This window comes from Equus quagga, chromosome 13 (assembly GCF_021613505.1).
Source record: "Equus quagga isolate Etosha38 chromosome 13, UCLA_HA_Equagga_1.0, whole genome shotgun sequence".
Taxonomy (NCBI): Eukaryota; Metazoa; Chordata; class Mammalia; order Perissodactyla; family Equidae; genus Equus; species Equus quagga.
Window position 1 is genome coordinate 96480997 of NC_060279.1, and position 101763 is coordinate 96582759.

Consider the following 101763-nt stretch of genomic DNA (forward strand, 5'->3'; position numbering starts at 1 on the left):
GGGATAAATGGTGACTACAACAATCCGGACGAAGGAAAAACTAGAGACAGTACTTTCCACAAGGGTGAGTGAGCAGCGAGGAGTCATGAGACCTCCACAGATTCACCATGGGCAGAGGCGGGGGCTGGATGCAAAAACTCTGAGGGGATCTGCATCCCTTGTACCCCTCCCCGGCACGACAGGAAGCACAGCTGGAACACAGGGGGCGGTTTTGCCAACCCGTTTATCCTTGGTGTGAGGTCAATGTCTTCGGGGGCCTTGGGAGAGCCCAAGGAGAAGTTCTGCAGCATTGAGTTCAAGAAGAGGAAGAGCCCTAAGTAGGCCAAGCTCTCCCCCAGACAGATAAGTTTTCCTGAAAACATAAGCGGTGGGGAGGGGATCATTGAGGGGAGCCCTAGGAAAGAACTTGGTTGCCCCACACCCTCTCTCCCATAACATTTACGTGCTCATTTATATAGATTTACACGTGAGCTGTCTCTGCTCCTGTTCTTGTCCTCAATACCAACAACAGAAGTGTGTGTGTGTTTCTCTCTGTCCCACCTCTTCTCATGCCCTCTGTCTCTCTTGGTCCGTGTCTTTGCCTGTCTCACAATTTCTATTTCGTTTGTGTCTCTAGTTAAGTATATTCTCAACTAAGTCAATTTATGAGACAATGTGAAAAGACTGGAAAAATCAATGCTGGTGTTCCCTGGGTATGAGAAGCCATGAGCGAGAGGTAGAGGGGAGCTGAAACCTCAGTGGCCCCCATTTTGGATTCATATGCAATAGGTGGGCACCAGTATCTGGACTGGCTGTTAAAATATTGAACTACTTCTGAATGGATGATGCACAGCCACTTCTCTAAGCTTCTGAGTGCCCCAATTGTCTGGTCAACTTGGCCCTCCCTCGGGACCCCTGATGTACCTACAATCAGCAGCTAATGGGTAATCCTCCCACAATCTGTTCCAACAACACCACCAGGGGCAGTTCTCCTTGGTCAGTGGCCCCATCACACCTGACAGACATTTTGAAAGCACCACCCACCCATCTTCGAACTTAAGTTTCTGGGTCTCACATGCCCCACTCATAACTTCCTGGAAAACGGGATCCACCATCATAAAAGTGTCCCATCTAGAGGGAGACCTCAGGATCCACTGTTGACTTCAGCACAGGCTCGTGTCACTGGCATAACTGAGGGTGGACAGCAAACATGTCCCTGAGCTGGGCCATAGTGTGGACCTGCAGCCTCAGTGGGAAAGGGAGGGGCCCAGAGAGCTGCCCCACTGAGTGTGGTAAAGTACGTTATTGTTCACAAATATTGTTTAAAAATCCCTGGGTGCTTAAACATCTCTGCCACGTTGACTTGGGAGACACTTGCTTTGGCCAATGATGTGAGGGTTAAATTGATGACTACCATGCTGTTTACCCTGTTTCTGCCTGTGTCAGGATAGAGTCTCTGAAAGTCCCCATCTCTACAGGACTGTGATGGCCTGGGATGGAAACTTTCATTGGCATGAAGTTAAATTTATTTTTTTTTTAGTTTTTTTATTTATTGTGGTACTATTGGTTTATAATATCATATACATTTTGTGTGTACATCAGTCTATTTTGATTTCTCTATAAATAAGATCATGCTCACCAGCCAAAGAATAATTACCATCCATCACCACGCACATTTGCCTAAGAACCCCTTTTACCCTTCCCCTCTCCTCTTCCCCTCCAGTAACCACCAATCCAATCTCTGTTGCTATGTGTTTATTTGTTGCTGTTTTTGTCTTCTATTTATGAGTGAGATCATATGGTATTTGACTTTCTCTCTGACTGACTTCACTTAGCATAATACCCTCAAGGTCCATCCACGTTGTCACAAATGGCCAGATGTTGTCCTTTTTTATGGTTGAGTAGTAATCCTTTGTGTATATATACCATATGTTCTTTATGCATTCATCCTTTGATGCGCAACTAAGTTGCTTCCAAGTCTTAGCTATTGTGAATAATGCTGCAATGAACATAGGGGTGCATGTATCTTTTTGCATTCATGTTTTCATGTTCTTTGGATAAATACACAGAAACACAATAGCTGGATACTATGATAGTTCTATTCTGAATTTTTTGAGGAATCTCCATACTGTTTTCCATCGTGGCTCCACCAGTTTGTACTCCTACCAGCAGTGCATGAGAGTTCCATTTTCTCCACATCCTCTCTATCACTTGTTATTTCCCATCTTATTAAGTATAACCATTCTGATGGGCATAAGGTGATATCTCATTGTAATTGTACTTTGCATTTCCCTGATAGTTAGTGATGTTGAAGATGTTTTCATGTGCCTGTTGGCCATCTGTATATCTTCTTTGTAGAAATGTCTGTTCAGATATTTCACCCAGTTTTTAATTGGGTTGTTAGTTTTATTGATGTTGAGATGTATGAATTCTTTATCTATTTTGGATGTTAACCCCTTGTCAGACATATGGTTTGCAAATATCTTCTCCCAATTCTTAGGTTGTCTTTTTGTCTTGTTGTTGGTTTCCTTTGCTGTGCAGAAGCTTTTTAGTGATGTAATCCCTTTAGTTAATTTTTTTCTATTGTTTCCCTTGCCCGGTCAGATATGGTACTTAAAAATATGCTGCTAAGACTGATGTCAAAGACCATACTGCCTATGTTTCCTTCTAGATGTTTCATGATTTCAGGTGTTACATTCAAGTCGTTAATCCATTTTGAGTTAATTTTTGCGTGTGGTATCATATAATGGTCTACCTACATTCCTTTGCCTGTGGCAGTCCAGTTTTCCCCAGCACCATTTACTGAAGAGACTTTCCTTTCTTCATTGTATGTTCTTGGCTCCCTTGTCAAAAATTAGTTGTCCCTAGATGTGTGGGTTTATTTCTGGGCTCTCAATTCTGTTCCACTGATCTGTGTGTCTGTTTTTGTGCAGTACTGTGCTGTTTTGGTTACTATAGCTTTGTAGTATATATATATATTTAAAGATTGGCACCTGAGCTAACAACTGTTACCAATCTTGTTTTTTTCTTTTCCTTTTTTTCCTGCTTTTTCTCCCCAAATCCCCCCAGTACATAGTTGTATATTTTAGTTGTGGGTCCTTCTAGTTGTGGTATATGGGACACTGCCTCAACATGGCCTAATAAATGGTGGCATGTCTGCATCCAGGATCCGAACTGGTGAAACCCTGGGCTCCTGAAGTGGAGCATGAGAACTTAACTACTTGGCCATGGGGCCAGCCCTTGTAGTATAGTTTGAAATCAGGGAGTGTGATACCTCCAGCTTTATTCTTTTTCTCAGGTTTCCTTGGGTATTTGGGTCTTTTGTTGTTCCATATAAATTTTAGGATTCTTGGGGCCGGCCCAGTGGCGCAGCAGTTAAATTCGCACGTTCCACTTCATGGTGGCCCGGGGTTCACTGGTTCGGATCCTGGGTGCAGACACGGCACTGCTTGGCTAAGCCATGCTGTGGTAGGCATCCCACATATAAAGTAGAGGAAGATGGGTATGGATGTTAGCTCAGGGCCAGTCTTCCTCAGCAAAAAGAATAGGACTGTCAGCAGTTATCTCAGGGCTAATCTTCCTCAAAAGAAAAAACATTTTACGATTCTTTGTTCTATTTCTGTGAAAAATGTTGTTGAAACTTTGATAGGGATGCATTGAATCTGTAGATTGATTTAGCAAGTATGGACATTTAAACTATGTTAATTCTTCCAATCCAAGAGCATGAAGTGCCTTTCCATTTCTTTGTGTCTTGTTCAATTTCTTTTAACAAAGTTTTATAGTTTTCAGGGTATATGTCTTTCACCTCTTTGATTAAGTTTATTCCTATGTATGTCATTCTTTTTGTTGCATTTGTAAGTGAGATTATATTCTTAATTTCTCTTTCTGCTACTTCATTGTTAGTGTATCGAAACACAACTGATGTTTGTATGTTGATTTCGTATCCTGAAACTTTTCTGTATTCATTTATTATTTCTAAAAGTTTTCTAGGGGATTCTTTAGGATTTTCTCTCTATAAAAACATGTCATCTGGAAATAGTGACAGTTTCAGTTTTCTCTTTCCAATTTTGATCCCTTTTCTTTTTCTGATTGCTCTGGCTAGGACTTCCAATACTTTGTTAAATGAGTGGTGAAAATGGGCACCCTTGTTGGGGTCCTGTTCTTAGAGGGGCAGGTTTCAGTTTTTCTCCATTGAGAATACTATCAGCTGTGGGTTTGCCATATATGACCTTATTATGTTGAGGTATTTTCCTTCTACTCCCATTATATTCGGAGGTTTTATCATAAACGGATGCTATATCTTGTCAGATACTTTCTCTGCATCTATTGAGATCATGTGATTTTTATTCTTCATTCAGTTAAAGTGGTGTATCACATTGATTGATTTGAAGATGTTGTACCATCCCTGCATCTGTGGAATGAATCTCACTTGATCATGATGTATGATCTTTTTAATGTATTGTTGTATTCAATTTGCTAGTATTTTGTTGAAGATTTTTCTGTTGATGTCCATCAGTGATATTGGCCTGTAATTTTCTTCTTTTTTGTTGTCCTTGTCTGCTTTTTTTTAAAAATCAGGGTACTGTCAGCTTCATAGAATGAGTAAGGAAGCTTCCCCTCCTCTTCAATTTTTTGGAAGAATTTGAGAAGGATAGGCATTTTCTTCTTTGAATGTTTGGTAGAATTCACCAGGGAAGCTGTCTGGTCCAGGACTTTTATTGTTTTGGGAGGTTTTTGATTATTGTTTTGATCTCCTTATGGGTGTTTGGTCTATTCAAATTCTCTATTTCTTCTTGATTCTGTTTTGGAAAGTTGTAGATTCTAAGAATTTATCCATTTCTTCTAGATTATCTAATTTGTTGGAGTATAGCTTTTCATAGTATTCTCATAATCTTTTATTTCCAATTTTATTTATTTTAACCTTCTCTCTTTTTTCCTTAGTGACGCTAGCTAAAGGTTTGTCAATTTTGTTTGTCCTTTTGAATAACTAGCTTTTAGTTTCATTTGTTTTTTTTCTATTATTTTTTTCTCTATTTCGTTTATTTATGCTCTGATTTTTATTATGTGCATTCTTCTACCTATTTTGAGCTTTGTTTGTTCTTCCTTTTCCAGTTCTTTTGGTGCACTCTTAGATTGTTTATTTGAGATTTTTTTATTTGTTGAGGTTGGCCTGTAAACTTTCCTCTTAGAACAGCTTTTGCTGTATCTCATAAATTTTGGCATGTTGTACTTTCATTTTCATTTGTCTCTAGGTATTTTTTGATTTCTTCATTGACCCACTCATTTTTCAGTAGTATTTTGTTTAATAGTTACATATTTGTGGCTTTTCTGATTTTCTTCCTGTAGTTGATTTCTAGTTTCATATCATTGTGATCAGAAAGATGCTTGGCAGTATTTCAATCTTCTTAAATTTATTGAGACTTGTTTTGTGGCCTAATATTTGATCTATCCTGGAGAATGTTCCATGTGCATTTTAAATATGGTTTTTGGATAGAATGTTCTGTAAATGTCTACTAAGTCCTTCTGGTCAAATGTATCATTTAAGGCCAATGTTTCCTTATTGATCTTCTGTTTGGATGACCTATCCATTGGTGTAAGTGGTGTGTCAAAGTCACCTACTATCACTGTGTTACTGTCTATTTCTCCTTTTATGTCTGTTATTAATTGCTTTATGTAGTCAGGTGCTCTTCTGTTGGGTGTATAGATATTTGCAAGAGTTGTATCCTCTTGTTGGATTGTTCCCTTTATCATTATGTAGTGCCCTTCTTTGTTCCTTGTTACGGTTTTTGTTTTAAAGTCTATTTTTATAAGTATTGTTACCCCAGCTTTCTTTTCATTGCCATTTGCATCTTTTTCCATCCCTTCACTTTCAGTTTGTGAGTGTCTTTAGGTCTGAAATGTGTCTCTTATATGCAGCACGTATATGGATCTTGTATTTTTATCCAATCAGCCACCCTATGCCTTTTTATTGGAGTATTTGGTCCATTGACATTTAAAGTAGCTATTGGTAAGAATGTACTTCTTACCACTTTGTTACTTTTTTTGAGGGGTGTTTTAGTAGTTCTTCTCTGTTCCTTTCTTCTCTGGCTCTATTCCATTGTGATTTGATGGCTTTCTGTAGCATTATGTTTGGGTTCATTTCTCCTAATTTTTTGTATATTTGTGATAGGCTTCTTATTTGTGATTGCCATGAGGTTCATGTATAATAACCTATGTATATAGCAATTTATATTGAGTTAATGGTCTCTTCAGTTTGGCCTCTTGCTAAAAGCTCTACTCTTTTACAGCCCTCCTCACATTTTATGTTTTTTATATCATTTCTAACCTCTTTTTTTGTGCATGTGTATTCATTACTCTTTTATTATGGAAATAGATAATTTTAGTACTTATGTTTTTTTCTTTTTATTAATGTTATGATAGATTACAACCTTGTGAGATTTCAGTTGTACATTTTTGTTAGTCATGTTGTGGGTAAGTACTTATGTTTTTTGATCTTAATATTAGCTTCCTAGGTTGTTGATGTGCTAGTTTTACTCTATATTTGCCTTACCAGTGATTTTGTTGCTTTTTTTGGGCTAACTTTCTTATTTCTATTTGTGATCTTCCCTTTTCCACTTAAATAAGTCCCTTTAGCATTTCTTTTAAGGCTGGTTTCTTGGTGATAAACTCCTTTAGTTTTTGCTTGTCTGAGAAACTTTTTAAAAATTTTTTATTTTTGAGGAAGATTAGCCCTGAGCTAACATCTGTGCCCATCTTCCTCTATTTTATATGTGAGATGCCTGCCACAGCATAGCTTGATAAGTTGTGCTAGATCTGTACCTGGGATTCAAACTGAGGAATCCCGGGCCATGGACGTGGTGCATGTGAACTTAACCACTATGCCACCGGGCCATCCTCACTGAGAAACTCTTTATCTCTCCTTCCATTCTGAATGCTAACCTTTCAAGGTAGATATTCTTGGCTGTAGGTTTTCCCTTCAACACTTTAAATACATCATGCCACTCCCTTATAGCCTGTAAGCTTTCTGCTGAGAAGTCAGCTGATAGCCTTATGGGGTGTCCTTTGTATGTATCTTATTGACTTTCTCTTGCAGCTTTTAGGATTCTTTCTTTATCTTTAACTGTTGACATTTTAATTATAATATGTCTTAGTGTGGGCCTCTTTGGGTTTATCTTGTTTGATGCTCTTCGTGTTTCCTGTACCTGGATGTCTGTTTCCTTCCTTAAGTTAGAAAAGTTTGCAGCGATTATTTCTTCAAATGGCTTCTCTTCCCCTTTGTCTCTCTCTTCTCCTTCTGGGTCACCTATAATACAGATGTTAGTGTGCTTGATGTTGTCCTAGAGGTCCTTTAGACTATATTCATTCTTTTCAATTCTTTTTTCTTTTATCTGTTCAGCTCAGGTGATTTCCTCTAGTTTTTCACTCAGTTTGCTGATTCATTCTTCTGTATCATCTACTTTGCTATTGATTCCCTCTAGTGAATTTTCCATTTCCAGTATTATACTCTTCATTTCTTTGTTTTTCCAGTAATTTTATTGAGATCATAAGGGTTCATAACATTGTGAAAATTCGGTGTACATTATTATTTACCAATTTCTGAATAGACGTCATTGTGCTCACCACCAGTAGTCTAATTTTTCCTATGGTCGTACACATGTGCCCCTTTCCCCTTTCTCCCACTCCCAAAATCCCTTCGCCTCGGTAACCACTGATCTGTTCTATTTATCCATGTATTTGTTATCATCTACATATGAGTGAAATCATGCAATACTTGTCTTTGTCTGGCTTATTTCACTTAACATCATACCCTCAAGGTCCATCCATGTTGTTGCAAATGGGAAGATTTTGTCTTTTTTTTTTTATGGTGGAGTAGTATTCCATTGTATATTATATGTAGATGTATATACCACATCTTCTTTGTCCATTCATCCATAGAAGCGCACTTGGGCTGCTTCCACATCTTGGTTGTTGTGAATAATGCTGCAATGAACATAAGGGTGTATAAATCTCTTTGGACCATAGATTTCAAGTTCTTTGGGTAGTGGGATAGGTAAATCACGTGGTATTTCTATTTTCAATTTTTTGATAAATATCCATACTGTTTTCCATAGTGGTTGCCCTAGTTTGCATTCCCACCAACAGTGTATGAGGTTTCCCTTTTCTTCACATCCTCTTCAAAATTTGTTTTTATTTGTCTTGGTAATTTAGCTGTTCTGACAGTTGTATGGTGATATCTAATTGTAGTTTTGATTTGCATTTCCATAATAGGTAGTGATGTTGAACATGATTTCATGTGTTTGTCGACCATCTGTATACCTTCTTTGGAAAAATGTTTGTTCATATCCTCTGACCATTTTTTGATTGGGTTTTGTTTTTTTTTTTTTGTTGCTTAGTTGTATGAGCTCTTTATATATTTTGGACGTCAGCCCCTTGTTGTATAAGTGATTTGCAAATATTTTCTCCAAGTTGGTTGGTTGTCTTCTGATTTTGTTCATGGTTTACTTTGCTTTGCAGAAGCTTTTTAGTTTGATGTATTCCCATTTGTTAACTTTTTCTTTTGTCCCCATTTCCTGAGTAGACACGGTAGTTGAAAAGGTGCTGCAAAAACCAATATCAAAGCGTATACTGCCTATGTTTTATTCTAGGAGTTTTATGGCTTCAAGTCTTACATTCAAATTGGACTGCATCAAAGTTAACAACTTCTGTGCATCAAGGGACACAATAAGTAGAGTGAAATGGCAACTTATAGGATGGGGAAATATTTGCAGATAATATATATGATCAGGGGTTAATATCCGGAATATATAAAGAACTCCTACTACTCAAGAGCAAAGAAACAACCTGATTGAAAATTGAGCAAAGCACATGAATGGACTTTTCTCTAATGAAGATGTACAAATGGTCAACAGGCATATAAAAAATGATCAGCATTATCAATCATTAGGGACACAAAAGCAACATAAAAAATCAAATGTGTATCTTTATACTACCAATGATCAATCAGAAATAGATATTTTAAAAGAATATTTGCTATATCATCAAAAAGATGAAATACTTAGGAATAAATCTGGCAAAATATGGAAAAGGCCTGTACACTGAAATCTACAAAACATTGTTGAAAGAAATTACAGAAGATTGTATTAGTTTTTATTGCTTCTATAACAAATATCAGAAATTCAGTGATGTAAACCAACACAAATTTATGATCCTTAGGTCTGTAGATCAGAAGTTCAATGTGGGTCTCACTGAGCTAAAATCAAGGTTTCAGCAGGACTGGGTTCCTTTCTGGAAAATCTAGGGGAGAATCTGTTTTCTTGCCTTTTTCCAGCTTCTAGAGGCTGCCTGCATTCCTTGGCTTATGGCCCTTTTCTCCATCTCAGGATCAGCAATATTGTATCTCTCTGACCATTCTTCTATAGTCAAATTTCCCTATGATCCTTCTCTTCTTCCTCCCTTTTTCACTCACCTGAGTTTTATTGTGTCAAAGGACACAATAAGTAGAGTGAAATGGCAACTTATAGGATGGGGAAATATTTGCAGATAATATATATGATCAGGGGTTAATATCCGGAATATATAAAGAACTCCTACTACTCAAGAGCAAAGAAACAACCTGATTGAAAATTGAGCAAAGCACATGAATGGACTTTTCTCCAATGAAGATGTACAAATGGTCAACAGGCATATAAAAAATGATCAGCATTATCAATCATTAGGGACACAAAAGCAACATAAAAAATCAAATGTGTATCTTTATACTACTGGGTTTAAGGACCCTCAGGATTGCATCACATCCACCTGGATAAACCAGAATACCGTCCTGATCTTAAATTCAGCTAATTAGTAACCTTAATTCCATCTGCAACAATAATTCTCCCTTACCATCTAACCTAAAAGATTCACAGGCTCTGAGAATTAGGATGTGGACATCTTTGGGGGAGCCATTATTCTGCCTACCACAAAGATGAAATTAATGTAGCTATGTACTGTCTTCACTGGTCAGAAGACTCATATGGTTAAGATAGTAATTCCCTATGAATTCAGAGCAATACCAAACAAACTCTCAGCAGGCTTTTTCTATTTGCAGATTTAAAAATTCAGGCATAAATGCAAAAGACTTCAAGGAATACAATTTTGAAAAAGAAAGCTAGTGTTGAAGGACTAAAACACCGGGCCTCAGGAAAGATAAGTCTACAATCAAGACAGTTTGGTACTGGGATCAAGGTCAACAACATAAAGACTAGAAAAATAGAGAGCCCACAAATTGACACACCTATATGTTCATCGATTTTTTAATAAGGTGCAAAGGCAATTCAGTGGATAAGCAATACTTTCAACAAATAGTCATGAAAAAATTGGATATTTATATGCCAAGAAAGGAATTTTGATCCATATCTATTATCTCATGTGGAAATTGACTACAAATGGATCATAGACATAAATGTAAAACTTCTAGGAAAAGATGTAGGATCAGATCTTTGTTACCTTGAGTGGGGAAATATTTTGAGATATGACACTAAAAGTGTAATCTATTTGACTTTGACTTTCTCCCTCTGACTTATTTCACTCAGCGTAATACCCTCAAGGTCAAATACCATATGATCTCACTCATAAGTAGAAGATAAAAATGACAAAAAACACACATAGCATTGGAGATTGGACTGGCGGTTACCATTGGGGAAGGGGGTGGGTAGGGCAAAAGGGGTGATTAGGCTCACATGTGAGGGGATGCACTATAATTAGTGTTCGGGTGGTGAACATGATGTAATGTATACAGAATTCGAAATATGTACATCGGAAAAAATAAAAATTAAAAAAGTGTAATCTATAAAGAATGATAAGTTGAGCTTTATCAGAATTAAAAATGTTTGCTCCTCAAAAGAAGCTGTTAAGAGAACAAGAAGACAAGCCATAGACTGGGAGAAAATATTTACAAGTCACATATCTGACAAAGGCTTTGTCTCCAGAATAAATAAATAACTTTCAAAACACAATAGTAAGGAAACAAACAACCTAATTTAAGTGGACAAAAAATTGATCAGACACTTCACCAAAGATGACATACATAGGACAAATTAGCACATTAAGAGATGTACAGCACCATTAGTCATTATGGAAATTAAAATTAAAATTGCAATGAGATACCACTATACACCTATCAGAATGGCTAAAATTAAATAGACTGACCATACCACTGTACCACAAAAGATTGCTGTTGACCAGGATGTGGAGCAACTGGAACTCTCATACACAGCTGCTGGGAATGTAAAATCTTATAACCACTTTGGCAAACAGGTTGACAGTTTCTTAGAAAATGTATATATGTATCATATGACCCAACCATTCCACAAATAGGTATTTTCTCAAGAGAAATGAAAGTATATGTACACACAAACACTTGTATGCAAATATTCATGAGCAGCTAGAGTTATAATAGCTTCAAACTGGAAGCAACCCAAATGGCCATCAACACATCCACGGGTAATCAAACAGTGGAGTGTCCATACAATGGAGTACTCTTAGTAATGAAAACGAATGAGAGACTGACATCTGCAACAACATGAGCAAACCTTATATTAGTCTCTTAGTAGTGCTTCCATAAATCACCACAAACTTAGTGGCATAAAACAAAACAATTTATTCTCTTACAGTTCTGGAGTTCAGAGGCCAAAATCAATCTCACTGGGCTAAAATCAAGGTGTTGACATGGTTGTATTCTTCTGGAAGTTGCATTCCTTAGCTCAGGGCCTCTTCATGTCACTACAACCTCTTGCTTTCCATCATCACCTCTCCTACTGCTCACTTTGAGCTTCTTGCCTCTTTTTTACAAAGATCCTTGTGATTACATCCCTGGCCTACTTGGATAATCTCACCACTTGATGAACATTAATTTAATCCTGTTTACAAAGTTCATTTTACCAGGTAAGTTCATATTCACAGGTTGTAGGAATTAGGATATAGACATATTTGGGAGTGCATTATTCAGCCTACTCCAGACTTCAAAATGATTATGCCGAGTGGAAGACATCAGATCCAAAAGAGGACATAATGTATGATTCTATTTATACAAAATTTAGAAATTGCTGGCTAATTTCTAGGGACAAACTCAGATCAGTGGTTGCCTGGGGAGGGGGTTGGAAGTACGGTCAGGGTGGAGTTACAGAAGGGCATCAGGAGACTTTGGGGTGATGGATATGTTCATTATCTTGATTGTGGCGATGGTTTCACAGGTGTGCAACATGTCAGAATTGATCATATTGTACACTTTAAATACGTGCAATTTATTGTATGTCAATTATACCTCAAGAAGCTGTTAAAAATAAAAACATAATAAAAGAAACACACTTTCACATATAATAACAAGCTTTAAAAAAACATAATAAAAGAAACACACTTTCACATATAATAACAAGCTTTTCACAGGTGCCAGCCCTGCCCTCACCCTTTGCAGGCCCCGTGCTCCTGTGTGTTTTTATCTCTGTCTCTTTTGCTCCCCTGTTTTCTGTCTCTGTCTCTCTTGCAGCTTCTCTTTGTATGCCTCCATCTATGTGTTACATCTCTTATTTATTTCTTGACCTCTCCCTGTCTCTGGCTTTCTCTGTTTCTGCCTCTGCCTCAAATGGTATCTTTATTCATTATAAGTCTTTTCAATCTGCTGTGTATTTTGCACTTACAGCACATTTTAATTGGGATCATAAGTTTTCTTCAGAAATATTTGATATGTATTTAGAGGCCATGAAAATTAAGTTAACAATGCAGATTCACATACCCAAGTTTTTCCGACTGTACTTAGAATATTTCCAATAACTGAATTCAGTATCAATTTTCTAATTAAAGTTAAATTTTAATTAGTCCCACTAAGTATATTTCAAGTACTTAGTAGTCGCTTGCGGCACATGGCTACCACATTGCACAATGCGGTTCTAACCTGCCATGTCATCTTGGGCAACACTCTCAACCTCTGTGTGCCTCGCTCTCCCCATATATGAAGTGGGGATGACAACAATACCTACCTTAAACTATGAGGATTAAGTGATTTACTCTGTGTAAAGCACTCTACCTGTCCCCACCAGCGATCCCAGGGCAGGAATGAGGACCCAAGCTCAGTGCCTGATCACACAACACAGCAAGAACCAGGACCTGGGGTCAGGAAAGTCCATGGTAGCACCTTTCCAAGGTCAGGAGAGTTAAGGTTCCACCCCTGGATTCAAGAGGTCAGAATTGTCATTCCACTTCTCCTGAGTGGGAGAAATATGGGGTGAGACTGGACCCGGCAGCTTTGACTTTCAGACTCATGTAAAGCATTGTCCCTGCCTCACTCTCACACTTGAGGGGTGACTCAGCCACACCCACGCCTTAGATGAGGATCTTTCGTGGTGTCAAGCAGTTTGTTGAGCTTCACAAGTGAGATGCTAGTTCTTCATTTTAAAGGAGAGAGAAAGAAAGAGGCTGATAGGCAGGCAGACATGGACACATTCATTCACATATTGGGCAATTATGGACTGAACCCCGCTAGGGCAGACCCGGGCCTAGTGGGCCGAGATCAAATTGGAATGAGACTCTGTGCTCCTGCAACTCAGAGTCTAGAGAAAGAGCCAGAGATATCAAGCAAGAGGGAGAATGCAAGACAGAGAGATGCAGAGAAGACCAGAAAAAGACACCCCACAGTGGGAGACAGACAGAAAAAGACAAGGAGAGAACTGTGTAGCTCACTCAGAAAGACAGAGTCTAAGAGAGACAGGCCCCTCAACTGGCTGTCTTTATGTCCCCAGATCACAGTCTTTCTTCCTTCCTCCACCTGTTTTACCCCCGTCTCTGGGCCTCACTGGTGTTGTCTTTCTTATCCCCTCTCTCTGTTACTCTCATTGTCTCTGCCACAGAAAAGGAGAGTTGAAGAAGAAAGACACTGAGTATCTTCAGGACACACAAAGACAGGAACTACAATAGGCACACTCACACACACAACAAGCATATGCAGACTCACACAGAGGAACACATATCACCACCACCATACAAATGCAAACACACCTCCACGTAGACACCTAGATTGGAAATGAAGAAGTAAACCTCCTTTGTTCTCAGATGACATGATTGTTTATGTAGAAAATTTGATGAAATCTACAAATAATGCACTTGAACTAATAAGTGAGTTTAGCAAGGTTGCAGGATACAAGATAAACATAAAAAATCAAGTGTATTTGTATATACTAGCAATCAGAAATAGAAATAGATCAGTCAGAAATAGAATTTAAAAAGAATCTTTACTGTATCACAAGAAATATGGAATACTTAGGAATGAATCTGACAAAATGTGTGAAATGCCTGTACAATGAAACCTACAAAATATTCTGTAAGAAATTAAGGAAGATTATGTTCATTTTCATTGTGCTGCTGTAACAAATTACCATTGATTTGGTGATGTAAAACAACATGAATTTGTTCTCTCATAGTTCTGTGGGTTAGAAGTCTGACATGGGTCTTACAGGGCTAAAATCAAGGTGTCAGCAGGACTGTGTTCCTTTTTGGAGGTTCCTAGGGGAGAATTCATTTCCTTGCCTTTTCCAACTTCTAGAAGCTGCCTGCATTCCTCGGCTTGTGGCCCCTTCACATCAGCTCAACCTCTTGCTTCTAATCACCATATCGCCTACTACTCACTTTGACCTTCTTGCCTCCTTTTTTTCTTAAGTCATTAGAAATATAGTTTATAGAATTATCAAGATAAAATATTTTATAACATAATTATCTGAAAGTAATATTGTTTTAAAAAATTGAGATATAGTTCACAGATACCATTATATCATTTTCAGGTGTATAACATAATGATTGAATATTTGTGTATACTGTGAAATAATCACCACAATAAATGTAGTTAGCATTCATCACCATACATAGTTACAAAATTTTTTTCTTTTGTTGAGAACTTTTAAGTTCTTCTCTCTTAGCAACTTTCAAATATGCAGTACAGCATTATTAACTATAGTCACCATGCTGTACATTATTTTCCCATGACTTATTTCTTTTATAACTGGAAGTTTGTACATTTTGATCACCTTCACCCATTTTGCCCATCCCTCACTTCTACCTCTGTCAACCACCAATCTGTTCTCTGCATCTATGAATTCGGTGTTTTGTTTTTTTTCTTTCTTTATCCATTTATGCATTGATGGACACTTAGATTGCTTCCATATCTTGGCTATTGTAAAAAACATTGCAATGAACATGGGAGTACATATATCTTTTCAAGTTAGTGTTTTCATTTTCTTCAGATAAATACCCAGTAGTGGATTGCTGGGTCATATGGTAGTTCTATTTTTTTTTGAAAACTTTAAAAAAAATTGTGGTCAAATATATGTAACATGAAATTTATCATCTAAACCATTTTTAAAGTTCAGTGGCATTAATATATTCACATTGTTGTGCAACCATCACCACCATCCATCTCCAGTACTCCTTTTATCTTGCAAAACTGAAACTCTGTAAGCATTAAACCCTAACTCCCCATTTCTCTCCCACAGCCCCTGTCAGCCACAATTCTCTTTTCTGTGTTTATGAATCTGACTATTCTAGGAACCTCATATAGGTGGAATCATACAATGTCTGCCTTTTTGTGTCTAGTTATTTCACTTAGCATAGTGTCCTCAAATTTTATCCATGTTGTAGCCTGTGTCAGAATTTCCTTCCTAAGGTAGCTCTATTTTTACTATTTTCAGGAACCTCTATACTATTTTCCATAGTGGCTGCGCCACTTTACATTCTCACCAACAGTACACCAGGTTCCTTTTCTCTGCAACTTCACCAACACTTGTTATTGTCTTTTTCATAATGCCCGTTTTAACAAATATGAGGTGATGTCTCATTGTGGTTTTGATTTGCATTTCCTTGATGATTAGTGATGTTGAGCACATTTTCATGGACCTTGTCTCCTTATAAGGAGCCATATAATTGCATCTGTGGTCTACTTGGACAATCCAGGATAGTCTGCTCACTTGATAAACCTTAATTTAATCCTATCTACAAAATCCCTTTTGCTATGTAAGGTAGCATTCACAGATTAGGGATTAGGATGTGGACATATTCGGGAGGGTATTATTCAGCCTACCCCAGACTTCAAAGTAATTGTACTCAGTGGAAGAAGGCAGACACAAATAAGGACATACTGTATGATTCCATTTACATAAAATTTAGAAATTGCTAGCTCATCTCTAGTGACAAACAGCAGATCAGTGGTTTCCTGGGGAGAGGGTTGGAAATGGGGGAAAAGAAGAGTTACAGAAGGGCATGAGGAGACTTTAGGGGTGATGGATATGTTCATTATCTTGATTGTGGTGATGGTTTCACAGGTGTGCAATATGTCCAAATTGATCAAATTGTACACTTTAAATACATGTAGTTTATTTTATGTCAATTATACCTTAGTAAAGCTGTTAAAAATAAAATAATAATAATACAAACACACTTTCACATTATAAACAAGCTCTTTCACAGATGCCAGCCCCACCCTCACCCCCTGCAGGTCCCTGTCCCTGTGTGTTTGTATCTCTGTCTCTCTTGCTCCCCTATTCTCTCTCTCTATATCTCTTTTGCACTTTCCCTTCCTTTTTTTTTTCTAAAGAAACACATTCCATTTTATTTTTTTGGTAGGGGAAGATTCTCCCTAAGCTAACATCTGTTGCCAATCGTCCTCCCTTTTTCTTCCTTTTTCCTCCTCAAAGCCCAGTACAACCTCGTGTGTAGTTGTAAGTTCTTCTAGTTCTTCTATGTGGGCCGCTGCCACAGCATGGCTGCTGACTCTCAAGTGGTGTGGTTCCGCACCCAGGAGAAGAAACCGAGCTGCCGAAGAAGAGTGCACTAAACTTTAACCACTAGGCCTCAGGGCTGGCTCCCTTGCACCTTCCCTTTGTTGGCCTGCATTTCTGTATTACATCTCTTATCTATTTCTTGGCCTCTCAGTGTCTCCAGGTTCTTTCTGTTTCTGCCTCTGCTTCACATCTTACGTCTTTTCTTTACTATAAGCATTTGCAATCTGGGGTCTATCTTGCACTTACTGCGCATCTTAATTGAGATCTCAAATTTTCTTCAGAAATACTTGATCTGTACCTAGATTTCATGAGAGCTGCAATTGAAAAGGGAGATTCACATGCCCAACTTTTTCCAAATGTACTTAGAAAGTCTCCAATAATGGAATTGAGTATCAGCTTTCTAATTAAGATTAAATTTTAGTTTTAATTAGTTCCACTAGCTATATTTCAAGTGCTTAATAGCCACAAGCCATAAAAGGCAATGCAGCTCTACAGTGCTGTGTGACCTTGGGCTAAACTCTTGACCTCTCTAGGCTTCACTTTCCCCATTTATAAAGTGGGGATGACAAACATACCTACCTCAAAGGGTGAGAATTAAGTGAGCTACTCTCTGTAAAGCAGTTCACCCATCTCCACCAGTGATTCTTGGGACTGGAATGAAGACCTAAGCTCAGTGCCAGATCACACAGTACAGCAGGAACCAGAACCTGGGTTCAGAAAAGTCCATGGTGGCAGATCTCCAAGGTCAGGAAAGTACAGGTTCCACCCCTGACTTCAAGAGGTCAGGATTGTTGGTCCTCTCCTCCTGGGTCAGAGGACTTTGACTCAACTGCCAGGGTCATGATTCTGGGTCCATCATGGATTTTGCCTAACATTGCAAGAAATATGGTGCCTCATCTCCCCCACTCCCTTTTAAAGAAAAAGAGAGAGGTGGAGAGGAAGGCCCAAGCCATGACAGGTGGACATGGACACATTCATTCACATATTCAGCAAACATGGACTGAGCCTGCCAGAGGCTGGGTGAGGGCAGGCTCAGAGTGATGACAGAGACAGGTGCAAGACCAGTGGACGTCAATCAAACTGGACCCAGTCTCTGAATGCCTGGAGTTCGGAGTATAAATAGGGAATCAGAGACACTGAGACAGAGAGAGAGAGAGAGAGCAGGAGAGAGAGAGGCACACACATACAGATTGTAAGTAAGGGTCAGAGAACAGTCCTGCACTGTGAAGGCAAAGCCAGAGGCAGGGAGAGAACCACCTGGCACTGGTCAGAGCAATCAGACATCCAGAAGAGCTGAATCCTCTACCTGCCAGGTCTCAGTCTCTCTCCGCCTGACCTCCTCCACCTCTGAGAATCGCAAGTTCTTCCCTCTCCTTCTGTTTTCCCATCACTCCCATCTGTGAATGTCACACAAGAACACAGAGATTCACACTCAGGGACATATACCATGACCACCATGCAAATGCAAACACACCTTTAGGTATGAAACCATATAAGTACATTAAAGCCCGCACATATGAAGAAATATACACATAAACACATGCAGACTCATACACAGAAACACAAATGAGCATGCTCACATAAATACAAATACACTTTCACACATGGAAATCATGCAAGCACACACACAGATGCAAGCAGACACGGACAAACACATGCAAGTAGACAATGCATGCTCACCCATACCCAGAAATATAAACACACACACAGGTACACACACAAACACTCATGTGGACCTTGGTATCTCTACCACAGTACCTATGCCAACATCTAGGGAGGGAGTACAGGGGGAGGGAGTCAGCAGGTAACTGGGCTGCTGGAGCAGGAATTACGGGTCTCTTAGCTCCTCTCTTTAAAGTTCACACTCCTGGACAATGACCAGAGAGGAGGTAGGGAATGGAGGAAGTTACATAACTGGGTGGGGAGGCAGGGTCAGGATAAAAGGCCCAGCAGAAGGCTGCAGTGGGTTGGAAGGCAGTCAGACTGGGACCATGGATCTCAGCGTGCTCCTGTTCCTTACTTTCCTCACAGGACTGTTGCTCCTCCTGGCCAGAGGCCACTTAAAGGCCCACAGCCGCCCCCACAAGGACCCCGTCCTCTGTCCTTCTTGGGGAACCTTCTGCAGATGGTGAGAAGAGGCCTACTCAAATCCTTCCTGAGGGTGAGATGCAGATGGACAGGGTCTGAGAGTGGCTCCCTGCCTCTGTATGAGGTGATCACTCCCCAGAAGGAGTGAGGCATCCTTTCAGGCTTAGGGGTGGGATGTGTGAAGGTGAGTGAGTAAGGAGAATGGAGCTGTGCATCGTGGATGGTGGTCAGATAGTTAGAGGTGTTCTTGCTCTGTTGTAGGTGCATGGGCACTGTGCCTGGAGCAGGTAATTGGCTATGAAGTGGTGTCTATGTGTGAACCATGGGTGTAGCAATTCACCCTCCTCTACCATCTTCTGTCGTATTTCTGGGTGCCTGCTCATCACTGAAATAGAGAGAAAAAATAGTAGTGGCACTAATCAAGTACATTTCTCCTCTGCCAACAAAAGACAGCAATGACTGGCTCATGGCAGTGCCAGGACAATGGGGAGGCAAGAAGAAGAGCAGGACACTAGGCAAGGTACAAAGTGCTTACAATAATGAACATTAACGCACTGTAATAGCAGCTGACACCGTGGAGTATTTACTAAGCTCTGTATCCCTGACTTCCAGGCATGATTTCATGTTTGATGATCTATTTATTTATTAATAATGCAATCCACACCTGTGAACCCACTACGGAAAAGAGAATTGGAGCAGTGACAATCACTTCCAACTGCCCTGTGCTTCTCTGTTCTCTCTCCCCCACCATGGCAACCACACTCTTGAATCTTGGGCTTGTCATCCCTTCACTTTTAACAGGGAATGTTTTATCACAGATATGAAGGCCCCAAGTGCATATTATTTCATTGTCATTGTATTTAATGTATCACAAGCATACCATGCTTATGTGTAAATACCTGGACTTAGTTTCTTCACTCAGAATTCTGTGGCTAAGATTTATCTGTATGTTCGTGGGAATTCATCAGGTCTTGTTTGCAGCAAGAGGGCTGGGAAAGGAGCTATCCCTGTGTTAGAGGCACGGACAGTGAAACTCAGCCTGGGAAGGGCACTTGTCCACAGCCACCCAGCTGGGACTTCTCTGAGGTGAGCCTGGGTCCAGCACAGAGGTCTCTTCATCTCTAATGCCCTCATAAACTGAAGCTGCCTAATAATTTGGGGATCACTAAATCCTTTGGGAATTTGATTAAAGCTTTGGGTCCCCTCCCCTACATTATTCATACACATTTAGCATAACATTTTGAGAGTTCCAGATCCCCCTAATGCTCTTCCATAGATTCCCTTAAAAGATTCTCAAGGTGTCCATGATCCTCCATTATTATTGCATCTTTGTGGACAGAGATAGAGAGAAAGAGAGAGAGAGATTGAAAGAGGGAGGGATGGAGAGGGAATAACGGGTGATATGATGGGTCAGATTGGAGAGGGTGGCACTATTCCTCCTCCATTCCCCCATATGCTCCCAAATCCTTCTGGAGTCAGACAGACATGGGTTTGTTTTCCATATTCACCTCTTGCCCATTACTCAAGCTTTAATCTTGGCTTCCTACTCTGTAAAATGAGATGGTGACTCCAAGAATGCATGCCTTCTTAGATTGCTGTGAAGATTAAACGGGATATTGCACACAGTCTGGTGTATAGTAAGTTAAATGGCAGCTGCTTTGATCCACTCATTCATTTGTTCACTCATGCAATAATAATTTACTGGGCACCTTCTGTTTGCTGGGAAATATTTTAGACATTGGTGATGTGGCATAGCACAGGGCACATAAAACAAACAAATAAGGAAATATTAGGTGGACAAGAGCTATGATTAAAATAAAGCAGAGTGATATTTTAGAAAGTGGTGGGAGCTACTCTATATTGAGTGGTGAGGGAAAGGCTCAGTGTTGGTTTGTTTCTGAGTAGAGACTCTGAAAGGTGCAGGTGGAAGGTACCAGAGAGAGGCAGGTGCCGGTGCAAGAACCCTGAAACAGGGGCAAGTGCAGCATGTTCAGGGGTAACACAGAGGCTGGATCTGAGTGAGTGAAGGGGAGAGTGGGAGGAGAAGTCAGAGGGGTGATGGGGAGGCATTATGGTCCATGTGGTCCAGGGTGGAGACTTCAGGACTTATTCTCAGTTCATTGAAGGTGTTGGAGCAGGTTAGGGATATTAATTAATTTGCATTCTAGTGGGATTACTCTAGCTACAGGGTGGAGTGGGGTGGGTGGATGGTGAAACTATTGTAGTGGGGACAGGAATGAAAGTAGGGAGACCAGTGAGGAGGCTTTGCAGAGATCAGTGTAAGTTTTAAGTAAACCTAACTTTTTTGTGATTTCAAGTCAACTTTTTACTGAAGTTTAACATCACCCTACAAAGTGCACAAATTGTAAGTGTGCAGTCAGTGAATTTTCTCAAACAGACATACTCATGTAATTGACATACAGATAAGTAACAACGCAGCCTGTTCCCAGGAATCCCTTTCATGTCCCCCTTCCAGTCACTACCCTTGTACTATCGTGGCACTGTAGGTCATGTTATCTGTTATTGAACTTGATATAAATAGAATTATGATGTATGGACTCTTTTGTGTCTGGTTGCTTTCACTCAACATTATGTCTGTGAATTTCATTCATGTTGTTAGGTGTAGTTTGTTCTTTTTCACTGTTGCAAGGTATTCCATGGTATGAGTACATCACTGCATATTTATTCTGTATCAGCATTGCTGAAAATTTCATTAAGAAGGCTTCTATGAATCTCTGCATTTACATTTTCAGTGAACTCAAAAACAGACACATTTTTTCTGACATATATCTAAATGGGAAGTTGCTGAGTCACTGGATATACATGTGTTCAGGTTTAGTAAGTACAGCTGAGGAGTTTCCCAAGTGGCTATACTGATGTTATGATTTTTCAAATTTCTTGATCACCCCAGAGGGCAGTCACTTTCCCTTTATGTCTACCAAGCGGGGGGGTTCAGGATAGTTCTCTGGGGAAATTGTCAAGAGGCAGAAAGAAGGTTGAAGTTGGGTCACAAGAGGGATGATTCTTTAGTTGCAATGCCAGGGAGATCTAGCTAGATGCCAGGGTATGAGTGAGGGTCATATTAGAAATATTTCACCATCTCTACTACTTAGGGCACCAATCATGCAGACCTTGGCTGGGTCATGGGTTAATCCTTTAGTTGCTGGGTCCTGGGGTAGATGGTCTTGGAGACAGCAGCTAATTATCAATCAAATTAAGTGTTTGAATGGTTTATCAACTGTGATGGCCACAGAAGTGCACACTGACTAACAGCAACCCTGGGGGTGGCTATTCTTGGCAGCTCCAAGAGAAATATAGGGGTTTCTTCATGGTGTACCTGGGGCCAAGGCCTGTAGTTGTGCTGTGTGGGACAGAGGCCATCTGGGAGGCTCTGGTGGACCAAGCTGAGGCCTTCTCTGGCTGGGGGAAAATTGCTGTCATTGAGCAAGTCTTCCAGGGATACGGTAAGGATCTAAAGGACACTGGGAGGGAGTTGGATGGAGGATGGGGATTGGGGACGTGAGTCTGGAAGGGGAGGGTAAGTTGTGGAGAGGGTCACAGAGTCCCCCTCCAACTTGTACATCCCCAGGTGTGGCCTTTTCCAATGGAGAACGTTGGAAGACCCTTCGAAGGTTCTCTCTGGCCACCTTGAGGGACTTCAGGATGGGAAAGTGGAGTGTGGAGGAGCGGATTCAGGAGGAAGCTCAGTGTCTGGTGGAGGATTTGTGGAAAACCAAGGGTGAGCCCTAGGGGAAAGACAGGAAAGAAGGAGAGTGAATCAGAGAGAGATGTGGGGTGCAGAGCAACAGAAAGACCGAGGGGTAGACGTGGGAAGAGAAGGAGAGGTAGAAATACAGAGCTTGAGACACTATCAGACTGAGGAACAGGGACAGAAAGAGGAGCATGGAGAGGGACAGATGAGATAGACAGGGGAAGCCAGAAGAGATGTGGAGTGTGGAGTGTTGAGAACAACCGAAAGACATAGACTAAGATATCAGCATGCTATTTACATGTGTTCAGGAAAACCAATGCATGGATTAATTGAACCTATCAAAAGCAAAAATAAGGCTTACATCAAAGAAAGCAGAGAGATAAAAGGGAAAAGTAAAGGCATTTGGAAAAGGATCAAATGAGTTTACCTCTCTGTGGGTGAATTGCTGATAAGCTGGCTGTGAGCAAAAAGGGCAGTGAGGTATGCTGCTCTCAGGCAGTTGGATGGGCGTCAAAGAAGCACCTCGGGCTGTTTTTGGATTCACCACAAACAGGCGTTTATGAGACATAAAGATGACAAGATCCTTTCTTAACAATTTGCAAGACAAAAGTGGAGACTGGGAGGGAGAGGCAGAGGCAGAGACACAAGGAGTACCACAGGAATAGGGACAGAGGGCTGAGAAGAAAGACAGAAAGGAACAGAGTGACACAGAGAGACCGAGAAGGAGACAGAGAGAGAGATGGAGGGATCAAGACCAAGAGAGACATGCAGAGACAAGAGAGAGAGTGGAAGAGTCCTGGAGGAGCAGAAGGATACAAAGGAAGAGAGAAACTGAGGCAGAGAAAATTAGACAGGTTCAGGAAACAGTCTGCAGGGGAGTAAGTAAGATGGACAGGTGAGACGCAGAGAGACAGGCCGCACCTACCTGATGTTCCTGGGCTCACTGCCCACCGTCTCTCCAATGGGGCTAAGCCTGGGGTACACAGACATCAACTAACAAGGGCAGAAGGATTCTTGAAGGCCAGAGCCCAAGAAATGGAGGGAAGAGATGAAGGTCCAGTGACGAAAACAGACAGGGAGAGCAGAGCTTTTCAATTTACATGTATGATTGATTGAACATCTACTCTGAGCCACACTGGCCCCTGGGACTGAACTCTACCTGCTCCCAGAATCAGAGCTGTGGCCTCATTGGGGACCAACCACACAAGCTCTGTAGCTGGATGGCTGGGGTCTGAGTCCTGGCCCCAGTGATGAGTAGTTGGGTAACCCTGGCCAAGTGACATAATCCCTCTATCGTCCATCTATGAAATGGGGATAATAACAGAATTGCATTTTTCTCACGGGTTTTAGTGAGAATTGAATACAACACTATGGTAAATGCTTAGAATAGAGCCTGGCACCTAATACGGGCTAATGAGTATTAGCTATTCCTGGTCCTGTTTTCTTCATCTTTCCTGAGTAAAAGAGGACAGTCACACAGAGCTGAGGCAGCAGACAAATACTTCCCAGGCCTTTGAGTCTGTGTCTGGTGACCCATGCCTTCTCCCCCAGGAGCCCTCCAGGACCCCATTTTCTTCTTCCATGCCATTACTGCCAACATCATCTGTTCCATTGTCTTTGGAAAATGCTTCTCCTGCAGAGATGCCCAATTCCTGCGGCTCCTGGACTTGTTTTACCAGTCGAATGCGCTCATCAAATCCTTCTCCAGTCAGGTCATGGAGAGAGTGAGGGACAATGGGAACAAGGAGGGCATCCAGAGCAGGTGAAAGGGGTGATCTGCCTTGTTGGCTATAAATGCAGCTTAGGGCTGGAAGATGGGCAGAAACAGCAGGAAAAGACAGGAACACTGAGACCTGGAGATGGGGGGAGGGATGGTGAGAAGGGGACTCAGAGACTAAAAGAAACAAAGGGGAGTGATGGGGGTGGCCAAAATAGAGAGAGAGAGACTAAGGAATGAGGGCTTGGAAGAGAGAGGAGAGAACAGGGGAGGAAAAGAGACAAGACAGAGAGAAAACAAGACAAAGAAAGGCATAATGAAGAGATCCTGAGGGACAGTTGAAAAGAGCATGTTTGCGTGTGTGTCTGTGTGTATGTGTGTGTGTGAGAGAGAATGAGTCACAGTTTCAGGCTCTCTATTCTTCTGTCTTTGCTTCCTCTGAATCTTTGCCTCTGTCTTTGGCAAAGGCCCTCACTTGAAGAAATTCAAGGATACACGAAAATAAGAAACTACATTTCTTCATTTTCCCCATTCCTCCTCCTTTCTGTTTTAAAAAAATTTCTACCAGATTATAAAAGAAAATGCTCCTCTTTTAAAACAAAATAATTAAGTTTATCTTTCTGGACTAGTCTGGAAATACCCCTATTATATGTTAAGTTAAAAATATCAAACTGAAGAACAGTATGCCTGGCTGTCATTCTTCACCAGCTGTATGTCAGATTCACAGGTAGGACTGTTAAGAATCTGGAATGAGGCCTGTGGTGAGTATTTGTGACAAGCCCAATGGTTTCAATTTTCTCTTACCATAGAGAACCATGGAGAGACAAGAGACTAGAAGGTGATCCTCCAAAAAGTTAATAATGGTTATGTATAGAAGGAGGGATTGAGAAGGAATTTTACATTGATACATTTCTGCTTTTCTTTCAGTTATTTGCTAGAAGTTAGGTATTACATTTATCAAGAGACAAAACAGTACAAATATGCTAAAGTAAATAAATAGTCTAAGTGCTCAGTAGGCTTATCTTGTGTAAACATCGTGTTGTCAATGTCTGACACAGCAAGGAAGATGCAAGAGCTGGGAGGGTCATAGAGAGGTTTGAGCAAAACAGATAAACTGCTGAGGTAGGCAATAGAAGGCCAGAGAGAGGATCAGAAGGCGAAACAAACAGAAATAAGGAGAGGTGGAAAGGAGAGATGGAGAGGTGGATGAGGATGAGACATGAGGATGAGAGAGGAAGATGCAGAAAGGGAAAAATGTGAGAATAACAGATCAAAGGAGACATAGAATCAGTGAGCGAGGGACTCAGATACAGAGAGAGACAGAGAGACAGAGACAGAGACAGAGGGAGACTGAGAAGCCCATTTAGGGCATCAGGGCCCAGCTGGGTTGCCCCTCCATGTGGCCTCAGCCCCAGGAGGACCTCACAGCTCCTTCTCTCCTGCCTCTGCAGGTGTTCGAGCTCTTCTCTGACTTCCTACAGCACTTTCCTGGCACACACAGGCAAGTCTACAAAAACCTGATGGAAATCAAAGCCTTCATTGGCCACAGTGTGGAGGAGCACCGTGAAACCCTGGACCCGAGCAACCCCTGGGACTTCATCGATACCTACCTGCTCCGCATGGATAAAATGGGGTTTGGGAGAGGGGAATTGGAGGGGAGGAGAGAGCAGAAAAGATGAGGAGTGAGAAGGAGGGAGGGGAAAATAGGAAAGAGTGGGGAAGCGGGGTAGGGAATAACAGAGGATGAGGAGGGGAGATAAGAAAGGTAGGGGAGAAGCTGGAGGAACGGAGTGAGGAGATGAAAGGAAAGAGTAAGTAGAGAACAGAGAGACAGATACAGGAAATATAGAAGAAGGGACTAAAATACAGCAACAGGTGAGAAGCCCACAGAGGCAGGAAGAGGCTTTGAGAGGAAAAGAGACAAACACGCCAAAGAGATGGAGAGAGAGATTGAAATAGAACCAGACAGAGTGAAGAGAGATAGAGACTGATATAGAGCTATGTGGTTGTGCATGCAGAGGATAGAGAAAAGTAAAATGAGCCAGGTGGTATGAGAGACCCAGAAATTGGTGGAGGGCATCCCAAGAGACATGACAGCAGTGAGGCTCTAGCCTCCACTAACATCAGTCTTACCCCCCTGGACCCAGGAGAAGTCCGACCCGAACAGTGAGTTCCACCAGCAGAATCTCATCCTCAGTGCACTCTTGCTTTTCTTTGCCAGCACTGAGACCATTAGCACCACTCTCCGCTATGGATTCCTGATCATGCTCAAATACCCTCACATCACAGGTGGGCAGGTGGGGGACAGCCAGTCGATGGGGGTCTTCTGACCACTTTTGTGGCTGCAGAATTGAGGCTAGGAGTCCTTCCTCAATGAGAGAGGGTGCCTTCCCCTCTTATACCTGGATCACTGCAGGTTTTGAAGGAGGCCCCAACTGGGCCAGCGCTGTTGGTGGATGGATGGATGAAGAGTTTGTCAATCTGTCCTCCCACTGTTTCCTCTGATCACTTAAGGACCAATTCATCCATCCACCCACCCATCCATCCATCCATCCATCCATCCATCCATCCATCCATCCATCATTGGTCTGTCCTTTTATTCATTAACTAACCTGTATCATCAGTTTCTTTTATCTATGATTTATTCTAAAACATACACTTCTATTCTTTTTTTGGATGAACTGATTAATCTGTTCATCCTTTGAAACACTGATTAATTGAATGAAATATTTGTCATTGATTTATTGGCTCATTCATTTCTTCATGCATCCATCTGTCCTTCTATGAGCTAGATCTCATTCTTTAATCCTTCCCTCAGTCAGTCTTTCAATTCATCCTTCATCCCTATATTCCTTCATTTATGCATTTAATAATTCACTTGTTTACTCATTCTTGATTTACTCATCTATCATTCAATCCATCTATCCTCTCACTCCTCTTTTAACTCATTTCCTCACTAATCTACTCATTTGCTTATTCCTTCCTAAATCTGGCCATTCACCCATTTGTGTGATTTATTGACCTATGGACCATTTATTAATTAATGATTCATTAGTTTATCTATTGAGTCTTGAGTAAATAAATACATACATTTATTAATGTTCTTTTATTCATCAATCTTTCCATTCATGAATTGATCCACTGGTCGGTTGATTGTTATATTCATTATTTATCCACTTGTTCATGGACTAACCTATTTATCTATTTCACTGTTGTATTCCTGAGGACCTAGCACAATACCTCATCTGTCCTACATCTAGAATAATTAGTAGTTCATTTTTCAACTCAACTTCGAGAATTTTGACAGGATCATAGCCTAGGGTTATTAATCTGAAATTCTATGCAAAAATGTGGCCTACATGGGTATGTGTGTGTCTGTGTTTACCTGTGCGTGTGGGGAGAAAATCCATAACATTCATTCGATTTCAATGGGTGAGAATTCTTGTTACTTCCTCCCTCCTCCCCCCACCCCAAGCTGATTGCTCTGAGGGGTGTCAATAAGCTAACCCTTTATTATAGATATTTTTTGGTTCATTGGCCCATAGAGCAGTGTCCCTGGTGAAATGTCTCTTTGAAATGAGGTTCACTGGGTCTACTCCTTTGTGCAGAGAGGGTCCACACGGAGATTGATCAGGTGATTGGCTCACATCACCACCTGCCCTCGATGACTGAGCCAAAATGCCATACACTGATGCAATCATCCATGAGATTCAGAGATTCTCAGACCTCATTCCCATTGGCGTGCCCCATGTGGTCACCAGAGACATAGACACTCACTTCCGAGGGTGCATCATCCCCAAGGTGAGACCAGCTGAGCTCCCACATCTGTCCTAGGTGGGCATCCTGGGTTCTCTTAATCTCCAAACTTGAACTCTTGTTGGTTTTATCAGTAGGGGTCCTCTTGTTTTGTTTTAGGGATGGGGTTGGGAAGGGAATGTCAATACCTTTTGATCTTGTGACCTTCCCTCAGGGCACTGAAGTACATCCCATCCTGAGCTCTGCTCTCCATGACCCACGTTCCTTTGAAAAACCAGATGTATTCAACCCTGACCACTTTCTGGATGCCAATGGAGCACTGAAGAAGAATGAAGCTTTCATCCCCTTCTCCATAGGTAAGCTGGACTCGCATTCCCTTTCCCAGACATCAGAGTACAGGTGCCATCCCATACTTGAGTCAATCAAGGAGAGGTCTCTGTTTTTTGAGCAGTGAGTATGTGCTAGTTGCCTTACCTGCATTAACTTACTCCATCTTCACTACAACTCTAAATGGGGCTTGAGAAGTGAGATCTCGTCCCAAATTACATCTTGGCAAGCTGGACCCTGGACAAATGTTTCAACCTTTCCAAATCTCGGTTAAAATATCTGTTCAGCATTACTCTGAGTGCAATGTGTGTTGAGGCTGAAGATAATGCATCAAACAAGTCACATAGAGACATAGGTCCTGCCCTAGAAAATTTATTGCCAAACAGGGAAGATGGACATTCATCATATGGTTACAAAGTAACATCTAATTGAATGAATTAATGCTTGCAATGTGCTTAGAATGGCTTGACAGAAAGTAAGTGTCAAAGGGGCAGTTATTATTATTATAAGTAATCATAATTGTGATAAGTGCTCTAACGAGGACTTTGAGAACACAAAATAGGAAGTACTGACAACTGTTGGTATGTTGGTGGGGAAAAGCTTACCTGAAACATTGGATTCTAAGCTAAGACATCATGAGCATCAACTGGCCACTGGGAAGACTGTTTCAAAGCAGAAGGAACAGCAAGGGCAGAGCCTGAAGGTCGATACAGCATGGTGCATTGAGGAACTGGAAGATCCCAGGAAGCCTGGGGTGTGGATTCCAGAAGGGGACAAGGGTGGAGACCTCTGCTGGAGGGCCTTGAAAATTGGGGGGAGTTTGGATTTAACCTGCCTGGCACTGGGGAGCCAAGTAGGGTCTTGACATACTCTGATGTGTCTCTAACTCCGTTCCCCACTTTTTGGCTCCATTCAGAGAAAACCTCTAGCCCCAGAGTCCTCAACATTTGGTAGAAAGGAAGACCTGAGAATCAAGTCCCTAATCTTGAGTTCCATCAGTGACTTCAGTGACCCAGGGCCCTGCCTCTACCCAGTGAGATGGCCTCACCCTTCTTTTAATCTTATGTGAGATTTGGGGGCCTTGTGACGGGGTGAGGGTCAATTCCTTCATTCAGTAGTCCTGTCCTATATTTAGAGAGAGGCAGAGAGGTGTATAAATAAGGACAGAGAGTGAGAGAAGTATAGGGTGAGTGAAAAACAGAAAGAAAGATAAAGAGAGACAGAGGGAGATAGAGACAGGGGAGATAGTGGTGGAAAGAGACATAGAGTGAACGTGAGACAATAGAGGGAGGAGGGGAGAGGGAGAAAAAGGAGGAAGGAGGAGGGGAGACAGGAGGAGAGAACGGGGAAGAAGAAGGAGAGAAACAGAAAAGAGAAAGAGAGAAAAAGAGAATGGTTTAAGTGGAGAAAACATAGCAAAAGAGAGAAAAGGGATCTTTAGAGGGATATGAAAAACGAGAGCTAGAGAGTTGCATTCAGATTCAGATTCAAATAGATAGAGACAGAGAGGTAAACAAGATGGAAGAAATCAGAAAAAGAAGATACAGAGAAGAGAGACAGAGAAACAGTGCCTGACAGGAGGTATAGACAGAGAAAAAAACTGAGTCTGATCACCATGGGCAGAAAGACAAGCTGAACAAAAATGGTGTTAGAGATGCCAAAAAGAGATGCCAAAGTTTGTCTAAATGGACAGCCCCAGGGATGGGGGGGTTGGGGTGGTAGGGAGATAACAGGCATCATGCTGTTCTAGAAAGAGCTGGGTTACAGAATCAGTTACAGGAGAAGAACCAGCCCTGCCCCCAGTATCTCTAAGCTCATGTCTCCTAACTTCTGGATGCTCCAGAAAGATGTGGACCCTTCCTCAGATATCTCCACACAGGCACAACGTCTATCAACTTGAAAGGTTTAGCAAATTCCTGGAAACTTGTTCTTTACATGACCTTCCAAGGCTGTCAGATTGCAGATGAAGAACCATGGAGATAAAGGAGGAGGCTTTCAGTGTCACTGCCTGAGTTTTTGGCTCCCTCTTCCCTCACTTCTTTCCAAGACTGTGGAGGGGCAGAGAATGGCCCCTCACTCTCTCCATGTCTTCTCACCTCTGAGGGTCCCATTGCAAGACTATACCCTTCCTCTTCCTTGGTTGCTGCCTCCGTGGAAAAGTCCTTTCTGTGGTCTTACCTCTTTCTATCATGCTACAGCTTTTAAGGACTCAGGGGATGTTTTCCTTTCCTTTGTTAAGAGAATTCCAGAAGTGTTATTCATATGGAAGTGAGGGCTAAAGGGGAAACCCGGCTCAGGATCTCTGCAGTTCCACCTCCCAGGTCACAGCTCACCCTGAGTGACTTCCACTTTCCTCAGAAGAGCCACAGCCTCCACTTTTCACCTCCTTGTTCTCCACGATCTGTGCATATATGATCCTGCTTGAATCCTCCTCCCATTAGCCTAGTGTGGTGGGTACAATAGTCATGCCCTATGGCATAAACAGGGGCTAGTCAGTGGAATCAGCTGTCTGAGGTCACATGGCTACTAAGAGGAGGAGCATGATTCACACTCTGTCTGCCTGGCACTAGAACTCAAACTCTTCACCATAGTGATACTGGTCCTGATATCAGTTCCCGTACATCACACCCCGCATATATGGGGTTAAAACCAAAGCACTCTTTCCCTGCTTACTCCCTGGCTTCTGCTCAAGAATACACTATCTGCCATGGAAACAAACAACCAAGGTCACCTGCCTGCAAATTTCCTTATCATCTCTCCCTCCTCCCTGCGAACAACATCCTTAGGCTGAATGTAGGCTGGTGGGAAAACTCCAACCAGCAAAGGCACTGACTCTCCTCCCTCTCTACAAGCAGCCACATTCCTCACAAACCTTTAAAACCCCTTGCCTCAGGGTATCTGCGTCTGTGGGGCAGGGCCCATGTGAGGACCAGTTGAACTGTGGGGGCCATTGGTGGAGAGGTGGGGGCCTCTACAGTGTGGCATCAGGGTACACTACAGGGGGTTGAGAAGTTTGCATGGACCAGGACTGTGTTGACGGTGTGTGTGTTCCTGTGCGGGGTGAGGCTTATCAGTGGCAGAAGACTGTGCTTCACAAATAGCCATAAAAAGGATCAGCCCCACATTCCAAAGCCTAAAACAATTGAGTGCTCCCTGCTTAGGGCCAGCCCCACTCAGCTGCACTCCTAAGAGAACCGACAACAGCCTTGTAGGCCTGAGGCCTATAGCAACTGTAAGCCCCTGAGCCTAGCAACGAGCTACACTGGGTATCAACCCAATTAATAGGAAAACTGCAATAGGAGTGTGCTGATAGGCTTTGTAGCCAATGGTGCTGAGGTTCCCCAAACTGGATTTACAAACAGCAGGCCAGGGAAGGAAAGACCAGACTCCCTGGGTACCTGCAATGGGAGCAACCCTGCCACAGCGGAAGGACACAAATAGCCCACAAAGGGGTCACTCCTCGTTCTTATGGACTGGTGACGAGAGGGAAGCACATTGCTTGGCCTCATAAAGCATCTCATACATAAGGCCACTTCTCCAAGATCAGGAGACATAGCCAACTCACCTAAAACCTAGAAATAAGCACAGAGAAAGAGCATAATGAGGAGACAAAGGAATAATTTCCAAGCAAGGGAACAGGACAAAACCCCAGAAAAAGGACTAAATGAAATAAAACCCCTTGCCTCCTCTCTTTTGGGGAGATGAGATGAAACAAAACAAATTTGAGGGTTCACTCTCGTCTCCCGGCTGATATCACCAGAAATAAAAACCACTTCCTTGCCATTAGGCTGGCATTCTAGTTTTCATTTGGCCCTCTTGTGTGGGGGATAAAGAACCTATGTTTGTAGGCAGTAACGATTGCTCCTTCTTCCTCAACATATATTTTAAAATTAAGATGAAATTCACATAACATAGAATTAACCATTTTAAGGTGTATGATTTAGTGTCATTTAGTTCATTCACAGTGTTGTGCATCCATCACCACTATCTAGTTTCAAACACTTTCATCACCTAGGAGAAAACCTTGTACCCATTAGCAGTCATTTCCCATTCTCCCTTCCCCTCAGCCCCTGATAAACACCAGTCTGCTATCTTTCTCTTTTGATTTGCAAATTCTGGAAATTTCAATGAATGGAATCACACAACGTGTGATCTTTTGTGTCTGACCTCTTTCCCTCAGCATAGGTTAAGCACAAAATCTTTTAATTAGTGACCAGAATGTCATTTAAAGTTTTTCTGATCCTATGGTTGTTTACTGCATGGACCTCTGATGGCAATGTCTTTTTACAATGGGCTCATTCCTTTGCTTCACATATTAATCAGTCCAATTGTTGAATATGTGGCCTACTTCCCCTTTCTAATACATATGGGTTACCTTGGTGGGTTTCTCCCTTTGCAATGCTCTAAAACAATTTATTGTGGCAGAGAGGTAGACTTCCAATGTTCACAATTCATCTGATATTACTAACTATGATCCTGGCCAATAGCCAACGCTATTAATGGTACGGGACATGGTTATTCCTTTTCTGTTGCTCAAACTATTCATTTATCCCAACAATTTGTCACTAAACAAAAGAAATTGGATTCTACAACAAGAACTGTGGGAGGTTTCACACAATGTGACATGGATTTGTTTGATTTACTCCCAGTTATGGGTCTTAAGTACATGAGCACCTTCATCCTGGAACAGAGAAATCATGCCAAACAAAACTTAACAGTAACCAAAATATGGCATGGATAGCTCTGCAGTCATGTGAAAATGATACTGACTCAACACAAGGTTGACATAAGAGAAGCCATATTGTAGTTAGGAAACCACATTGTAACTTTAAATGACCTCTGATTAACTAGCCCAGACATGTGTTACTGAACCAGGTTTGTTTTTGCCCACTGCTCAGAAAGCCAAACACTGAGAGGACAAGATTGCAACAGAGAGAGGGTTTAATCACAAGGCAGCCATGTGAGCAAGGAAGAGCAAGAGTCTCAAATTCACGTCCCTGAAAATAGGGACTCAGGGATATTTATGGGATAGGAGGCAAGGTGGTCTGAAATGTGGAGAGAGGTGATTGGAGGTGAGGAGAGGTTAGTAATTGACGACATGTGCAATCATAGCCAGATAATGCCTCTTCATGGGACCCACATTCACAAAATGGCAGCATTAGCATGATCTGAGGGTGGAGATTTTAGCCTCTTGACGTCAAAAGGTCACCTATCGGACATCCGCACAGGCCCAGTTGATGAGTTGGTGGTCTCATCTGGCCTGAAGTGGACAAGGAGTTCTGATTCCTGAAACACAGTTCACACACCCATTACCATGGTGACCCAGGCTCCAGGGAGATGTTATCTATAGGAGCCTAGTGAGAGTCAGGTAGCATATTGCCTAAGCAGCACAGTTAACAATGGGTGGGTTAAAGAGCTAAAAGCTATAATCAGTAATTGCAAAAAGGGAAAACTTTAGCACCTAGATACTTAATCATCAATGACTGTTTGCTGGTTTCACATGCTCTGTAGATTTTGTGGCCCCTGCCAGCTGAATTAAGGTGATAACTTTGTTCTTTTGAGTTCCTTAGGAATGTGATGACCCCCAGGCAGAGAGCCTATGCTGATAGCCATCATCAATTACAACTGAAAGATCAGGGTATAGGACATCGCTCCATTCTCTGATGCATATCCAGTAAGACAATGCAGTATCAGGAGCTGGGATCAGATGTCTGCCCCCACACAGAGACCAGCAGCCTCCCCAACCTGGAGAATAGCCTGTATATAACTGGCTTGTCTTCTTTGTTCGGTGAGATGGTTCTTTCTGAGACGAGTCGGCCATCTTCCCTCTTGCTAGCAAACTGTAATATAGTCCTTTCCCTCCTACCACCTTGCCTCCTGACTTCCTAATAGGTACAGAGCTTCCTTTTGGGATGATGAAAATATTTAGGAAAAGATAAAGATGGTGGTTGCACACCATTGTGATTGTACTAAACGCCATTGAATTGGACACTTTAACATGGTTAAGAGTTAATTTTATGTTCTGTGAATTTCACTTCCAAAAGGAAATGATAATAGCAAGGCAGCACAGATAGCCATTTTGCCTAGAAATGGTAGAACTTTATTTTGATCTCGCTGATTTTAGAGGATAAAATCAGAGAGGTAAGGAAGATATTTTTGAGTCACACAGCACATAAGTTGTGCGCTGAACTGGTCTTTTCAACTCGAGTAGGTAACAGGAGGGTGGGGGTGGGGGGTGTAGATGTGGACAAGGGACACCTGTTGCTGCTGTCCTCGGTAATCTTGGATGGAAACCTTTCCTTCCTTTCGGCCTCAGTTTCCCTAAGTCTGCTAGGGATGGTGGTAAGTTATTGAGTATTTCTTGACCCTGAAACCCTGAGATTTTACTCTCCATCAACAGTGCAGGCCGTCTGGGATAAATGGTGACTACAACAGGCTGGATGAAGGAAAGACTACAGAAAGGACTTTCCACTGGGGAGAGTGAACAGGGAGGAGTCAGGAGACCTCCACAAATTCATTGTGGGCAGAGGTGGGGGCTGGATGCAAAGATTCTGAGGGGGTCTGCATCCCTTGTCCCCCTCCCTGGCGGGGAAGGAAGGACAGCTGGAACACAGAGGGCAGCTTTGTCAACCCATTTATCCTGGGTGTGAAGTCAATGTCTTCTGGGGCCTGAGGAGAGCCCAAGGAGAAGTTCTGCAGCATCGAGGTCAAGATGAGGAAGAGCTGGGAGCGAGCCAAGCCCTCACCCAGACAGAGACGTTTTCCTGAAGACATAAGGGACATGTGTGTCACTGGCGGGAACCCTCTGAGAGCACTTGCTTGTTGAACCCCCACTCACCCAGGACATTTGCAGGCTCATTTACAAGACTTACCTGTGAGGTAACTCTGCTCCTATTCTTGTCCTCAATGCCAACAACATGTGTGTGTCTGTTTCTCTCTGTCCCACCTCTTCTCAGCCTATCCCCTGCCGTGACTCACACTGTCTCTCTCGGTCCTTGTTTTTGTCTCTCTTCTGTTATCTCTCTTTCTCTGTGTCTCTGGTTAAGTATATTCTCAACTAAGTCAATTCATGAGATAATGTGAAACCATTGGACTAGCATGCCCTGGTTATGAGGAGCCATGAGAGAGAGGTAGAGGGGAGCTGACACCTCTGCGGCCCCCATCCTGGACTGATATGCAGTAGGTGGGCACCAGGATCTGGATTGGCCATTAAAATACTGAACTACTTCTGAATGGGTGATGCACAGCCACTGTTCTAAGCTTCTGAGTGCCCCCACTTGTCTGGTCACTTTGACCATCCACCTGGACCCTAGACCTGTCCACAATCAGCATCAAATGGGTAAGCCTCCCAGACTATGTTCCAACGCCACCACCAGTGGCAGTTATGAATGGTCAGTGGCCCCATCACACCTGATAAACATTTTGAATAGCTTGCCCCACCCACCCTTGACCTTAAGTTTCTGCCTCTCATAACCCCTACTCATCTTCCTGCAAAATGGGATCCATCATCACAAAATTGTCCCACCTCGAGGGAGCCCCCAGGGTTCACCGTTGACTTAGCACAAGCTTGTGTCACTGGCATAATCAAGAGTGGGCAGCAAACTTGCCCCTGGGCTGGGCCATAGTTTGGACCTGCAGCATCAGTGGGAAAGGGATGCCCCACCCAGTGTGGTAAAGTGCACTATTGTTCACAAATATTCAGGGCACATCCCTGGGTACATTTAACATCTCTGCCATGTTGAACTTGGATGGAACTTGCTTTGGCCAATCAAGTGAGGGCTAGATGGATGTCTGCCATGCTGTTTACCCTGCTTCTGCCTGTGTCAGGATAGAGTCTCTGATAGTCCCCATCTCTACAGGACTGTGATGTCCTGGGATGGGCATGTTGCATGAGCATGAAATTCACTTCTAGGCTTTAAGCTGCCTAATTGTTCAGGTTGTTTATCACAGCTCAGCCTGCCCTGAGTAACATATGTCATGACTTCCTAGGGGGCCTCGGGCAAGCCCCCTGCTCTCTGGGCCTCTCTTGCTCCAGTTCTACGAAAGAGTGCCTGGTTCAACACTAAGACATCCACTATAGTTTTTTTTAACAGGTCAAAGGAGAAAAACAATTTGATCATGTGTCAGGAGCCAAAAAGATAGTTGAGAATTCTCAACACAAAATTCTGCTGGAATTTTTTGGGGCTGGCCCCGTGGCCGAGTGGTTAAGTTCGCGCGCTCCGCTGCAGGCGGCCCAGTGTTTCATTGGTTCGAATCCTGGGCGCGGACATGGCACTGCTCATCAGACCACGCTGAGGCGGCGTCCCACATGCCACAACTAGAAGAACCCACAACGAAGAATATACAACTATGTACCGGGGCCTTTGGGGAGAAAAAGGAAATAATAAAATCTTTAAAAAAAAAAAATTCTGCTGGAATTTTTTAAAAAGAAGAACCTTTTGTAAAATACATCAGATTATAAATATACTAGAAACAGATGTAAGGAGATTTAAAATTATAGCGTATGATAAATTTCAAGTGAGTTGCTAAAAGTTGAATTATCTGGTATGTGATTGGATCAGGACAACTGCAGGACCATAAGAGTGAGAATTCCCCCAATTATTGTGCCCTAAGTGCCTCCTGGGCCACACTCTAGTCTGGGGCTTGGATTTTAACAACTGGCTCATAAGAAATAAGTCATTGAATTTTCCTTCTTTCCTCTTCCCTTCTGTTCTCTTTCTTCCCTCTGCCCTTTCTTTTATCTACCAACCTATCATCTATGTATGTATGTATATATGTATGTATGTATTTCTCTATCTATCTACCCATCCATCCATCCATCACCTACCTTGGTGTGTGCCCACATATTTAGTAAAAAGTTTGAAAGCACATCTTCTGAAACATTAACAGACAAGATTTTGGTAGTGAATGCAGGTGATTGTCACTTTCAACTTTACTTCCTTATTTGTATAAAAAATGGAAAAATTATACAGTTACTTTTATTTTGAAAGAAAAGCTGAACATGCTTTTCCCAATTCTTGGAACATACAAGTGATCAATAATAAATTATTTACTTTTCTGTTCTTTGTGTGTGCATGTGCATGCATGTGTGTGTCTTTGTCTGTCACATTATCTCCATCACTGATTTCGTCTCCATCTTTCTCCCCCATCATCCCTCCTCTCTCTCATCTCCCTCACAATATCTTTGTGTCTGTAGATGTCTTACTTTCTCTTTCCTTCAGAATCCTCATCTTTTTCAAAGGTGTTCACCCAGTGTTTGGGGTTGGACAAAGGGAGAAAATCACACACAGACAGGAGGTCAGCAGGCATTCTCATAAGATGGGAGGGCATAACTTACCCATGGAGAAAGGAATGAAGGCTTCGTGCTTTCTGAAGTTGCCCTCTGCATCCAGAAAGTGACCAGGGTAGAAGACATCTGGCTTCTCAAAGTGGCGTGGGTCATGGAGGACAGAGGTGAGCATGACATACACAGTAGTGTCCTAAGAGGACATCAAAGCCAAGGGGGCCCAAATGGCCATCAACAAGGAGCAGTTGAATCAACGATGGTACATACACAGTTGACAATAACCTTTATCCTCTGTATGGTCTACAGTTGATGGTTAAAATAATTGATAAAATGGTGAATGGAATTATTCTGCCCCATTTGGTTATTGGTTGTGTCCTGAGCTCTCCAGGAATCTCCACTGAGCACCTTGACTCTTCTTCCCAAACATCCTTTGGACTTCTCCATGAACCATAAAGTAAAAGGGTCACATCTGGCTCAGTGGAGGCCTCCAAGGACCCGACTCCTGCACAAGGACAGGAATCTAATAAGATGGGTGTGCCCATTGGGTGGTTAGATATTATGAGTATCACTCCTAGGTACATTAATACTCAGGAACATTTGCGACCATGGAGACAATGAGTTAGAACTCTATGCCTTGACCTGAAAATATATTGACAGCATACTCTTATACTGTAAAAGGAAAGCCACACACATACAATCACAAAATAAAAATAGGTTGAAAGTGTATTGGTATGAGCATAAAGACAGGAAGGGGTGGAAATGTGCACACTACACACAAGTTTCAAAGTGATAGATACAGTATGAACTGATATTGGTGTACATATGTGGTATATGTCCATATAATTCAAAGAAAGTGTGGAAGGAGAAAAGGCAAATTGTGAATGCCTTCTCAAGAATGAGGAAGGTAGGGGAGATGATAAAATAGTTTGAAAATAATGCCCTATTGTATTACAAGTTTCAACAAGTATATATACTTTTTTCAGAAATCTAACGTCTAATAAAGGAAAAATACAAGCCAGACAAAAGGGAGAATTCTTCTCTGTATTTCTAAAATGCCCCTTCGTCCAACAGAAATCTGGTAATAAAAATTCTCATTGCAATCCAACAACCAGAGATATGAAGCAAAAGACTGCAGGCAGTCAGCACTTCCATCCAAGATTCTGTGGCCCTGCTGGTCTCACCTTAGGGAGATGATATCCCCGGAAGTCAGTGTCCTTGATGACAAGGTGGGGGACACCAAAGGGGATGAGGTCAATGAATCTTTGTATCTCATGGATCACAGCATCTGTATAAGGCATTTTTGCCTGATCTTCAAGGGCTGGGAGACGATGTGGGCCAATCACTCTGTCAATCTCTGCCTGGACTTTCTCTAAGAACGGTGAGGGTGAGAGGAGGGTCATCAATGAATGTCCATAACAATGGGCTTAGCCAAGTCACCTAAAAAGTGACTTGCAGACTGGGGGGAAGTTCTCATCAACGGTTTACTGAGATGTTGGGTAATTGTTCCTTCTCAATGAAAGTATCAAGAAAGAAAGTCAGTGGCTTGATTCGTGGGAAGTCTTGTCTGTTGTTTCCACTCTAGTTATGAGAGGGAATCACTTGCATAAGGATGGGCGGGTGGAAATTCATTCAACACTTAAGGCACCTATTTTTTTTTCAAAAATACAAACTGAAAATGAGTTGTGGCTGGAAGTGGGGTCATGTCCCTCTGTCCCACTGATTTGCTATGTGATCTTGGATAAGTCATTTCTCCACTCTGGGACTAAATTCATTATGTGTAAAATAAAGGGGTTTGATTAGATGAGAGTTTCTCCAAGTCTGATCTACAGACCATCCACATGAGAACATTTCTAGCAGCTTTTTATTTAGCTGTAAATCAGCAATATACTCCAAATTCTGTCAAGAAGCACGTCCTTTTGTAGACTGCAATATGCCCTGGGAATAATAATGCTTTGTGCCTGGAGCATGCCCTGTAAACCATAAAGCACCTTACAACCTCCCAAGTGTTTTTGCAAATTACAAAACACTTCATAAGTACAAAAGTACCTTCTAAACCTTAGACTGCTTCATTGAATGAAAAAAACTGTGTAAACTGTGAAGTACTTTGTCAAATTCAAAGAGATTTGTTGGCAGCAAGGCTTCAATATAAGTTACAAACCCCTACGGGGTGGGGTTTTTAATTTTTCATATTGATTAAGACAGAAGTCATCTGTTTTCACCTATCTCCAAAAGACCTTCCAGCAAGGCCTCAGAGAGCCTCCAATGTCCATGCCTCCATGCACCATAAGCCCAGCTCACCTAAGACATCCGGGTACTTAAAAAGGAGAAGAAGCGCATAGCGGAGTGTGGAGCTGGAGGTCTCCGTGCCAGCGAAGAGCAACGAGAGCACGGTGTGGATGAGATTCTTGTGGTGGAAGTCAGTCTCAGGATCTGAGCATTCCTGGGGGAGGCAATGGACAATCCTTGATGCCGCTCCTTGCATCCATTTTAGTTTCTAGGTCTTTGCATCTCCCCTCACACACCCATGTTACTCTGTGCCTGTTTTTCTGTTTCTCTGCTTCATTTTTTCTTTATTCAAGGCCAACAACGTAGCAAAAGAGTGGGCTCTGGAGCCAAACTGACTGGAATCAAGCTCAGGCCCTATCATTTACTAGCTGTGTGCCTTTGGTCAAGGAACTTAATCTCTCTGTGCCTTAGTTCATCAAAAGGTGTTGTTTTGATATTATGTATGGAAGCGTTCAATAATGTTAGGGATTGATTTTTTGTTGTTCTTATGATCTTCTCTGTCCTTTGGTGTCTTTACTCTCCTGATTGGCTCTTGCAGTTGTATAACCAGAGGTAACATTGAAGATATTTAACAACCTGTATGACTCCTGCCAGAGCAGTCAGAACAGACATGAGCCTCCAAAGCAGCAGACCAGACATGGGCTCTGACCAATAAGAACAGACTTGGGTCTCTGACCAATCAGAATGGGAGGGGCTTCTCAGACAGGGGAAACAAAAGAAAAAATAAACAAATGGGACTACATCAGACTAAAAAGCTTCTACAAGGAAATAGAACCACCAACAAAACAAAAAGACAATCCACCAACTGGGAGAAACTATTTGCAAATCATATATCCGACAAGGAGTTAATTGCCAAAACACATAAAGAACTCGTAGAACTCAACAAAAAAAAGCAAACCTCCAGATCAAGAAATGGGCAGAGGATGTGAACAGACATTCTTCCAAAGAAGATATACAGATGGCCAATAGGCACATGAAAAGATGTTCAACATCACTCATTATTGGGGAAATGCAAATCAAAAGTACAATGAGATATCACTTCACACCTGTCAGAATGGCTATTATTAACAAGACACAAGATAACAAATGTTGGAGAGGATGTGGAGAAAAGAGAACCCTCATACACTGCTGGTGGGAATGTAAGATGGTGCAGCCACTATGGAAAACAGTGTGGAGAGTTCTCAAAAATTTAAAAATAGAAATACCATATGATCGTGCCATTCTACTTTTGAATATTTATCCAAAGAACATGAGAACCCTAATTTGAAAAGTTATATGTGCCTTATTTTCATTGCAGCATTACTCACAATAGCTAAGACTTGGAAACAACCTAAGCATCCATCAATGGATGATAAAGAAGATGCAGTCCACACACACACACACACGCACACACACAGTGGAATACTACTCAGCCATTAAAAAAGATAAAATTGTGCCATTTTTGGCAATGCAGTTGGACCTTGAGATTATTATGCTAAGAGAAATAACACAAAAACAATACCATATGATTTCACTGGAAAACAAACAACAAACACTAAAATAATGAGAACAGATTTGTGGTTACCAAAGGGGAAGGGGGTGGGGGGAAGGAGATAGGGATAAAGGGGCACATATGCATTGTGATGATGGAAACTAGACTTTTGGTGGTGAACATGATGCAGTGTATACAGAAGCTGAAATATATAATGAACACCTGAAATTTACACAATCATATAAACCGATGTGACCTAAATAAAATATTAGAAAAAAAATAATGAGGTGGGGGAAGAGGGTCTCGGAGGTCTCCTGCTGGGCCAGACATTAACTCTTTAGCTGCTACCTCTTAATAGACTTTTCAGGAGGGGATCCTGGGGAGCTAAGTAGGGAATGAGGGGAAGAGGTGTTGGGTCATTGGCATTCTTACTAACCCCTAGGGAAGAATTTCAATATTTAAACAACACATACATCATACTCAAACACACTATCTCAATGTCAGTAGTGTGCCCATAACTCTTTTTCCCACCCATCCCTAATCCAATTCAACCCTTGCCTTGTCCATGCGGAGCAGGAAGGAATCAATGAGGTCCCTTGGGTTGCTGGGGTCCAGCGTTTTCCAGTGCCTCTTGATGTTCTCAGAGGTAAAATTTTCCATTTCTTGAATGATTCTGTACAAGCGAGTGTGTGGGCCAGGAAAGTGTTTCAAGATGCTAGAGAGGAATTCAAACACCTACGGGGAAGCAGGGAAGGCATCAGAACCGGTTCTAGGCTCTAGGCTTCTGTTCTGGGTGTTGACGTTGTGCACTGCACAGTAGAAACCTCTGAAGGGCACCATTCACCACGTGGATTTCGGGAATGCGACTCCTACCTGAGGAGACACACACCCACACACCCAGACACACAGTGGGGCGGGAACAGCTGCACCCTGCCGCAATCACTCTTATGTCTGCTGAGGTTTCTTTCAAAGTCCAACCTTGTCAGAGGTCTGATTCCTCCTCCCAATCTGACATTGCCTCACCTGAAAGGATGTAGGGTGTGACATACGTACATAGAAAGGCAACCTCCTGATGCCCTCTTGCTTCAGTGTTCAGGATAGATAGCATCTGATCCCTTCCCAGGGTTCACCCACCCCAATTCCTGACCACTGTGGAATCTTTGGCCTCACCTGGCTGTAGAAAGAGCTGAGGATGATGAGGACTTCATTCATTAAATTTAGCAGCCGTAAGAATTGGGTGTCCTGGTAATTAAAGCGTTCACCAAATATAATGGAGCAGAGGATGTTGGCCGTAACAGAGTTAAAGAGGAAGGTGGGATCCAGATGGGACCCTGGGGACAAGAGGTCTGTCATGTAGGTCCTTGTATTGCCCTAACACTTGTATTGCCCTAACCCTTGTATTGCACTGGCGGTGCTCTCTTGGCTTGGTTGGTTGATGGCTTTCTCTGTCTCTTGGCCAGCCCAGCTCTCAATGGGTCTCTGCACCTCATTTTTCTTTCTGAGAGTCCTCTTTATGTGTCTCTTCTCGTTTTTCTCTGTCCCTGTCCGGGTTTGACTTTCTTGGTCTTCCTGTGTCTTTCTCTGGTCTTGTCTCTGACTCTTTCTTGGAGGCTCAGCTGCTTCTCTGTACTTGCTCTTTTCATGCCCCATCTCTTCGTGCTCCCTGCCTCCCTGCCTCAATGACCCTCCATGTCTCCCCTAATCTATTTCTATTTTTATATTTTTAAGTCTTTTCCTTGCAGTTTCTGCTTCTGGATCAATCTTTGTCAGTGTCTTCAGTTTGCCTCTGCCTTTCTGTCTCTCTATCTCTTTTCTCTGTTTCTCTGTCTGCTTTCTCTGCCTTTCCCTCTCTTCTTCCCAGTCTCTGTCTCTCTCTGTCATCCTTATCCTCTTAGACTCTTTCTGTCTCTCTGTCTTTCTCTGAACCTGTGTCTGAATCTACCTGTCTGTGTCCTGGCTCTCTCTCCATCAGTCATGTTCTCTCTGTCCTCATCTCTGTCCCCATCTCGCTCACACTCTGCCTGCCCCTCTGTCTTTCTACCCCATCCTGGGCTCACCTTGGGATTTCCGCAGCTCCTCCACCAGACACTGAGCCTCCTCCTTGATTCGTTCCTCCATGCTCCGTTTCCCCATGCCAAAGTTCTTCATGGTGGCCACAGAGAATCGTCGAAGGGTCTTCCAAGACTTTCCATTGGCAAAGGCAACACCTGATTGGTGCAGTATGTAAGGAAGGTTGGGAGGAGGCGTGGGGTGTTCTCTCAGCCTCTCTCCAATCCCCACCTCCATCCCGACTCACCAGTTCCCTGCAAGATGGGGTCGAGGATGGCAACGTGACCTCGGCCAGAAAAAGCCTCAGCCTGATCCACCAGGGCCTCTCTCACTGCCTCGTACCCACACAGGATGACGGCTGGCTGGGTCCCCAGGTAGATCGTGAAGACATCCCCGTATTTCTCTCGCAGCTGTGGGGGCAGGTCCTGATCTCACTCTCTAACTCAAGAGAAAGGTCTTAACGCTCCCACCTGGATCACACCTTCCAGGGTAGCCTAAATCCCACTGGCTGCAGCTCCATCAGGGAAGAATGGAGACTTGAACTCTGTGGCCTCCTTCACGTCTCCCACACATTCCCTCACCCCAAGTATCCTTCTCTTTCGGCTTTTCCAAGAACCCTCGCAGCTTTGGATTTTAAGAATTGCAGAGACTCCCCTCACCTGAGTTATAGTACTTCTTCTTCCCAATTGCCACAGGACCACAGCTCTAAGTGTCAAGTCTATCAGAATTTCTCCCTCCAGTCTGCCTTTCCTCCATTCTTTCCCACAGGAATTCCAGAAGCTTCTCCAGTGGGTAAGTCGGGCCAGGTCGCAGCTGGATGAATACAATCCCCAAGCTGGGCGGCCAAGTCCCACCCAGAGTTTTACCCCAACATGCTTTTCTGCTTGTGAGCTGTTTCCTGTCCAACTCCCTCCTGCTCTCCACCCCTTTGCCCTCCCCATCTCACCGCCTGGAAGGACTTGAGAAAGTCCTTGTGGTCCAGATGCAAAATGTTTCCCAGGAAGGGCAGAGGCCAAGGTCCAGGAGGGAGGCGACCCCGGGAAGTGGGCTGGCTCCAGAGTAGCAAGAGGCCAATGAGGATGATGAGGAGCAGGATGGCCATCAGCGCCATGGTTGTCTCTGTGCCTGTCTTTCCTCCTACTACCTCTCTTAAAAAGCAGGCTGCTCTCTTGTTTGTTGTCTTATTTCTGTGATTGCTGGGACAAGGTATGCCAGGAATGTACCTTGGCAGATTCCAGGTAACTCTCCAGAGGAAACAAGAAGCCTAAATGTGGGAGGTGCCACACAGACCAGGAGTTTAGCATCTTCATTGCATCCCAAGGCCTCCTTCCCATTGTCCCTGGCTGGCCAGAGTTATCTCCGTGGGCAATGCCACTGAATGGAGAGCACCTCTCTCAAGGAAGGGTGGAGTTGTCAACTGTGGAACTTGTGAGGCTGGGTTTAGGCTAGTTGCACTGCAAGGGTGGCTCTCAGCTGGTTTTGTCAAAGGGTGGGGGGCATTGCAACATGAGTGATCGACAGTAGCTGGCATTCAGAATTGGGGCACCTTGTGTCCTTTGGGGACAAGGATTTATTCTGGGCATCATAGGAGAGTGAGATAGGGAGAAGGAAACATGGCCTGATAGGGAGGCCTAGAGTCATGTTGGGTGAGTTGGAGGTTTACCTGATTTAGCTGCTCATTTATTCATTCATTCATTCATTCCTCAGCAAATATTTTTGAATACCTGTCATATGTCACACACTGTCTAGGTGCTGAGAGTACAGCAATGAACAACACAATGAGTTTGCCTTCATGGACCTGGCATTGAGTTGAAGGATTAGGTCTCTTCTTCTGGAAAGATCTCTAGTAACCTGACAATAAATGAGTCACATGTAAAATGGCCTGAATCACCACCTGACTCAAGAGGTCAGGGTTAGGATGTTTATTTGAGTCTCAGGGGACTTGAAGGGGAATATGAGGGAATCTACATCACCAGTTTAGAGTCACACAGCTCAGGGGCCACGGGCTGAGGAGGCCCTTTCATAGAAGGAAGAAGGGGAAAGCCAGTAAGAATGAGGATGTGGGACAACAACAATGGTCTACAACTATCATCAACAATGCAGATGAACCTAGAAAATGTCAGGCTGAGTGAAGGTGGCCAGACACAAAAGATCACACACTGTGTGACTCCATTCATAGGAAATTTCCAGAATAGGCAAATCCACAGAGATAGAAAGCAGATGTGTTTTCCAGAGGCCGAGAGGAAGGGGAAAATGAGGAGCGACTGCTGATGGGTGTGGGGTTTTCTCCTGGGGCGATGAAAATATTTGGAAGTAGATAGTGGTGGTGGATGCACAACATCCTGAATGAATCAACTCCCATTGAATTGCAAACTTTAAAATTGTTAATTTTATGTTATGTTAATTCACTTCACTAATTTAAAAATATATGTGGAGGGAGAAAGAGCTATGTTGAAGAGTTTGAATTCTAGAGCCACGTAGACAGAGTGTGAATCATGCTCCTCCACTCACTAGCCATGTGACCTCGGGCAACTGATGTCACTACCTGGTCTCTTTTTACTCATCTGTAAAGTGGGCATGATCATTGTACCCACCACAGGGGCTAAGAGGAAGAGGATTCAAACACAGTCATGTATGCCCAGATTGTGGAGCACAAGGGGTTGACAAGTGGAGGGTGTGGTTGTTCTGAGGAAGGGAGAAGTCACTCAGGGTCAGCTGTGGCCTGGGAGGTGGAACTGCAGGGATCCTGAGCCAAATTTCCTGTTTTAGCCCCCAGTTCTATATATACATCACTTCTGGAATTCTATTAACAGAGGAAAGGCAAAACCTACTTGAGGCTTTAGAAGAGCTGCAGCATTATGGAAGGTGAGACTGCAGGAAGGACTTTCCCACAGAGGTGGCAACAAAGGAGGGGGAAGGATACAGGCTTGCAGTAGGTCTCTCAGAGGTGGGAAGACATGGAGAGAGTCAGGGGCCATTCTTTGCAGAGGTGGGGATACTTCATGACCATGGCATCCTTTGACCCCCTTCCCTCAGCCCCCTTGGTGGGGCAGGAAGCTGGTCTGGTACATTGGGAGTAGTTTGCCCACACGACTGCCCCGTGGAGTGCAGTTGATGTCCTCAGGGGCCATGGTGCTGGCCAGGGAGAAGTTCTGGAGGATGGCGGTGAAGAATAGGAATAATTCAGTGTGAGCAATGCCTTCACCAAGACAAATGCACTTGCCTGTGGGCACAGAGGATCACCAATGAGGGCATGGGGCAGGTGCACATTCTTTGACCTGTCACATTCCAAAGTCCAGACATCTGTGTCCATTGCAACAGATTTGCATGGCATTGACCTTTAATCTGCAATTCAGAGTGGAGTTTTAGGGGGTTCTCAAACCCTGATGACCAAGAGGCAAATTTTAGGGTGAGTGTGCCTTGCACAATTTTCCTTGACAGCGTTTGCAGTTTCTATTAGATTTCCAAAGGGTTTGGTTTCCCCACAGGATCTAAAGACTCACTTCTGGTCAGATGTGTGTGTGTGTGTGTTTGTGTCTGCTCCACATGTAGGTGTGTGCATATTTGTTACATAACATTTCTAATGTCCTTCTTGTCTAATATGGGGAGAATGGTACCTATCTCGTTGGGCTATTGTGAGGTTAAACAAGTTAATATTTTTAAAATTTCTTAAAATAGAATTCTATCCTGGCCCATATTTAGAATCCTATAAATGTAGTTAGTGCTTTGTGTTTGTTTCTGGGTGTGTGAGGTGGAGAGTTTCTGTAGGGTGTGTCTCTGGTGCTGCGTATGTTTGTCTATCTCTGAGATTTCTTCTTGTCTCAGACTGAGAGCCATGTACTTCAAGAGTTCTGAAAAATCTCTGAATTGTACATTAAGTTGTAAATGAGACTGAGGCACTTGAGTTAGGAGTCTATGGCTTCCATCACGTTCTCAGAGGTGTAGAGATACCCCCTCCCAATAGATTATAAATAACCAGCTTGGAGAGAAATGAGGACAAAGGGAGCCCAAAACTTAGGCAGAGACACTGAGAGCCTCCTCCTTTACCTCCACGATTCTTCATCCGCAAACTGACAACCTTGGAAGGGTAGGTCAAGGATGAGTTTCTGGGAATTTGCTAGACCTTTCAAGTTGATAGACATCGTGCCTGTGTTAAGCTATCTGGGCAAGGGTCCACATCTTCCTGGCACATCCAGAAGTCAGGAGACATGTGCCTCGAGGTACTCTGGGCAGAACTCCGGACTGGTCCTTCTCCTCTAACTGGTTCTGCAACTCAGCTCTTTCCAGAACAACCTGACACGTGTTATCTCCCTCCCACCCCATCCTCCTCATCCCTGTGACTGTCCTTTGGATGTGCTTTGGTATCCCTTTGTCTCTCACACCTTTTTGGCTCAGGTTGTCTTTCTGGCCATGGCAGCCAGCCTCAGTCTTTTTGTTTGTCTATACCTCCTGTCAGTCACTGTTTGTCTGTCTCTCTCCTCTTTGTCTCCTTTTTTCCTGCATTCTCCCTTCTTACTTTCCTCCATGTCTCTGTTTGGCTCTGCTTCTCTCTCGCTCTCATTTTTCATCACCGTCTAAAGATCTCTTTTCTCTCTTGTACTATTTCTTCTTCTCTGCTTATGTGACTCTCTTTGTTTCCTCTCTCTTATCTGTGTCTCTCCCTTTTCCTCTCCCCTTCCCTCCTTCCTTCTCTATCCCCTCCTTCTTCCTTCTTCTCCTTCTCTCTCTCTCTCCCCTCCTCCCTGTCTCATCTCACATTCACTCTCTGTCCCTTTCCAGCAATACCTCCCCTGTATCTTTCTCCCTCTGTGTCTCTCTTTGTTCCTCTCTCTCTTTCTCATTCCCTCTATTCTCTGTCTCTCTCTGTCCTTATTTCTCTGTCTCTCTGCTTCTCTCTAAACATAGGACAGGATTATTGAATGGAGGAATTGACCCACCCCCCCAACCACATGGCCGTCAACTCTCACTTAAGATGAAATGAGGGAGGAGGCCATTGCACTGTGCAGAACCAAAGTCCTGGGTCGCTGAAGTGATTGATACAACTCAAGACAGGGACTTGATCTTGGGTCTTCCTTTCTACTGAATGGTAAGGAACCTGGGGCTAGAGGTTTTCTCTAGATGGGGCCTAAGTTCGGAAAATGGAAACAGAGACATGTCAGAGCATGTCACGAGCCTCTCTGGTTCCCCAGTGCCAGCAGGAGAAATCCAAATGCCACCCAACTTTCAAGGCCCTCCAGGTGAGGTCCTCACCCTTATCCTCACCTGTAATCCTCAAGAAGGCTCACTGATCTGTAGTTTTTCAAATGCTCCACACTGCCTCCGCCTTCAGGTTTTGCCCTTGCTGCTGCCTCTGTCTGGAACACTCTCCAGTGGCTGACTGATGATCACCCATGAGGTCTTTGCTTAGAAGCCAGGGCTTCAGGTAAGCTTTTCCTCACCAACCTACCAAGAGTAGTCAGTAATTCTTATTTTGTGCTCCAAAAGTCCCCTTAGGAACACCTATCACAAGTATGATTAATTATAATAGTAATAATTGCCCCATAAGCACTTAATTTGTGCCACCCAGTTCTAAGCACATTGCAAGCATTAATTCATTCAATTAGACACTATTTTGTGACCACACAGTGAATGTCCATCTCCCCTGCTGGAACATAAATTTCCTGGGACGGGAACTGTGTCTTTATGTTGCTTGTCCTGTGTATTATCTTTGGACTCCAATAGAGCACTGGGCTGAGAGTAATGCTGAACAGATATTTTATACTTACATGTGGAGATGTGAAAACACTTGCCCAGGATCCAACTTATCAACATGTGTCTGGGAGGTGATCTCACTTCTCAAACCCCCTCTAGGATTGTAGTGGGTTAACACAGGTAAAGCAAGTGTCATATGCTCACTGCTGAATAAATAAACACCTCTCGTTGATTGCCTCAAGGATGGGATGGCACCTGCACTCTGGTGTCTGGGAAAGGCAGTGTGGTTCCAGCTTGTCTGTGGAGAAGGGGGTAAAAGTTTCATTCTTCTTCAGTGATCCTTTGGCATCCAGAAAGTGGTCAAGGTTGAAGGCGTCTGGTTTTTCAAAGTAACGTGGGTCATGGAGAGCAAAGCTCAGGATGGGCTATTCTTCTGTGCCATGAGGGAAGGTCACCAGATCAAAAGATATTGCTATTCCCTTCCCCATTCCACCCCAGAAAAAAATGGAACAAGAGGGCTCTAGTGATAAAACCAACAAGAGGTCAAGCTTGGTGATTAAGAGAACCCAGGATGCCAACCTAGGACAGATGTGGGAACCCAGCTGGCCTCACCTTGAGGGTGATGTATGCTCAGAATTGAGTGTCTTTGGTGACCACGTGGGGCACGCCAATGGGGATAAGTTTCGAGAATCTCTGAATCTCATGAATGATTGTTTCAGTGTGTGGTATTTTGGATTGGTCCTTGAAGGCTGCAGGGTCATGTGAGCCAATCTCCTGATCAATTTCTTTGTGGATTCTCTCTGCACAGACGAGTGGGACCAGTTGACCTCATTTTAAACAGGCGTTCAGCAGGGACACTGTTCTATGGGCCAATGAGCCAGGAAATATCTACAGCAAAGTGTTAGATTATTGATAACCCTCAAAGCAACCAGCTTTGTCTGTCAGCGGGGTGGGAGGAAGAAACAAGAATTCTCATCCATTGAATCTAATGAATGTTATGTATGCTGCATCCCCGTGCACAGGTAAACAGACACACACATACCCACATGTGCCACATTTTTCCATAGAAATTCAGATTCATAACTCTAGGCTATGACCCTTTCAAAATTCGCCAAGATGAGTAAAAAGGTGAACTGCTATTTATTGTGTATGTAAGACAGATGAGGCACTGTATGAGGTCCTCAGGAATATAACAGTGAAATAGACAACTAGATTAACCCAAGACCAACTAGATTAATAAATGAACACAGCAATCAATCAATTCACCAATGGATCAATTCATGAATGGAAAGATTGATGAATAGAAGAACATTAGTGAATGTATGTATGCATTTACTTATAAATGAATAGATGAATTAATGAATCATTAAGTAATAAATAGTCCTTAGACCAACAAACCACATGAATGGATGAATGGCCAGATTTAGGGAAGAATGACTGACTGAATAATGTAGTGAAGGAATGAGTAAATAAAGAAATAATTGTATGGATGGATTGAATGATCAATGGATAAATCAAGGATGAGCAAATGAATTAAATGGATAAATGATGGAAAATATGGATGAAGGATGAATTGAAAGACTGACTGATGGAAGAACTAAGGAATGAAACCTAGCTCATAAGCACAAATGGATACATGAATGAGTGAATGGGCCAATGAATCAATGACAAATATTTCACTCAATCAATCACTGTTTCAAAGGATTAACAGATAAATCAATTAATCCAAATAATGAACATAAGTGTATGTTTTTGGATAAATAAATGACAAAAGAATTTGAGGATATAGGTTAATTAATGAATAAAAGGACAGACAGAAGAATGGATGGATGGATGGATGGAGGCGTTAGTCTGTAAGTCATTTAGAAAACAGTAGGAGAACAGATTGACAGATTCTTCATCCATCCATCCACCAACAGGGCTGGCCTAGTTGGAGGCTCCTTCAAAAGCTGCAGTGATCCAGGTATAAGAGAGGAATGCACCCTCTCTCATGGATTAAGGAACTCTAGCCCCACTTCTGCTGCACTAAAAGGGGTCAGAGGACCCCCGTCGATTGGCTGTCTCCTGTGTACCCACTTTTGATGTGAGTGTATTTGAGCATGAGCAGGAATCCATAGTGCAGAGTGATGCTGGTGATCTCAGTGTCAGTGAAGTAGACTGAGAGCACAGTGATGATGAGGTTCTGCTGGTGCAACTCGCTGTTCAGGTCGGACTTCTCCTGGGTCCAGAGAAGTAGGCCTAATGTCAGGGCAGGTTGGAGTGTCGCTGGCCAGATGTCTTTTGGGATGCCCTCCACCTGTTTCTGGGTCTCTCCAACCACTGGCTCATTTTACTTTTCTCTCTCTTCTGCATGCACAACCACATATCTCTATTTCGATCTGTCTCTGTCTCTCTTCACTCTGTCTGACTGTGTTTCAATCTTTCTCAACAGGTCTTTGGTGTGTTTGTCTCTTTTCCTCTCCAAGTCTCTTTCTGCCTCTGTGTGTCTTTTCACCTGTTGCTGTATTTTTGCCCCTTCTCCTGTATTTCCTGTATCTCTCTCTCCCTCTCTTCCATACTTACTTCTTCCTTTCATCTCCCCACTCTGTTCCCTCCAGTATCTCCCGTCCTTTTCTTATCTCCTCTCCTCATCCTCTGTTCTGCCCTCCCCCTCTTCCTCACTCTCTAACCCTTTCCCCTCCCTTCTTCTCACTCCCAGTGTTTTCATTCCTCCCATACCCTCCAACTTCCCTCTCCCAAACCCCACTGTCCATGTGGAGCAGGTAGGTATCAATGAAGTCCCAGGGGTTGCTGGGGTCCAACATTTCACAGTGCTCCTCCGCAATGTGGACAGTGAAGGCTTTGATTTTCATCAGGTTTTTGTGGACCTACCTTTGTGTGCCAGGACAGTGCTTCAGCATGTCAGAGAAAAGCTCGAACACCTGCAGAGGCAGGAGAGAAGGGGTTATGAGGTCCTCCTGGGGCTGGGTCACACAGGGGGGCAGCCCTTCTATGCCACGATACTGCCAAGGGAGAGTCTCTGTCTCTGTTTCTGTCTTTATGTCTCTTATCTCTGTGTGTGTGCGTGTGTGTGTGTGTGTCTCTCTCTCTGTACCTGAGTCCCTTGCTCACTGCTTCCATGTCTCCTTTGATCTGTTATTCTCACATTTTTTCTTTCTGCATCATCCTCTCTCAATCTGATGTCTTTCTCTTGGTCTCTGCCCCACCTCTCCATTTCCATTCCATCTCTCCTTATCTCTGTATGTCTTGCCTTCTTATCATCTCTCTGGGCTTCGCTTGCCTACCTCAGCCCATATATCTGTTCTACTCAAACCTTTTTATGACTCTTCCACCTCACCACTTGCATCTCTCTTGCTGTGTCAAGTATTGATAACATGATGTTTACGCAGGAAGAGTCTGATGACTTCAGAGTATTTATTTACTGTGAAGCATATTGGTATTGTTTTCCTCACGATAAGTGTAATAGCTAACTTGCTGCAAATAATTTCCAAAAATGCAGAATCTTATCGAAATAAAATTCCTTCTTAGTAGCTCCGTCTATAGATAACCACTGTTACCTCTTTGGTGGATATCCTTCCAGAGTGTTCTCTCTCCATGATTCTCTATGGGAAGAGGAAATGCAAATTTTTTTAGCTTAATATACAAAAGGTGTATTTCGAGATTGGTCAAGAAAGAGAAACTTTGTTATTTTGTTTTAAAAGAGGACCGAGGATTGTCTTTATGTCCCTGTTAAAACATTCCATTGTTAAAATTTGCACTTTGAAGGTATGCTTTCTAGGCCTGAGCCTCCAGGTGTCAATAGACTTGTGCTACTATACTTTTTATTCTCGGTATCAGTTTAAAAGTTCAGACAAGGCCCACAGAAAAAGACTTTCCTTGTATTTGCGAATCTGGCAATGACATGTACATTCTTTTTTTACATCCACTTGCATCCTATTATTACCATCACTTTTTCATCATTCCTCAACTGCTACTCACATTCATTTAATGGTTTCTGTCAACATTTTTGAAACAATTGGATGCCACTTAACATTTTTTGAGTTAGAGTCAGGGAAGCAAGCCATGCTCAATATTTAACAATCACTTGCATGTGTGTGTGGAAGAGTGTGTTTTATTTGTCATATGTTGGTACAAGCAGATGCAGTATAAACTCACACAGATTTGAAAATAATGCACACATGGTGTTCAGATTTGAACCTTCCTCATGGATTTTGTGGTGTGGGCCAATATGGTGTTTACATTATATAATTCCTGCTGTGCAAGTAAGGCACACTTTTTTTCCCCTAAAATGTTTTTCTGCATGTATCCTATTATGGATACTGGTTTTGTTAATTATGATTCTTTTTTTTGTTTCCTTTTTTCTCTTTTTTATATTATAGCAGTAATGCTATTGCTGAAATGAATGATTTTCTTTTTCAGAAATGTAATCATTGATGCTTGAATAATAGAATTTTAGTACTGTAAACAGGCTTTAGTAATTAATGTGAGAGACTTAGAAGAAATGCTTAGAGTGGACTATTAAGTGTGCCTAAATGAATTTTGCAGTAACTGGTATTCTTGGTTCTGTCCTACTTAATATACGTTAATTCAGAACTTGTATTCTATTATGAGTTTAACAGTCTTTTGGAGTGACCAGCAATGTTGATGTTTGCACTAAGATTTTATTTGGAATGCAAGAAAGATTGAAAGAGGTTTCAGTAGTACACACATGTAACTAATTTATTTGAAATATATTCTAAAAAAATCTACCAGTTCTTCAAATGCCTTTTAAAAACTCATCACAGCTCATCAGTGAAAATGCAGAATATCGTAGTTTTCTTTTTGCATGTCAGCTACATAAACGGTTTTGTACAATGAGAAATACTAATTTGTTTGACATTCTATGTTAAACTACTGTCGTGTTCAGCTTCATTGCATGTAATGTAGACCTAGTCCATCAGACCATGTGTTCTGGAGAGTGTTCTTCATTCAATAAAGTTTTAATTTAGTATAAAGAAAAAAAAAGAATGAGAACAGTCTAAGGGAAATCTGGGACAAAATCAAGCACACCAACATTTGTTTTATAGGTGTCCCAGAAGGAGAAGAGAATGACAAAGGGGCAGAAAATCTATTTGAAGAAATAATAGCTGAAAACTTTCCTAACCTAAAGAAGGAAACAGATATCCAAATATAGGAAGCACATAGAGCACCAAACAAGATAAACCCAAAGAGGACCACATCAAGACACATTATAATTAAAATGTCCCAAATTAATGATAAAAAGAGACTACTAAAAGCTGCAAGGGGCTGGCCCTGTGGCCGAGTGGTTAAGTTTGCGCGCTCCGCTGCAGGCGGCCCAGTGTTTCGTTAGTTCGAATCCTGGGTGTGGACACGGCACTGCTCATCAGATCACGCTGAGGTGGCGTCCCACATGCCACAACTAGAAGAACCCACAACGAAGAATACACAACTATGTACCGGGGGGCTTTGGGGAGAAAATGGAAAAAATAAAATCTTTAAAAAAAAAAAAAAAGCTGCAAGAGAAAGACAAGTTACATACAAAGGAAACCCCATAAGGCTATCTGCTGACTTCTCAGCTAAAACCTTACAGGCTAGAAGGGAGTGGTACAATATACTTAAAGTGCTGAAAGGAAAAAATCTACAGCCAAGAATACTCTACCCAGCAAGGTTATCATTCAGAATGGAAGGAGAAATAAAAAGTTGCCCAGAGAAGCAACAATTAAAGGAGTCTATCACCAAGAAACCAGTATTATGAGAATTGCTAAAGGGTCTTTTTTAAGTGGGAAAGAGAAAAAATTATCAAAAAGGCAATAAAATCACTGGTAAAGGCACAAGTACAGTAAAGGTAGCAGACCAACCACCTATGAAGACAATATGGAGGTCAAAAGACATAAGTAGTAAACTTACATGTTTCAATAAGAGGGTAATGGATACACACACACAAAATGATAGGTTAGATATGACACTAAAACCAGCTATATACCATAGATTATTATATATGAACCTCATGGTAAGCACAAACAAGAAATGTATAATACATACACAAGTAATAAGAGAAAGAACCCAAAAAGTAATGCTAAAGAAAACCATCAAACCACAAGGGAAGAAAGAGAAGAAGAAAGGAACAGAGAAGAACTACTAAACACCAAGAAAAAGTAGCAATTATGCCAATGAGTACATATTTATCAATAGCTACTTTAAATGTCAATGGACTAAATGCTCCAACCAAAAGGCATAGGTTGGCCAATTGCATAAAAAGACAAGACCCATATATACGCTGCATACAAGAGACACACTTCAGGCCTAAAGACACTCAGAAACTGAAAGTGAAGGGTTGGAAAAAGATACTCTATACAAATGGCAGAGAAAAGAAAGCTGGAGCAGCAACACTTATATTGGACAAAGACTTTAAAACATAAATTGTAAGAAGAGACAAAGAAGGGCACTACATAATGATAAAGGGAACAATTCATCAAGAGGATATAACACTTGTAAATATCTATGCACCCAACAGAGGAGCACCTAAATGTATCAAGCAATTATTGACAGATACAAAGCGAGAAATAAACAGTAAGACGACAATAGTAGAGGACTTTAACACTCCACTTACACCAATGGATAGATCATCCAAACAGAAGATCAATAAGGAAACATTGGCCTTAAATGATACATTAGACCAGATGGACATAGTAGATATATACAGAACATTCCATCACAAAACCACAGAATACACATTCTTTTCAAATGAGCAGGGAATATTCTCCAAGATTGGTCACATATTAGGCCAAAAAACAAGTCTCAATACATTGAAGAAGATTGAAATAATACAAAGCATCTTTTCTGAACACAAAGGTAGGAAACTAGAAATCAACTACAGGAAGAAAATCATAAAAACCAAAAATATGTGGAGACTAAACAAACTGCCACTGAACAATGATTGGATCAATGAAGAAGTCGAAGCAGAAATAAAAAAATTACCTGGAGACAAATGAAAATGAAAATATGACATGCCAAAATCTATGGGATACAGCAAAAGCAGTTCTAAGAGGGACGTGTATACCAATTCAGGAATGCCCCAACAAAGAAGAAAAATCCCAAATAAACAGTCTAAATGTATACCTAAAGGAATTGGAAAAAGAAGAACAAAGAAACACCAAAATAAATAGAAGGAAAGAAAAATAAAAATCAAAGCAGAAATAAATGAAATAGAGACTAAAATACAAGAAAAAAATCAATGAAACTAAGATTTGGTTCTTTGGAAAGATAAACAAAATTAACAAACCTTTAGCTAGACTCACCAAGAAAAAAGAGAGAAGGCTTAAGTAAAATCAGAAATGAAAGAGGAGAAATTACAATGGACATCTCAGAAATACTAAAGATTATAAGAGAATACTACCAAAAGGTATATGCCAATCTAGAAAAAATGGATAAATTCTTAAAATCATACAACCTTCCCAAACTGCATCAAGAAAAAATACAGAATTTGAATAGACTAATGACAAGTAAGGAGATGAAAAGAGTAATCAGAAACCTCCAAACACATAAAAGTCCAGGACCACATGGCTTCTTGGTGAATTCTACCAAACATTCAAAGACAACTTAATACGTATCATTCTCAAACTCTCCCTAAAAGTTGAAGAGGAGGGAAGCTCCCTATCTCATTCTATGAAGCCAACATTACCCAGATGCCACAAGCAGAGAAGGACATCACACAAGAAGAAAATTACAGGCCAATATCACTGATGAACATTGATGGAAAAATGTTTAATAAAATATTGGCGAATCGAATACAGCAATACGTTAAAAGAATCATACGCCATGATCAAGTGGGATTTATACCAGAGCCACAGGGATGGTTGAACATCAGCAAATCAATCAATATGATACATCAAAATAACAAAATGAGGAATAAAACCCACATGATCATCTCAATAGATGCAGAGAAAGTATTTGACAAAATCCAACATCCATTTGTGATGAAAGACTCTTAACAAAATGGAGATAGAAGGAAAGTGCCTCAACATAAGAAAGGCCATATATGACAAACCCACAGCCAATTTCATGCTCAATGAGGAAAAACTGAACCGCATCCCTCTGAGAATAGGAACAAGACAAGGTGCCCACTCTCACTACTCTTATTCATCATTGTACTGGAGGCTTTGGTGAGAGCAATTAGGCAAGGAAAAAGAATAAAAGGAATCCGAATAGGAAATGAAGAAGTGAAACTCTCGCTGTTTGCAGATGACATGAATTATATATAGAAAACCCTAAAGGACCCTGCAGAAAACTATTAGAAATAATCAACAACTACAGTAAAGTTGCAGGTTACAAAATCATCTTACAAAAATCACTTGCATTGCTATACTCGAATAACGAACTAACAGAAAGAGAACACAAGAATGCAATATAATTTATAATGATAATGAAAAGAATAAAATATCTAGGAATAAACTTAATCAAGGAGGTGAAAGACCTATACAATGAAAACCGTAAGACATTCCTGAAAGAAATCGATGATAACATAAAGAAACGGAAAGATATTCCATGCACATGGATCAGAAGAATAAACATAGTTAAAATGTCCATATTACCCAAAGCAATCTACGGATTCAATGCAATCCCAATCAGAACCCCAATGACATTCTTCATGGAAATAGAACAAAGAATGCTAAAATTCATATGGAGTGACAAAAGGTCATGAATAGCTAAAGAAGTCCTGGAAAAAAAAAAAATAGAACAAAGCTGGAGGCACCACAGTCCCTGAGTTCAAAAGGTACTACAAAGCTATAATAATCAAAACAGCATAGCACTGGTACAAAACCAGGCACATACATCAATGGAACAGAATTGAAAGGCTAGAACTAAAACCACACATTTACAGACAGCTAATCTTCAACAAAGGTGCTAAGAACATACAATGAAGTAAAGATAGTCTCTTGAATAAATGGGGTTGGGAAAACTGGACAGCTACTTGCAGAAGAATGAATGTAGATGATTATCTTACACCATCCACAAAAATAAACTCAAAATGGATCAAAGACTTGAAAGTAAGACCTGAAGCCATAAAACTTCTGGAAGAAAATATAGGTAGTACACTCTTTGACATCGATCTCAAAAGGATAGTTTTGAATGCCATGTTTTCTCGGACAAAGGAGACAAAAGAAAAAATAAACAAGTGTGACTCCATCAGACTAAAGAGCTTCTGCAAGGCAAAGGAAACAAGGATCAAAACAAAAAGACAACCCACCAACTGGGAGAAAATATTTGCATTCATATATCTGACAAGGGGTTAATTTCCATAATACATAAAGAATTCACACAATGGAACAAGAAAAAAACAAACAACCTGATCAAAAAATGGGCAGAGGTGGCCGGCCCGGTGGTGCAGGAGTCAAGTGCTCATGTTCTCCTTTGGCGGCCTGGGGTTTGCCCATTCAGACCCCGGGTGTGGACATGGCGCCACTTGGCATGCCCTGCTGTGATAGGTGTCCCACATATAAAGTAGAGGAAGATGGGCATGGATGTTAGCTCAGGGTCAGTCTTCCTCAGTGAAAAGAGGAGGATTGGCAGCAGTTAGCTCAGGGGTAATCTTCCTCTAAAAAAAAATGGGCAGAGGATATGAACAGATATTTCTCCAAAGCAGATATACAGATTGCCAATAGGCACAGGAAAAGATGTTCAACATTGCTAATCATCAGGGAAATGCAAATCAAAACTACACTAGGATGTCACCTCACACCTGTTACAATGGCTATAATCACAAAGACAAAAAATTACAAAAATTGGAGAGGTTGTGGAGAAAAGGGAGCCTTCATACACTGCTGGTGGGAATGCAAATTGGTGCAGCCACTATGGAAAACAGTATGGAGATTTCTCAAAAAACTACGAATAGAAATACTATATGACCCAGCTATCCGACTACTGGGTATTTATCCAAAGAACTTGAAAGCAACAATTCAGAGTGACTTATGCATCCCTATGTTCACTGCAGCATTATTCACAATAGCTAAGACATGGAAGCAACCCAAGTACCCACTGACTGGTGATTTGATAAAGAAGGTGGGGTACATATACACAATGGAACAGCACTCAGCCATAAAAAAAGACAAAATTGTCACATTTGCAACAGCACAGATGGACCTGGATGGTATTATGTTAAGCAAAATAAACCAGTCAGAGAAAGACAAAAACCATATGATTTCACTTAAATGTGGAAGATAAACAAACATGTGTACAAAGAGAACAGTTCAGTGGTTACTAGGGGGAAGGGGGTTGGGGGGTGGCCACAAAGGGTGAAGGGGAGCACTTATATAGTGAGGGACAAATAATAATGTACAACTGAAATTTTACAATGATGTAAACGATCATGAACTCAGTAAAAAAAAAAAAAAACCCTAAATGGCAGAACATTATGCCTATCTTTCTTCACCAGGTGTATGTCAGATTCACAGTTGGGACTATTACAATTCCAGAATGGGGTCCAGGGTGAGTATCTGTGACAAGTCCAAGAGGCAATTTCAATTTTCTCCTGCCATAGACAACCATGTAGAGAGAAAAGCCTGGAAGGAGATCCACCAAAAAGTGAAGAATTGTTTATCTATAGAAGGAGAGAGTAAGAGGTAATTTTAAATTGATATATTTCTGATTTTTTTCAGTTATTTGCAACAACTTGAGTATTACATTTATCATCAGAGAAAACAATACAAATGTGCCCCAAAATAAATAAATAGTCCTAAGTGGTCAGTAGGCTCATCTTGTGTAAACATCATGTTTCAATGCCTGACACAGAAAGGGAGCTGCAAAAGGTGGAAAGAGTCATAGAGAGGTTTGAGCAAAACAGATAAACTGCTGAGGTAGGCAAGAGAAGCCCGGAGACATTATAAGAATATAAGACATACAGGGACAAATAGAGATGAAAGAAGAGACGGAGACGTGGGGCAGAGACCAACCAAAATACATGAGGATGAGAGAGGAAGATGCAGAAAGAGAAAATGTGAGAATTACTGATAAAAGGAGACATAGAATCAGTGAGCGAGGGACTCAGATACAGAGTGTGAGATGCAGAGAGAATGAGACAGAGACAGAGACAGAGAGAAACAGAGACTGAGAGACAGAGACAGAAAGAGAGAGAAATCTCCTCTCAGTGTATCAGGACCCGTCAGGTCACAAGGAGGGGCAGCCTCCCTGTGACCTCAGCCCCAGGAAGACCTCACAGCCCCTTGTCTCTTGCCTCTGCAGGTGTTCCAGCTCTTCTCTGTCTTCCTGAAGAACTTTCTTGGTACTCACAGGCAAGTCCACCAAAACCTGATGGAAATCAAAGTCTTCATTGGCTGCAGTGTGGAGGAGCACCATGAAATGCTGGACCCCAGCAAACCCCGGGACTTCATCGATACCTACCTGCTCCTCATGGACAAAGTGGGGTTTGGGAGAAGGAAGTTGGAAGGAAGGGGAGGGAGGAAAAGATGGGGATGAGAAGAAGGGAGGGAAAAGCTTAGCGAGTGGGGAAGAGCGGGAGGGAAAAATAGAGCATGAAGAGGGGAGATTAGGAAAAGTGAGGGGAGAAGTGAGAGGGAATCAAGGGGGAGATCAAAGGAAGGCGAAAGTAGGGAGGAGAACGAGAGAGAGAGCTAGAGGAGATATAGGACAAGGGGCAAAAACACAGCAACAGGTAAAAAGACCCACAGAGGCAGAAAGAGGCTGGAAGATGAAGAGAGAGAAGAACACGGATGGAGAAAGAAATTAAAACAGAGCCAGATAGAGTGAAGAGAGACTGAAAGAGACAGAAGTAGAGATGTATGGTTGCACGGGCAGAGGATAGAGAAAAGCAAAATGAACCACATGGTAAGGGGTACCGAGAAACCAGTGAAGGGCACCTTGAGACATGTGTGCAGTGAGAAGAAGTCCAGCTGGAGCAGCAAGTTCCACCAGCAGACCCTCATCATCACTGTGCTCTCACTCTTCTTCGCTAGTACAGAGACTACTAGCACCACTCTCCACCATGGATTTCTGCTCATGTTCAAATACCCCTACATCACAGGTGGGTGGGCTGGGGACAGCAAATCAAGGGAGGATCTTCTGACCCTTTTTGAGGCAACAGAATTGGGGCTATGGGTCCTTGATCAATGAGAGATGATGCGTTCTCCTCTTACACCTGGAGCACTGCAGCTTTTGAAGGAGCCCACGACTAGGCAAGCCCTGTTGGTGGATGGATGCATGAAAAATCTGTCAATCTGTTCTCCCACTGTTTTCTCTCAAAATTAAATATCAACTCATCCATCCATCCATCCATCCACCCATCCATCCATTCATCTGTCTGTCCTTTTATTCATAACTTACCTATGATTTACCCAAAAACATACACTTCCATTCCTTATTAATTGATTCATCTGTTCATCCTTTGAAACAGTGATTAATTCAATGAACTAATTGTCATTGCTTCATTGGCCCATTCATTCATTCATACATCCATCTTTCCTTCTGTGAGCTAGGTCTGAGTCCTTGATTCTTCCATCAATCAGTCTTTCAATTCATGCTTCATTCATTTATTCCTTCATTTACCTCCTTAATAATTCCCTCATTTATTCATTCTTGATTTAATTGTCCATCATTCAATCCATTCCTCCATTTATTACTTTATTTACTCTTCCCTCACTAATTTATTCATTCACTTATTCCTCCTTAAATCTGGCCATTCACCCATTCATGTGACTTATTTATCTATGGACAATTTGTTAGTTAATGATTCATTTATTCATCTATTGGTTGATAAGTAAATACATACATACATTCACTAATGTTCTTCTAGTCATCAATCTTTCCATTCATGAACTGATCGATAGATTGATTAATGTATTCATTTATTTATCCAGTTTTCCCTGGGTTTATGTATTGATATATTTCACTGTTACATTCCCGAAGACCTAACACAGTGCCTCGTCTTTCTTAGATACACAAGTATTCATTTTTCTACTCATCTTGTAGAATTTTGATAGGTTCAAACATTAGGGTTATGGATCAGAAATTCTATGCAAAATTGTGGTGCATGTGGGTATGTGTGTGTCTATGTTTACCTGTGCATGTGGGGAGAAAATCCATAACATTCGTCAGATTTCTATGGGTGAGAATTCCTGTTGCTTCCTCGCTCCTTCCCCCACCCCACGCTGGTTGCTTTGAGAGGTGTCAATAATCTAACCTTTACTGGAGGTGTTTCCTGGCTTATTGGCCCATGGATCAGTGTCCCTGCTGAAATGCCTCTCTGAAATGAGCTTCACTAGTCTCACTCCTCTGTGCAGAGAGAGTCCACAAGTAGATTGATCAGGTCATTAGCTCACATCACCCTTCAGCACTTGATGACTGAGCCAAAATACCATAATAACGCAGTCATCAACAATATTCAGAGATTCTCAGACCTCATCCCCCTTGGTGTGCCCCATGTGGTCACCAGAGACATCATACCCAAAATGAGGCCAACTGAGATCCCACATTTCTCCCGGGGGGGCATCCTGGTTTACCTTAATCTCCAAACTTGACCTCGTGTTGGTTTTATTACCAGGGCCATCTTGTTTTTTTTTCCCCCCTACGGATGGAATGGGGAAGGGGATGGCAATATCCCTGATCTCGTGACCCTCCCTCAGGGCACTGAAGTATATCCCAGCCTGAACTCTGCTCTCCATGACTCACATTACTTTGAAAAATGAGACGCCTTCAACCCTGACCAATTTCTGAATGCCAATGGGGCACTGAAGAAGAATGAAGCTTTTACCCTCCTCTCCACAGGTAAGCTGGACACATTCCCTTTCGAAGACAGCAGAGTGCAGATGCCATCCTGTCCTTGAGAAAAACTCAAGGAGAGATCTTTGTTTATTGAGCAGTGAGTATATGCCAGTTGCTTTACCTGCACAAACCCAGTCTGTCTTCACTATAACCACAGAGGGGGCTTGAGAAATGAGAACATGTGCCAAGGACACATCTTGGTAAGCTGGACCCTGGGTAAGTATTTTAACATCTCCACATCTTACTAAAAAGTATCTGTTGAGCATTACTGTGAGACCAATGCTCTATCAGGGGCTGAAGATAATACATCAGACAAGTCACAAAGAGACACTCTTTCTGCCCCAGGAAATTTACATTCCAGCAAGGGAAATGAGCATTCATCTCATGGTCACAAAATAATTTCTGATTGAATGAATTATTGCTTGCAATGTACTTAGAACTGCTTGGCACAATGTAAGTGCTCATAGGGGTTGGTTATTATTACAATAATTAATCATAATTGTGATAAGTACTCTAAAGGGGGCTTTGGAAGCACAGAATAGAAAGCACTGACAAGTCTTGGTATGTTGGTGAGGAAGCACTGGCTTCTAAGCTACAACTTCATGGTTGAGCGTCAACCAGCAGTGGAACAAGTGTTTCACACAAAGGGAACAGTAATGGCAGAGCCTGGAGGTGGAGACAGCATGGCGCTTTGAGAAAGTAGAAGAACCCAGGCAGCCCGTGGTGCGGAATACAGAAGAGGATACGGGTGAAGAGTGAGTGGAAGTCAGAGAGGGACAAAAAGAGACACAGAAGGAGACAAAGACAGGGGAGATAGTGGTGGAAAGAGACAGAGTGAATGTGAGAAGATAGAGGGAGGAGGGGAGAAAGAAGGAGAAGAAGGATGGAGGAGGAGGAAATAGAGGAGGAGGGAAAGAGGGAGGAAGAGAAAGAGAAACAGAAAAGAGAGAGAGAAAAAAGAAGAGTGACATAAGCAGACAAGATGAAATAGGAAAATAGAGAAAAGGGATCTGTAGAAGCAGATGAAAAATAAGAGAGAGAAAGAGAGTTGTAGACAGAATCAGATCCAAATAGACAGAGAGAGGGAGTAAATAAGATGGAAGAAATCCAGAAAAGAAAAACAAAGAGAAGAGAGACAGAGAAACGGAGCCTGACAGGAAGTGTAGACAGAGAAAAAGACTGAGGTACACTGCATTGTTTAGAAATAAAGAAAAGACAAGCCAAAAAGGTGTCTTAGCCATAGGAATATGAGGGTGTGTTCAAACAGACAGCCTGAGGGATGAGAAGGATAGGATGGGAGGGAGATAACAGGCATCAGGCTGTTCTGGAAAGAGCTGGGTCAACGAACCAGTTATAGGAGAAGAACGAGTCTGGAGCCCCACCCCAAGTATCTCCAAGCTGGTGTCTCCTGACTTCTGGACGTGCCCTAGATATGTGGACCCTTCCTCAGATAGCTTCACACAGGCGCAGCATTTATCAACTTGAAAGGTCTAGCAAATGCCTGTAAACTTGACCTTGACATGACCTTCCAAGATCGTCAGCTTGCAGATGAAGAACCATGGAGCTAAAGCTGGAGGCTCTCAGTGTCTGTCTGAGTATTTGACTCCTTTTGTCCTCATTTCTCTCCAAGCAAGTGTATATAATCTATTGGGGGAGGAGGTCCTTACATCTCTGAGAATCTGAAACAAGCCGCTGTCTCTCCTCTCAAGAGCCTCAATCTCATTCACAATTTTATGTACAGTCTGGGGACTTTTCAGACCTCTTGAAATGGCTGGCTCTCAGGCTGAGATGAAAAGATAGTCCTGAGACAGATAAACACATGTGGTGCAAGAGACCCATCCCACACACCCTTCCCACCAAACACACACAGAAACAAATACACAGAACTAAATACATTTACAGGACCCTAAATATGGGACAGAATAGAATTCTATTCTAATAATTTTTACAAAACTCTTTCTTTAACCTCACAATAGCCATATGTGATAGGTGCCATATCCCCATATTGGAAATGAAGGACATAAATGTTATGTCAGAAATAAGCACTCACCTACATGTGGAGGCAAACACACACACACACACACACACACACACATCCAAGCAGGAGTGGGTCCTTAGATTCTGTGGGGCCACTGAACCCTTTGGAAATCTAACAGAAGATACTAACTCTCTCTTGGAAAACTGTGCAATGCACATCCACCCAGAGATTTGTGCCTGGATTCAGAGGGCTTGGGAACCCCATAAAAGTCCACCTTGAATTGTGGATTAAAGTCCAGTATTATACCAATCTCTTGCAATGGTCGCAGGTGTCTGGGCTTTGGAATGTGACAGGGCAAAGAATGTGCATCCTGCCCAAGCCCACATTTTCGATGTTCTGTGCCCACAGGAAAGGGCATTTCCTTGGCGAGGCATTGCTCACACTGAATTATCCCTCTTCTTCACCACCATCCTCCAGAACTTCTCATTTAGCTTACATATTTCTGTGTCCTCACGACTGAGTTCTGGGTGCTTGTTGTTTTCTCTCAGGTCTGGAGATTTGATGTAGTGTCTGATTTTGGAAGGTCAGATCTGTCTCCTTTTGATATTATTCAGTTGCAGTTACAGCCCATCGCCACTGGGTGGGGGTTGGGAGCCGTGTATTCGGAGCCCTCCACCTTCAGCCGAGATCCCAGGCCCTAGAGCGTCAGGGCGCTGGGCGGGAGGGTGGGCGTGGGATGGTTTCTCCTGCGTGCACTCTGGGAATTCTCCATCAGCTTCACCAGCTTTCACTATCTGGTCTCCTGGGGTCTTGGCTTGATGAGGTAACCCCCAACCCCGCGAAAGCTTTCACCCAGTTAGAGCCCTTCCCTCTAGGCTGGAAGGGCACTAGGGAGTCTTTGGTGATCCCATGAACGAGCGACCCCTTGCCCACTCCTTCCCTTATGGATCCTCCTGGGGTCCCGATAGCAGTCTTTAGGGGAGACAGCAAAGTTCTTTCTTATCCCGTTGCAGCTCCTCTGAGGGGGGGCTCCAGCCTCTCCACCCTCCGTCATGTGGCTGCATGTCTCTCCAAGGTTTCTATGTTGTCAGGATGTCTTCTGTTGGACTATGGTGGCTCTTTTTTCTTGGATGTTGGAGGGGAGAGTATCTTGGGCAATTTCACTCTGCCATGATGCTGACCTCCTCCCCAGGACTTCTCCATGGCCAGCTCCATGGCCCCTGAGGACATCAATCTCACACTCCAGGCGAGTGGTGTAAGCAAAGTGCTTCCAAACTACCAGATCAGCTTCTTCCCCATCAAGGGGGCTGAGGGAAGGGGGTCAAAGGGTGCCATGGTCGTGAAGTATCCCCACCTCTTCAGGGAATGGCCCCTGACCTTCTCCACAACTTCCCCCCTTGGAGAGACCTACTGAAAGCCTGTATCCTTCCCCCTCTTTGGTTGTCACCTCTGTGGGAAAGTCCTTCCTGCAGCCTCACCTCCTTCCATAATGCTGCAACTCTTCTAAAGACACAAGGAAGTGTTTTCCTTTCCTCTGTTAATAGAATTCCAGAAGTGGTGTATACATAGAAACGGGGGCTAAAAGGGGAAACCTGGCTCAGCATCCCTGCAGTTCCACCTCCCAGAGCACAGCTCTCCCTGAGCGAATTCTCCTTTCCTCAGAACAACCACAGCCATGATTTATCAACTCCTTGTCCTCCAGGATCTGTGCATACATGACCGTACTAGAATCCTTTTCCTGTTAACTGCTGTGGTGGGTACAATGACCACACTCATTTTACAGAAAAGTAAACAGAGGCAGGGCAGTAACATCAATTGTCCGAGGTCACATGACTAGCGAGTGGAGGAGCATGATTCACACTCTGTCTTCCTGGCTCTAGAACTCAACGTCTTCCCCACACTCCTTCTCCCCACGCATATATTTTAAAGTTAAGAAGAAATTCACATAACATAAATTTAACCGTTTTACAGTGTATAATCCAGTGGCATTTAGTTCATTCACAATGTTGTGCATCCACCACCACTATCTAGTTACAAACATTTTCATCACCGGGGAAAAAACCCAGTACCCATTAGCCGTTGCTCCCCCTTCCCCCTTCCTTTCAGCCCCTGGCAAACACCAGTCTGTTTTCTGTCTCTGTGGATTTGCCCGTTCTGGACATTGCTTATGAACTGAATCACGCGGCATGCGATCTTCTTCTGTCTGCTGTCTTTCACTCAGTGTGACCTTCTAGAAGTTCGTCCATAGTGTAGACCGTAGTCTACATATCGTCTTCCTGCATCCTCATTCTTACTGCCTCATCCTCTTCTCCCGTCTATGAAAGGGCCTCCTCAGCCACACCCCTCAGCTGTGTGATTCTAAACTGGTGACACGGATTCCCTCATATTCCCCCCCATGTGCCCTGAGACTCAAATAAACATCCAAAGCCTGACATCTTGGGTCAGGTGGTGATCCCTGCCATTTGACATGTGGCCTATTTATTGTCAGGTCACTAGTGGTCTTTCCGAGGTGAGATCTTCGCCTTCACTTCAATGCCAGCTCCATCAAGGCAAACTCGTCTTGTTCATCATTGTACTCTCAGCACCTGGAACAGTGTGTGGCTCAAGGCAGGTGTTCAAAATATTTGCTGAGGAATGAATGAATGAACAAACAAATGGCTAAATAAGGCCGCCCTCAAACCCACCCAACATGGCACTAGGCCTCCCTATCATGTTTCCTTCTCCATATCTCATTCTCCTCTGATGCCTGGAATATATCCCAGTGCCCAGTAGTCACAAGGTGCCCCAATTCTGAATGCCAGCTACTCTCAATCCCTCATCCTGCAATGCCGCCTTCTGACAAAAGTGGCTGAGAGACACCCTTGCAGAGCCACCACCCTAAACCAAGCCTCACAAGGTCCACAGCTGGGACCAACTCTCTTCCTTGAGGGAGGTGCTCTCCATTCAATAGCATTGCCCACTGAGATCACTCTGGCCAGGCAGGGACAATGGGAAGGTGGCCTTGGGACCCAAACAAGATTCTAAACTTCTGGTGTATCCCTCACCTTCCACGTTTAGACTTTCTGTTGCCTCTGGAATGTTATCTAGAATCTGCCAAGGTACATCCATGGCATATCCCTCACCCCAGCAACCACAGAAACAAACAAGAAGCAACAGAGTAGCCTGCCTTTTAAGAGAGACAGCGGGAGGGAAGACAGGCACAGAGATGACCATGGCACTCCCGGCCATCCTCTCCTCATTGTCCTCATTGGCCCAGGTTTCTCTGGAGCCACTCCACCTCTCAGGGTCACCTCCCTCCTGGACCGTAGCCTCTGCCCTTCCTGAAGAATATTTTGCATCTAGACTAAAAAGCCTTTCTCAAGTCCTTCCAAGTGGTGCTATGGGGAGGGCAATGGGGTAGAGAACAGCAGGTGGTTTGATGGGAAACAGCTTATATGCAGCAAGGGCAGTTTGGGGTCAAACTCTGGGTGGGACTTCGCAGGCCAGCTTGGGGATTGTCTTCTCCCAGCAACGACCTGGCCCAAAATGCCCACTAGAGAAACTTCTGGAATTCCTGTGAGAAGGAAAGGAGGGAAGGTAGACTGGAGGGAGAAATTCCAATAGAGTTGAGATTTAGAGCTGTGATCCTGTGGGGATTTGGAGGAGAGGTCCCTGTGCAGATTACGCAGATACTAGACCTCAGATGTGGGGAGTCTCTGTAATTCTTTAAAACCAAAACAGGGAAGGTTCTTGGAAAATCTAAGAGAGGATGCTTGTGGTGAGGGAATGTGTTGGAGGCTTGAAGGAGGCCACAGAGTTCAAATCTCCATTCTTCCCTGATGGGGCTGCAGACAAAGTGTTTTGGGCTGCCCTGGAAGGTATGATCCAAGTGTGAGCGTTAAGACCTTTCTCTGGAATGAGAGAGTGGGATCTGGACCTGCCCTCACAGCTGCTCAAGATATACAGGGATGTCTTCATCATCTACCTGGGGCCCCGGCCAATGGTCATCCTGTGTGAGTACAAGGCAGTGAGGGAGGCCCTGGTGGATCAAGCTGAGGCATTTTCTGGCCAAGGTCACATGTTTGACTCGATCTTCTAGGGAACTTGTGAGCGGGGATGGAGGTGGGGATTGGGAAGACAATGAGGGAACACCCCTTGCCCCTTCCCAAACTTCTTTGCATGCTGCACCAATAAGTTGTGATCTTTACTAATGGAAAGTCCTGGAAGGTCCTTTGGTGACTTCATCTGGCCACCAAGAAGCAGTTTGGGATGAGCAAGCAGAGCATAGAGGAGTGAATCAAGGATGAGGCTCAGTCTGTGATGGAGGTGCTGCAGAAATCCCAGGGTGAACCCTTGGGCTGGACAGAATGGTGGAGAGGCAGACAAGGGATGGGTGAGATGGGGACAGAGAGGTGGAATGAGAGAACATGGCAGATGGAGAGACACCAAGAGTTGGAGACAGGTTCAGAGCGAGAGAGAGGAGAAGGAGATAGACATAAAAAGAGAAGATGAGGACAACAGGGAGACGGAGTCTGGGAAGGATAGACTGATAGGTAGAGAAAGCAGACAGAGAAACAGAGAGCAGAGACAGAGAGACAGCAAGAGAGAGACCAACTGAGGACACTGACAAAGATCAATCCAGAAGCAGAAACTGCAAGAAAATATTTAAAAAGGAAAAGGTAAAAATAGAATTATTTCAGGGGAGACACAGAGTGTCAGTGAGGCCAAGGAGAGGGAGAACAAAGAGATGGGCATAAAAAGATAGAGAAGGAGAAGGGGCCGAGGCTCCAGGAAAGAGTCAGAGATGAGACCAGAGAGAGACACAGGGACACCAAGAAAGTCAGACCCAGACAGAGCCAGAGAAAAGCAACCAGAGACACAGAGGGAGAGACTCCCAGAAAGAAAAGTGAGATGCAGAGACCCATTGAATGCTAGGCTGGCCAGGGGCAGAGAAAGAAACCAGTCAGTGAAACCACCAGTCAGATCAGAGCCAATAAGAAAGGCAATGCGTGTACTCCCGTGACAGACTTCTCATCCCCATGGGCCTATCTGGATCCCACCTTCCTCTTTAACTCCGTTGTGGCCCACATCATCTGCTCCTTCTTCATTGGCGAGCACTTTAATTACCAGGACATCAGATTCTAAAGGCTGCTAAAGTTACTGAATGAAATCCTCACTATTTCAGCTCTTTCTAGAGGCAGGTGAGGCCAAATATGTCATGGTGGCCAGGAATCTGGGTAGGTGGACCCTGAGAAAAATCAGATGCTTTCTGTCCTGGACAAGGAAGCAAACAGACATCAAGAGGTTGGATTTCTGTGTCACCCCCTACATCCTCAGGTGAGGTGATGAGTCAGATTGGGGGTAGGAATCAGACCTCCCAAAAGTGTGGAATTTGGGAGAATACATCTCAGCAAATGTAAGCATGATTGTGGCAGTGTGCAGCTCTTCATGCACTGTGTGTGTGTACGTGTGTGTGTGTTTGCTCAACTTGGAGGCGCATTTCCCAAGTTTCGTGGTGAATGGTGCCCTTCAGATCTTTCTGTTGTGCAGTGCACAATATCAATACCCACAACAGAATCTCAGAGAATAGAACAGGTTTTCTGGCCTTCCCTGCTTCCTTGTAGGTATTTGAACTTCTCTCCAGCATCTTGAAACACTTTCTTGGCACACACACTCACTTGTACAGAAACATTCAAGAAATGAAAGATTTTATCACAGAGAACATGGAGAGGCACGAATGCTGGACCCCAGTGCCCCAAAAGACTTCACTGATTTCTTCCTGCTCTGCATGGATAAGGCAAGGGCTGACCTGGATTGGGGCTGAGTGGGAAAGAGAGTCATGCACACACTACTGATATTGAGATAGCGTGTTTGGGTATGATATATGTGTTGTTTAAATATTGAAATACTACCCTATGGGTTGGTCAGAATGACACTGGCTTAACCCCCCTGCCCTCAGTTTCTTTTCAGCCTCCCCAGGGTCCACTCCTGGAAAGCCTATTCAGAGATATAACTAAAGTGTTAAGTTCTGGTCCAGCAGGGTACTTCTGAGATGCTTTTTTCTTTAAAAATGAAAGATCATCTGATTCTTTTTTAAAACTTTTTTTTACTGAGGTCACATTGGTTTATATCATTGTGTAAAGTTCAGGTGTTTGCTATATATTTCAGCTTCTTTATAGACTACATCTTGTTCACCACCAAAAGTCTAGCTTCCATTGTTCACCGTACATATGCGCCCCGTGACCCTTTTGTCCTCCCCCCACCTCCTTCCCCTCTTGTAACCATCAATCTAGTCTCCTTATTTATGTGCTTCTTTGTTTGTTAATCTCTCACGTGATTGAAATCTTACAGTGTATTTCTTTCTCTGTCTGTGTTATTTCACTTAGCATAATACTCTCAAGGTCCATCCATGTTGTTGCAAATGGCACAAATTTGTCTTTTTTAATGGCAATGTAGGATTCCTTTGTATATATATGTATATCACATCTTCTTTATCCATTCATCTTTTGATGGACACTTAAGTTGTTTCCACATCTTGGCTATTGTGAATAATGCTGCAATGAACATAGGGTTGCATGTAAATTGATGCATTTGTGTTTTCCAGTTCTTTGGATCAATACCCAACAGTGAGATAGCTGGATCATATGGTATTCATATTTTAAATTTTTTCCCCAGCTTTATTGGGATATAGTTTACATATAGTATTGTGTAAGATTAAGGTATACAATATGATTATTTGATACACTTATATATTGAAAAATGTTTACCAGAACAAGGTTAGTTAACATAAATTTACCTCACATAATTACCGTAGTTTTTCTCCTTTTTTATTGCAGTAATATTCGTTTATAACATTATATAAATTTCAGGTGTACATTGTTATATATTTCAATTTTTTGTGTAGATGACGTCATGTTCACCATCCAGAGACTGATTACAATCCATCACCACACACATGTTCCTAATCACCCCTTTCCCCCTCCTCCTTCCCCCCTTCCCCTTTGGAAACCACCAATCCAATCTCTGTTGCTATGTGTTTGTTTGTCATTATTTTTATCTTCTACTTATGAGTGAGATCATACTGTAGTTGACTATCTCCCTCTGACTTATTTCACTTACCATAATGCCGTCAAGATCCATCCATGTTGTCACAAATGGCTGAATTTAGTAATTTCTCATGGCTGAGTAGTATTCCATTGTGTAAATATACCACATCTTCTTTATCCTTCTTTATCCCATCCCTTGATGGGAACCTAGGTTGCTTCCAAGTCTTGGCTATTGTGAATAGGCTTCGATGAACATAAGGGTGCATGTACCTTTATGTATTCATGTTTTCAAGTTCTTGGGATAAGTACCCAGCAGTGGAGTAGCTGGATCACATGGTAGTTCTATTCTGAGTATTTTGAGGAATCTCCATACTGTTTTCCATAGTAGCTGCAGCACTTTGCATTCCCATGAGGCGTGTATGAAGGTTCCTTTCTCTCTACATCCTCTCCAACAATTATTGTTTCCAGTCTTGTTAATTATAGCCATTCTATTAATTATAGCCATTCTGATGGGAATGAGATGATATCTCATTGTAGTTTTGATTTGCATTTCCCTGATAGTTAACAATGTTGAATATCTTTTCATGTGCCTGTTGGCCACCTATATATCTTCTTTGCAGAAATGTCTGCTCAAGTCTTTTGCCAGTTTTTTGATTGGATTGTTGTTTTTTTGTTGTTGAGATATGAGTTCTTTGTATATTTTGGATATTAACCCCTTATCAGATATATGGTTTGCAAATATCTTCTCCCTATCATTTGGTTGTCTTTTCTTCTTGTTGATGGTTTCCATTGCTGTGCAGAAGCTTTTTAGTGTGACGTAGTCCCATTTGTTTATTTTTTCTATTGTTTCCCTTGCCCAGTGAGACATGGTACTTGAAAATATGCTGCTAAGACCGATGTCAAAGAGTGTACTATGTTTTCTTCTAGAATTTTAATGGTTTTGGGTCTTACATTCGTGTCTTTAATACATTTTGAGTTAATTTTTCTGTGTGGTCTAAAATAATGGTCTACTTTCATTCTTTTACATGTGGCTGTCCAGTTTTCCCAACATCATATGTTAAAGTGACTTGCCTTTCGCCATTGTGTGTTCATGGCTCTCTTGTCGAAAATGAGGTGTCCATATATGTGTAGGTTTACTTTTGGGTTCTCGATTCTGTTCCATTGATGTGTGTGTCTGTTTTTGTGCCACTACTGTGTTGTTTTGGTTACTATAGCTTTGAAATATATTTTGAAATCAGGGAGTGTGATACCTCATGCCTTGTTGTTTTTTCTCAGGATTCCTTTGTCCATTTGGATCTTTTGTTGTTCCACACAAATTCTATGACTCTTCAATCTATTTCTGTGAAAATTGTTCTTGAAACTTGGATAGGGATTTCATTGAATCTGTCGATTGCTTTGGGAAGTAAGGAATTTTAAGTATGTTAACTATCCCAATCCAAGAGCACAGAATATCATTCCATTTCTTTGTGTCTTCTTCGATTTCTTTCAGCAATATTTTATAGTTTTAATTGTACATATCTTTCATATCTTTGGTTAAGTTTATCCCTAGATGTTTTATTATTTTTTTCTTCAATTGTAAATAGTATTGTATTCTTAATATCTTTTTCTGCTACTTCGTTGTTAGTGTGTCAAAATGCAACTAATTTTTATATGTTCATTTTGTATCCTGCAAGTGGCTGTATTCATTTATTATTTCTAAAAGTTTTTAAGTGTATTCTTTAGGGTTTTCTATATATAAAATCATATCATCTGCAAACAGTGACAGTTTTTCTTCTTCTTTTCCAATATGGATCCCTTTTATTCCTTTTCTTGTCTGATTGCTCTGGCCAAGACTTCCAATACTATGTTACATAAGAGTGGTGAAAGTTGTCTGATTCCTGTTCTTAGAGGGACAGCTTTCAGTTTTTCTCCAGCGAGAATGATATTAACTGTGGGTTTGTCATATATGGCCTTCATTATGTTGAGGTACTTTCCTTTTATACCAATTTTATGTAGAGTTTTTCTCGCAAATGGATGCTGTATCTTGTTAAATGCTTTCTCTGCATCTGCTGAGATGATCATGTGGTTTTTATTCTTCATTTTGTTAAGGTGGTGTATCATGTTGGTTGATTTGTGGATTTGGAACCATCCTGTCATCCTTGGAGTGAATCCCACCTGAACATGGTGTATGATCTTTGTAATGTAGTATTGTATATGATTTGCTGGTTTTTTATTGAGGATTTTTTCATGGATGTTCATCAGTGATATTGGCCTCTAATTTTCTTCTTTTGTGATGTCCTTCTCTGCTTTTGGTATCAGGGTAATGTTGGTTTCATAGAACGAGTTAGGGAGTTCCCCTCCTCTTCAGTTTTTTTGGAGAGTTTGAGAAGGATGCATATTAAGTCTTCTTTGAATGTTTCTAGAATTCACCAGGGAAGCCATCAGGTCTTGCACTTTTATTTTTGGGAGGTTTTTGATTAATGTTTTAATCACCTTGCTGGTGATTGGTCTATTCCAATTCTCTATTTCTTCTTGCTTGAATTCCGGAAGTTTTTGTTTCCAACAATTCATCCATATTTTCTAGATTTCCAATTTGTTGGCATATAACTTTTAGTAGGGTTCTCTGATAATCTCTTGTATTTCTGAGGTGTGAATTGTAATTTCTCCTCATTCATTTCTGATTTTGTTTATTTGATCCTTCTCTCTTTTTTTGTTGATGAGTCTGGCTAAAGGTTTGTCAATTTTTTTATCTTTTCAAAGAAACAGGTCTTAGTTTCATTGATTTTTTTCTAAGACTCTATTTCATTTGTTTTTGGTCTTATTTTTATGATTTCCTTCCTTCTATTGATTTTGGGCTTTGTTTGTTCTTTTTCCAGTTCCTTTTGGTGCACTGATAGATTGTTTATTTGGGGTTTTTCTTGTTTGTTTAGGTTGGCCTGAATTGACATAAACTTCCCTCTTAGAACTGCTTTTGTTTTATGCCATAGCTTTTCCCCTGTTGTATTTCCATTTTCATTTATCTCCAGGTAGTTTTTGATTTCTCCTTTGATTTCTTCATTGACCCAACCATTGTTCAGGAGCATGTTGTTTAATCTCCACATATATGTGGCTTTTGCGATTTTCTTCCTGTAGTTGATTTCTAGGTTCATACCATTGTGGTCAGAAAAGACGTTTGGTATTATTTTGGTCTTCTTAGATTTTCTGAGACTAGTTTTGTGGCCTAATCTGTGGCCAGTCCTGGAGAATGTTCCATGTGCACTTGAAAAGAATGTGTATTCTGTGGCTTTGTGATGGAATGTTCTGTATATATCTCCTCTGTCTATCTGGTCTAATGTGTCATTTAAGGCCAATGTTTTCTTATTGACCTTCTGTTTGGATGATCTATCCACTGGTGTAAGTGGAGTGTTAAACTTCCCTACTATTATCATGTTACTGTCTATTTCTCCTTTTATGTCTGTTAGTAATTGCTTTATGTATTTGGGTGCTCCTCTTTTGGTTTCATAGATATATACAAAGGTTATTTCCTCTTGTTGAATTTTTCCCTTTATCATTATGTAGTGCCCTCATTTGTCTCTTCTTACATTTTTCATTTTAAAGTCTATTTTTTCTGATAAAATTATTGCTGCCCCAGCTTTCTTTTCCTTGCCATTTGCATGGAGTATCTTTTTCCTTCCATTCACTTTCAGTTTCCGAGAGTCTTTAGGCATGAAGTGTGTCTCTTGTATGCAGCATGTATATGGGTCTTGTATTGTTATCCAGTAGGCCCCTCTATGCCTTTTGATTGGAGAATATAGCCCATTGACAATTAAAGTATCTATTGATAAATATGTATGTATTGCCATTTTGTTACTTTTATTCTGAGTGTTTTAATAGTTCTTCTCTGTTCCTTTCTTCTTCCTTTCCTCTCTTTGCTTGTGGTTTGATGGCTTTCTTTTTATTATGTTTGATTTCCTTTCTCTTACTTGTGTATTTATTATAGGTTTCTTGTTTGTGATTACCATGAGGTTCATATATAATAATATACACATATAGCAATCTATATTGAGTTGATGATCTCTTTTGTTTGATCTCTCACTAAAAATTCTACTCTTTTACCCCCCTTCCTCCCACATTTCATGCTTTTGATATCATCTCTAACCACTTGTTTTGTGTGTGTTTATTCACTACCCTCTTATCATTGAATTAGGTGATTTTAGTGCTTATGTCTTTTGACCTCTATGTTACCTCCATAGGTGGTTGATCTGTTACCTTTACTGTATTTTTGCCTGTCCCAGTGAATTTTTTGCCTTGTGTTTTTATAATTTTTTTTACTACTATTTGTGGTCTTCTCTTATTCACTGAAATAAGTCTCTTTAGCCTTTCTTATGGAACTGGCTTCTTGGTGATAAACTCCTTCAACCTTTGCTTGTCTGGGAAACTCTTTATCTCTCCTTCCTTTTTGAGTGATAACGTCTCTGGGTACAGTATTCTTGGCTGTAGGTTTTTGCCTTTCTGCACATTAAATATATCATGCCACTCCCTTCTAGCCTGTAAGGTTTCAGCTTGGAAGTCAGCTGATAACTATGGGCTTTCCATTGTATGTATCTTTCCACCTTTCTGTTGTAGGTTTTAGGAGTCTCTCTTTTAGACATTTTAATTACAATGTTTCTTGACTTGGACCTCTTTGGGTTTATCTTGTTTGGTGATCTCTGTACTTCCTGTACTGTGGTGTCTGTTTCTTTCCTTAGGTTAGGCAAGTTTTCAGCTATTATGTTTTCAGATGCATTCTCTGTCCCTTTGTCTTTCTCTTTTTCCTTCTGGGACACCTATAATGCAAATGTAATCTGCTTCATGTTGTCTCAGAGATCCTTTAGACTGTTCTTGTTATTTTAATTCTTTTTCTTTCATCTGTTCATCTTGGGTGATTTCCTCTAGTCTTTTCTCCAGTTCACTGATCTGTTCTTCTGTACCACCTACCCTGTATTGAGTCCTTCTAGTGAATTTTTCAATTCCAGTATTGTTTTCTCCATTTCTGACAGGTTTTAGAAATAGGTCCCAATGTTTTGTTGATGTTCTCATTGTGTTTATCCAATCTTGTCCCAAGATCAGTGAGCATCTTTACGACTTTTTGTTTGAACTGTTTGTCAGGTAGATTGTTTTTTCTGCTTCATTTAGTTCCTCTTCTGGGGTGTTGTCCTGTTGCCTTGCTTCAACGTATTCCTTTTCCTACTCATTTTGCCTCTTTCTCTGTGCTTCTATCTATGTATTAAGTGGATAAGCTACGTCCTCTGATCTTAGAGAGGTGGTCTTATGAAGGGCATGCCTTTTAAGGCCCAGTAGTGTCCTTCCCTCTTGTCACCAGTTTCAAATATTCCAGGAGTGACCTATGTGTGAGCTACATGTGTCCTTCTGTTGTGGCAGGGTTCTTCTTGCTGCAGTAGCCCAGGAGTCTAGGCTGTCTCCCTGGCTGGCCGTTTGTAATTCTCAGCAGTGTGTGGCTGCTATGGACCCTTCAGTCACTTTGTTGTGTTTGGGGAGCCCCAGCACAGTTGGCTGGAAGTTCTAACAGCACCTTCCTGTTGCCATTTTCTGTTAAGTTTGTAGGCCCCCAGGATGGCTGGTTGCTACCCTCAGGGGCTTACAGTTGCTGTGGGTCTCCACCTACAAGGCTGCTGCCTGCTCTCTCAGCTTTGTAGCTGAGTGGGGCTGGCCCCAGGCACAGGAGCACCCAATTCTTTCGAGCTTTGGAAGGTGGGGCAAATGCCCTGTTGTTGTTTGTGAAGCACAAGTCTTTTGTTGCTGATAAGCCCCACAGCCCACAGGTCCACACACACTGTCAACACGGTCCTGGCCCATGCACACGTCCCAGCCCCCTGGAGAGGACCCATATGCCCAACTGCAGAGGCCCCAACACACTCCACCCAATGCTCCTCCCATGCCAGTGCTCCTCATGCATGCCCTTCCCTGCAGAGGCAGAGCCACTTACCTGCCTCCAGTGGTTCCAGGCACCCAGTCTGTGCAGGTCAAAAATTTGCCTCAGGGCTTTCTGTTTATTGGGGCCAGTCCCTGCTCTGGTTCAGCTGGGTTAAATTGATGCACCAGTGGGTGTGGCAGACCCCTGGGCTAACAGGCCAGAGGAAGAACTCCAATGGCATCTGCCGGCATCTGTGTTAGCACACCTGTAGTAGGTTACAATGACACCTTCCGCCAATTTCTCAGTCTCTGGAGAGGTCTCATCTCTCACTGTGATGCACCCACAGCCTATCAAGTGAGTCTCTTTTCACCAAAAGACTGTGCACCTATCTTTCTGCTGATTTTAGGTTACTAAACCAACAGATGAATTTGTTCATGGGCTCTTTATGAACTGACTTTTTTCTGCTTATATCAGATAGGTTTCCTTGGTGTATTCTCCTTTGTAATTAATAGCCAGAAAAGCCAGATATTATGAGACTCATCTCATTTTTTCTGAGTCTGAAGGATGCTTATAGTGGTAATGCTCCTCGTTTCAGGTACCCCACTCCTCCAGGGAAGGCTGTGTACCTTAGGGTTGCAGCGACCTGGCTGCGAAGTTCTGTGGCTTGTGAAGCTGTCTTTTTTCTCTCCAGGAGGAATTTCTGCCTCTTCTGCCTCAGTCAGGTCCTTACACCTCTGAGAATCTGATGGAAACCATAGATTCCCCTCTCAAGTGCATCATTCTCATTCACAACAATGTACATTCTGGGGATTTTTCAGAACTCTTGAAGTACATGGCTCTCAGGCTGAGATAAGAAGACATCTCAGAGACAAACACATGCAGTGCAAGAGACGTGCACACACACACACTCCCCACAATTCACACACAGAAACAAACACAAAGCACTAACTATATTTATGGGATCATAAATATGGGACAGAATAGAATTCAAGTCTATTAATTTTTACTATTTCTATATCCTTGTAATAGCCCTATGAGATAGGTACCATGATCCCCAAATTAGAAATGAAGGACATTAGGAGATCTCATCAACATGGCAGTGTGGGCGGACTCTGAACTCACCTCCTTATGTGAACACAACCAGGTTACAACCATTTTTGTAAAAATTACTCCAGAGAGAGCACTGAAAACAGGGTAAATAGAACCCTCACAACATGGGACATCCCCGACTGTGGTGGGAGAGGCAGAAATTCCTTCTGTAGAGAAAAAAGCCACCTTTGCAAGCTGTGGAGCTTCACAGCTGAGCAGGAGCAACTGTAATTTACACAGCCCTTTCTGGAGGAATGGGGGCATGTTACCTCTGTAAGCATCCTTTGGGCTCAGTGCCACTGAGATTAGTGTCATAATATCTACTAGTAATTTTCTGGCTAGTAACTGCAATGGGGACTACCGCCAGAAAAGCTATGGGTCATACTTGGTATAAAGCCAGCTCTTAAATGGCCCATGCACAAATTCACCCATCTCTGAAAACAACCTAAAATCACCAGAAAGAAAGGTACACTGTCCTTTGGTGAAAAGTGACTCACCTACTAGGCTCTGGGTGCATCTCAGTGAGGGATGAGACCTTTCTGGAGAATGAGACATTGGTGACAGCCATTGTTGTGACCTAGTGCAGGTGTCCTGACACAGATGTTAGCAGATGCCATTGGAGTTGTTCCCCTGGCCTGTTAGTCCAGGAGTGTGCCATGCCCACTAAAGAACAGATTTAATTCAGCTGAGCCAGGGCAGGCAGCCTGCCCTAGGGACTGGCCCAACCCAATAGCAACCCCCCAGGCTATTTGTCAGCCTTCATAGACTGGGGGCCTTGATCCTCTGCAGACAGGTGAGTGTGTCTGCCTCTATGGATCAGAGCCTGCATGAGGAGCAGGCAAAGTGTGGGGGACAATGGTGGACAGTGTGCAGGCCACTGCAGAGGGGTGATTAGGTACACTCCAGGGGTTGGGAAGTGTGCATGGACCAGGAGTGTGTTGATGGTGTTACTGGACCTTTGAGGGGAGGGGCTTATCAGTGGCAGAAAATCTGTGCTTCACAAATAGCCACAAAGGAGACTGGCCTCACCTTCCAAAACCTGGAACAATTGGGCTCTCCTGTGCCTGGAGCTAGTTCTGCTCAGCTCCAATCCTAAGAGAGCTGATAACAGCCTTGCAGGCCTGAGGCCTAAAGCCATTGTAAGCCCATGATCATAGCAACCAGCCACACTGGATGCCTATTCACTTAACAGAAAAACAGCAACAGGAATGTGATATTAGACTGCATCCAACTGTGCTTGGGCTCCACAAACCCAATTTACAAACAGCCAGCTATGGGGGGAAAGCCTAGACTCCCTGGGTACATGCAGTAAGAGTAGCCTTGCTGCATCATAAGAACATGTGTAGCTCACACAGGGGCATATTCAGATGTATGGGGAAGCCATTTTGTTTAAATATGACTTGACCTAAAACTAGTGTTTCCCAGGGCACCCTGACTTATGGCCCACCAAACATGCACTGTACATCTGCTTCGAACATTTCCCCAAAACAAGGAATGCACTATTTAAAGATAGGGATGAGTGTCTCCCTTTCTCTGAAGCCAATGCCAGTAGCTGTCTGAAGACAAACATTTCTTCCCAGAGCATCAAGATTCAGCTGACCTGCTGAATATATCCTAAACTCTGCCAAATATTTCCTTGTGACTTTGGGGAAAAAAAATATTTCTGTCATGGTTGCTGTATGTTCTTTGTTCTGAAATGGTATATAACCATGTTGTAAAACACACTTTCCCAGAGTTCTTTCTTCCCTGGGGAATAGAGTGCTTCCAGACTAGACCTTACATCAGCTCTTTAAATATCTGTCTTACCTACAGATTGGTTATTGATTATTTACTTTGAAAGTGAGTATCCAGAAGTCTCCAGGTACCAATGAAAACAAGCATACCATTTTTTGGGCTTAATTTTAGAGCTGCAGTCTTCCAATTTGGTTTTAAGAAAAGCTAGTGTGGAGAGATCCAAAGTTGCCCATAATGGCCATTGAAATTCTGGACTGCTTTTGGTGTGTTTGGATCAATTATTTATAAACGTGCATGTAGGGCACTCAACCCTCTTAAATATAAACCTGCCCAGGGTCCCTGAAGGAGGGTTTCTCTCAGAACATTTGGATGACTGGGATCCCATTTCTGAAATTTCCTCTGAAAATGCAAGAAAGTTGCTGAAGTCTTTGCCCTATGCCAAAAGAATCTAAAAAGAAAAGAAAAGTTGCTGGATTTCTAGCCTTGATTCCAAAAGTAATCTGAAAACCAAAGAAAACTCCTGGATTGTCAGCAAGCCCAAGCCCAAAAAGGAAATGTGCTACCTCTGGAAAACAACTGAATAGTCACCAAGGACAACACCTTGAACCCAAAGACAGATCCTTGAACCAGGAGGACCAAGTCCCTCCCTCAAGATGACAAAGCCTCTCCCGATTCTGAATGAAGTCTGAGAACTCACACAAGGAGAGCAGAGCTCAGTATCTGAGAGGAGACTCTCCACACCAAAAGCAGGTGGCAACACACATAAGTGGTGAGCACAAGTGGTTTCAAATGGGTACCTCACTCCATACTGGAGGTCATTGTCTCTAGGAGGTTGCCTCTCTGGATCCACCTTTTGGACACCATAGATATCAAATAAAAGGCAAATTCACCTGTTATTTTTATCTCAAAATGAGTTTATTTTGGAATAACCAAAAGAATTGCATTTCAGATTGTGGAAACTATGACAAACCATAGGCAAATCCAGAAAACCAATGAGGCGAGCAGGATTTTGTAGAAGAAAAGGGAGAGTAGGGATGAGATGCTATAAACTGAAAGTTCATTGGAGGAAAGTAGCAGTTCAGAGTGTCAATGGCTTCTCATTGGCTGTGTTGAAGCGTTTCTCATTGTCTGGGCTGCTGCTAGGTGGGGAGAGAAATCTCCTTTTAGTAGTAAAGTAGCTTCACTTCCTGTCAGAGATGCAAGACTCTACATGTCTCTTCCTGTTTGGTGTAATGGATGATACGTGATAGGGTTTCAGAACTCCTCCTACAGGATTTCCCTACACCAATTTAGTTAAGGTTTCTTTTGTTGATTTCCACTGTATACCTATATATCTGTATAGGTATGTATCTGCTGTCCAATCCACTCGTCTTTCAATGTGATGCTAACATGCAAACACTGAGACATCCTCTTTCCCCTCCACTTGAATGTGAATGGAATTTTTAACTGTTTGACCAATAGTATGCAGTGGAAGTGCCACTGCACGACTTCCAAAGCAAGGTCGTGATAGGCAGTACAGTTTCCACCTGGCTTTCCCCTGGGACCCTTTGCTCTGCCCCCTACTCATTGATTCTCTATCAAACTGTTTCCGGCAAACGTATCTCATCCCTACTGGAGAATCATTTGATTGTTCCATCACCTGTCCCTGAACAACGTCAATTCCACACAGCACAACCACCAGTCAGAGCCCTTGGCAGAAGAACCAGTGCCCAGTTTTCCTCCTGAAGTTATAGAGTAGATTTCACAACTCTCTTTCAGGCCACCTCCTCCAGTTGAGACTGAAGCCTACTGTTTGTGGCCCCAACAGGGAAAAGAGGAACATTCTTTATCTTCTTGTGTGACCTCAAGCACTGCCCTTTCCCTCTTGTAGTGAAGGTGTAGCTCAGGTTGTCTAAGGAACTGTAATCTGAAATGCAGTAAGCCCCTCACCTCACCACAGCCCCCAGCCTCCCTTCTCCTGAGCACTAGGCCCAAACAACACTGCTCCTGCCTGGGATTGAGGTAGAGAAAAGTGGAACAGGGGAGGGGAGGGGATTATTTTTGCCCGTTTATGATCCCCATCCCCATATCCATTCTCCCATATATGTAAACCAGCTATCCCCCAACTCTTCTCCATGGAATAGCCTCACTCCAGTCATGCATTGACTGGGCCCCTCAGCATGGGACATGAGACCAAGCAAAGCACAGAACTGATGGGAAAGTCTAACACTCACTGTGGCATCTCAATCTTCCTGCCTGATCTGCAAATGTCATCCACATCTAGGAACTCAGCCTTGGCAGTCTTCAGCCTGGGGTGTGAGTCAGGCTATGACCTCAGGCCACTGACGTCACCTTTCTGAGCCTCAACTCAAAGATGAGGATTTATTTACTTATCAGTTGCTTAAATAATGCTTACTTGCTGCCAAGGACTGTTCTAGCCACTTTATCAGTACTGTCTCATTTAATCTTCAAAACCACCTTGAACAGCATCTTATGGGGGAGATCTGACCTCATCCTTCCAGAGCTTCATTCCCAGAGGCAAAGAGTAAAGATCACCTTCCTTCCGTTTCCCCGTCTAGAGTAAAACAAATGTAGGGCCACCTTGTGCACAAAGGTCCACAGCAGCACTACTCACAATAGACAAAGGTGTAAACAACCCATATGCCAATCAGCTCATGCAGGAATAAACAAGTGTGGTATTTAAAGACAATGGAATAGGGGCTGGCCCCGTGGCCGAGTGGTTGGGTTCGCGCGCTCCGCTGCAGGCGGCCCAGTGTTTCGTTGGTTCGAATCCTGGGCGCGGACATGCCACTGCTCGTCGGACCACGCTGAGGCAGCGTCCCACATGCCACAACTAGAAGAACCCACAACGAAGAATACACAACTATGTACCGGGGGGCTTTGGGGAGAAAAAGGAAAAAATAAAATCTTTAAAAAAAATAAAAAAAAAAATAAAAAAAAAATAAAGACAATGGAATATTATTTGGCCATAGATGGAACGAAGTGCTGATGCATGCTACAATGTGGATGAACCTCAAAAACATTATGATAAATGAAAGAAGTCAGACACATGTCACTTACTGTATGAGTCCATTCATATGAAACTTCCAGAACAAGTCAGTTCACAGAGACAGAAGTGTGATAGTGGTTTCCAGGAGCTAGAGGGAGGGAAGAATGGGAAGTGACTTCTTAATGTGTACAGAGTTTCCTTTTGGGGTGAGGAAAAGGTTTGGGAATAGAACGAGAAGATGGTTGCACATTCTGCTTGTATTAAATGCCATTCAATTGAACATTGTAAAATGGTTAATGGTTAATTTTATGTTGCGTGAATTTTAACTCCAAAAATGATTAGTAATAGTAAGGCAGCACAGATAGCCATTTTTCCTACAAATAGTAGAACACTATTTTGATCTCACTGCATTTGGAGGATAAAATCAGAGAGGTAAGGGAGATATCTTTGAGTCACACAGCACAGAAGTTGAGGGCTGAACTGGACTTTCTGCTCACGGAGGGAAAAGGAAAGTCGGTTGCGAGGTGTAGATGGGGACAAGGGACACCTGTTGCTGCTGTCCTGGGTAAACTTGGATCTAAATCTTTCCCTCCTTTTGGCTTCAGTCTCCCTAACTCTGCTAGAGCTAGTGGGAACACTAAGTTATTGAGTATTTTGTGGCCCTGAAACCCTGAGATCTTCATGACTTCAACAGTGCAGGCCATCTGGGATACATGGTGACTACAGTGGCCTGGATGAAGAAGAGACTACAGAAAGCACTTTTGACAGGGGAGAGCGAGCAGGGAGGTGTCAGGAGGCCTCCATAGAGTCACTGTAGGCAGAGGTGGGGGCTGGATGCGAGGACTCTGAGGGGATCTGCATCCCTTCTCCCCTTCCCTGGCAGGACAGGAAGCACAGCTGGAATACAGGGGGCAGTTTTGCCAACCCATTCTCCCTTGATGTGTTGTCAATGTCTTCTGGGGCCTTGGGAGAGCCCACGGAGAAGTTCTGCAGCATTGAGGTCAAGAAGAGGAAGAGCTCTGACTGAGCCAGGTTCTCACCCCATCAGAGACATTTACCTGAAGGCATAAGAGGGGGTTGTCATTGGGTAGAGCCCTAGGAGAGAACTTGGTTGCCCCACCCCCACACTCCCAGGACATTTGCATACTCATTTATAGCTTTACATGTGAGCTACCTCTGCTCCTATTCTTGTCCTCAATATCATCAGAATTGTGTGTGTGTGTGTGTGTGTGTGTGTGTTTCTCTCTGTGATACCTCTTCTCAGCCTGTTGGTAGAGTGCCCTCCTTTGTCTCCCTTTGTCTCTGAGTTTGCCTGTCTCACAATCTCTTTTTTCTCTGTCTTTGGTGAGTATATTCTCAACTAAGCCAATTTATGAGACAATGTGATAACATTGGAAAAATCACTGTTCACATGACCTTGGTATGAGGAGCCATGAGAGGGAGGGAGATGAGAGCTGAAAACTCTGTGGCCTCCATCCTGGATTGACACGATTAGGTGGGCACAAGTATCTGGGTTGATTGTTAAAATATTGAACTACTTTTGAACGGTTGATGCACAGCTGATGTACTGCTCTAAGCTCCTGAGTGCTCCCAGTAGTCTGCTCATGTCCCTGGGCTGGGTCACAGTTTGGAATGCATCTCATTGACCTGCAGCCTAATTGTAAAAGGGAGAGCTGCCCCACCCAGTGTGGTAAAATGCATTATCATTCACAAATATTCAGGGCACATTCTTGGGTGCATTGAACATCTCTGCCATCTTGAACTTGGATGGCACTTGCTTTGGCTGATGAAGTGAGGGCTCAGTAGATGTCTGCCATGCCATTTATCCTGTTTCTGGCTATGTCAGGATAGAGCCTGAAATAGCCCCCATCTCTATGGAACTGTGATGACCTGGGATGGGTATGTTGCATGAGCATGAAATTAATTTTTAGGCCTCAAGCTGCTGATAGGTTCAGGTTGTTTGTCACAGCCCAGCCTGCCCAGACTAACATAGGCCATGACTTTCTATGGGACCTTGGGCAAGCCCCCTGCACTCTGGGGCTCTCTTGTTCCAGCTCTACAAGTCTAATAGAAAGGAAGCCCTAAGTCTCTGTATGTACCTTTGACAAAAGGGCTTGTTGGCTCCTTCTGCATAAGTTTCCATGATTTGTATCATGTGACCCTGTTCCTTTGTCCATAGCTTCCAGATGGGCAGGAAATCTGAAGGCACTTATCTAGAGGTTTGGTGGGCAGTAGATGAAATGGACCAAACTTTGTCCAGTTTCCATTGTGCCCTATAAATATGTGCCTCTGTACCCCTTTCACCCTCCCTCCACCCACTTCTCCTCTGGTAACCATCAATCTGTTCTCCTTATTGATGTTTTTGTTTGTCTGTCTCCCACATATGAGTTAAATCATATGGCATTTGTCTTTGTCTGTGTTATTTTGCTTAGCATAATATTTTCAAGGTCCAGCCGTGTTGTCACAAATGGCACAATTTTGTCTTTTTTAATGACTGAGTAGTATTCCATTGTCCACATATACCATATCTTCGTTATCCATTCATCCCTTGATGGACACTTAGGTTGTTTGCATGTCTTGGCTTGTCTTAATAATGCTGCAATGAACATAACAGTGAATATATATGTTCAAATAAGTGTTTTAATGTGCTGTGGGTAAATACAGAAAAGTCAAATAGCTGCATCATATGGTATTTCTATTTCTAATTTTTGATACATCTCTGTACTGTCTTCCACAGTGGCTGCACTGGTTTGCATTCCCATCAGCATAGTATGAGGGTTCTCTTTTTCCACATCCTCTCCAACATTTGTTATTTCTTGTCTTGTTAATATTAGCCATTCTGATGGGTATGAGGTGATATGTCATCATAGTTTTGGTTTGCATTTTCCTAATGAGTAATGAGGTCAAACATCTTTTCCTGTGCCTGTTGGCCGTCTGTACATCTTCTTTGGAAAAATGTCAGTTCATGTCCTCTGCCTATTTTTTGGTGTGTTATTTGGGTTTTTATTTTCTGTTTAGTTGTAGGAATACTTTATATATTTTGGAAATTAACTCCTTGCCACATATATGGTTTGCAAATATTTTCTCCCGGTTGGTGTTTTGTCTTTTCATTTTATTCATGGTTTCCATTTCCTTGCAGAAGTTTTTTAGTCTGTTGTTCCATTTATTTATTTTTTCTTTTGTTTCTCTTGCCTGAGCTACTCCCTCCCATCCTGAGCATTCAGAGGCCCATATCTGTTCTGATTGGTCAGAGCCTTTGTCTGTTCTGATTGGTTGAGGTTGATGTTTGTTCTGATTCGTCTGGCAAGAGTCATCCAGGTTGTTAAAGATCTTTGATATTACCTCTTGATATACAGCTGTAAGAGCCAATCAGGAGAGTAAAGACAACAAAGGGCAGAGAAGATAATAACAACAAAAATTAATCCCTAATAATTATTGAATGCTTACATACATAATATCAAAACCACCCCATTTGATGACCTAAGGCACAGAGAGGTTAAGTTCCTTGCCCAAATGCACACAGCTAGTAAATTCTAGGGCCTGAGCTGAATACCAGTCAGTTTGGCTCTAGAGCCAATCCTTTTGCTACACTGTTGACCTTGAATTGAGAGAAAAGTTAATAGGGTGAAAGAAAAACCATTACAGAGTAACACGTGGGTGGGTGGGGAGAAAAGACCCATCTAGGAATCTTCCCAAGGTGAGGCGTCAAGGATTGTCCATTTCTACCCTCAGGAATTCTCGGATCCCGCGAGTGAGTTCCACCATGAGAATCTTGTCCACAAGGTGGTCTTGCGGTTCTCTGTTGTCATGGAGACCTCCAGCACCGCTCTCCACTACGTGCCTCTTCTCCTGCTTAAGAACCTGGACGTCTTAGACGAGCTGGGCTTATGGTGAATGTGATTGGGGACAGTCAAGGGTCTCTGAGGCCATGCTGGAAGGTGGTTGGGTGATGAACGAAGACATCTGTCCTGATCAGTCTGAAAAATAAAAAATCCACCTCTGTAAGGATTTGTAACTTATAATGAAGTTTTGCTGCCAACAGAGCTCTTTGAAATTGACAAGGTAATCACAGTTTACAAAATATTTTTAATTCAGTGAAGCACTCTATGGTTTAGAAGATGTTTTTGTACTTATGAAGTGTTTTGGAATCTGCAAAACACGTGGGAGATTGTAAAGTGCTTTGTGGTTTACAAAGCATGCTCCAATCACAAAGCATTAATATTCACAGGGCATTTTGGAGTCTATGAGAGCACATGGGTCTTGACAGAACACTTTGAGGTTGGCACTTTGAGGCTGACAAAGAATTTGACTTTTTGGAGTATATTGATGATTTACAACTAATTAAAAAGCTTCTCTATTAATTCTCCTGTGGATCATCTGCAGATCAGACTTGGAGAAACTTTCATCTAATCAAACCCCTTTATTTTACAGATAATGAATTTAGGCCCATAGAGGGGAAGTAACTAATCCAAAATCACATAGTACATCAGTGGGACAGAAGGACAAGTCTCCAGTTCCAGCTACAACTCATTTTTATATATTTTTTTAAAAAGTTGCCTTAAATGTTGAATGAGTTTCCAGCCTCCTGTATTACCTAAATTATCCCTTTCATAACTAAATTGTAAACAATAGACAAGACTTCTCCACAAAGAAGCCATTGATTTTCTTTCTCAATAGTTTCATTGAACAGGGAAAATAACCCAATATCTTAGTAAAGAGCTCACAAGACCCGCCTCCCAGTCTACATGTCATTTTGGGGTGACTTGGCTAATCCCACTGCCTTGGGTAATAATTGATGACCCATTCCCACCCTCATCATTCTCAGAGAAAGTCTAGGTCGAGATAGACAGAGTGATTGGCCCACACCGTATCCCAGCCTTAGAAGGTCAGGCAAAAATGCCCTATATAGATGCTGTGATACACGAAATTCAGAGATTCAGTGACCTTACCCCCTTTGATGACCCTCACTCTATCATCAAGGACACTCACTTCCAGGATATCATCTCCCTAAGATGAGACCTGCAGGGTGACAGAATCTTGGATGGAAGGTGCTGTCTGCCTGCAGTCTTATGCTTCACGTCTCTGGTTGTTGGACTTCAATGAGAATTTATATTTCCAGATTTCTATGGCAGGGAGGGAGATTTTAGAAATACAGAAAAGTCCTGTCCCTTCTCTCTGTCTTATATTTTACCTTTGGCAGATGTTAGATTTTCTGAAAAAAAAAATACCATATACTTATTGAAACTTGTTATATCTAGAGCTTTTCTTTTAAAAAAAAGAACGACTATGTTATCATCTCCCCTACATTGTCCTTGATGAGAAGGCATTCAAAATTTGATGGTTCTCCTTGCACACTTTCTTTAAATTATGTGGACATATACCACATATATACACATATACACCAATATCCGTTCATACTGTATCTATCACTTTGGAACTTGTGTGTACACTGTGCATGTCTCCTTCCCTTCTAGTTTTTGTGTTCCTACTAATACAATTTGCAACTTGTTTTTTATTTTGTGTCTGTGTGTCTGCTTTTCCTTTTATAATATACAATTATGTTGTTGATATATTTTCAGGTCAATGCCTATGGTTCTGATTCATTTTTTTCCCATGGTTGCGAAAGTTCCAGAGTATAGGTGTACCTAGGGGTGATACAATATCTAATTCCCCCAATGGGCACATCCATCAGATTAGATTCTGGCCCTCATGCTGGAGTCGGGTCCTTGGAGACCTCAGCTGAGCCAGATAGGAGCCTTTTAGTTGATGGATCATGGAAAAGTCCAAAGGGTCATTGGGAAGAAGGGTCAGGGTGGTCAGTGGGGATTCCTGGAGAGCTCAGAACACAACTATTAACCAAATGGAGAAGAATTATTTAAATGCATTATTTTGGCAATTATTTTCGCCACCATCTGTAGATCATACAGTGAGTGAAGCTTGTTATCAATTGTGGATGTCCCATCATTGATCCAGATGCTCTTGTTGATGGCAATTTTGGTCCCTTTGGCTTTGATGCTCTCTTAGGACACTACTGTGTACACCATCCTGAGCTCTGTCCTCCACGACCCATACCACTTTGAGAAGCCAGATGCTTTCCATCCTGGCCACTTCCTGGATTTGGAGGGCAACTTCAGGAAGCAAGAAGCCTTCATCCTATTCTCCATGGGTAAGTGACATCCTCCTCATCCTATGAGAGTGCCTGCTTACCCCTTGTCTGTGTGTGACTTTCTCCTTTTGTCTAACCCCAAACACTGGGTGAAACTTTTTGAAGAAGATGAGGATGCTGAAAGAAAAAGAAAGTAAGACATCTACAGACACAAAGATATTTTGAGGGGGATGAGAGAAAGGAGATATGATGGGAGAGAAAGATGGAGACTCAGTCAGTGATGGAGACAACGTGAAAGAGAAGGACACACACATGCATGCACATCGACAAAGAACAGACAAATAAATGAACCGTTATTGAGCAACTGCTGTGTGCCAAGAATTAGGAAAGCATTTTCAGCTTTTCTTTTAAAGTAAAAATAACTTTATTATTTTTTATGATTTTTATACAAAAAAGGAAATAAATAAGTTGAAGGTGAAAAATCACCTTCATTTCACCACCGAAACCATATCTGTTAATATCATAGGAGATGTCCTTCCAAAAATTTTATTAATTATGTGCACTCACACCAAGGTAGATAAGGCATGGATAGATGGATAGACACATCCACTTATTGTGCCTTCAGGAAAACATCTGTCTGGAGAAGAGGTTGGCTCACTTAGAGTTCTTCCTCTTCTTGACCTTGATGCTGCAGAACATCCCTTTGGTCTCTCCTAAGACCCCGGAAGACATCAACCTAACATCAAAGAAGAACAGGTTGGTGAAACTGACCCCTGTGTTCCAGCTCTGCTTCCTGCCCCACTGGGGAGGGGGAGAAGGGATGAAGATCCCCTCAGAGTCTTTGCATCCAGCCCTCGTCTCTGCCCACAATGAATCTGTGGAGGTCTCCTGACTCCTCCCTGTTCATTCTACCCTGTGGTAAGTACTTTCTGTTGTTTCTCTTTCATCCAGACCACTGGATTCACCATTTGTTCCAGGTGGCCTGAGCTGTTGACCAAGAGTAAAATCTCAGGGTTTCAGGCCCAAGAAATACTCAGTAACTTAGTGTTACCACTACTCCTAGCACAGTTAGGGAAACTGAGGCCCAAACAAGGGAAAGATTTAGATCCTAGGTTACCCAGGACAGCAGCAACAGGTGCCTTTCTTTACCCTTTGTCCCCATCTATGTGCCCCAGCCATACCCTCCTGTTCCCTCCTTGAGTGAAAGGGCCAGTTCAGTCTCAACTTCTGTGCTGAGTGACTCAAAAATATCTCCTTTATCTCTCTGTTCTTATCCTCTAAAATTAGTGAGATCAAAACAAAGTTCTACTATTTCTAGGCAAAATGGCTATCTGTACTGCCTTGCTATTATTACATATATTTTTGAAGGAAAATTCACAGAAAATAAAATTAAACTTTAGCCATTTTAAAGTGTACAATTCAATGGCATTTAGTACAATCACAAATTTGTGCAACCGTCATCTCTATCTATTACAAAACATTGTCATCACCCCAAAAGGAAACTCTGTACCCATTAAGAAGTCAGTTCCCATTCGTCCCTTCCTCTAGGCCCTGGCAACAACTAGTATGATTCTGTCTCTGTGAACTTACGTTTTCTGGAAGTTTCAGATGAATGGAATCATACAGTAAGTGACCTGTGGCTGGCTTCTTTAATTTAGCATGTTTTCAAGGTTCATCCACATTCTAGCATGTATCAGTACCTCATTCATTTCATGGGTGGAATAATATTCCATTGTTTGGAAATACCACATATGTTTATCCCTGCATGAGTTAATTGGCATGTGGGTTCTTTCCAACTTTGTCTACTGTGAATACAGCTGCCGTGAACATTTGCACAGGATGGCCTTGCTTTTGTTTTACTCTTCATTGGGCCAATGGAAGGAAGGTGATCTTCAGTCTCCACCTTCAGACCTGAGGCTCTGGAAGGATGGGGCCATATCTCCCCTATAAGATGCCGTTCACAGGTGGTTTTGAAGATTAAATGAGACAGTACTGATAAAGTGTCTAGAACAGTGCTTGGCACCAAGTAAGCATTATTTAAGTGTTTGATAATTAAACGAATCCTCATCTTTGAGTTGAGGTTGAGAGAGGTGAAGTGACTGGCCTGAGGTCATAGCCTGATTCACACCCCAACTTGATGACTGCCAAGGCTGAGCTCTTAGATGTGGATGACTTTGGTAGATCAGGAGGGAAGCTTGGATACCGTGGAGAGGGATGGCCTTTCCCATCAGCTCTGTGCCTAGGTTTGCCTCCTGTCTCATGCTGAGAAGCCTAGTCAAGGCATTTCTGGAGTGAGGCTGTTTCATGAAGAAGGGTGGGAGGGAAAGCTGGTTCCTATATCAGGGAGAATGGATGTGAGGATGGGGATCACAAACAGCCAATGTAACTGCCTCCCCTCCCCTGTTCCATCTTTCTCTGCCTCAACCCCAGGCAGGCGCAGTGTGTGCTAAGGCCTGGTGCGCAGGAGAAGGGAGGCTGGGGGCTGCAGTGGGGTGAGGGGCTTACTGCATCTCAGATTACAGATCCTTAGACAACCTGAGCTACACCTTTACTGCTGAAGGAAAGGGCAGTGCTTGAGGTCACACATGGAGCTAAAGAATGTTCCTCTCTTCCCTGTTATGGCCACAAACAGTAGGTTCCAGGCTCAACTGGAAGAAGCAGCCAGAAAGAGAGTTGAGTTGTGAAAGCTACACTATAACTTCAGCAGGAAAGCTTGGCACTGATTCTCCTGCCAAGGGTTCCTGCTGGTGGTTGTGTTGCATGGAATTCAGATTGTTGAGAAGATGGTGATGGAACATCAAGGGATTCTCTAATGGGAGTGAGATTGTGTTGCTCGATCCAGACTCATGCGGATTCAATGATTGGAGGGCAGAGCAAAGTGTCCCAAGAGACAGCCAGGTGGAAACTCTACTGCCGTTTATGACCTTGCCATGGAAGTCATGCAGCAGCACTTCTACTGCATTCTATTAGTCAAAGCAGTTACAAATCTACCCATATTCAAGTGGACGGGAAAAGAGGACATCTCAGTGGTGGCTTGTCAGTGTCACATTGAAAGAGGAATGCATAGGACAGGAGATATATATCTATATAGACACATATAGTGAAAATTAATAAAAGATATCTAAACTAAATTAGAGTCAGGAAGATCTGTAGGGGGAGCTCTCACACCTTATCACATATTGTCAGTTACACCAAACAGGAAGAGACAGATAGATGCTTGCATCTGACTGGAAGTAAGACTACTTTACTATGAAAAGGGGATTTCTCTCCCCACGCAGCAACAAATCAGCCAATGAGATACGCTGCAGCTCAGCCAATTAGGAGTCGTTGCCCTTCTGAACTGATACTTTCCTCCAATGGACTTTTAGTTTAGAACAGCCCCTGCCTACTCCCCCTTTTTCGCTAAAAAAGCATGCTTCCTTCCTTGGTTTTCTGGATTTGCCTTTGTTTGCCATAGTATGCTCATACCAAATTGCAATTCTTTTGGCTATTTCCAAATAAACTCATTTTGAGATAAAATAACAGGTGAATTTGCCTTTTTAGTTGACATATATGGTGTCAGAAAAGTGGATCCAAGGGAGGAAATCTCCTAGAAACAGTGACCCCCAGAATCGAGTGAGGCACCCACACAGAGCACTTGTGCTCATTGCTTACAAGTGCTGCCACCTACTTTTGGTTCGGTGAGTCTCTTCTCAGATACTGAGGTCTGCTCTCCTTGTGTTATGAGCTGGTAGATTTTATTTCGAAATGGGAGAGTCTTTGTCCTCCTGGTTCCATTCTCTGTCTTTGGGTTCAAGGGGTCATCTTTGGTGAGTACCCAGTTTTTTTCTGAAGGTAGCACAGCTCCTTTTTGGGCTCAGGTTTTCTGATAATCCAGGAGTCTTTCTTTGGTTTTCAGATTACTTTTGGAATCAGGGCTAGGAATCTAGCAACTTTTCTTTTGTTTATAGATTCCTCAGGGTTAGCTCTAGGACTTTAGAACTTTCTTGGGTTTTCAGAAGGAATTTCAGAAATAGGATCCCAGTCATCTAAACATTCTGAAGAAAACCCTCCTTCAGGGGGCCTGGCCTGATTTATGTTTAAGAACTTTGGTTCCCCTACGTGCACATTTTTAACTAAGTGGGCTCAACAGACCAAAAGTAGTTCAGAATTGCAATGGCCATTATGGGGACTTTTGATTTCCCCAAACTAGCTTTTCTTAAAGCAGAATTGGAAGACTGTAGCTCTAAAATTAAGCAAAACAAATGTTATTTCTATTTTCCTTGGTACCTGGAGGCTTCTGGATATGCACTGTTGATATAAATAATCAATAACCAATCTGTAGGTAAGAGAGATATTTAAAGAGCTAATGTGAGGACTAGTCTGGAAGCACTGTCTTTCCCAGGGAAGAAAGCACTCTGGGGAAGTGTGTTTTACAGCCTGGCTATATACCATTTTGGAACAAAGTATGAGAGAAATATATACATTTTTTTCCCCAAAGACACAAGGAGATATTTTGCCTCAGTTTATCAGGTCAACTTTACCTTGGTTCCCTGGGAAGAAGGCTTATCTTCAAAGAACTACCGGTATCAGCATCAGAGAAAGGGAGACACTCACCCCTATCTTTAAAGACTTCAGTCTTTTCTTTGGGAGATGTTTGAAGGAGATGTAGAGTGGATGTATGTTGTTGGACCATAAGTCAGACTGCTCTGACATAAACATGTTTTAGGTCAAATCAAATTTCAACCAGAATGGCTTCCCCATATACCCCAGTATATGAAAATTTCATTTTATTTTTATTATTTCCATCATTTTCCCCTTGTGATCGATAACCCTTCAATAGAAAGAATTGATGATCAATTTATTGTCCCTTGGTGCCAGGGTGGTTGCTGCCTGCCCTGGGTCCATCGTGTCCCTTGGAACTTGGCTTTCATTTTATTTTACCCAGTTATCCATGTTGGAGGGAAAAGAGCTAAGCTTAGTGAGCAGACAGAGTGGTATATGCTGGCAGGGGAAGCATTCCATAGGTCAATAATTTTGGATTGTCACACAACCATTGTGCATGAACTTGAACAAGATTTTGTAATCATTCACTTGTAACAGTTAACAACTCTGGAGCAGACATAATAGTAATGATAATAAAATGTTTAGTTTATTATTAAAATAATAAGTCAAGTGTAATCCTTATCAGAGAAAGAGGCTCATTCACAATTTTAAGAATGATCAACCAACTCACGTTTTCAAGTGATTGTTACTCTAGCTTGCATATAAGTCATTCAACATTGAGTAAAAAAACTAATTACCTTGAATATTATGATTAATACAAGAATTCCCGAAAGTAACAAAACTAAAAATTGTAATCCGAATTGCAGGAGGGAACCAATACCTGCAGGGAGTGAACTAAATAAGTGGAGACTTCATGAGCGGTTGCTTAGAGGATTCACCTGTTTTTTCATGTATTTTAATAGAGATGATACATTGGAAGATTCATCAGGTGTAAGAATGCAACATTCAGTTTGCATTATAGCACATTCCACAGGACAGAAAGCAGACTGGTGCTTGCCGGGGACTCAGCAGAAGAGGGAATGGGGAGTGACTGCTAATTTGTGTGGGGTTTTCTCCTGGGGTGATGGAAATATTTGGAACTAGATAGTGGTAGTGAATGAACTAAATGCCATTACACTTTAAAATGGTTAATTTTGTGTTATGTGGGTTTCATCTTAATTTGAAAATATATGTGTGGGGAGAAGGAGCTATGGTGAAGAATTTGAGTTTTGGAGCCAGGCAGACAGTGTGAATTATGTTCCTCCACTCACTAACCATGCGACCTTGGACAACTGATGCCACTGCCCAGCCTCTGTTTACTCAACTGTAAAATGGGCATGATTGTTGTACTCACCATAGGGGCAAATGGGAGAAGGATTCAAGCATGGTCATGTATCCACAGACTGTGGAGCATAAGGAGTTGATAAATGGAGGCTGTGGCTCTTCTGAGGAGGAGAGAAGTCACTCAGGGTGGGCCGTGACCTGGGAGGCAGAATTGCAGAGATCGTGAGCAAAGTTTTGCCCTTTGGCCCCCCATTTCTATACATACACCACTTCTGGAATTCTATTAATAGCAGAAAGAAAAACAATCTTGAGTCTTTGAAGTGCTTCAGCAAGATGGAAGGAGATGAGACTGCAGGAAGGACTTTCCCACTGAGGTGGCAACCAAGGAGGGGAAAGGATACAGCCCTGCAGCAGGTCTCTCAGAGGCAGGAAGACAAAGAGAGAGTCCGGAGACATCCTCTACAGAGGAGGGGCTACTTCATGACCCTGGAATCCTTCAACCTGCTTCCCTCAGCCTCCTTGGCGGGGCAGGAAGCTGATCTTGTATGCAGGGGATATTTGCCCACACCACTCTCCTGGGTGTGAGGTCAATGTCCTCAGGGGCCATGGGGCTGGCCACAGAGAAGTTCTGGAGGATGGTGGTGAAGAAGAGGAATAATTCGGTGTGAGTGATGCCCTTGCCAGGACAAATGTGCTTCCCTGTGGGCACAGAGGATCACCAATGTGGGCATGGGGCAGATGCACATTTTTTGCCCCATCACATCCCAAAGCCAAGACACCTGCATCCATTCCAACAGATGTGCATGAGGTTGGCTTTTAACCTGCCATTCAGGGTGGGCCTTTAGGGAGCTCACAAACCCTGTGAATCCAGGTACAAATCTTTGGGTGGATGTACTTTGCGCATTTTTCCAGAAGTTTGTAGCTTCTGATCCATTTCCAAGGGTCCAGTGGCCCCAGAGATCCTAAGGACCCGCTTCTGGTCAGCTCTGTGTGTGTGTGTGTTTGTGTCTGCCTCCACATGTAGATGTGTGCATGTTTCTGACATAACATTTTTAATACACTTCATTTCTAATATGAGGATAATGGTACCTATCTCATGGGCTATTTTGAGTTTAAAGAAATAATATTTGAAAAATTCTTAGAATAGAATTTTCTTCTGGCCTTTACTAAGGATCCTATAGATGTAGTTAGTTCTTTCTGTTTGTTTCTCGATGTGTTTGGTTAGGGGTGTGTGTTGGTGTCTCTCTGGCACTGCATGTGTTTATCTCTGGGATGTCTTATCTCAGACTGAGAGCCATGCACTTCAAGAGTTGTGAAAAATCCCCAGACTGTACATAAAATTGTGAATGAGACTGAAGCACTTGAGTGGGGGGTCTGCGGCTTCCATCAGATTCTCAGAGGTGTAACACACCTCACCCATTAGGTTATAAACCAAGAGCTTGGAGAGAAATTTGGACAATCGAAGCTGAAAACTAAGGCAGAGACACTGAGAGGCTCCTCCTTTACCTCCATGGTTCTTCATCTGCAAGCTGACAACCTTGGAAGGTCATGTCAAGGACGAGTCTCCATGAATTGGCTAGACCTTTCAAGTTTATAAATGTTGTGCCTGTGTGGAGTCGTCTGGGGAAGGGTCCACATGTTTCTGGCACATCCAGAAGTCAGGAGACATGAGCTTAGAGATACTCAGGGCAGAGCTCAGGGCTGATTCTTTTCTTGTAAGTGGTTCTGTGACCCTGCTCTTTCCAGAACAGCCTGACGCCTGTTATCTCCTTTCCTTCCATCCTCCCCATCCCTGGGGCTGTCCATTTGGACACGCTTTGGTTCCCTTTAGCTCTAACACATTTTTGGCTCAGCTTGTCTTACTTCGGTCCATGGCAGTTAGAATTAGTCTTTTCTCTGTCTATAACTCCTGTCAGGTACTGTTTCTCTGTCTCACTTCTCTTTAACTCTCCTTGTTCCTGCTTTCTTCCATCTTGTTTAACTCCCTGCCTCTGTCTGTTTGGATCTGATTCTGTATGCAACCCTCTCTGTCTCACTTTGCATCTCCTTCTACAGATCCCTTTTCTCTCCTTTACTATTTCTTCTTCTCTGCTTATGTCACTCTCTTTTTCCCCTCTTTCTCTCTTCTCTCTCCTTTTTCTTCTGCCTTTCCTTTCTCTCTCCTCCTCCTTCCTTCTTCTCCTTCTCTCCCCTCCTCCCTCTATTGTCTCATGTTCACTCTCTGTCTCTTTTCACCACTGCAGATCCTGTCTCCATCTCCCTCTATGTATCTCTCTGTTCTTCTCTCTGTTTCTCACTTACTCTATCCTTATCTCCTTGTCTCTGTTCTTATTTCTCCACCTCTCTCTAAATGTAGGTGAGGACTATTGAATGGAGTAGCTGACCCTCACCCCCCCCCCCCCCCCCGCCAGAGAGCCCCCAATTCTCACTTAAGATGAATTGAGAGGGCCTGGTCCTATGCCCGAGTGGTTGAGTTCACACCCTCCGCTTCAGAGGCCCAGGGTTTCACTGATTCAGATCCTGGGCACAGATGCAGCACCACTCAGCAAGCCGTGCAGTGTCCCACATAGCAGAACTAGAAGGAGCTGCAACTAGAATATATAACTATAAACTGGAAGCTTTGATGAGAAGTAGAAGAAAAAAATAAAGATGGGCAACAGATATTAGCTTAGGGTCAATCTTTAAAAAATGAGATTTTACAAAAGCACTAAAAAACAAAAAAGATGAAATGAGGGAGGAGGCCATTGCACTGGGAAGAGCCTCAGCCCTGGGTCACTGAAGTCACTGATGGAGCTCAAGACTCGAGACTGGTGTCTCGGGTTGTCTTTTCTACTAAGTGAAGAGGACTCTGGGTCTAGAAGTTTTCTCTAGATGGGGCCAAAATGTGGAGAACGGGGATAGAGACACTTCAGAGCACAAGATCCTGGCTGGCTGCCCAGTGCTAGCAGGATAAATCCAAACTCCCTTCAACACTCAGCTGAGCTCTTCACCCTTATCCCCTTCTGGGATCCACACCCCAGCTGCCTGGGTTCTTCCGCTTTCTCAATGCACCATGCTGTATCCTCCTTCAGGCTCTGTCCTTGCTGTTCCTTCTGCCTGAAACACTCTTTCCAGTGGCCCGTTGATGCTCACCCATGAGGTCTTAGCTTAGAAATCAGTGCTTCAGGTAAGCTTTTCCTCACCAACCAACCAAGAGTTGATAATACCTCCTATTTTTTGCTCCTAAAGTCCCCTTTGAACACTTGTAACAGTTATGATTAATTGTAAGATAATAATTGCCCATATGAGCACTTACCTTGTGCCAAGTAGTTCTAAGCACATTTCAAGCATAAATTCATTTCATTAGATATTATTTTGTGACCATACAATGAATGCCCATCTCCCCTGCTGGACCGTAAATTTCCTGGAGCAGGAACTGTGTCTCTATGTGACTTGTCCAATGTATTATCTTCAGCTCTCAACAGAGCACTGGACTCAGAGTAATGCTCCACAGATATTTTATACCTGAACATGTGGAGATGTTTAAATACTTGTCTAGGGTCCAGCTTATCAAGATGTGCCTTTGGGACATGATCTCACTTCTCAAGCCCCATCTAGGGTTGTAGCTATGCTGGAGTGGGTTAATGCAGGTAAAACAACTGGTATATACTCACTGCTCAATAAAAAATGACCTCTCCTGGATAGTCTCAAGGAGGGGGTGGTACCTGCACTCTGGTGTCTGGGAAAGGAAGTGTGCGTCCAGCTTACTTGTGGAGAAGGGGATAAAAGCTTCATTCTTCTTCAGTTCCCTATTGGCATTCAGAAAGTGGTCATGGTAGAAGGTGTCTGGTTTTTCAAAGTAACATGGGTCATGAAGAGCAGAACTCAGGATGGGATATACTTGAGTGTCCTTAGGAAGGGTCACAAGATCAAAGTTATTGTCATTCCCTTCCCCACTCCACCCCTAAAAACAGAACAACAGGGCCCTAGTGATAAAACCAACAGGAGGTCAAGTTTGTAGATTAAGAGAACCCAGGATGCCCACCCAGAACAGATGCAGGAGACAGGTTGGCCTCACCTTGGGGAGGACATACCCTCAGAAGTGAGTGTCTTTGGTGACCACGTGGGGCACGCTAAGGGGGATAAGTTCTGAGAATCTCTGAATCTCATGGATGACTGCATCAGTGTATGGCATTTTGGCTCAGTCATTGAGGGCTGGAGGGTGATGGGAGTCAACCACTGATCAATCTCCTTGTGGACCCTCTCTGCACAGAAGAGCAGGACCAGTGAACCTCATTAAAGAGGCATTTCAGTATGGTCACTACTTTATGAGGCAATAAGCCAGGAAATATCTATAATATAGGTTTAGATTATGACACCCCTCAGAACAACCAACTTGGTGTGGAGGGAGCAGGGTGGGAGCAACAAGAATTCTTACCCGTTGAAATCTAAGGAATGTTGTGGGTTTTCTCCCCACATGCACAGGTAAACACACACATACACACCTATGTGAGCCACTATTCTATTTGTATAGAATTTCATATTAATAACTGTACGCTATGAATCTATAAAAATTCTCCAAGACGAGTAGAAATATAAACTACTATTTATTGTGTATGTATTAAAGATGTGGCACTGTGTTAGGTCTTCAGGGATATAACAGTGAAATAGATCAATAGATTAACCCATGAAGAACTGGATAAATAAACGGATGCAGCAATCAAACAAGCAATGGATCAATTCATGAATGAAAAGATTGATGAACAGAAGAACATTAATGAATATATGTATGTATTTATCAAACAATAGATGAATTAATGAACATTAATTAATAAATGACCCACAGATCAATAAATCACGTGAATGGTCCAATGGCCAGATTTAGAGAGGAGTAAGTGAATGAATAAATTATTGAGGGAATGAGTAAATAAAAGAATAAATGGTTGGATATATGAAATGATGGATGAATAAATCAAGGATGAATTAATGAGTGAATTATTAAATGGATAAATGAAAGAATAGATGAATTAAGGATGAAGTAAAAGACTGACTGACAGAAGGATTAAGGAGTGAGACCTAGCTCATAGAAGGACAGATGGATGCATTAAAGAATGAATGAGCCAATGAATCTATGGCAAATAGTTCATTCAATTAATCATTGATTCAAAGGATAAACAGATGAATCAATCAATCCAAATAAATAATGGAATTGTATGGTTTTTTTTAGGAATCATAAATACAAGAATCTGAAGATTCAGGTTAATTAGTTAAAAAAAACCAGATGGATGAATGGGTGGGTAGATGGATGGATGGATGGATGGATGAGTTGATCTTTAATTGGTCAGAGAAAACAGTGTGAGCAAAGATTGACAGATTCTTCATTCATTCATCCATCGTCAGAACTGGCCTGGTTGGAGGTTCCTTCAAAATCTGCAATGATCCAGCTATAAGATGGAAATTCTCCCTCTCTAATTGATGAAAGACCTTTAGCCCAACTCCTACAGTCCCCAAAGGAGTCAAAACACCCCTGCGAATTTGTTATCCCCAGCCCACCCATCTGTTTTGTAGGGATGTTTGAGCATGAGCAGGAATCCATAGCGCAGAGCGGTGTTGGTGGTCTCAGTGCCAGTGAAGAATAGCGAAACCACAGTGATGATGAGGTTCTGCAGGTGGAACTCTGGAACTCACTGTTTGGTTGGACTTCTCCTGGGTCCTGAGTGGTAGGCTCACACCAGGGGAAGCTGGAGCCTAGGAGCACACACTTTTCTTGAGGCACCCTCCACCTGTTTCTGAGTCTCTCATATTGTCTGGCTCATTTTACTTTTCTCTATCCTCTGCGTGTCCAGCCATATATCTCTATTTCTGCCTCTCTCAGTCTCTCTTCACTCTATCTGGCTCGTTTCAATCTCTTTCTCCATCTCTTTGGTGTGTTTGTCTCTCTTCCTCTCCAAGCCTCTTTCTGCCTCTCTGGGTCTTTTCACCTGTTGCTGTATTTTTTTTCCCTTGTCCTGTATTTCCTGTATCTCTCTCTCTCCTCCCCACGTTCTCCTTCCTTTCAACTCCCCCTCCATTCCTTCCAGCATCTCCCCTCCTTTTTCCTAATCTCCCTTCCTCATCCTCTGTTCTTCTCTCCCCCTCTTCCCCACTCTCTACACCTTTCCCCTCCCTTCTTCTCATCTCCAATCTTTTCCTTCCCCCCTCCCCTCCAGCTGCCCTCTCCCAAACTTCTCTTTGTCCATGTGGAGCAGG

The 101763-nt window shown here is 42.5% G+C and overlaps 1 protein-coding gene and 2 pseudogenes across 1 annotated transcript; 2 read left to right on the forward strand and 1 right to left on the reverse strand.

The window, feature by feature from the left end:
* LOC124250379 (cytochrome P450 2B11-like) overlaps positions 1-321 on the forward strand; it is a 32320-nt pseudogene extending 31999 nt beyond the window's left edge.
* Positions 322-18769: 18448 nt separating this feature from the next.
* On the forward strand, positions 18770-66326 carry LOC124250380 (cytochrome P450 2B4-like; annotated as a pseudogene).
* On the reverse strand, positions 33987-44602 carry LOC124250518 (cytochrome P450 2B4-like). The gene is made up of 9 exons (XM_046682471.1): positions 44417-44602; positions 43718-43880; positions 43479-43628; positions 42592-42752; positions 41980-42156; positions 39963-40104; positions 38846-39033; positions 37716-37857; positions 33987-35142 (listed from the first exon to the last, which is right to left on the reverse strand). The coding sequence occupies exons 1-9, from the start codon at positions 44579-44581 to the stop codon at positions 34874-34876; spliced, it is 1557 nt and encodes a 518-aa protein (XP_046538427.1). The 5' UTR covers positions 44582-44602; the 3' UTR covers positions 33987-34873.
* Positions 66327-101763: the final 35437 nt, after the last annotated feature.

Coding starts and splice junctions, on each gene's coding strand:
- LOC124250518 (XM_046682471.1), bottom strand. CDS start 44,581: ATGGCGCTGATGGCCATCCTGCTCCTCATCATCCTCATTGGCCTCTTG. Junction 42,753..43,478: donor GGAGCTGCGGAAATCCCAAG/GTGAGCCCAGGA, acceptor TCTTGTCCCCAG/GGTCCCATCTGGATCCCACC. Junction 35,143..37,715: donor CTTCATTCCTTTCTCCATGG/GTAAGTTATGCC, acceptor TTATGTCTTCAG/GAAAACGTCTCTGTCTGGGT.